A 144179-nucleotide genomic window follows, 5' to 3' on the forward strand; every position below is an offset into this window, starting at 1 on the left:
TGCTTAGTATCTAAATTGTCAGATTGTTTGTCTGACATTGAGTACTGGATGAGCAGAAATTTTCATCAATTAAATATTGGGAAGACAGAAGCCATTATCTTTGGTCCCCACCACAAACTGCGTTCCCTAACCACTGACTCTATCCCTCTCCCTAGCATCAATCTGAGGCTGAACCGGACTGTTCATAATCTCGGCGGCATATTTGACCCTGAATTGAGTTTCCGGCCACATATCTGTGGCATAACTAAAACCGCCTTTTCCCACCTCCATAACATTGCCTGCCTCCGCCCTGCCTTAGCTCTTCTGCTGCTGAAACCCTCGTCCATGCCTTTGTTACCTCAGACTTGACTACTCCAACTCACTCCTGGTTGGCCTCCCCCATTCTACACTACTTAAACTTGAGGTCATCCAAAACTCGGCTGCCCGTGTCCTAACTCGCACTAAGTCAGGATCATACATCACCCCTGTGCTTTCTGACCTACATTGGCAGCCGGTTAAACAACACCTCGATTTCAAAATTCTCATCCATGTTTACAAATCACTCCATGGCCTTGCCCCTCCCTATCTCTGTAACCTTTTTCAGCCTCACAACCCCAAAAGATGTCTGCGCTCCTCAAATTCTGCCCTCTTGAGCATCCCTCATTATATCTGCTCAACCATCGGTGGCCCTAAGCTCTGGAACTCCATACCTAAACCTCTCCGCCTCTCTACCTCTCACTGCTCCTTTAAGACATTCCTTAAAACCTACCTCTTTAACCAAAGCTTTTGGTCATCTGCCGTCATTTCTTATGTGGCTCGGTGTTAAAATTAATTTGTTTTGTCTTGTACCACTGCTGTGAAGCGCCTTGGGACATTTTGCTATGTTAAAGGTGCTATATAAATAAAAATTGTTGTTGTTAATTGGTGTATTTTTGTTTGATCATCGCGAGATGTAGCAGAATTGAGGTAGAAAGTAGTTAATCTTGTCGGCAGTTATTTCAATGCCAAACTTTTTGCTGGCTTGAGTATTTTTGGGAATAGGTGCAGGCTACCTTCTGATGAGAACAAAGTCATTGGCAAATCTCAACGTTATCAACTGCTTTCCATTAATGTGCTTCCCACTTATTGGTATTCTGCCAGTTCTTTCTGCATAATTTCAGGGAACATTTTTTTTAAATCAGGTGATGATTACCTTGCCTCGGATGTTCTGAACCAACCTGTGAACTCAGCATTGATCTTTGCTTAACTCTTGGCTTGATTAGTGATGTTCTGGCTCACCACCTGTGGCTGTACCTTTAGCAGTCTTAGGCCTCAAACTTTGAAATCCTCTCCCTAAACCTCTCCACTTCTCTCTCCTCCTTTAAGGCGCTCCTTTAAAAGCTAACTCTTTGACCAAGCTTTTGATCACCTGTTCTAATGTCTCCCTCTTTGGCTGGGTGTCTTGTTTTTGTCTGATGTGAAGCACCTTGGTACGTTTTACTATGTTAAAGGTGCTATATAAGTACAAGTTGTGTCATGTTGATGAGATTGGTTGGAATGTTTTTTAATAGTAAAATTTTAGTGGCAGTCTTGGTTAACTTATTTCTTCCAGTCATTTATAAGTTTGTTGAGCTCTTTTCATTTCCTGTCTCCCATAGCTTTGAGCTGTATTGGCAGTAACACGATAGTATGGTGATATCTTTGATATCTTCATTCAGACTAACATAGGCTGTGTTTACTCTAAAACTGAAACATTGGTACAAATATTTTGTAATAACACTACAGCTGTGATGTAAATGAGACCATCAATTACAGAGTGTAAGCATTATCTGTTGGGATCTTTGTGGTTGTGAAAGATAGTCTCCTGTGGTCTTCCACCCACCTCCAATATAAACCACTTTCCAAAGTGTTACGACTTAATGTAACTATTTTTGTGTTTTTGTACTAAATCGCTCGTCTGATTCAGCATCATCAGTCACTCCAGTAAGCGGACCTCTGAATTGTCCCATATGATTTAGAGTGCATCTTTTGCTGCCCAGTATCCAATTAAACAACAGCATAACCGGGGATCATAACCAGTTACTTAAATATTGCACTTGCTGCGACATCATACGTTATCCTCTTTATGAAAGGCAGACTGAAGAGCACAAAGATGAGACACAATTCAAATCAACAAACTATTTATTTTTATGTAAACTACATGAACGAACAGAATAGCATTATCAAAGTATCAATTTTCTAAACTCCTTCGCTTATGAAATGTAATAAAGACACAACTACGGTTGAACCTTCCTTATCCGGAATCATCGGGACCTGTTTTTTCCGGACAAGGGGTGGTCATGTTAAATTGGATGGTACAGGTCATCATAGGCAGTCCCTCGAAACGAGGATGACTTGCTTCCACGCCAAAAAAGGATGAGTTCATAGGTGTTTCAATGAAGGACCCAAACTACATCCTCAAGGGTGGAAGATGTCTGTGCGTGGATTTTTTTTAACGTGTGGTGGCCGTTGCACACCAGCCATTCCACAGGCTTGACAGAGCTTGGTCTTGGTCCAGTGGCAAGGATTACCCAAGACGACTGGAGACCAGTTCTGCTGCACGGATCTAATGCGCACACATATCCCCTATGCCCCTGGCCCCGAACTCACGCCTCTTCTGGGTCCCGATCATGTCCCTCTACAGTCTCTCGCCGCTGCTTTGCCACAACCTTGCCGCTCCTGCTGTATCTGCCCACGCTCCAATCACCGACCTGGACCTTGATGACATCACTCTTCGCTGCCATCGCCCTCCTGCACCAGCTCGCGCTGCTCCCTGAAGCGGCCTCCATGCTGCTCCTTTTATGGTCCCGACCTGCCTCTGGTGTTCTCACACAGGTCGGGACCATAAAAGTGATTGAGGCAGGGATGGGGTTGAGATGAGAAGGCACCAACTTATCATTGATATTTGAGCATCAAGAAATTCCCACTGATGACAGGTCCCAATATGCAACAGCCCTGGCGGTTGACATTAAAATTGGTGGCGGATTATATTCCAATTCTTCCCAAAATGTTTGATATGGTTCATCCACAGATTAATTAGAAGTTTACACTTGGTTCGCCATTTCAAGAACTGTAGCAGTCGACAAAGAAATGGTACATGGTACAGGTACTGAGCAAAGGGGTATCGGGGCTGGGAGTACGGCAGAGAGATAATGGGGGGGGTGGGTGGAGGATTGCGGGAGTCGGCAGTGAGGAAGGTCTTCAATTTGTTCATATTGGTGTTCTGTGCATGTGCCACCCAGTGGCCGGGAATGGTTTCGGATGATAGGTGGTTCTGGATAAGGGAGGTTCAATCTGTACTAACTTTTGAACACGGGTCCACCATTTTTAGCTAGGTCTCTCAAGCTAGCTTTTAAAATGCAATTGGCAGCTTTTGGATTCTGTCGAGGCCCAGCTCACTTGGTGCTAAGAACATGGAGGTAGGAAAACCCTAAAACTAATGAAGTCAGGGATTTGACTTACTGAACCACCAATCAAAGTCACAAATTGATAGAATTCATCCCTTTTGTATGTGGGAATACAAGGCCCCACAAATTTCTGTTTTGGCTAAATCTGCAATTATGTGAATTGAATGGTGCAATATCTGGACAATTGGGTGTTGAGATTGCACACAACAACACGACCACGGTTTTAGGTGGCAGGTGGATGAGAGAGCTGTGGCTGGCGAGGTGACCAGGGTCAGGGACCTGCTCGATGGTGGAGGAGCGGGCTGGATGGCGCCAGACATGTTGGCACGGTGCCTAAACTGGGTCGACGTCCAGTGCGCGGCCAATGCCATCGAGTCGCTAAAAACAGCGCTGGGCCCTGACTCCGTTAGGTATGTCGAGGAGGCCCAAGCACGTGGGGAGATCCCGTCCGAACTCACCCCAGTCTGGACGGAATTCTTCATCGTTGCCAAGCCCCAGAACCTCCGTCGGGAGCTGGCGCCTCACAACTTGAGCCTGCTCGGGAAATCTCCTCCATGCCTTTCAGTTCCGCAGGCGGCTTGCGAGCATGTGAACCGACTTAAAAACTTGTTGCACGGGACTGCTCCGTGCACCACCCTCCAGGCCAAGTCCCCGATAAATAGAGGGAGGACTCCCGCGTAGAATGCATTCCATTGGGGACCCCCGCCTCTTCGGGTTGGCAAGATTGTTCGCCATGGCGTGTCCGGACGGCAGACAAGGATGGCAAAGTGGAGAGTGTGCAAGAGCAGCCCGTACAGGAAACCCCTCTGTACGGAACTGAAAGGCACGGAGGGGATTTCCCGAGGAGGCTCAAGTTGTGAGGCGCCGGCTCCCGACGGAGGTTCTGTGGCTTGGCGACGATGAGGAATTCCGTCCGGACTGGGGTGAGTTCGGATGGGATCTCCCCACGTGCTTGAGCCTCCTCAACATCCCTAACGGTGTCAGGGCCCAGCGCTGTTTTTAGCGACTCGATGGCATTGGCCACGCACCGGACTTCAGCCCAGTTTAGGCGCCGTGCCAACACGTCTGCCACCATCCAGACCACTCCTCCACCATCGAGCGGGTCCCTGACCCTGGTCACCTTGCCAGCCATAGCCCTCTCATCCGCCTGCCACCTAAAACCGCGGTCGTGTTGTTGTGTGCAATCTGAACACCCAATTGTCCAGGTATTGCACCATTCAATTCACATAATAGCAGATTTAGCCAAAACAGAAATTTGTGGGGCCTTGTATTTCCACATACAAAAGGGATGAATTCTATCAGGTTTGTGACTTTGATTGGTGGTTCAGTAAGTCAAATCCCTGACTTCATTAGTTTTAGAGTTTTCCTACTTCCATTTCTGCGGTCTGGAAGAGTCCGTATTCCATGTTTATATGGAATGTGCGAGGTTGCAGCCCCTATTCCATTATTTGAAGGGGCTGTTCCTCAAATTCTGGCTGCACTTCAGTCCCACACTTCTGACCTTTGGGCACCCTGTGCAGAGGGGAGCAGGCCTCCTCGTAGGACTGCTCCTGGACACGGCCAAGGTGACCATCAGCCGGTCCAGGCAACGGGCGGTCGAAGGGGTCGTTCAGCCCGACTGCCTGTCTCTCTCCCGTGGTTACATCCGAGCCAGGGTGTCCCTGGAGATGGAGCACGCGGTGTCCACCGGTACGCTCGTGGCCTTCCGTGAGAGATGGGCGCCGGAGGGACTGGAGTGCATCATCACCCCCAGAAACCAAATTTTAATTTGATGTTTTGTCTAAAAGTTTAATTTGTTTATTGTGCCGGTTTTTAGTGCCCCCCCCCCCCCCCCTTTTAGCCAGGGGGCACTTGTATAATTTATGTTTTTACTGCCCTAAAAAAAAACAAAAAAAAGGGGGCACTTGAAAAGTTTGTGGAGTGTCCCCTCCCCCCCCTCGCCCCCCCCCCCCTTTAATCAGGGGGCACTTGATTTTCTGTTTACAACTAAAAGAGTAGCACACAACAACATTTCCCTTGTTTAAGAATTAACATTCCAAATTAAACAGCGAATATCATTGCATCTAGTCAAAAGCCAATTTGTTCTGATAGTGGAAGCTCAGTGAGCCTAGACTCAGCTGTAATGACCAATTGCTTGGTTGTATGGTTGGGATGGTCCATTATACTGTTTTTGTCTCGTGGATTGTAGCCAGTTTGTTACATAATGCTGGGAGAATTTTGGAGGTGAAACTGCCCCTTTTTATAGTCCCATTAGCGCCTCTGCATGACAATTTGTGCCTGGGGGAGGGAGACGCTAGCACCTCCCGGGAAATTGCCTGGGAGTTTGCGGAGGCGCAAGGCAGCGCCCCGCAGTTAGCACCCCGGGCCACCGCGCAACCGATGATGATGTCATCATCATGCACAGCGACCCCTCACTGCCCCACGCCGACCCCTTAATGCTCCAGGGGCCACGAGACTGATGCAAGCAGATGTCAACGGCAGCTTCGCAAGTCACGAAGCTAGCCGACATCCGCTCTCGGGGCAGTACTTAAAGGGGAGAGCGCCATTGCCCCGGGCTGCCATCTTTGTCGCCGACTCCTTGGGTCGGTTCAACGATGGCGGTCCTATCAATTGTCCAGGCTGCTATCGTGCAGCTCGGCACTCCGTCTTGGATGCCGGGCTGCTGGCTCGGTTGTATGCTGCCCTGGTGGCTCAGTGGAGGCCATCAGAGGCCATGCAGAGTGCGCACCGGCCCTCTCCTTTAAGCGAAGGGGAGGTGCATTGAAGCGCGTCAGTGCTACATGAAGCACCTGCGTAGCGCTCCACTCCCTGTCCCAGTAGCACCCCGTTAACCGCCCCCATAGGAAGTGGAGTCCGGGAGATTGCGCTCCACTTCCTTTCAGGGCCGGTAAGCCCAATTCATTGGCGGGGCGGGACTTTTGCGCCGGATGCTAAAAGTCCCGCCCCCAGAAGGTTACTGTCCCCAATCGGGGCATGGGGCAATTTCGCCCCCTTTGTTTCTGATTGCTGGTAAACCGTGTGAATTATGTGAATATTTACTTTCACTTCATGGCTTATGATCCTGCTGCTGCGATCACATAAAAATTATGCTAAATAGAATTTAGCTTAATAATTGGTGTGATCTTATCTTTAGTTATGTCCCGTTTGGAAATGTTAATCTTTGTCTAATTAGTTAACAATGGCATATAGACAGTTGGGTCTGAATGGAATAATTATGTTAAAGATGCAATATGCACCAGACCCTTGGGGGCTGTTTTTTGTCATCGGTTGCAAGTCAGTACTAATTTGATTAGCAATCCTTTAACACTCACCTAAATCTTGATGATTGCACAGTGTTCAGCTCTGTTGACAATTTCTCAGATAATGAAGCAATCCATGCCAGCATGCAGCAAGACCTGCACAACATCCAGGCTTGGTTGGATTGATAAGTAGCAAGTAACATTCGTGCTATACAGTGCCAGGCAATGACCATCTCCAACAAGAGAGAGGTCAATCACCTCACCATGATATTCAGTGGCATCACCATCGCCGAATACTTCACCATCAACATCCTGGGGGTTACCATTGATCAGAAACTTAACTGGACCAGCCACAGACACATTGTGGCTATAAGAGCAGGTCAGAGACTGAGTATTCTGCAGTGAGTGACTCACCTCCTGACTTCCCAAGCCTTTCCACCAGCTACAAGGCACAAATCCGGAGTGTGATGGGATACTCTCCAGTTGCCTGGATAGGTGCAGCCGCAACAACACTCAAGAAGCTCGACACCAGCCAAGACAAAGCAGTCCTCTTGATCGGCAGCCAATCTACCATCTCATAAACATCCATTCCCTCCATCACTGGCACACCGTGGTTGCAATGTGTACTGCCAATAGGATGCATCGCAGCAACTCGCCTCGACTTCTTCGACTGAACCTCACAAACCTGTGACCTCCACCACTTAGAAGAACAAGGGCCGCAGGCGCTTGGGAACACCACCCTTCTGAGTCACACACCATCCAGACTTGGACATATATCACCATTTCTTCATCGTTGCTGGGTCAAAATCCTGGAACTCCCTACCTAACAGCACTGCGGGAGCACCTTCATCACACGGACCAAGATGAAGAGAAAGGGATGCAGGCACGTCTGAGCAGTCAAGTGATTGAGTAGTCCAGCACCGAATGCTGAAGTCAAGGCAGTGTTGCGTTAGTTGCTTGTGAAAAGGGTTGTTCTCTGTGTCACTCTACCATACCGTCCCATAGGTTAGCACTGCAGCATGCCTGCAAGAAGAAACTGCCTGGTTTCAAGCCACAGTTCATTGTTACTCTTCCTGCATAGGCTAGTCCTATGGTGCATTGTAGTTCTGGGTATTCGCACAGCCAAGGGCACAGCTCAGCATTTTCCTCTCCGCTGACCTAGTCATTGAGAAGATAGGTCCTCAGTAATTCTCGCGTAAGTTTGTCAGGCCCTGCAGAAATGGCTGGTGGCATCTTGGAGAGTGTAGCCAAACAGACAATATTAGCACGTGATTACCCCATCATGCCCTGTTTCATGATATGCCATGTAAAGTATGACATGCTATGATTGGAGTGTTTCTGAAGTGCCTTCGAGCAGAATGGTTAGTCAGGCATTCATATCTCTGTGATGCCACTAAGTGATGCTGGTGTATCTGCTGGAGTATCTAATAACACAACATCTGACATGGTGGGATATGTTGCCTCTCAATGGGCTCAATTTTCCCCAATATTTGCTCCATTTTTTTGGAGTAGGCTGCTTTTTCTGGCCGAAGTTAAAACTCCCCAGTTTCCCCAATCAATTTGCACCAACGTAACTGACTTAGTTAAGTTTTTTTTAGCTTTATGTTTTTTTTTCGCAAAAGGGGGCGTTACCAACCACCTATGCCAGTTCTGGCCATTTAGACAACTTTGACCAGTTAATAGTTACTCCATTTCTACTTAGGCCAGTGTATGTGGCCACTCGAGAAAACCTTTGCAGAGAGTTAAAGAAATCGGCGCAGGTAAGTACATCGGAGGCCATTCGGCCTGGAATAGGGGCGGGAAGCGGCGAGGACCTGGACCTGAACCAACCAAGCCTTAGCAATGTTAAATAAATCAATGTGGAGTGCATTTGCAAATAAAAACTACTAACGAGACATTGAAAAATAAAATCCATTCAGTAGAAACACCACTTCTCAGAGGGAACAGATTTGCAAAACCATCCTATGCACAATTAAAATAATCAAGAAATAATCATTATCACAATTCCATAAGAAATAAAAAATTGAAGTCGTACATTCAGCATCAAATTCCAATTCACCTTTCTGCACTTGGCCCGGGAAGGCAGCGGGCTGGTGTGGGAGGCCACTCGGCCTGGGCTAGGGGCGGGAGAATGCACTGGGAAGCCACTTGGCCTGAGCTAAGGGCGGGAGAACGCACCGGGAGGCCACTCTGCCTGGGCTAGGGGCGGGAGAATGCACCGGGAAGCCACTCAGCCTGGGCTAGGGGCGGGAGAACGCACCGGGAGGCCACTCTGCCTGGGCTAGGGGCGGGAGAATGCACTGGGAAGCCACTCGGCCTGAGTTAAGGGCGGGAGAACGCACCGGGAGGCCACTCTGCCTGGGCTAGGGGCGGGAGAATGCACCGGGAAGCCACTCAGCCTGGGCTAGGGGCGGGAGAACGCACCGGGAGGCCACTCTGCCTGGGCTAGGGGCGGGAGAATGCACTGGGAAGCTACTCAGCCTGGGCTAGGGGTGGGAGAATGCACCGGGAAGCCACTCTGCCTGGGCTAGGGGTGGGAGAACGCACTGGGAAGCCACTCAGCCTGGGCTAGGGGTGGGAGAATGCACCGGGAAGCCACTCAGCCTGGGCTAGGGGCGGGAGAATGCACCGGGAAGCCACTCAGCCTGGGCTAGGGGCGGGAGAATGCACCGGGAAGCCACTCAGCCTGGGCTAGGGGTGGGAGAATGCACCGGGAAGCCACTCGGCCTGGGCTAGGGGCGGGAGGGAGTGAACTGGCCAGCATCGGGGCCATAGAGTGGTGGCAAGTCAATGTCGAGGCTGGGGGCGGGGGGGAGGGAGCATTCAGATCCTCCAACAACCCGGTAAACAATAGCACGCCATACAGCCCCTTTAACAATAAGCACGGTCACAATATTGTGTATGTCCGAATGTAATTAATCTCTTGTTAAGGAATATGAAAGAGCGAGTGTAAGTGGGTTCAACAATGAGACCATTTTCAATGCAGTCCCTCAACTATTCCCTCAGCCGTGGTATTGTGAACAAACAGCCTCCAGTCTCTTAACAATATGGTGATTGCAGCGTTTCGCTGTACTGATGGCATTACCTATTGTAGGCTGGGAGCTCGACACTGTAGTGAATGCACCGCTCAGGCAGATTCGTCACTTCAAAGGCAGTTTGAACACAGCCTTTCACTCAAGGGTCATGCTGAACTGCCACCGTGCATGCGCAGACGTTCCGGCACAGACCGCAGGCTCCACCCCCAAGGCGACTGACTACACTGCGCGGGTCCAGAGTAGAAGCCAAACATTGGCAAAAGTCCGAAGATTTTTTTTCTGGAGCATCTACTGGCATAATGTGACGTCCTTACTACACAGTATAAATGCACACGAGGCCCATGCTTGAGAGCAGGTCAGTCTGTGACCTGTCCTTTATTCCTTAGCACTCAAGTGATGAAGGTAGGTGGAGCTTCCCCTTTTATACCTGAAGGTCCAGGTTAGGAGTGTCTCCCACCTAATGGTCAGTGTTCTCATGGTGTACAACTTAGGTCAGTTTATACATGGGTTACAATGCTGGTTGAATACATGACATCACCTCCCCCCCCAAAGTCTTATTGGGATCACAGGTTGAGTCTCTCTGGTGGTTTACGCTCCCTTGTAGAGCGCCTGAGTTGGGGCTCCGGTTGTTGGGTGCTGGCCTGAGTGCCTGCTGTTTGCAGTGCCTCAGGCCTGTCCGGACTGCCCACAGTGACTGGACTCTCCTCCCTTTGGTTCCGGTGTTCGGTCACTTGTGGTGGAGTGAACTCTATATCGTGTTCTTCCTCTGCTTCTTCTATGGGGTTGCTGAACCTCCTTTTTGTTTGATCCACATGTTTGCGGCAGATTTGTCCATTGGTAAGTTTAACTACCAGAATCCTATTTCCCTCTTTGGCAACCACAGTGCCTGTGAGCCATTTGGGCCCTGCAGCGTAGTTGAGGACAAAAACAGGATCATTTACATCAATACATCGCGCCCTCGCATTCCTGTCATGGTAGTGATATTGTGACTGGCGCCTGCTCTCGAAAATTTCTTTCATGGTGGGGTGTATAAGGGATAATCGGGTTTTGAGCATCCTTTTCATTAGTAGCTCTGCCCGTGGAACCCCTGTGAACGAGTGTGGTCGGGATCTATAGGCCAACAGGAGGCGTGATAAGCGGATTTGTAGGGAACCCCCTTGGAATCTGAGCATCCCCTGTTTGATTATCTGCACTGCTCGTTCTGCCTGGCCGTTTGAGGCCGGCTTCAACGGTGCCGTTCTAACATGGTTAATTCCATTGCCTGCCATGAAGTCTTGGAATTCAGTGCTTGTGAAGCATGGGCCATTGTCGCTGACCAAGATGTCCGGTAGACCGTGGGCGGCGAACATTGCCCGTAGACTTTCTACTGTGGCAGAGGATGTGCTTGAATTTAAAATGTCACACTCGAGCCATTTGGAGTAGGCGTCTACTACAACCAAAAACATTTTCCCCATGAAAGGACCTGCGTCGTCCACATGGATGCATGACCAAGGCTTGGCGGGCCATGGTCAGGGGCTAAGGGGGACTTCCCTGGGCGCATGGCCCAGCTGGGCACACGTGTTGCACCTGCGAACACAAAATTCCAGATCTGCGTCTATCCCTGGCCACCAAACGTGTGACCTGGCAATTGCCTTCATTGTGACAATGCCCGGGTGCCCATTGTGGAGTTCTCTGATGAACACCTCTCTGCCCATCTGGGGCATGACTACGCGGTTTCCCCACAGTAGGCAATCGGCCTGAATCGAGAGTTCATCCTTGCGCCTGTGAAATGGTTTAAATTTCTCACGGCATGCCCTGTACGTGGCTGCCCAGTCCCCATTCAGGACACATTTCTTGACGAGAGACAATAGCGGGTCTCTATTTGTCCAAACTTTAATCTGACGGGCTGTCACGGGTGAGCGTTCACTTCCGAAAGCTTCAACAGCCATGACCATCTCAGCACCATGCTCGGTAGCCCCCTCAGTGGTAGCTAGTGGGAGCCTGCTGAGTGCATCGGCGCAGTTTTCGGTGCCCGTTCTGTGCCGAATTGTATAATCATAGGCAGCTAACGTGATTGCCCACCTCTGTATGCGGGCCGATGCGTTTGCATTTATGGCCTTGTTGTCGGCCAAAAGGGACGTTAGGGGTTTGTGATCTGTCTCCAGCTCAAATTTCCTGCCAAACAGGTACTGGTGCATTTTCTTTACCGCATATACACATGCGAGCGCCTCCTTTTCTACCATCCCGTAGCCCCTTTCTGCCTGGGACAGACTCCTGGAGACATAAGCTACCGGCTGTAACTGACCCTTGGCATTGAAATGCTGCAACACACACCCGACAACATAGGACGACGCATTGCACGTTAACACAAGTTTCTTACATGGATCATATAGCGTTAACAGATTGTTGGAACATAACAAATTGCGTGCTCTATTAAAAGCCCTTTTCTGGCTGTCCCCCCAGACCCATTCATGACCTTTGCGTAGGAGCACGTATAGCGGCTCTAGCAGCGTGCTCAATTTGGGAAGAAAGTTACCAAAATAGTTCAGGAGCCCCAGGAACGAACGCAGCTCCGTCGTGTTACGGGGTCTGGGTGTTCTCTGGATCGCCTCCCACTTGGATGCAGTAGGGCTGATCCCGTCTGCTGCTACCCTCATCCCCAGGAATTCTACCTCTGGAGCTAGGAAGACGCACTTCGCCTTTTTCAGTCGCAGACCTACCCGGTCCAGTCTGCGTAGCACCTCCTCCAGGTTGTGGAGGTGTTTTTCAGTATCGTAACCCGTAATGAGGATGTCGTCCTGAAAAACCACCGTCCCTGGAATCGACTTGAGGAGGCTTTCCATATTTCGTTGGAAGATCGCGGCGGCCAAGCGAATCCCGAACGGACATCTGTTGTACACAAACAACCCCTTGTGTGTCGTGATGGTGGTCAGCTTCTTTGACTCACTCGCCAGCTCCTGGGTCATGTAAGCTGAGGTCAGGTCCAATTTTGAAAAAAGCTTGCCACCGGATAACGTCGCATAGAGGTCCTCCGCTCTCGGTAGCGGGTACTGGTCTTGGAGTGACACCCGATTGATGGTGGCCTTGTAATCGCCACATATCCTGACCGACCCATCCGCCTTGGGCACCGGCACAATCAGGCTCGCCCAGTCACTGAATTCGACTGGTGAGATGATGCCTTCCCTCAACAGGCAGTCCAATTCGCCTTCTATCTTTTCCCGCATCATGTACGGCACCGCTCTGGCCTTGTGGTGTACTGGTCTGGCGTCCGGGTTTATGTGAATCATTACCTTGGCCCCCATGAAAGTGCCGATGCCGGGTTGAAATAATGAGTCAAATTTGTCCAGGACCTGTGAGCATGATACTCGCTCCACAGAGGAAATTGCATTGACATCGCCCCATTTCCAGTTTATGACAGCAAGCCAACTCCTCCCCAGTAGTGCGGGACCGTCCCCTGGGACAATCCAGAGTGGCAACCTGTTCTCCGAATCTTTGTGGGTCACGACTACCGTGGCGCTGCCTAGCACCGGAATGATCTGCTTTGTGTAAGTCCGTAGCTGTGCGTCAATCTGCGATAATTTTGGCCTCCTGGCCTTGGATGCCCACAACTTTTCGAACTGTTTGATACCCATCAGGGACTGGCTGGCACCCATGTCTAACCCCATTGATACTGAGATGCCATTGAGGAGCACTTTCATCATTATCGGTGGCGTCCTGGTGTATGAACTGTATACGTGCTCCACATGAACTCGCTGAACTTCAGCTTCCAGCGATTTCCCCCACTGTCAATTTCTGCAGGTATTTTGCTCATCTCTGCAAACTCCGGCTGAATGTATGCCTCCACGCCTCCAGCATGAGTTGCGGTTTGAAACAAAAGGTCCCTTGCCAGTCGATCATCCCTGACTGCCCCTGTTATTGTCCTTGAGTGCACCATTAACAGGTGTTGATGGCCCCATTACTGGCCGCATTGTCCCTTGCAATGGCGTGAATCGCTGTTCAGCTTGCCATTGTCTCTGTCGAACTCCCCCTCTGGGTTCGACTACATGTTGGGGCATGCCTGACTGCCCTTGTCTGCCTGGAGAACTGTGTGCTGCTTTAACAATGTTGAATCTCTGTCCCAACCATTCCTTAACACAGTACCTCTCGTCTATTCTGCTAGTGGCCATGCTCGCTTGGTTTAAATCCCAGTTTCTTGTCGCCATTTATACGTCCTTACTACACAGTATAAATGCACACGAGGCCCATGCTTGAGAGAAGGTCAGTCTGTGACCTGTCTTTTATTCCTTAGCACTCAAGTGATGAAGGTGGGTGGAGCTTCCCCTTTTATACCTGAAGGTCCAGGTTAGGAGTGTCTCCCACCTAGTGGTCAGTGTTTTCACGGTGTACAACTTAGGTCAGTTTATACATGGGTTACAATGCTGGTTCAATACATGACATAATGAAGTGGCGCAACTCGAGCAAGTATGCTAAAAAAATGGGCTCGGGGAAAATTGAGCCCTGTATGGATACCAGTTGGAGGGCATGTAGCACCTCTTGGGCAGCCTAAACTTCCTGGAATCTCTCCACCGTTCCTCTTCCTCCAAAAGACATAGGCCAGAATCTTTACCTGAGAATCAGGCAGGTGGGTGTGGGCCGAATAGCGGGTCGCTAACCCAAAGTTTTTAACAGCGCATTCTGCATGTTTAACTCGATTACATCAATTGAAACAATCGTGCGGGTTTCCTGGCCCAATTAAATGGAACGGTTCTGCTGACAACACCAATATTTAAAGCAGCCTTGCACACATCCCATTTGAAAGTTGTTGGAGGAGACATAAAGGTGTTTGAGAGACGTGGCAATTGCTTGATAGTGCAGGGATTTGTGTGGGTCCTAGTAGACATAGAGTCACAGCGACAGAAGGCTGTGCCCAGATTCACTGCCTTGCTGGAAGTCCTGGTCCAGGGAGCCAGAGCATGCAGGGAGGTCCTGTTCCTTGAGGATGGGCACAAAAAAGCAGCCAGAGACACAATGAAGGCATGGCTGGAGATCGCGGAGGAAGTCAGTAGCAGGGGTGTAGTCAGGCAGTCCTGGATTCAGTGCCGGAAAAGATTTAATTATCTTATGAGGTCAGGAAAGGTGAGTACAATGCCACATTCAACTACATCCTGATGTGCATATCACCCCAACCCCATCACTCTGCCTTCCCAAACCTACACCTGCACGTCACACCAACCTACCTTGCAAGGTGCACCAATCCCTCGCTCTATATGCACCTACTCACATCCCCATCTGACTAACCACCACTCACTCACCCTCACCCTAATGCAATCATAGGAAGTAACGCCACAGAAGGAGGCCATTTGGCAATGTCATGCCACTCCCTCATTGTCACCCTCTACAGATGTAGCCCATCCATTCCTTACACTCATTCCATCACTCTCAAAGTTCTCTTTCCCTCCTTGCAAGAGAAGAGAGCCCAGAATAACGGAGAGGCAACGTGCCGGAGGTGGCTCTTCAATGTTCACCAACTTGACTCCAGCAGAGGAGGAGGCCCTGCAAATCACTGGTGTTGCAGAGCTGCTGGCGATGGGAGATGGAGAGAGAGGAACCTCTCAGCTATCATGGCATACAAAGGTGACTCATGGTGACTGCTTCAGAGGCGAGTCCATCCCAAGCTCAAGCTGAAGACAGAGTAGTACCCGAAACCAGCAGGAATATAATGAAACTGATTTCCATTGAATTTCCTGACCACTACTCCACTGCTTTCCTCAGCATATCGAATCTGGTCCCTGGAAAATTATTTTAGAACTGTGAAACAATTGTGATGCCCTGGCAATTCTATGATATTGTTCCTTTGTTATTACATATCTCAAAATGTTCATTTGCATTAAATTATGTTCTATTTTTCACTCATTATTCTCATTTCATTAAGACTATGGAAATATTAAAAAAATAAAAGGATCAGTGTAGAGTGTGAACACAGAAGGAGGTCATTCGGCCCATCATACCCGTGTTGGCTCTTTGAAAGAGCAATTCGATTACTCCTGCTCTTTACCCATATCCATGCAAATTTTTATTTTTCACATATATTAATTCTCTCTTCAAAGTTGCTATTGCATCTGCTTCCACCAACCTTTCAGGCAGTGCGTTCCAGATCATCATAACTCGCTGCTTAAATTTTATTTCCTAATTTTCCCTCTGGCACTTTTGCCAATTATCTTCAATATGAATCCTCTGCTTATCACCCTCCTGCCAGTGGAAACAGTTGTTCCATAATCAAAACCCTCTATAGTTTTGAACACCTCTATTACATCTCCCCATAACTTTCTCTGTTCTAACAAGAACAATCTAAGTTTCTCTAGTTTCCTCAAATCATTTATGTCCCTCATCCCTGGTATCATTATGATAAACCTCCTCTGCACCCTCTCCAAGGCTCTCACATCCCTCTTAAAGTGATGTGCCCAGATTTGCACCCAATACTCTAGGTGAGGCCTAACCAGTGATTTATAAAGTCTTAGGCCATGATTTCCCCTAGCTCGGCAGGTCCGTGGTGGGCATTGTTGGTGGCGGGTCCCGGCCTTGCTACTGGCTCCAGCTCGCTGTTCAAAATGATTTTCTCCTGATTGGGCTTGTTAAGCTTGCCCAGCATGTTTGTCAGCCAACTGAAGGAAGCAGATCTGATGATGTCATTTAATGACACGTCATCAGCCGGTTTCCTTAAAGCGACCGTGCACAAATTAACTTTGACAATTGTGCTGTCCATGTTCTACAGCATTGAGGTGCTGCAAATACTGACAAGCACTGCACAGAGGTGCACAGCTGCATCCAAGGCTCTCCCATGACTCCCTCCATATGCTTATGGAAGGAGTCACAGCACACAGGGAGGTTCTCTTCCTTTCCAATGGCTGGAAGGATCCTCCCCAAGCGACCAATGCAGCTTAGTCGCACATTGCACAGAAGGTCACAAGCAGGGATGTCGTCCTGAGGACCTGGCTGCAGTGGTGAAAACCTTTCAATGATCTCAGTAGATCACAAAACATTACTGCAAAGCCACACTCAATCTCATCCTGCTGTGCCACTCATCACAACCCCATCACTCTGCCTTCCCTTCCCTACTCCTGCACATCCTTACACCAATTTACCTTGCACTCCACCCATCCCTCTTTATCCACATTATTACTTCCTCATCTCACTAGCCATTCCTCAGATCACCCTCATCCTAGTCTAATCATGCTAACTAACAACACACAAAGGTAGGCACTTGGATGTTTTATGCAATGTTCATGTAAAGTTTCTGTTAACGTGTTGTCAAACATTGAAACCTTTATTTTCAACACTTTGCATTCTTGGGTAGATCTGTGTGGACCTTTGGAAGTGGCTTAGTGAGTTGCGGCGAATGGTGAGACATAATGGTAACTCCCCCCCGCCCATGGTGATGAGTTTGAAAAGGATGGCTTGGGAATTGTAAGTCAGCTTTATGGTTTAGGTGTGGGGTGGTGCCAACTTGGCTCATCATGTAGCAGCCAGGATGTACAGTGTCAAGTGAAGTAAATCTGGCCATGGTGAGGCCATCCCTGGTCTGGTCTCCTGGCCAGCCCCCTCACTCTGTGCCTCCCTGGTCATAGGGAAGTTTATAAAGTCCATCCTGCATGCGTAAAGGGCTTCAGTCACCTGCCGAATGCAGCAATGTGTGGCGGGCTGAGAGATACCGCAAACGTTGCCAGCTGAGGCCTGAAAGGAGCCTGATGCGTAGAAGGAAAATGCCGCAGTAACTTTAACCTCAACGGGCAGTGCAGTCCTGATGGTGCTGGTAAGCTGCAGATCTCCCTTAATTATCTGGGATATCTCACTGATGACCTCCTTTTGGAATCTCAGACTTCCAATGCATGTGTTATCGGACAAGTCCAGGTATGATCGCTTACCTCTGTAAATGTGTTGGGTGTAACATCTCCTCCTCCTCAGCAGTCTGCCATCTCTTTGATTGGACACATAATGCTCTTCAATGAACCTTTTCCCATCTCTATTCTGCAGCATGTGAGTAGTCATCAATACTAGTTGAGAAATTACAGGTCCCATCACTATAAATCACGATAAATGTTCTAATCTGTCTTCTTAAATTGTCCTCAACAAATACAATATAAACTGCAAATTAACCACAATGTGATTAGATGATTAGCAAGATTCAAAAACGCCCTTAAAGTCATTCACAAATTGCTTCACCTCCCAAACACTTCAAGCAGCCTTTTATTAAAGATCCTCTGAGTTACAAAATGGCGTCCATACTGCCGAGTTAAGGTCAGGTGAGTGCAGCTTTTCTTGAGCGTCTTTTTGGGCCAGCGATCATTTGGGTGGAATATGGGCGAAATGCCGAAAGTAGCGCTCGGCGATAATTTGGCGCTAGTTTCCGTTATAAACCATATTCTGGGCCTTGCATGAGGATGACATCATATTTATTTTTTAAATAGGCTGGGCGATGCAACTCAATGCTGTATGCCAAAAGTTGCGCTGGCGATAAATGGGCTATAATCGGGCGCTAGTTTCCATTTTTCATCAAAAATGGGCGATAACCTGAATCTCAGCGCTTACATGAGCGCTAAATGGGTGATGATGTGCCAAAAGTCTAGCCCTATCTGTCTGTGGTAAGCAACAACTGCTGAGGTTGGAAAGTGAACAGCTGTGAGATGGAAGCTTTTGTAGCACATTTGCAGCTGTCAAGTAATGAGATATTTCCTGATTATACAACTCCTGACCTGCTTACCTGATGTGATCCCCGAGTAGTGTGGACCCCATGGGTGACCTTAAAGTGTAAAGGCGAGCTCAAAATACTTGTAAATGGGCTGTTAACAAGGTCATAATGATCTGAATTGCCTCCCCCGCCACTATGTCAACGCTGACAGACCCGACATCTGGGAAAGGCACATGGTGGCGGGGTCCCGGACCACTATCAAAAATGTTTTTTCCCAGCTGACATGCTGACCAACTGAAAACATAGAAACATAGAAAATAGGTGCAGGAGTAGGCCATTCGGCCCTTCCAGCCTGCACCGCCATTCAATGAGTTCATGGCTGAACATGCAACTTCAGTACCCCATTCCTGCTTTCTCACCATACCCCTTGATCCCCCTAGTAGTAAGGACTTCATCTAACTCCTTTTTGAATATATTTAGTGAATTGGCCTCAACAACTTTCTGTGGTAGAGAATTCCACAGGTTCACCGCTCTCTGGGTGAAGAAATTCCTCCTCATCTCGGTCCTAAATGGCTTACCCCTTATCCTTAGACTGTGTCCCCTGGTTCTGGACTTCCCCAACATTGGGAACATTCTTCCTGCATCTAACCTGTCTAACCCCGTCAGAATTTTAAACGTTTCTATGAGGTCCCCTCTCATTCTTCTGAACTCCTGTGAATACAAGCCCAGTTGATCCAGTCTTTCTTGATAGGTCAGTCCCGCCATCCCGGGAATCAGTCTGGTGAACCTTCGCTGCACTCCCTCAATAGCAAGAATGTCCTTCCTCAGGTTAGGAGACCAAAACTGTACACAATACTCCAAGTGTGGCCTCACCAAGGCCCTGTACAACTGTAGCAACACCTCCCTGCCCCTGTACTCAAATCCCCTCGCTATGAAGGCCAACATGCCATTTGCTTTCTTAACCGCCTGCTGTACCTGCATGCCAACCTTCAATGACTGGTCTACCATGACACCCAGGTCTCTTTGCACCTCCCCTTTTCCTAATCTGTCACCATTCAGATAATAGTCTGTCTCTCTGTTTTTACCACCAAAGTGGATAACCTCACATTTATCCACATTATACTTCATCTGCCATGCATTTGCCCACTCACCTAACCTATCCAAGTCGCTCTGCAGCCTCATAGCATCCTCCTTGCAGCTCACACTGCCACCCAACTTAGTGTCATCCGCTCCCCTCCTAAATGTAACTTCCTTGTTTTTGTACTGTATACATCTATTTATAAAGCCCAGGATCCAATATGATATTTTTACAGCGTTTTCAAGTTGTCATGTCATCTTCAAAGCATAAATTATATTTCTGTGTTAGGTGATTCCCAGAAATAACTTGAACTTCACTTTCGTGGGTTTTGAGAGGAAATGTTCCAGTCGCTAAGGCTGGTGGTGCAAGAGTAGAACATGCTGGAGAGCTGGTAAATCTGGCTCAAGTTAATATAGCTGTAATCAAAGTGATGGGAGTTCCCTTTACAAAGCAGAGATATCAAAGAAGGGTATCTTCTGACATCCCCAGGAAAGACTGTGTCAACAGTATATGCTGGGTTAAGAAAGGCCGCGTACATAACTCGTACATAGTCGACGTATTTACTGAGGCGTACAAAAGCCTGGACCTTATGCTAAACATCCGTAAGACAAAGGTCCTCCATCAGCCTGTCCTCACCGCACAGCACTGCCCCCCAATCATCAAGATCCACGGTGCGGCCCTGGACACTGTGGACCACTTCCCATATCTCGGGAGCCTCCTATCAACAACAGCAGGCGTTGATGACGAGATCCAACACCGTCTCCAGGTTGCCAGTGCAGCCTTCGGCCGCCTAAGGAAAAGAGTGTTTGAAGACCAGGCCCTCAAAACTGCCACCAAGCTCATGGTCTACAGGGCTGTAGTAATACCTGCCCTCCTGTATGGCTCAGACATGGACCATGTACAGTAGACATCTCAAGTTGCTGGAGAAATATCACCAACAATGTCTCCGCAAGATCCTACAAATCCCTCGGGAGGACAGGTGCACCAACATCAGCGTCCTAATCCAGGCATCCAGGCCAACATCCCCAGCATTGAAGCACTGACCCCACTCGATCAGCTCCGCTGGGCAGGCCACATAGTCTGCATGCCAGACACGAGACTCCCAAAGTAAGTGCTCTACTCGGAGCTCCTTCACAGCAAATGAACCAAAGAGGGGCAGCGGAAACGCTACAAGGACACCCTCAAAGCCTTCCTGATAAAGTGCAACATCCCCACTGACACCTGGGAGACTCTGGCCCAAGACCGCCCTAAGTGGAGGAAGTGCATCCGGGAGGGCGCTGAGCACCTCGAGTCTCAACGCTGAGAGCATGCAGAAATCAAGTGCAGACAGCGGAAAGAGCGTGCGGCAAACCAGTCCCACCCACCCCTTCCCTCAACCTGTGACAGAGTCTGTGGTTCTCATATTGTACTGTTCAGCCACCAAATAACTCCCTTCAGGAGTGGAAGCAAGTCTTCCTCGATTCCGAGGGACTGTTTATGAAGATGTCATAACTCATGAAATTTCTTGTCCTCTCAGGGACTGCTCTTCCTCCTCCAAATCATAGGAATCTCCAAAACAATTTCCATCCTGGCTATTTTGGTTGCTGCAAGCAAAATGGCAGCTGGAAGCAAAGTGATTACATAAGACAGAGTTAGAAGTAAATGGTCAGGACTAAACAGCAACAAAAATTGTAGTCACTAATAAAAATGCAGATAAAATAATATAAATGAGCAAACTAACACTTGCAACAGCAAGGCTCATGTCACCAATGGAGACTCATAAAATTGACCCTTATACCACTTTGTTTTCACAAGACCAGAGGGTAATTGACAGATACAAGCACGGCAATACAGCAGGAAAGGTTTCCTGAAGTAGCCAAGCAGAAGGTTATCAGGAAGCACTTTGATCAATGCAGAGTGCAGATGGTTTTGTAATTAAAATTTATTAGCATATTAAGTTCTTCTAGACTCCTTCTGTTTCAATTGATCATTCATAGAACAAAACAAATAGACACGGTTGCAAGTAACACATTACCATACCAAGAGCATTTCATCTCATCACAGCTAGTTTGAGCTTCCTGATGATGTTTGATATTCAGTCAGACTGGCAATTTAAGTAAGACCAATTAAAGTAACCAGGCACCCCTCATAGATATTAAAAATATACCAACATTTTATGACTTAAAATGTAATAAAACTAATTATTCATCATGGAGGGGGCCACTAATTCCAGCCATGTAACTATTGTATATCCCATCCTGTGCGCTAAAAGTGACCATGGTTCATGCGCATAATTTGTATTACAAAGATTTTATTTGTGAAGCCTATTGAAGATGTGCACGTATTAAGGCATCATTTGTAAGTTGCAGCTTGAATGTGCGCCCAGTTGGAGTATGAGCTTGCATGATGAGAAATGAAAGAACTGTGTAAGGTTGCATTGGCATGGACCAGCAGTAAAAGTGAAACAGTGGCAAGCAACATTTTATGGCATGCATACTTGGGCCAGCTACCTGAAAAAATGTCATTTGGTGTAGTCTTACCTTGGAATCTTCCTTCGATGTACCATCTTCGTCTTCAGCTGTTCCCAAATCATGCATGTACTTAGACAGCATTGACCATGCCCACCACCTTCTGCCAGGCGTGTTGCATTGCTGTTCTCTGGAGAGGGTGCCTTGGAATGCCAATCAGGGCAACCCTCTTTGCATTCACTAAAAATATACTATATTGAGCCACCCTCAAACCCTGAGCATATACCACAGAATCCTGATGCTCATGCAGAAGAATTTAGTTAGGGTTGCTGCAGAAATGGGTCTTTAGGTGTCCTAGAATTCTAAGGGCACTGACTGTTGTTTTTATTTGACCATGTCAAAAGATTCATTTTCCTGTAATGGAAATAAAATGAATCAAGCATGGTAAAAACAATGAAGTGCACGTAACATTTTAGGACATCTATCCATATGGCCAGGAAGAGTTTTTGGTTTAATTCATGTAATAGTGCAATGAAAGATAGATTCAGCTTCTTACAAATGGTTATCTACATCTATCTCGCTCTCTCACTTGTTCTGTCCCTCCACCCCTCTCCTTCCACGCCTCTCCCTCCACCTCTATCTCTATCATATATAGATTAACTTTGAACTGAGGCATTATATAGGCAAACACAGCAGCCAATTTGTACACAGCAAGGTCACACAAACAGCACACAAGAAAACTGATATTTTTTTTAGGAAGTTTTTAAAAGTAGGAAAAGAAAGGCAGGAGGATTTAGGCACAGAGTTCAACCAATGGATGAGCTGCAGAGGGGATAGCTGATATCGATGCCTCTCTTTCTTGTATATGTTTCTTGGGATGGGAAGAGAAAACTTTGTAGCTCCATTCTAATTGCTATTTGAAATTTGATATTTCCTCTTTGACTATTCACTTTTATTCCCTGTCCTTTACTCTCTTTTGCAGGGATATGGTGCAATTCTTTTATCTTATCTAATAGATAATGGTTAATTTAAGTCCATTCCCAATCAAATTGACATACTTATAGTTATTTAACTCCATCAGGAGATTAAAGGTTTAATTACTCCTGATGTTCATTGGCTAATGCTTTCACATAACTTTCCTTTTGGGCTCTTTTGCAACACAGTCGCTAACCCGTTTAAAATTAAATAAAATAGATTGCAATTAAATAGCCCACAAAGGAATTTTATGCAAATATATTAAAACGATTGATATTTTAAAGATGGTTTGTGGCCATTCAAATGCATGTGGTCTGTTGAAGCAAGCAAGCTTGATGGGCTTTTCTTGTTTGGTACTTCTATTTTTGTGAACTGTATATGCAATTTTGTGCGCGCTAGACGTCTCTGTATGAGGATGTTTCTATCTAGATTATTAATACTGGGTGGGGAGGAATTGTCTTTTATTTATTGTGTATATATATGTGTGCATAACAATCCACGGCACTTTCTATCCAAAAGTACTGTTATGTCATTTCAGAAAGTATTTTTCATAATATCGCTGCACATTTGAATTTGTGGAAAGTTGTTTTCTTTGAAAATTAATTTGAAAGTAATGTTTGAACCCTAAAATATTCTAAATCCGCATCGTACAACAATAGTCTAATTAGTACTCACATTGCCTTCAGCTGCAAAGGAACCAAACCACAAAGGAATGCAATGCACCATTAAAAGCATCTCTTTTTTCATCTTTACTTAATTAACTTTTAATGTCTGGTATGAACATAATACATTATAAAGATTCAGAGATATCATTTATATCCCACAAGTGACACTGACCATAACTCACTGAAGACTTTATATAAATTGGACCCCAAAGACACCATGGAGTTCCTCCATATATTTTACTGGTGTGTTTCATACATTTGCTTTTGAATGTTGGACTCCATTTTCTTCTGTTTCCCTCGTATCCAGTTTCTAAATAAGCCAACTGGTGACAGGTGTTTCAGGTAATCCCAATGTGCTTCCTGCCTCCCCTATGTCTGTCGACACACTTCAGCTTTTAGTCAGGATGTACGAAATGGCTAAGTTACCTTTTAATACTTTATGGTTAGTGGTCGATCATGTAACCTGCTATCGATTCCTATTGCTGCACAATACCCAGGTTTAAACTGTACAAAATTAAGTGTAAAACCAGATTTGTGGCTATCACTACACAGCTTTTGGTGAATACTTGTGGTACATATTTATATAACAATGCAAATTTAACTGAGATTGGATTTATTTGACGCAGTCAAGTTTGTCCAAAAATCCATATGTTTTATTGCCATCTTTTTAGAGTTAGTGGCAGATGTTTTTGAATATTAAAATTGGAAATGCATTAACAAGTAGGAACAGTTGAAATCCCTTGTATTGGCAATAACTTTGGTTTTATGACAGAATTATGATAATTTACATAATTTATGGAAATACATACAAAATTCTTAAGCCATTTTTAAATATTTACTGAACAAGTACAGCTGACTCTATAATGGGGAACTGTTTTCTGCTTTGTGTATTTTTCTCCCTCCTCAATGGTTAGGACACGGATTTGCTACTTCTGACTAGAAGTTACTATTTTTCTAATTTTGTGTTTCTAATTTTGTGTCAAGAAATACTTGGCAGCTGATAAACTCTTGTCATTAAGTATTTGGATGGTTGAAGTTTGTGAGGCCCAGCTTACTTTCCCTCTTGTAGTTTGAGCTGGAGCTGTACGCTTAGCCACCTGTTTGCCATCGGGATATATGCTCATTACTGGTCAAAGAACTGCTGCTCTGGGATAATGAGGGGTGGCATCTGGAAGTAGGTATAGAAGCACATTGATCTCTATAATATTTGTTTCCCTAAGCAATGAGATGGTCTGTTCCAGCTGATACTGTCTTGCTAAAGAAGAAGGTTTTTTTTAAATTTAGGAGACATTGATACACTTTGATATCATTGTATTTCTCTTATTACTTTGGCAACAAATGTAAAATTGCATGTGCAAATATTTAAGCAATGATTTGGTTTTGCATACCTGTTAACATTTTACCTACCTTTTCACCCAACACATTAATTAATTGTATAGCCAACAAATTGTATACCAAGTGACATTTACTAGCCCTATTCCACACGATTGAACCAAACCTTTGTAGGAATAATACATAAACCAAGATCTACACCACAATAAAGAAACTGTAGTAATTATCTATTTTGGAAGTCACTGAGTGCCAAGACTGAAACAAGATGATGAGCGAACAGAAGCTAACCTCCTGTGTGGATGTATTGGCTCCAATTATTTATTCTTTGTCTGACAAATGGGCAAAATGTGCAAAGGTTTGGATTGTCAAAGCAAACTGCTTTTGACCTCAAGTCAGGATTGAAGAACTGACTTAAAAATTAGATTGTGCCATTAGCAGAGTCCTACTGGTAGCCTGTGATAGTTGTTCTCATATCTTTATGATACATCTTAGGTCCCTGTCAGTGATGATGCTGTCCTTAGCCAGGCCACTATACTGCACTGTGTAAGCTAGGTGACAGTAGCTTTGCTTTCCGTGGCAGATTGCCTTCTATGTTTTCCCAATACGAAGGAGCGGCAACAGAGAGCACAGATGGATGGATTTTCAAATATTGGCTGGCTTCCCCAGGGGCCTGGGAGTAAGAGGTTACACGTTACATATTGAAATATGTGCGATTACAAAGTCAGAAGCAGTTGTGCTGTGAGACTGTAAGTATTACAAAATGCGCACATCATCACCCACGTTACAACAGTGACTACACTCCAAGAGTACTTCATTAGCTGTAAAGCGCTTTGAGAAGTCGGGTGGTTATGAAAGGTGCTATATAAATGCAAGTCTTTCTTTGTGTCTTTCTTTGTGTCTTTCTATCTGTCTGTCTGTCTCTGTCTGTCTGTCCCAGGACCATTTTCATAGAGAGTATGAATGTTTGGAATGGACTGCTCAGGAATACACCCAAGAGTGGTAACATCGGTAATTTTAAGTGGGAGTTGGATAGGTGTTTGGTGAGGGAGTTCATTGCAGGATATTAGTAGTGAACTGTACATGCTATTTTTGAAATCTAGGGCTTTGCCCGGGCCACTAATCTCTAGGCCAGTTGGCTTCACTTGGGTGAGGGCAATGAGGGTGGGCACTCCTTCCCCCCGTCTTGCTCCTATTCCTTGTATTATGGGGATGTATAGGGCTTATGAATATAGTGCATGTGGTGAGCAATTGCCCGAAGAAAGTGGGCGGGTTGCCTGTTTCTCGATGTGATCGGATGGGCAGCCGTCGATCTTATTGAAACGAGGCCCGGGATTTAAAATCACCCAAGTTTGTCACTTTCTCCCTTCATCCCGGATCCCACCCACCTGATTCGCATCCCGAGTTAAAATCGAGCTTGGAGACTGTTATGGTCTCTCTGAATGATGTGCCAAATTAGGTGTCATTTGCTGCTATGAACCTAGTCCCACTGAAAACCATGTTGAAACTGCCCAAAGTAATTTTACTAAAAACCATGTAGCTATCAGAGAGAGACTTGCATTTTGCCAATCTTAGCTGGATTCGAACTCCAGTGGTAATGACAACTGTACCGTTGCCCACTGAAACACAGAATACACATTTAGATTTTTATGCCTTCTACTATTTTTCCCATTTTTAATAAGCTGCAATATTATATATGCAAACTATAGGTATTTCATCCCATTCAGCAATATATTCGTGTTTCACAAGTAGGCTGGAGCCCACCCCGTTTGGAGGGTGAAGCTGGAGCAAGTTAGAACCATTCAGTTGGTTAATTCCATCTATTATTGGTTGTGGATAGATTTTGGGTGGAAAGTTTTAAAATGTGCTAAAGGTTTCTGAATTTATTGAGTGTTCTGAGTGTTTATTGTTCCTCCATAACAATATGTACTCATACAGCTTTTCGCAAAGGAATGCTTTGCTGTTGTCTTGAGTGAAAATTCATTTTCTTCTAGGTCTTTTGAAATTATAAAGGTGTTCTTAGGTGTGAATTCGTTAACTGAGCATTTGAGCATTCCTCTCACTATATTTACAGAATTGCAAGGATTTGAAAATGAAAACAGGAAAGCAGGGTCGGGGTAGTGCTGAGTTGTCCTTAATTATAAAATATTACACTGAGACTGCCATAATTATGATTTTACTGCAATGTGCTATTGCGATGTGTGATTTGGACCTTCGGCCTGTTGTGGGTAAGTTGTAGTGATTGGCTTTGTTCTGTAACTTAGAAAGCTTTGTTCAGTTTATTTATGTGCTTGCAGTGGAGACCCCTTTGTTTCCATGCTGTAATTGGAGACAAAGTCCACACCATCTGTATTAGAGCAGTCAGTGTCCATGGGGAAATGTGAGGAGTGATTATTAATAATCAATAAGAGTATTATAAATGGCAAACTCCAGACTGGAGGCACAGTCAGTCCAACCAAGAACATCAATTTTAGCTGCTGGTCTCTTCCTACAAATCACGTTTTCGTGCACTTCAGTTTTTTTTTGTTACAAGTTTGTAATGACTTCTATTTCTGTTAAATCCTTTTTTATATAGTCAAAAGAACAATATAGGCCAGAAATTGCTGCTGTTAATAACAACAGATGAAAGTTTAATGCATTTCTGACATGCCTCAGTAGTTATTTTAACAGAGGCATTACACTGTTTACTTTAATGGTATAAAACCTCCACTTAAACAGCCGACAGAGGCATGTCCTAAAGCTCGTATTTATGGTTTAAAAACAATTGGGATAGACTTTCCACCTTGGATGCAATTAGTGATTCCAGCACAAATTGCATCCTTTTTGAAGTGTTTCTTGTCCCTACAAATTTTCGCTCAAACTCACTTGCATATTGTCGATCGCGATATCTGCCGTGTACCAGTGCAATCGGGCAGCGTATAAAACATTGGGCTAGATTTTCCACTTGACATCGCCCATCTAAGGCCCAAAACGGACCTCGATCGCCAATTTTGAGCAAAAATGGAAACTAGGCCCAAACTAGGAAAAATAGGCCCCCAAGTTTCCACTTTGATCGCTGAGATGATTGCCCAAATGATCGCCCACACAAGGCCCATCCCAAGTTTCAGCACTTAGCATGCACTTCGCTGGGCCGATGCAAGGCCCAAAAGAGTGCTCAAAAGTAGTTGCTTTTTCCGGGCCTTAGAGAGGGAGATGAGCACTACGGACACCATTTTTAGCCTCTGAGGAAGAGTGGAGAATTGGTCTGAGTTATTTAGTGAGTAAAATTGATGCAAATTGTACTCAGAAATTTGGGACAGGGAATATAAATAGGTATTATCATCTTATTTATGCATATATTGGAATTATTTATTAAATAGCTTTTACATAGTGAAGTTATTTAATGATATTCTGTGGGGAAACAGAATAAACAAACAAATCTGCATGAAGAACTGTACATTGTAAAACTTATGTAAGTAAGAGAGAAGGTTCAAAAGTTGTAGAATTTTTTTTTTTAATTAACAAACCAAGAACTAATTAATAACACCCTCCCTCCAACCCCCCACCCCCGCACCAACCCACCCTGCCCTCAACATCCCCAAAACGTTAGAAGAAGAAATGGAACATTTTAAAGAACAAGTAGCCATTTAAGTAATAATAACAAGTGACCATCTCAGTCATGCCAACAAGTGACCATTTCAGAAAGAATGGAAAGTAAACAGTTAAGTAATGATAACAAGTGAACAAGGGAACATTTAACTAGTAAATACAATTGGACAATTTAGTAACAATTACAATAACAATAACAGTAACAAGAGTATAATAAATTGATAACAACAAGTGAACATTTTAAAACAAGTGAACTATAGAGAAGGACTCCCCCCTCCCTACCTGTGGCCACATTTCCCACCAGATCCTGCCCCACCCCGTGTTCGCACTCCACCCGCCCGTTTTGGTCTCCGCAGACCGACACCAAGACGTCGTGCAGAGTGGGATGTCAAGATTTCCTGCCGTGGTGGAGGTGACGGAGAGGAAACATAAGCCTGAGGCTCGACTTGAGGAACTATGCCCTTCGTACTTGCTTGCGTGCTCGGGGTGTCGCTGCAAGCAGACATGACACCTTGGGGTGCAGCGCCATGTCCAGCCAGCAACGCATACCGTAGGGCATTGGTTGCGGCTGTCTGCTGCCGAATAGCCTCCAAGGTCTCCCTTGCAGTCTGTGACTGCTCAGAAGACCAGTTGGTGAAGCTATGGCAGAACTCGCTTCAGGATGCTGGAAACTGGCACCAGTTCACGGAGAACTGGCTCCAGCTCGCAGAGAATCCTGCGAACCCTTGGATAAGGTCGGGACCAATCGCGACCGTCTCCCGGCACAGGGAAATCAAGCTCTCCGTCTGGCCCTCCAAGGCAGGCGCTTGCTCGCCACGCTGACCGGGCCTCCGTGGGGTCGGCGTTTGCAATGTGAGACGCCTTGGCGTCACCACCTCCACACCGCTTGGTCCCGGTGCTTTTTCCATCTCAACCGAGATGGCCGCAGGTTGTTTACCCCCCCACAAAAAAAAAACTCTTCTTCTGCCGGCTGCTCCTCCTCCTGGTGAAGCACAGCAGCAGGAGTCTGCAGTGGCTCTTCCTCTTCTTCAGCCTCCTGCGATGCTGGAGACGGTTCAGTGGTAGTGGACTCCATTGACTCAACGACCACTTGACCTTTAATTTGATAAACAGCATTTCACAATTCAAATCATTGCATTACAATTTTTCTGGAACTCAAAACATTGCAATGCTTTCCATTACCCCATATGCACAGGTGATCAAAAGGTTTAACATGACCTGACATGACCTCATTTGAACATCTATAGCACATCACCATTATATATCAGATTACATTATAATTGCATAACATTACTTTGCAATTGCTTAACATTCCATAACATCAAATTACATTTTAATTGCATAACATTACATGCGTAACTACAATATGTTCAGTATTTACTAATGATTCACACATTGAACAATGCACATTTCTCATCACTCACAGGTCTCAAGGGTGGGTTCGGCCACTCCACGGGATGTGACCGAACGGCTTTCTGGCCCCACCAAGGCCACCGCGAGCTCCTCGTAGGGATTCAGGGGCTGCACCATTACAGAGCCCCCGCCCGTCCTGCGCTGCTCCCGATTATTGATCGAGATCTTCTTCTGTAAATAATACGATAAAATTGCACGGCATAAGCAAATGGAGCAGGCAATTTAAGACATTTAAGATTGACAGATTTAAATGTTCTATTACAAATTAGCATTACGTTGCATATTTCACACTGCAACATTTAACTTTATGCTGGGTTGCATAAATTTATTCACAATTTAGTTATGTTTACATGTAACCAAATAACATTGCAGATTCTAGTTACTACTGAGATCATTAAATAATACATAAATATAAATTTCAACTTACTCTTGCAGCTGCCAGTAGGCTGTTTCAACGTTTGCGGCACTGGTCCGGTGTCCGTGTTTCATTTGAGGCCGACGTAACCACGTCGGCAATGTCAGACCAAATCCTGCGATATGTACAGGGTGGAGGTTTCCCATGCCCACCCCGTGTCAGATCCTCCCACCTGGAGCTGACGGCATTCACGAGGGCCTCATTGGCCTCCTCGCTGAAGGGCTTGGCCCTACGCTTCTCAACTGATCCCCCCATTTTTATTAAACAAATTGGTACTGATAAATTTTTTTACTTGAATTACCAGTAATTATCAGATTTGTTTCCAATATTTTTAACTTGCTAAATTATTGTCAGCGTAACTAACAGTACAGAAAATTATTTTAAATGGAAAAAAAAGTTTGAAGAATGTCGATTATTAACAGACAAATCAGAGCGTTCAACCACAAAATGCTTTCTCTTCTCTCTCTCTCTCTCTCTCTCTCTCTCTCTCCACGACCCTCACAGAGCTTCTGAGCATGTGTGATGACCCCTGACCTCCCAAAACGCGGGAAGGAGCAGCAACCTAAAAAAAAATCAAGCTGCACATGCGCAGTAATGCGTTGCTAGGGAAGCATTTTTTTTTTCATTCACTTCTGTTTTCTTTGGGCGATCATGAGATCAGCGAGAAATCACATCATCCATTTGACATCGCTGGGGTAAGGCCGAGTGGAAAATCGCTAAAAAAAAAAAATGGGCCTTGAGCCGGCGATCAGCACGGGCGATAGGTCCCGCACCGCTGGAACAAGGCCCATTTTTTTCAGCCTTAGCCAGAAAGTGGAAAGTCTAGCCCATTATTTTTTTGGTAAAAATTCTGTTTTAAAATATATTCCTTGATATATTTAACAGTGCTAACTTGGTAAAGTGTGATTAATACAGCTGAAAAATCTGAAAAAATAAGCATTTTAAATCACAGTGCCAATACACCAATCTTAAATGACTGAAAATGGCTTAAAAAAATATACAAAACTATTTTCTAGTTAGATTGGGGTACAGTGGTCAGTTCCATAGTAATTCATTCAAAACCTTTTAAAATCAACCTATTAGTGTCCTCGCGCCCAAAAGTTCCAACGTAATTTTTGCAGCCTCCTCGTAGGCCTGCAAAGAGCGCAATTAGTGGAAAACCCCAGTGGAATTAATTCACCCTGGGGACGTGGCCAGTTTTGTGGATGGGGCTTGCTTATCGTGCAATGTTTTTAAAACTAGCGCAAACGGAAACTTGAGTTGTGCTGAACAAAATTTGCGCTTAAAATTCTGCGATTTTTTTTTGTGCCGGTTACGTCAATATCGGGAGAATTGGGCTGAACAAAAAGTGCAATCGAACGGAAAATCCAGGCCAAAATATTTAAACTGCTTGGCAAGTTGATCTGAAAAGGAAAACAGATAAAAGTCTAGAAATTCCTCGTGTGGTCTCCTTGGAGTGGTTGTGGGACAGGGAGAAGCTTCTGCCTGACTCACAGATGCTCCCCTGACCGTCTGAAATCACAGGGTCAGGACAAACAGCAGAATGACCACAGGAGTTTTTGGCACTAATGGAGAGGCTACCTTGTGGCAAGGGTGGGTGGGGGAAAGACAAGTATTTTGTTACTGCATCTTTCCATACCAGCCAAATATCTTCCAAAATTAGGTCAAATGCCAACTTTTCAAATTTGCAGTTTTCCCAATGACGATCAGCCGCTCTGTTGTTGATAATAGCTCTGCGATCGATCACTGCAGGATCATGTGCTGGCATGTTAGTACATCTGCTTTGTACTGGCATACATGACATCGGGGCAACTGAGACAGAACCGGTGGGATTATGGACTGAAAATGTTGTCCCTCCTCTTTCACTTAAATCCACAGAATGTGGCAAATGACAACAAGAGGGGCGGATCCCAGTATAATTTCATCACGCTTCAAATCCCTCCCCTATGCACTCAAATTGTGCAAACTATCTGCCTCTAAGTGGTGAGGAATTTTGGAGCTAGGATAATGTTTCAATAGGACTCTTATCAGAACTTGCTACTAAGATTTTGCACAGTGCTATTGACTCACCCTCATCACTCCTAAAGCTCCTTAAAAATAAAACAAATATATATTTATTTAAAAGCATTAAATCACTTTTACCTTCAATCCAGGAAAGCTCCTGCCTGTCGCTAGGCTGTCAGGCACCAGGGACCGGAACACATCCACTTGTGAGCAATTTTGTCTTGTGAATGTAGAACACACTGCTGTTTGAGATCTGACCCTGTGCTGAGCCTCTGACCCCATATCCGCTGCATTACCGAGACCGCCTACATCCACCTCCGTAACATCTCCTGTCTCCGCCCCTGTCTCAGCCCAACTGCTGTTGAAACCCTCATCCATGCCTTTGTTATGTCTAGACTTGACTATTCCAGTGCTCTTCTAGCTGGCCTCCCCCAGTGCCCCCCCTGGGTATGGTAGTATAGTGGTTATGTTACTGGATTAGTAATCCAGAGGCCTGCATTAATGATCCAGAGACATGAGTTTAAATCCTGGGGAATTTAAATTTGGTTAATTAAATAAATCTGGAATTAAACAGCTATTGTCAGTAATGGTGAAACTATCAGATTGTTGTTAAAAACTCATCTGGTTCACCAATATCCTTTAGGGAAGGAAATCTGCTGTCCTTATCCGGTCTGGCCTATATGTGACTCCAGACCCACAGCAACTGTCCTTGGAAATGGCCCAGCAAGCCACTTATTTGTACCAAACTGCTGGGACGAAGTCAGCAGTATGGGAGTACCTTCACCATATAGAATCATAGGGCCCAAGTATCGAGCCACGTCTAGAACGGCGCAGTCCCGACCTGGACGCCCGTTTTTCGTGCCACAAAGTGCGCCTAAAAAAACCCTCCAGATTCTCCAGCTCCCTGCAGGTCGTTTGCAGCTTGGCGCAGCACGAGCACGAGCTGTAGGGGGCGGAGCCAGGTCCCTGCGCTGAAAACAGTGCCGGGACCTCTGCACATGCGTGCTACAGTGGACGCGCATGTGCAGTAGCTCCAGGCGGTCAAAACTGTGTGGGAGGGGCCCGAAGCACGCAGCCCCTAGCCCTGGCCGAATGGCCTCACTGGGGCTGCGTGAATAAGGCTCCTCCCACGCCCAGCTCCTGCTTCCTCCCGACCAGACTCGACTCCCGCTTCCCGCCTCCTGCCTCCGGACCAGACCCGACACCAACTCGACACCCGCCGCCCCCCCCGACCCCGACACTGACCGGACTCCCGCTTCCCCCCGCCCCCCCGCCCCTGGATCGGACCCGCTTCGACCCCCCCTGGACCGTACCCGACCCCGACCCGACTCCCACTTCCCCCCCCCCCCCCCCCCCCCGCCCCCGGACCAGACCCGACCTGACTCCCGCTTCCACCCCCCGCCTCCGGACCCGACCCGACCCCGACCCCGACCCGACTCCCACTTCCCCCCCCCCCCCCCGCCCCCGGACCAGACCCGATACCGACCTGACTCCCTCTTCCACCCCCCGCCTCCCGACCCGACCCCGACCCCGACCCGACTCCCACTTCCCCCCCCGCCCCCGGACCAGACCCGATACCGACCTGACTCCCGCTTCCACCCCCCCGCCTCCGGACCGGACCCGACTCCCGCTCCGCCCCCCCACCGACACCGACACCGACCCGACTCCCGCTCCCCCCACCCCGGACTGGATCCGACCTGACCTCCCTCCCACCGATCTGACCTCCCTCTCCCTCCCTCCCTCCCTCCCCCAACCCGAACCGAACCGACCACCCTCCCCCGATCCGCGCTCCCCCCGACCCGACCCAACGCCACCTACCTGTAAATCTGGTGCTGGGGACGGGCCCTGCCCGCAGTCTATGGGCCCGGCCTGTTCAGCCTCCCTCCCCCTTCCCCCTTCCCCCTTCCCCCTTCCCCCTTCCCCCATCTCCTTCCTCCTCCCATCTCCTTCCTCCTCCCCCATCTTCTTTCTTCTCCCCCCATCTCCTTTCCCCCCATCTCCTTTCCCCCCATCTCCTTTCACCCCCATCTCCTTTTCCCCCCATCTCCCCTTCTCCCCCTCCCCCCTTCTCCCCCTCCCCCTTCTCTCCCCCCTCCCCCTTCTCCCCATCCATCCCCCTTCTCCCCCATCCCTCCCCCTTCTCTCCCTCTGCTCCCCCCCTCTCTCCCTCTACCCCCCTCCTCCCCCTCCCCTCGCTGTCAGAAACACAGACACTGACAGACAGAGAATGAGAGACACACAGACAGACAGAGAGATAGAGACACTGACAGAGACACACTGGGGAGGGGGGAGGGAGGGAGGAGGCGGGGGGGGGGCATCCCAGCACGCTGTTGGAGGGCTCCCGGTGCTGCAGTCGGTAAGTAGAAAATGTTTTATTTATTGATTTAAAAAAATATATATTTCTTACTAATTTTTTTTGATTGATTTATTGGTTGATTTAGTGATGTATTTATCATTTATTATTGATGATGGCTCTTTATTTGTAAAACTGAAGTGTTTAATGTTTGTAAACTTCCCTTTAAACCCCCCCCCCACCATTCCCTACACCTGATTTGTAACCTACGCCTGATTTTCTAAAGTGTAGACAAGGTTTTTTCGAGCGTACAAAAATCTTCACTTACTCCATTCTAAGTTAGTTTGGAGTAAGTTTTCACTCACGAAACTTTGAAAACAGGTGTAAGTAGCCGGACACGCCCCCTTTTCAAAAAAAAATTTTGTTCCAAAGTGAAACTGTTCTAACTGACTAGAACTGGAGCAAACTAAATGACGAGAATTCCGATTTCTAAGATACTCCGTTCTACACCAGTTGCTCCTAAAAATCAGGAGCAAATCATGTCGAAACTTGGGGCCTACGAATGGTTATGTTATGTATTTAACCCCTTGTAACCTGTATTACACTACCACCAGAGGGCCTACCTGTTGGAGTCCCAAGGGATCCCAGCATCCCTTGGGAGAACGGTATATAAGCAGGCCACCTACGAGGTACCTGCACTCTGGAGTCTAATTAAAGGAGCTAAGGTCACACTTCCTCATTGTACACAGTACTCAGTTTCATCCTTTATTGTGAACGTATCAGGTTACAGCAGGCCATTTGGCCCGTTGAGCCTGTGCCGGCTCTCTGCAAGAGCACCTCAGCTAGTCCCACTCCCCCACCCCTTCCCCGTAGCCCTGCAAAAAATGTTCTTTCAAGTACTTATCTGTCTCTCTTTTGAAAGCAGTGATTCGGTCCGCCTCCACCACCCTTTCAAGCAGTGTATTCCAGATTCTAACCACTTGCTGTGTAAAAACGTTTTTTCTCCTGTGGCCTTTGGTTCTTTTGCCAATCACTTTAAGCCTGTGTCCTTTAGTACTCGACCCTTCTGCCAATGGGAACAGTTTCTCTCTATCTACTCTGTCCAGACCCCCCATGATTTTGAACACCTCTATTAAATCTCTTCTCAATCGTCTCTGCTCTAAGGAGAACAAACCCAGTCTATCCAAGTAACTGAAGTCCTTCATCCCTGGAATCATTCTCCTCAATCTTTTCTGTGCCCTCTCAAAGGCTTTCACATCCTTCCTAAAGTGTGGTGCCCAGAATTGGACACAATACTCCAGTTGAGGTCGCACCAATGTTTTATACAGGTTCGTCATAAATTCCATGCTTTTGTCTATGGGGCCAAAATTGCCCACCGCTGGAAACGGGGTGCACCTACCCTGTTTCTGTTGGTTTTACCAGTACGGTGGATGCGGTGGCCTCTTGAGCGAAATTCTGCTCTTTGGCATTTTTATTTTTAGCAAACCGGAAGTCAGTCATAATGGAGGTGGATGTGCAGCAGTAGGCGGAAGTTCGCAGTCTAGTACAAGATCCCAAAATTCGTGGAAACCCCCCAGTGTTTGGACTCATTGAAAAGGAAATTCAATTTGGGACTATTAAGCAGAAAGTTTGGGATCCTAAAATGCTTATGAAGAAATCTACGAGTTTTAACCAAGTTTAGGATTTTTAAGGTGAATGTTGGGTCTGTGAGAAAAGGGCTGCAAGAAAAGGGGTGGGTTCAACCTCTAAAAGGCCAGTTTGGATATTGGAGCGAATCAAGTTGTCTGGGGAACTGTTTACATAGAAACATAGAAACATAGAAAATAGGTGCAGGAGTACCTTCGAGCCTGCACCACCATTCAATAAGATCATGGCTGATCATTCACCTCCGTACCCTCTTCCTGCTTTCTCTCCATACCCCTTGATCCCTTTAGCCGTAAGGGCCATATCTAACTCTCTCTTGAATATATCCAACGAACTGGCATCAACAACTCTCTGCGGTAGGGAATTCCACAGGTTAACAACTCTCTGAGTGAAGAAGTATCTCCTCATCTCAGTCCTAAATGGCTTACCCTTTATCCTTAGACTGTGTCTCCTGGTTCTGGACAATCGGGGACATTCTTCCTGCATCTAACCTGTCCAGTCCCGTTAGAATTTTATATGTTTCTATGAGATCCCCTCTCATCCTTCTAAATTCCAGTGAATATAGGTCCAGTCTCTCCTCATATGTCTGTCCAGCCATCCCGGGAATCAGTCTGGTGAACCTTCGCTGCACTCCCTCAATAGCAAGAACATCCTTCCTCAGATTAGGAGACCAAAACTGAACACAATATTCCAGGTGAGGCCTCACCAATGCCCTGTACAACTGCAGTAAGACTTCCCTGCTCTTATACTCAAATCCCCTAGCTATGAAGGCCAACATACCATTTGCCTTCTTCACCGCCTGCTGTACCTGTATGCCAACTTTCAATGACTGATGTACCATGACACCCAGGTCTCGTTGCACCTCCCCTTTTCCTAATCTTCTGCTTTTCAGGTAATATTCTGCCTTCGTGTTTTTGCCCCCAAAGTGGATAACCTCACATTTATCCACATTATACTGCATCTGCCACTCATTTGCCCACTCACCTAACCTGTCCAAGTCCCCCTGCAGCCTTTTAGCATCTTCCTCGCAGCGCATACTGCCACCCAACTTAGTGTCATCTGCAAACTTGGAGATATTACACTTAATTCCTTTATCTAAATTATTAATGTATATTGTAAATAGCTGAGGTCCCAGCACTGAGCCCTGCGGCATTCCACTGGTCACTGCCTGCCATTCTGAAAAGGACCCATTTATCGAGATTCTCTGCATCCTGTCTGCCAACCAGTTCTCCATCTACGCCAGTACATTACCCCCAATACCATGTGCTTTAATTTTGCACACCAATCTCTTGTGTGGGACCTTGTCAAAAGCCTTTTGAATGTCCAAATACACCACATCCACTGGTTCTCCCTTGTCCACTCTACTAGTTACATCCTCAAAAAATTCTAGAAGATTTGTCAAGCATGATTTCCCTTTCATAAATCCATGCTGACTTGGACTGATCCTGTCACTGCTTTCCAAATGCGCTGCCATTTCATCTTTAGTAATTGATTCCAACATTTTCCCCACTACTGATGTCAGGCTAACCGGTCTATAATTATCCATTTTCTCTCTCCCTCCTTTTTTAAAAAGTGATGTTACATTAGCTACCCTCCAGTCCATAGGAACTGATCGAGTCGGTAGACTGTTGGAAAATGATCACCAATGCATACACTATTTCTAGGGCCACTTCCTTAAGTACTCTGGGATGCAGACTATCATGGCCCGAGGATTTATCGGCCGTCAATCCCATCAATTTCCCTACACAATTTTTCGCCTAATAAGGATTTCCTTCAGTTCCTCCTTCTCACTAGACCCTTGGTCCCCTAGTATTTCCGGAAGGTTATTTGTGTCTTTCTTCCTGAAGACAGAACCAAAGTATTTGTTCAACTGGTCTGCCATTTTTTTGTTCCCCATTATAAATTCACCTGAATCTGACTGCAAGGAACCTATGTTTGTTTTCACTACTCTTTTTCTCTTCACATATCTATCGAAGCTTTTGCAGTTAGTTTTTATGTTCCCAGCAAGCTTCCTCTCATCCTCTATTTTCCCCCTCCTAATTAAACCCTTTGTCCTCCTCTGCTGAATTCTAAATTTCTCCCAGTCCTCAGGTTTGCTGCTTTTTCTGGCCAATTTATATGCCACTTCCTTGGATTTAACACCGTCCTTAATTTCCCTTGTTAGCCACGGTTGAGCCACCTTCCTCATTTTATTTTTACTCCAGACAGGGATGTACAATTGTTGAAGTTCATCCATGTGATCTTTAAATGTTTGCCATTGCCTATCCACCGTCAACCCTTTAAGTATCTCTCGCAAGTCTATTCAAGCCAATTCACGTCTCATACCATCGAAGTTACCTTTCCTTAAGTTCAGGACCCTAGTCTTTGAATTAACTGTGCCACGCTCCTTTCTACTTCTTTGTTTACCTTCTGCCCCTGCTGCAGCTGCACCAGCTAGCCTCTGCCGACTCCCCGGATTCGCACTGCTCCGAACTCCCGCCTCCCGACGATGTTGGGCCTTTTATAGGCCTCCACCCTCGAAACCTGCCCCTACAAGACATTTACATTTTAACAATCGATCCAAGGAAGTACAGTTTCAAATCCAAGCACAAAAACCCATCCAACACATGCATAATGCTAATCACTTTTCTGGCCTGCATCGAAAGCTGGAACCCAGGCAGATAGCTCGACACCAAAAACTAACTTTAAAAATTGCGACTCGAAACCCATAGATAATTCCAGCAATTGACAAGAGCTCATCAGCTCAGAAAAGTCTATCAACACCAGATTAAAAACACTTAATCAAGTTTCAGTTAGCTGGGCTGCAAAACTTAAACAAAGAACCAAGGTTGATTTGGCGCGCAGCTAAGGAAGTCTCTACGGGTATAATTGAAGCCTGTTTTTACAGTCAGGACTGCACTTTGCTTCTACATCAGCATCGTATGCTTCAGACCTGGCAGACTTCAAGATCAGCACACCAATTTTGTTAACCTGGTTCTTCAGAACATCAACCAAGACAGTATCACAAGTGACCAGGACACCAAGCATGCTGCGATAGCAAGAGGCTCACGAAATAACCACCAAGATATTACCAGCAATCAAATTGGTAATATTTAGCCACCGTGACCAACGATTTCAAAACCAAAGTCAACTCGACGAAAACCCTAAGATTCGCAAGCTGTTTCTACTCTACAAGCTATCCCTGAGCTACCAACGGGTAAAACAGTACCTAAAAGAACTTTAAAACCTACTGCTGAAGGAAGAAAGTGGGTACTTACCGCATCAGCGGACACCACCCAACTGAGGACCACGCATCAAGAAGTTCTCTCCTACGTTTGGGGTACGGCTAGCCGAATCGACAAAATCCAATGAACTCCTAAACCATGACCCATTACCGACTGTCAAGGAAGGATTGGTGAGCATAGTCCCTGAAGCCCCAGAGCCTAACTTAATTAGATAGGGGAATTTGGAGGTGGGAGGTATTGTACTGCTGTGTATTCTCTTGTGTTTTAGTAAAGGATTCTCCATTAGAGTGATAAGTTTTCTCTCATTTAAAGTAATAAGTTTACTCAGATTTTAATAAAAGGTGTATTCATTCTTCTTGAATAAAATCCATACCTTCTTTGTACAAAGCGGTTGTCTGCTGCACTTTATCACAGCCTGATTAATAAATCCAAGCTCGAGAACCAGGGAGTGGGAGCGACTCGCAACCACTCTGGGTCAGGAAGGCAAACTGACAGATCCACCACCCCCTACTAGAGGGGCGGAAGTTGGGATGGGTGTAGTGTCCACTGTTGTCAGTCATCAGCGGCTCTCCCCTTCACTTAAAGGGGAGAGCCTGCGCGATTCTTTAAGTTTGGTCCACTGGGTCACCAGGGAGGGTTTCGGCCGGGCCAGCGGTCTGGCACCCAAGTCGGGGTGCCAGGGTGCCTGTTGGCAGCCTGACCGAGCCCGGGGGCATAATTGTCAGCCCGACATGACAGTCGGCTGACAAAAAAAATGGTTGCAGTGGCAGTAGGTCCTCCCCTTTAATGGGAGCCGCACTGCCATTTTGGAAGGACTCCAAGTTCAGTGCGCTGGCACAAAAAGTTGCTTTTGGCACTGCGCAGCGGGAGCAAGATTTTTTCAGCAGAATTTCGCCATGGGGCGGGGGCGGGAGGGAACGGGAATGGCGGCGGTGTGCGCTCCGATGACGCACTTAGGATGGATCGGCAGCGGTGGGGCAGAGCGGGATACCGCAGGAGCGGAATTTTCAAAATGGCAGCCATTACACGAAAAATCTGTGTCCATTGCACTCCACAGCGTGGCCACTGATTTCCAGCAGTAACAAACTTTAAGGGAAGTGGCAATTTCGGGCCCTATACCTCTATTCATGAAGCCCAGGATCCTGTATGCTTTTTTAACTGCTTCCTCAACCTGCCCTGGCAACTTCAACAATTTGTGCACATATAGCCCTAGGTCACACTGTTCATGCACCCATGGGCATGGACTGCAGCGATTCAAGAAGGCGTCTCACTACTACCTTCTCAAGGGAAATTATGGATGGGCAATAAATGCTTGCCTTGCCAGTGATGCCCACATCCCATGAATGAATTAAAATAGAACTCCCACCCTCTGTAAACAAGTTCATGCAATACTCTGAAATCACATTAAATATAATCTGAAATCGTTTTTCCCGACAAAAATCTACTGACCTCCAGTGATAACAATCTCATGGTCTAACATATGTTAGAGTATGTTAGAATAATGCAAATTGTATTGCACAATTCTTCCGATAATATCACTGACAATATTTTAAAATCTTTGAATGTTCAACTTCTCAATGCAACTATGAGATTTGTTCTCCTGTAACACAGAATGGTTTCCATTATGTGACAAACTCTAAAATACTACTTTGTAAAATGATCATGACAGGTATTATAAAAAAAAGATGGGAAAATATAAAAACACATAAATCTTTTGTTGATTATTGTCTTTTTGTGAACAAGATGCAGAAATGCCTCAGTAATCTTTAGATTGTTAATCTGATGCCTTGCATGCCCAATACTTTGATAACCCAATTAGAGCATCATGAAAATGTGAGATTTATTGCAGAATTTAACAGCTAGGCATACAGTTTGGGGGTGAAAATTGTTTTCTCTGTTAAATGACTTTTCAAAAATGCTCTTGAATCTGCAAAGCAAGAAGTATTTTATTTTGACAGCATTTAAATTTAAAGACAAATTGTGCCTCTGTGAAGTATTATTTATTAGACAATGCTTTATCATTGCTCTTTTCCGCACTTTAAATTCATTCCTCGTTCTTCTCTACTTTTCTGTCACGTGGATTCCTTGTGTACCCCCACAATCCTCCTCCTCTGGTGACACCCACAGGGAAGACAGCAGCCTGGATTGTCACATTCCAAAGATGTTCAGTGATCACCTGCTTGGAGGCAGGAGATGAATGCCAGTTTGTTTGGGCTAATTCTTTTCTGTTCTTGAGATTGAGCTCCTTCTATTAGAAATGGGAGTATTCAGCCATCCTCCGGTCTCCGGAACTTTCCTGGGCAAAATCCAGTGATAATTAGATTGGAATATTTATTCTTTGCTGTTGTCTCTCATTTCAGTTTGGGGCTTTGGAATTGAATGGAAGGGAAAATGGATGTGGTCATGGGGACGTGCAGAGGAAACGGGAAGTGGGATGGAATTCAATCGCGGACCTCCCTTGCAGAATCCCGATGGGCTCACTGCCTCCTCTGTTGCTGCTCCTGCTCCTCTTCCTCCTCCTCCTGCTCCTCCTCCTCAGTTGGTGCAGCTATGCCTGGTGGCAATGCTTGTGCCCTCATGATGGCGAGGTTGTGCAGCATGCAGCAGTTGATGACGAATAAGGACACCTGCTCAGATGAGTACTGGAGGACTCCTCCCGAGAGGTCAAGGCAGCGTCTGTGACCGCGTGGATGGAACAGTGGATGCCAAACTGTGTGGAGATGGAGATGTCTCCTGTCGCTCCCTGGAAAGATCCATTGGCATAGAAATTGAGTGCGATGGTGACCTTGACTGCCACTGAGAGAGTCGTCCTCACCCTGGTCTGAGGCTCGAGGTCTGGTTGCAGCAGATGGCAGAGCTCTGTGACCACATCCTTGCTGAAGTGCAGCTTTCGCGCACACTGTTCCTCAGTGAAATTAATGTGGGAGAACTGCTGCTGGAATACCCTGGAGGGTCATGACTCCTGTTGCCAGCCCACGTTGAGCCTTCTCCCTCTGGCCACATTCTGCTGTCTTTCTCCCTGTGCCTCTCCCTGCCTTTGTCCCTGCCTTTGTCCCTGCCTTTGTCTCCACATTTGTCTCTGAATTCGTCTCCGCCTAAGTATCCCTCAATGGTGACGTCGGAGCAGGAGGTCGATTGCCAACACAGCCCCCGTGAAATGAGAGAAATGTTGTGATTTGAAATCTGCCCTAAATGATCGAGGAATAGTTAGAAGGCAGAAAAATCCTTAAAGTCAAAATCATTGTGATCTGTTCACCAGCCTCTCTGCTTATGTGTTAGCAAGCTGCAAAGAGTAATGGTCGACAGAATTTTTTTTCAAGATGGCACCTTCAAACAGCACTGCTCTAGTCGATTCTTGACTCCAGCTTGACAGTTGAAGCTGATGTCGTCACCACCAGGCGGTAAGTGAGGGTGTGCGGCTGAATTTCACTTCCGGGGTGGTAATGGGGCATTGTGCATGGCAATGACGTCATTATCGCCATGCGCAGCCGAGCGGGGTGCTTCCAGCAGGAGCAAGGTGCTACCTCGTACCGTCTCCGCAAACACCACGCCCAATTCCACGGGGGTACGCTGTTAGCGCCTCTGGAAGGCACCAATGACAAGTACACAAGAGGGCAATTTCAGCCCCCAAATTTTTAATAAATAAACCTAGATTTAATAATATTTTCCAAATAGGCTAAATATTACATAGAATTACATACAATATGCAGCACAGAAAGAGGCTATTCGGCCCAACTAGTCTGTACTGTGGTACTCCACACGATTCTCCTCCCATTTCATCTGACTCATCTCAGCCTTTCAGTGTATCTTTTGATTCCCTTTTCTCTCATGTACTCATCTAGTTTCCTTTCCAAGGCATTTAAGCTGTTTGCCTCAACCACTTCATTACTATTCTGAGTAAAGAAATGACTCCCTATTTCCTTATTGGATTTATTAGTAGCTATCTTGTATTTATGGCCTCTAGTTTTGGATTCTCCTTGCAAGTGGAAGCACTCGCTCCACCTCTACCTTATCCAAGCCATTCAAAATTTTAAAGACTTCGCTCAAGTCACCTCTAAGTTTTGTCTTTTCTGAAGAAAAAAAGCCCAAATTGGTTCAATCACATGACACAGTGCTCTTTGTGATTCTAGAACCACTTTTGTGACATTTAAAGGTACATATACAAGTTAGAGACACAATTATTAATCAAATAGGACAATTAAAGGAAAATATTTCTTTAACTGAACATGGGAAGTAAAGAACACTAGGGATAGCTAATTTGTAGATACCAGCTTGCAATCCAGAACATCTTGTCACCAAGTAGACTAAAAATGCTACACCAGCAACTGAAAGAGAGTTGGGGCTAAAGAGGTCATTGGGATGCACATAAAAATCTGAGAAACTACAACAAAATGGGAATGAATTAAAATAAACAAAGTGTCCAAGGACTGATCCCTGTGGCATCTCAATCCCAATATCTCCATGGTCTGACTCAGTCCCAAGCCAGTTAAGTATGAAATGAGTTACTGTACCACCACATTATTAAAACTATCATTTCTAAGGACAGTTACAGAAGACTGTAAAAATCACTGTCAAATGTTTTGCTTTCAGATTGTGAAGAATGCTCCGGTAAAGATTTATCTTTGTCAAGGGACTGAAATATTGAATCTAAATTCTAATAATGGAAATGCTGGAGAATGACACGATATAAAGTTAATTGTCTGGATTTAAGATCTGATTCTCATTTAGATTCTTGTCATGAAGTGTTCTTTCCAGGACTTTCAAAAATATTGTTAAAACCAACACTGAAATAGATCCTTTTAAATTAGAAGAAAAGTGGATACTTCATTGGTGTCCAGTTGTGGAGATTTATAACAGACATTAGTGGCAGGTTTGTTATGGAAGGAGAGGTAGCATGGCAACCTGGTTTAATAGCAACAAAGAAACTAAAAATGAAGGTCATCTTTATCTTCAGTGATCAGTTTTCATAATCATGCAGTATGGATAAATCAAGTGCTTTAAATTAAAATGTTTAAGCTCTAATTGTAGAATAAGAGTTAGTGGTATTAGTAGGCTCAACCCATGGTAAATCCGTTTACTTCGAATAGAACAGAATGTTTAAAATACTTGCTATTATCTACATTTCTTTGGTACATGCACCATAAGATCCAATGGGGTAGATCTTGACTTTATACGATAGTGTAAAACGGGCAATACTGAGACGGCAGCCTGTTTTACATCTCTCGCAATATTTATTTCTATTTGAAGTAAATAAAAAAAGTCAGCAAAGATGTAAAACAGTTTCATACAACCGCATAAAGTCAAGGTCTATCCCAATGAATTACAGATTGATATAGACTTTTAAGAATTGAGAACCTGATGACTCTCATCAGTATGAGGCAATGCATATCTGACCAACATGATTGGTTCAACTTCTGTTCTGGAGTGACTAAGATGATGGATTACATTGCATCAATTTATTATTTTCAATATTTATTAATCTCACAGTTTGACAAGATTAGAAGGGAGGTTAATCTAATTCAGATACAGTTAACTTCACTGATCTGATTTTGGTAATGGCTTTATTGTAGATTTTAATTGTTTTCTCCCTCATTTTCCCCTACTTTTCCTGAAGTTGGTGACACTTTCTTTTTCTGCCAGTGTCCTCCCTCACACCCATCTCTGGAAAGTTTCATCTTCCTGCTGGAGTATGAGGATAAATGTTCCCTAGAGGATGTCAAGTGAGGACAAAATTGGACTTCGCTGTGATATCCCGTGTGGTTGAATGGGCTTCTGATGATCACTGTCTTGGATCACATGTTGCATGTGTACACTTGGGTGTACCTCACTCCAGCAGCCATTCCTTCATTCATCACTTTCTACACCATTATCCAGGGCCCCAAACACTCCTTTATACACCAACCAAAATAAAATAATGGTCATTCATTTCATTGCTGTTTGTGGAATTTTGCTATACACAAATAGGCTGTTGTGTTTGCCGACAAAACAACTGTGACAATTCAAAAGTGATTTATTGGTTGTGAAGTGCTTTAAGATATCCCAAGAACGCCATATAAATACAAGTCGTTTCTTTCCATGTGAGATGGCAATCTACAGTTCTCCACCTGTGAGTAAACTGATTTGAAATCACTGAAAATGATCTATGCTGAGCCATTTAATAAGCAAAGAGGAACTATGAAATTAAATTATCAAGGAACATAAAACAAAATAGTTAAATATTTTTTTAAAAAAGGTCGGGTTGGGAATAGGGCCACTAAGGGATGGACAGGATAAATACCACAGGCAGTGATAGAGAGATGGCAGATATATGAAATAATTACTTGCTTCAGTATTTACCAAGGAGATAGAACAGGTGGAGATGACATTGGATGATGAGATTAGTAATGAGATAACTGCATTTAAAATAAAATGAAGAGATATATTAAATAAACTATTGAAACTCAAAGAGGATAAAACCTCTCTCTGGTCTGGACAGATTATATTTGCGCATTTTAAAATAATCTAGGGAAGAGATAACAGAGGCATTACTACACAAAATTTAATAATTCATTAGCAAAAAGCTGTAGCGCCAGAGGACTGGTGGATAACTAACGTAATACCTATATTTAAGAACGTAGATAGAATATGTCCAGGGAACTATAGACCAGTCAGCTTAACATCAGTGGTCGGAAAAATAATGGAATCCCTCCTAAAGGAGAACATGGAAGGACATCTAGAAACCAAAAATAAAATAAGAAATAATCAGCATGGATTTCAAAAGGGAAAGTCTTGCTTGACCAAACTAATTGCTTTTTTTGAAGAGGTAACAGAGAGAGTAGACAAGGGTAAAGCAGTAGATGTAATTTATCTAGATTTTCAAAAGGCCTTCGATAAGGTAACGCATAATAGACTAATGAATAAATATATAAAGGCACTGGAGAGGGTGCAGAGCATATTTACAAGGATCATACCAGAAATACAAGGACATACCTATCAGGGAAGGATGAACAGGCCTAATAGAGGTCTTTAAAATCATGAAAGGTTTTGATAGAGTAGTTACAGAGAGAATATTTCCACTTATGGGGAAGAGCAAAACTAGAGGCCATCAATATAAGATGGTCACCAAGAAATCAAATAGGGAATTCAGAAGAAACTTCTTTAGCCAAAGAGTAGTGAGAATGGGGGACTTGCTACCACAGGAAGTGGTTGAAGTGAATAGTATAGATGCATTTAAGGGGCAGATAAATAAGCATATGAGGGAGAAGGGAATAGAGGGTTATGCAAATAGATTTAGGTGAGGAAAGACAGGAGGAGACTCGAGTGACGCTTAAACGGCGGCATGGACTGGTTGGGCTGAATGGCCTGTTTCTGTGCTGTATATCCTTTGTAATCCTACGTAATAGTTTAATTGGCGTACGCTGGTCAGTTTCTTAATAAATTAAATATTTTTTGATATAAAAAAACTTTAAAAATGGGCTTACTGGTACCTGTGTGCCTAAGAAAATTAGTACTATTTGATGTGCCTTCCCTAAACAGCGTAATATCACAATTTTGAGCTGACGGTGTGGTCAGTTTTAATCTTGAACAAGCGTAAAAGATCACGGATTTGGCTGTAACTCACTTAGTTTAAAATTCCCTGATCTTTTGCGCTGTTGCAGCCGATTCTGCCACGATTGCGCTGATATAAGCTGCGGAAACTCGGCCCCATTATGTCATACAAATGTACGCTCTCGTGAAGGCTCTTCCAAAACCTAAAACCAGTCATTACAGGTTTCTTATGATCTTTAGGCTTGCACAAAGCTCTTTGTAATTATTAATATTTCAGCAATTGCTGTCTCCTACATATGGTTTAGATCAGCACTGGATTCTTTCATTGATTTATGAATGCTACACAAAGCTAATGTTGGGTGAAACAGAACTGAATGCTGAATCTGCACTTACACCCAAAATGATCACCTGTCTTTTCTCTTTTCAGCTGCTGACTCACCTGCTGTGTATTTACTGCACTTTGTGGGTTTTTTAATTTCAGAATTACAACACTTGCAGTTTTTTTTATGTGTAAACAGTTCTGCGTAGAAATCAATAGGGCTGAAACTTAAACTTGAACTGCATAAGATTTCCTAATGAGCCTCTCCCGGGGTAACACTGTCAAGTTATAGATCACTCGTGATCAGACAATTGGATACAAATGTTTAAACAAATAGCAGCTGCTTAGTAATTATAGGTGGTGCTTGGTATTTCAAAATTTCCTCTGAAGCAAACTGTTTCAAATGTGCTTTGTTTTTAGAATTTCAAGGAAGACATTTTTTAATTGGGCGATTGAAGAGCTTGTCCAGTGGTAAGTAAATGCCATTAATGAAATGTTGCTGCTATGCAGTTATGAAGCATGTGGAACTAAATCTTTGTTGTATCTGATGAGACCCTGACGGCAAAGCAGGATGTAAACTGTACAAAATTCTTCCAAATAACTTGTTAAACCAATCTGATGTATATCCTGATTTATGATTTACCGCGTGTGATTTAACTCTAACATTTCTATAGAAGAAAAACCCAAAATACTACGGGTGTTGTAAATGCTGATAACACTCAACAGGTCAGGCAGCATCTAGGGAGAGAGAAACAGAGTTAATGTTTCAGGTCGATGACGTTTCATCATACTGGGAGTTGTTAGAAATGAACAGATCTCTTAATTTTTGATCCTTTCCTGCCCCCTTTTCCCTGGCTATGTACTTGCTCAAAAACTGTGCATCTCGAACAACTCCCAGTTTTGATGAAAGGTCATTGACCTGAAACGTTAACTCTTTTGCTCCTTCCACAGATACTGTCCGACCTGATAAGTGTTTCCAGTATTTTCTAGTTATATTGCGAACATTTCTATAGCTTTGTATTAAAGATATTGCAAGGTTGGTGCTGTACCTTTTTAGGAACTATAGCAATTGAATCTTTTTTTATGCATTCATGGAATGTGGGCATTGCTGGCAAGGCCATCCTGTATTGCCCATCCCTAACTGCCCTTGAGAAAGAAACATAGAAACATAGAAAATAGGTGCAGGAGTAGGCCATTCGAGCCTGCACCACCATTCAATATGATCATGGCTGATCATGCAACTTCAATACCCCATTCCTGCTTTCTCTCCATACCTCTTGATCCCTTTAGCCGTAAGGGCCACGTCTAACTCCCTTTTGATTATATCTAACAAACTGGCCTCAACAACTTTCTGTGGTAGAGAATTCCACAGGTTTACAATTGTCTGAGTGAAGAAGTTTCTCCTCATCTCGGTTCTAAATGGCTTACTCCTTATCCTTAGACTGTGACCCCTGGTTCTGGACTCGGGAACGTTCTTCTTCCATCTAACCTGTCCAATCCCATCAGAATTTCAGATGTTTCTATGAGATCCCCTCTCATTCTTCTAAATTCCAGTGAATATAAGCCTAGTCAATCCAGTCTTTCTTCATATATCAGTCCTGCCATCCCGGGAATCAGTCTGGGGAACCTTCGCTGCACTCCTTCAATAGCAAGAATGTCCTTCCTCAGATTAGGAGACTAAAACTGTACACAATATTCAAGGTGTGGCCTCACCAAGGCCCTGTACAACTGCAGTAAGGCCTCCCTGCTCCTATACTCAAATCTTCTCGCTATGAAGGCCAACATGCCATTTACCTTCTTCACCGCCTGCTGTACCTGCATGCCAACTTTGAATGACTGATGTACCATGACACCCAAGTCTTGTTGCACCTCCCCTTTTCCTAATCTGTCACCATTCAGATAATATTCTGCCTTCCTGTTTTTGCCACCAAAGTGGATAACCTCACATTTATCTACATTATACTGCATCTGTCATGCATTTTCTCACTCACCTAACCTGTCTAATTCACCCTGTAGCCTCTTAGCATCCTCCTCACATCTCACACTGCCACCCAGCTTAGTGTCATTTGCAAACTTGGAGATATTACATTCAATTCCTTCATCTAAATCATTAATGTATATTGTAAATAGTTGGGGTCCCAGCACTGAACCTTGCAGTACCTCACTAGTCACTGCCTGCCATTCTGAAAAGGACCCGTTTATTCCTACTCTTTACTTCCTGTCTGCCAACCAGTTCTCTATCCACGTCAATACATTATCCCCAATACCATGTGCTTTAATTTTGCACACTAATTCTTGTGTGGAACCTTGTCAAAAGCCTTTTGGAAGTGCAAATACACCACATCCACTGGTTCTCCCTTGTCCACTCTACTAGTTACATCCTCAAAAAAAATTCTAGAAAATTTGTCAAGCATGATTTCCCTTTCATAAATCCATGCTGATTTGGACTGACCCTGCTTTCCAAATGCACTGCTATTACATCTTTAATAATTAATTCCAACATTTTCCCCACTACCGATGTCAGGCTAATCGGTCTATAATTCCCTGTTTTCTCTCTCCCTCCTTTTTTAAAAAGTGCGGTTACATTAGCTACCCTCCAATCCATAGGAACTGATCCAGAGTCGATAGAATGTTGGAAAATGACCACCAATGCATCCACTATTTCTAGGGCCACTTCCTCAAGTACTCTGGGATGCAGACTATCAGGCCCTGGGGATTTATCGGCCTTCAATATCATCAATTTGTCTAACACAATTTCCTGACTAATAAGGATTTCCTTCAGTTCCTCCTTCACTAGACCCTCGGTCCCCTAGTATTTCCGGAAGGTTATTTGTGCCTTCCTTAGTGAAGACAGAACCAAGGTCTTTGTTCAATTAATCTGCCATTTCTTTGTTCCCCATTATAAATTCACCTGATTCTGACTGCAAGGAACCTACATTTGTCTTCACTAATCTTTTTCTCTTCACATATCTATATAAGCTTTTGCAGTCAGTTTTTATGTTCCCTGCAAGCTTACTCTCATACTCTATTTTCCCTTTCCTAATTAAACCCTTTGTCCTCCTCTGCTGAATTCTAAATTTCTCCCAGTTCTCGGGTTTTCTGCTTTTTCTGGCCAATTTATATGCCTCTTCCATGGATTTAACAGTATCCTTAATTTCCCTTGTTACCCACGATTGAGCCACCTTCCCCATTTTATTTTTACGCCAGACAGGAATGTTCAATTGTTGAAGTTTATCCATGTGGCCTTTAAATGTCTGCCATTGCCTATCCACCATCAACCCTTTAAGTATCATTCGCCAGTCTATCTTAGCCAATTCACGTCTTATACCATCGAAGTTACCTTTCTTTAAGTTCAGGACCCAAGTCTTTGAATTAACTGTGTCACTCTCCATCTTAATGAAGAATTCTACCATATTATGGGCACTCTTCCCCAAGGGGCCTCGCACAACAAGATTGCTAATTAATCCTCTCTCATTACACAATATCCAGTCTAGGATGACCAGCTCTCTAGTTGGTTCCTCGGCATATTGGTCTAGAAAACCATCCCTTATACACTCCAGGAAATCCTCCTTCACCGTATTGCTACCAGTTTGGTTAGTCCAATCTATATATAGATTAAAGTCACCCATGGTAACTGCTGTATCTTTATTGCATGATTCCCTAATTTCCTGTTTGATGCCATCCCCAACCTCACTACTACTGTTTGGTGGTCTGTACACAACTCCCACTAGCTTTTTCTGCCCTTTGGTGCTCCGCAGCTCTACCCATATAGATTCCACATCATCCAAGCTAATGTCCTTCCTTATAATTGCGTTAATCTCTTTAACCAGCAACGTTACCCCACCTCCTTTTCATTTCTGTCTATCCTTCCTGAATATTGAATACCCCTGGATGTTGAGTTCCCAGCCTTGGTCACCCTGGGGCCATGTCTCCGTAATCCCAATTACATTATATCCGTTAACAGCTATCTGCAGTTAATTCATCCACCTCGCATTGAGACAGAGAGCCTTCAGGCTTGATTTTTAACACTCTTTGTCCTTTTAGAATGATGTTGTAATGTGGCCCTTTTTGATTTTTACCTTTGATTTCTCTGCCCTCCACTTTCTCCTTATCTCCTTTCTACCTTTTGCTTCTGCCCCCATTTTACTTCAATCTGTCTCCCTGCATAGATTCCCATCCCCCTACCATATTAATTTAAACGCTCCCCTTAGGACATCGGTTCCAGTCCTGCCCAGGTGCAGACCGTCCGGTTTGTACTGGTCCCACCTCCCCTGGAAACGTTTCCAATGTCCCAGGAATTTGAATCCCTCCCTCTTGCACCATTCCTTAAGCCACATATTCATCTTAACTATCCTGCTATTTCTACTCTGACTAGCACGTGGCACTGGTAGCAATCCTGAGATTACAACCTTTGAGGTCCGACTTTTTAATTTAATTCCTAGCTCCCTAAATTCAGCTTGTAGGATCTCATCCCGTTTTTTACCTATATCGTTGGTACCTATATGCACCACAACATCTGGCTGTTTACTCTCCCTCCAGAATGCCCTGCCGCCGCTGTGCGACATCCTTGACCCTTGCACCAGGGAGGCAACGTACCATCCTGGAGTCTCGATTGCGGCCGCAGAAACGCCTATCTATTCCCCTTACAATAGAATCCCCTACCAATGTAGCTCTCCCACTCTTTTTCCTGCCCTCCAGCGCAGCAGAGCCACCCATGGTGCCATGAACCTGGCTGCTGCTGCCTTCCCCTGATGAGCCACCTCCTCCAACTGTATCCAAAGAGGTATATCTGTTTTGGAGGGAGATGACCGCAGGGGACTCCTGCACTGCCTTTCTACTCCTGCTCTGCCTGATGGTCACCCATCCCCTATCTGCCTTTGTAAGCTTTACCTCCGGTGGTGACCCGCCTCTTGAACTGAACCGCTGCAGTCCATATGGTGTAGGTACTCCCACAGTGCTGTTAGGAAGGGAATTTGACCCAGCAATGATGAAGGAATGACGATATATTGCCAAGTACGGATGGTGTATGATTGGAAGGGAATGTGGAGGTGGTGGTGTTCCCATGCATCTGTTGTCCTTGTCCTTCTAGATGGTAAAGGTCGAGGATTGGGGAGGCACTGTCGAAGAAGCCTTGACAAGTTACTGCAGAGCATCTTGTAGATGGTACACACTGCAGACACAGTGCACCACTGATGGAGGGAGTGAATGTTTAAGGTGGTGGATGGTGTGTCAATCAAGTGGGCTGTTTTATCCTGGATGGTGTTGAGCTTCTTGAGTGTTGTTGGAGCTGCACTCCTCCAGGCAACTGGAGAGTATTCCATCACACTCCTGACTTGTGCCTTGTAGATGCTGGAAAGGCTTTGGGGAGTCAGGAGGTGAGCCACTTGCCACAGAATACCCAGTCTCTGACCTGCTTTGTAGCCACAGTATTTATGTGGCTGGTCCAGTTAAGTTTCTGGACAATGGTGACCCCTAGGAATTTGATGATGGTAATCCCATTGAATGTCAAGGGGAGGTTGTTAAACTTTCTGTTGTTGGAGATGGTTATTGTGTGGTGCAAATATGATAATGCCACTTATCAGCCTATTGCTGAATGTTGTCCAGGTCTTGCTGCACGCGGGCATGGATGCTTCTTTATCTGAGGAGTTGCGAATGGAACTGAAATTATGCAATCATCTGCGAACATCCCCACTTCTGACCTTACATTTGACTAATACAGTTTATTTTGAATCACTAAAATTTTCAAAACATCTGTGAAGAGATAGGACACTCAGTGCCTAATATGAGAGGAGCAGGTGGGAGACAGTATTCTTGTGCATTCCTGCCTGTCACCATTAGTAACCAAACAGAGAAGTGATGAGGTTAAAATTCATACAGGACCTGCTTTATTCTGGATGTCATGTGATTGAAACCTACCTGTTGGCATCTGGCGCAAAATGAAAAAGAAATTCAGCACAAAGTGAACGAAAAGTCTTCATTCTCACAGCTCCTCACTTTTCTATGTAGTACAGAAAAATAAATTATTGGTGAAAATGTAACCCATTAAGACAGAATGCTGATAATGAGTCTTTTGAAGACTTGCATATCTCTGTTTTCTGTATGATCTGTAGAAGAGGCAAGAACATTTTCTAACAGAATTGTTAAGTTTCTCCTAAATATTTCTTTAACCTTAACATGCATTTCAGCAGGTGCTTTTTTAAAAAAAAAAGCTGCTTCTGTATTTGAAACAGAAGATATCCTGAAAAATATGTTATATTACTGCTCAGTTGAAAATGCATTTGCCGAAAGGTTAAGCAGAAAAGTGTTTAATTTCAGATTGAACTGCAAGAAAAAAGCCAATGGTATAAACATAGATTTATATGCATCCCCTCCATGCAACTCAATAAATAGCACAATGAAGGCAAAACAATGCTTTGCCCTGCCCCAGATTGGCCCAGTTATCATAGTTCCCTTAGGTTTCCTGACACGAGGAGTGGAATCAGTTCCTCAACTCGTTTACTCATATCCTTTACTTGCCTGGTCTGGCCTATATGTGACTCCAGTCCTACACCAAAGTGGTTGACTCTTAACTAACCTGTGAATTGACCTAGTAAACCACTCAGTTGTATCCAACTGCAACAGGGAATATACAAATAGCAGCAGTTCCAGAAGAAGGTCCACCACCACTACTATCTTGGAGAAACTAGGGATGGGCAATAAATGTCGCCCTTGCTAGTGATGCCCACATCATGAGAATGAATAAAACAAATTATACCGTTAAGCCCAATCCCCACAGGTTTTGTCCCTCTGCCACTAGCTTACACTTAATCATGTGCGTTTCCCTCACGTAGGAAACTCCTCATTTTATTATTATTTTCCTGAAGTAGTGTGCTTGGAATGTCTTGAGAATCATATTAAAAGGTATAGTTCAATCGGAGCATAATGTTCATTTCTGAGATTCATTAGCAGATAAGGTGAACAGAGGAAAATAATTTCAACTTTTCAAGGTCTTTCTTAATATCTGACAGTTGTTTGGAAATATTAATATCTATTAAGTGATCTAGGCTTGTGATAAGACCAGCAAACATTATGGGGGAGAAATTGGGCTCAAAAGCCCCTGTGTTTTAAGAGCTATGCGGCCTCCTAATGCTCAAAAAAGGCGTCCGCAACACTTCCGATGGGAAATGCTCGGACACCATCTTGGTAAAGGGGTTTACGCTTGCACATCGAATGATCACCAGCAGCATACAGAGCAGGAAGATTATCATGTCAATCACGCTAATTTGACACCAACGCTGCCATTATCGATTGCCACGTTCCAGTTCTTAACCTCGCACAGCTGAAAACGATGATAACCGGCATGAGGGACCACTCCAGTGGTGCTACTTAAAGGGATCATGAACTACTTACATATTAGTTGCTGGATTATTTCTTCTGGCTCTTGATGCAATTGTACGTGTTTTTGGAGATTTCCTCTACTTGCCTAAAGTTTCATAGTCTACAGGGAGTGATCTAGTTGGTGCTGAAGTACCTTTTTGTTCATTTAAAGGCTTGTGCTGAAACAAGTTGTTTCCAGACATGGGTGGCCTAGTGAGGCTTCCTCTTTGAATTGAGCATGACTGGAAGAATGAAGAGAGGCCACAGAGAGCAGGAGAGGGAGGAGAATGAGGGGGAGAAGGGCTCTCAGCAGGAGGCCATATCCGCAGAAGATCTTTAGGGAGCAATTTTCTTAACTTAACTTCAGAGACGACCAATGCTTGAGACGTCTTTGCTTCACTAAAGAGGTGATGAGTGATATCTGCCAACTGCTGCAGCCACAACTGCAACCTCAGTGCAGGCAAGAACCATATCATATTGTCTGTGACTGTCAAGGTGATCGTGGCTCTCAACTTTTATGCACCTTGCTCCTTCCAGGCTGCTGCTGGAGATATAAACAACATCTTACAGTTTGCAGTACACTGCTACATAAGGGAGGTCATTGAGTCTCTCTATATACACAGTAAAACAGTTTCATCTCATTTACTCTTGCCAGAGATAAGCAGGCAAAACGAGCACAAGGGTTTACACAGATTGCAGGCTTCTCCGTGGTGCAGGGTGCCATTGACTGCACGCACATTGGCTAGCGTGCGCCTCATCTGAAGTCAGCCGTTATCATGAACCCAAAGAGATTCCACTCAATGTGAAGCTGGTGTGCGACCAAAAGCAGCGCATCATGCAGGTGAATGCCCGTTAACCTGGCAGTAGTCCTGATTCCTTCATACTGCAGCAGTCCTCTGCCAGCTGCATTTGACCCACCATGGCAAGTCAAAAGCTGGCGACGAGGGTTATCCAGTCATGACATGGCTCATGACCCCGGCCCAGAACCGACACACGTGCACAGCAGGCATATTCTGGTGCGCAACCCATGTACACATGGGCAGCAGGCATACAATGAAAGCCATGCTGCGGCAAGCAACATTCTAGAGCATACCATCGGCATCCTCAGCCTTGACTGCGCTGGAGGAGAGCTGCAGCACCCAGCTGAAAATGTATCAAGATTTGTGGTAGTAAGCTGCATGCTGCCCAACCCAGCCATTATGACGCAATGTGGCTAAAATTGCCCAACGCTGGAAACGGGGCGCACCTAACCTGTTTCTTGTCTTTTTACCGGCACGATGGATGTGGTGGCCTCTTGAGCAAAATTCCGTTCTTTGGCTATTTTTTACGGTGGACCGGAAGTCGGTTGTATTGAGGGCAGAAGTGCAGCGGTGAGCACTCGAGAGGGGTGCACGTTGGGGGCGGGCGGAGTGGCTGCAGCTGTCAGTCATCAGCGTAGTGCTGATGACATCATGACGGCGCCGCGTCACCATGACTCTCCCCTTCACTGAAAGAGGAGAGCCTGCGGATTGTTTAAGTTCGGTCCACTGGGCCATCAGGGCGGGTTTTGGCTGGGCCAGCGGCCTGGCACCCAAGAGGAGGTGCCAGGCTGCCAGTTGGCAGACCAGCCGAACCCGGGGGCATAATTGTCGGCCCGACACGGCAGTCGGCCGACAAAGAAAAACAACATGGCAGCAGCAGCAGTAGGTCCTCCCCTTTAATGGGAGCCACATCGCTATTTGACAAGGACTACAACCTCACTGCAGTGGCAGAAAAAAAGCAGCTTTTGGAACCGCGTGGCGGGAGCAAGATTGTTTCGGCAGAATTTCGGCATTGGGGGCGGAACATCGGTGGTGCGCGCTCCGATGACTCACTTAGGATGGATCGGCAGCAGCGGAGCAGTGGGGGTGGGGGGGGGTGGGGGGAGTGGGCCACCACCGGGATACCCCAGGAGCGTAATTTTCAAAATGGCGGCCATTACATGAGAAATTGGAAGCCATTGCACTCCACAGCATGGCCGCCGATTTCCGGCCCCAATGGCGAAATTCTGCCGAAACAATCTTGCTCCCGCCGCGCGGTTCCAAAAGCTGCTTTTTTTCTGCAATGGTAACAGGCCTTAAGGGAAGAGGCACTTTCAGCTCCAACAGCTTGCCATCACCTATCAGGCAAGAAGCTGATAGGAGGAAGCAGAAGAGGAATTGGAGGAAGAGGAAATGCAACAGGAAGTGGAGGAAAATGAAGAGGAAGTGAGGCTACAATGTAGACAGCCACTTTCTGCCTGGGCTCTACATAATCAAATAATTCATGAGCGATATCAGTGACCTCAACCATACCTCCCCATTCGCCAATGGTCCCATGCTCCTTACTGTTCGTATATCACTGACCATCATATCGTCCTCTTTCCGAAACACAAAAATACAAACCACCAGATAATGCACATTCTAATCCATATTTATGCACACGCCGACCCCTTACTGTCTGGCGGGGATCCCCTCACGAAATTGCCCCTTACCTGAAATTGTCCCACCGGATCGGTGCCGCTGCTTTTGCTGTCGGTACACTCTCTGTGAAATGGCGGCACGACCGCTCTTAAAGGGTAGGGCGCAGTGCCATGGCCGCCATGTTATTTATTTTTGTCGGTCGGGTGGAGCAGCCCCAGACACCACTCCATTCCTGAGGAAGGACAATTTCTAAAATGGCGGCCCATCCTCGGACAGTTGGCAGCCATTCCGTGCCGCTCTGTGGCCAGCACTTTCCGGCGGTAAGAGGCCATATCGGAAGGGGCAATTTCGGCCTCTAGGTCTTCAACACTAATTAAATTCTGATGGAATGAGATTCCACACTTTCAGAGCCAGAGAGGTTGTTTGACAGTAACTTTGACTGATCACACTATTAAAGTTTTTCTGACACCTGAATACACCAGTCGATCTCGTCGTCGAGACTCTGCCTTTGACTCGAGTGTTCTCGACTCCATCCCGCAGCATGCTACCCGCCACCACCTCAGTGAGACCCCAACACTGCACGAGGTAGAAAAAGCCATAAGACAGCTTAAAAACAACAAGGCTAAGGGTGCGGATAGAATCCCTGCTGCGGCATTGAAGTATGAATACACAACCTCATCTCTTTCATCTGGAGGGAGGAGAGCATGCCAGGGGATTTCAGAGATGCAATAATCGTGACCCTCTTTAAAAAAAAAAAAGGGGACAAGTCTGACTGCGGCAACTACAGAGGTATCTCCCTGCAATCAGCAACTGGGAAAGTTGTCGCTAGAGTCCTCCTCAACCGTCTTCTTCCCGTGGTCGAGGAGCTCCTCCCGGAGTCACAGTGCAGATTTCGTCCCCTACGGGGCACAATGGACATGATATTTGCAGCGCGACAGCTACAGGAAAAATGCAGGGAACAGCGCCTGTCATGTATGTAACCTCTATGTAACACCACTGCAATACTGTATATACTTAAGCAATTCACACCTTGACCACAGGGGATGAACTTGTGGGAGACACTCCTTACCTGGTCATCCAGGTATATAAAGGGAGATCCCACGCAGGGTCATCACTTCTTGTCCTGTGAATAAAGGTTCAGGTCATAGAGTGACTTTGTCCGTAGAATGTGCCTCGTGTGGGTTTTGTGCCATTGAGTAAGAACATTACATTGGCGACGAGAAACGGGACTCAACGACCCATGAGAATGGCCACCGGTAGCACAGAGGAATGGTACTGTGTTGGTGAGGACTGGGACGATTTCATTGAGAGACTCCAGCAAAGCTTTGTCATGAAAGAATAGCTGGGAGATGCAGCGGCCGACAAGCAAAGGGCCCATCTGCTGACCAGCTGCGGACCTAAGACTTACACGCTCATGAAGGACCTACTAGCACCTGAAAAGCTGGCAGACAAAACCTTTGAAGAGCTCAGCAAACTAATTGGTGAGCACCTCAAACTGGCGAGCAGCATACACATGGCCCGACACAGATTCTATACCCACCGATGTCGTGAAGGACAGAGCATACCGGACTTCGTTGCGGACCTCCGGCGTTTGGCCAGCCTCTGTAAGTTCACAGATGCCTGCAGAGGGGAAATGTTAAGGGACTTCTTTATTGAGGGCATCGGTCATGCGGGGATTTTCCGAAAGTTAATTGAGACCAAGGATTTGACTTTGGAAGCGACGGCGTTGATGGCTCAGACTTTCATGGCGGGGGAGGAGGAAACCAAAATAATATACGCGCGCAATCCTGCCTCCAACATGGCGGGGGATCAGGGAGTCAATATCATAAATGCGACTCAGAGCCCCGCAGGTAGGCAAGGGCAGTTCGACACACCCCAGGCAGTAATAGACCCCAGAGTAGGTTTTCAACAGAGACAATGGCAGGCTGAATGGACATTTACGCCATCACAGTGGACAATGTGGTCCGGGATGGGGCCATTGACACCCACTAACAGGGTACTCAAGAGCAGTCAAAGTTACAATCAGCGAGGAATGCCAGGTCATAGCACCTTTGTTCACAACAATGGGAACCTCAGCTCATGCTGGAGGCGTGGGGGCAACCACTCTGCTAGGACTTGCAGGTTTCAACAATTTGTCTGCAGAAATTGGAACCTCAGTGACCATTTAGCTCGAATGTGCAGGAAGCCTGTAACCAGGCTAATTTATGAAGCGGATGGACCAGAAGAGGGGTCTGTGAGGCAGGATGACTCCTGGGGCAAATCAATGGACGCTGAAGTTCAGCGGGTTCATGTGGCAAACATTCACAGCTCATATACCAAAACGCCACCAATGATGATGAAGGTTTTATTAAACGGCATCCCTGTACGCATGGAACTGGACATGGGGGCCAGCCAGTCACTCATGAGCGTTCAACAATTCGAAAAGCTGTGGCCACTCAAAGCCAGTAGACCCAAACTAGAACGCATTGAGACACAACTACGGACGTATACCAAAGAAATCATTCCAGTACTAGGCAGTGCAATGTTGGCGGTCACACACAATGGATCAGTGAACCGGCTGCCGCTCTGGATTGTCCCGGGCAATGGTCCCGCACTGTTGGGAAGGAGCTGGTTAGCTGAGATGAACTGGAAATGGGGGGATGTGCATGCAATGTCATCTGTGGAGCGAAGTTCATGCTCACAAGTCCTACAATTTGAGTCACTATTCCAACCTGGTGTCGGGACGTTCAAAGGTACCAAAGTAGTGATACGCATCACCCCGGATGCCAGACCAGTGCACCACAAAGCCAGAGCTGTGCTGTATGTGATGCAGGAGAAAATTGAGAGCGAATTCGACCGTTTGTTGAGAGAGGGCATCATCTCGCCTGTTGAATTCAGCGACTGGGCGAGCCCCATCGTTCCCGTCCTAAAAGCGGATGGTTCTGTCAGGATCTGTGGCGACTACAAGGCCACTATCAATCGGGTGTCCCTACAAGACCAATACCTGCTCCCGAGAGTGGAGGATCTTTTCGCCACGCTGGCAGGCGGCAAGCTGTTTACCAAGTTGGATCTCACTTCAGCCTACATGACCAAAAACTGGTCGACGAATCTAAACTACTGACCACTATCACTACGCACAATGGACTGTTCGTTTACAACAGGTGCCCGTTTGGCATTCAATCAGCGGCCGCGATTTTTCAAAGCTACATGGAAAGTCTGCTCAAATCCATTCCTGGAACAATCGTATTTGAGGATGACATCCTCATCATGGGTCGTGACACCGAGGAACACCTCCACAACCTGGAGGAGGTGATACGCCGACTGGACCGGGTAGGCCTGCGACTCAAGAAGTCTAAATGTGTGTTTTTGGCTCCTGAGGTTGAGTTCCTGGGCAGGAGGGTTGCTGCAGATGGGATTCGGCCCACTGAATCCAAAACAGAGGCGATTCGACGAGCGTCCAGGCCCGGCAACACATCGGAGTTGTGTTCATTTCTGGGACTCTTGAACTATTTCGGGAACTTTCTGCCGAACTTAAGCACGTTGTTGGAACCGCTTCATGTGCTCCTGCGTAAGGGTTGTAATTGGTTTTAGGTGGACTGTTAAGAACGGGCTTTCAATCGGGCGCGGAACCTACTTCGTTCAAATAAGTTATTGACCCTGTACGACCCCTGTAAGAAATTGGTTCTGACATGTGATGCATTGCCCTATGGGATTGGGTGTGTGTTGCAGCAGAGTAATGCTGAGGGCCAACTACAACCTGCGGCTTATGCTTCCAGGTCGCGCTCTCAAGCAGAACGGGAATATGGGATGGTTGAGAAGGAGACACTCACACGTGTCTATGGTGTTAAAAAAATGCATCAGTACCTTTTTGGCAGGAGGTTCGAATTAGAAATGGACCACAAGCCGTTAACATCCCTGTTGTCAGATAGCAAGGCTGTCAATGCCAACGCGTCTGCTCGCAACACGATGGGCTCTCACGCTGGCTGCTTATGACTACTCCATCCGGCACTGACCCGGCACTGAAAATTGCGCTGACGCGCTCAGCAGGCTTCCACTGGCCACCACCGAGGGGGCAGCGGAACAAAGCGCTGAGATGGTTATCGCCGTTGATGCCTTTGACAGCGCAGGCTCCCGCATCACAGCCCGCCAGATCAAAATCTGGACAAACAGAGATCCCCTCCTATCTCTGATTAAGAAATGTGTCCTGACTGGGGATTGGGCGCCTGCACACATAGAAACATAGAAACATAGAAAATAGGTGCAGGAGCAGGCCATTCAGCCCTTCTAGCCTGCACCGCCATTCAATGAGTTCATGGCTGAACATGAAACTTCAGTACCCCATTCCTGCTTTCTCGCCATACCCCTTGATCCCCCGAGTAGTAAGGACTTCATCTAACTCCCTTTTGAATATATTTAGTGAATTGGCCTCAACTACTTTCTGTGGTAGAGAATTCCACAGGTTCACCACTCTCTGGGTGAAGAAGTTTCTCCTCATCTCGGTCCTAAATGGCTTACCCCTTATCCTTAGACTGTGACCCCTGGTTCTGGACTTCCCCAACATTGGGAACATTCTTCCTGCATCTAACCTGTCTAAACCCGTCAGAATTTTAAACGTTTCTATGAGGTCCCCTCTCATTCTTCTGAACTCCAGTGAATACAAACCCAGTTGATCCAGTCTTTCTTGATAGGTCAGTCCCACCATCCCGGGAATCAGTCTGGTGAATCTTCGCTGCACTCCCTCAATAGCAAGAATGTCCTTCCTCAAGTTAGGAGACCAAAACTGTACACAATACTCCAGGTGTGGCCTCACCAAGGCCCTGTACAACTGTAGCAACACCTCCCTGCCCCTATACTCAAATCCCCTCGCTATGAAGGCCAACATGCCATTTGCTTTCTTAACCGCCTGCTGTACCTGCATGCCAACCTTCAATGACTGATGTACCATGACACCCAGGTCTCGTTGCACCTTCCCTTTTCCTAATCTGTCACCATTCAGATAATAGTCTGTCTCTCTGTTTTTACCACCAAAGTGGATAACCTCACATTTATCCACACACGGAGCATGCCCTGAGGAGGTCAGACTGTTTCACAGGTGGATGGATGAGCTCTCCATCCAAGTTAACTGCCTACTATGAGGCAGCCGGGTAGTCATGCCCCAGAGGGGCGGGGAGGCATTCATCAGGGAACTCCACAGCGAGCATCCAGGCATCATGCTGATGAAGGCCATCGCCCGGTCACATGTTTGGTGGCCGGGAATTGATTCAAACCTGGAACACTCTGTTCGCAGGTGCACGATGTGTGCCCAGCTGGGTAATGCCCCCAGGGAGGCCCCGCTCAGCCCATGGCCCTGGCCCACCAGGCCATGGTCACGTATTCATGTAGACTACGCAGGCCCGTTCATGGGAAAAATGTTTCTAATTGTGGTAGATGCGTACTCGAAATGGATCGAGTGCATCATTTTGAATTTGTGCATGACATCCACCACTGTGGAGAGTCTACGTGCGGTCTTTGCAACCCACGGCTTGCTGGACATCCTTGTTAGCGATAATGGCCCATGTTTCACGAGCTACGAATTCCGGGAGTTCATGTCGGGCAATGGCATCAACCATGTCAGGACAGCACCGTTCAAGCCGGCCTCCAATGGCCAGACGGAACGTGCAATCCAAATCATTAAACAAGGCATGCTCAGGATTCAAGGACCCTCTCTTCAACGCCGCCTATCGCGCCTCCTGCTGGCCTATAGGTCCCGACCGCACTCGCTCACGGGGGTCCTGCCCGCTGAGCTACATATGAAACGAACACTCAAAACTCGGTTGTCCCTCATTCACCCAGTCCTGACCGACATAGTTGAGGGCAAGCGCCAGTCCCAAAACGAATACCATGACCGAAATTGAAGGGGGAAATGTATAGAAATAAATGACCCCGTATTTGTCCTCAATCACGCCGTGGGGCCCAAATGGCTTGAGGGTACTGTAATAGACAAAGAGAGGAACAGGGTCATAATGGTTAAACTTAATAATGGGCAGATATGCCGTAAGCATCTGGACCAAGTAAAAAAGAGGTTCAGCATGAACACTGAGGAACCCGAGGAAGATCATGAGATGGTGCTCACACCACCGCCAGTGAACGAGCAACAAGATCATTCAGCAGCATGCACAGTCCCGGCGGTCAGCCCGGACAGGCCGGAATCATTACAGGTGACAGACACTCAAGCCAAGGCTCAACAACCAGAGCCCCAACTGCGGCGCTCCACGAGGGAGCGTAGACCACCTGAAATAATTAACCTATGATCCCAATAAGACTTTGGGGGGAGGTGATGTCATGTATGTAACCTCGATGTAACACCACTGCAATACTGTATATACTTAAGCAATGCACACCTTGACCACAGGGGGCGAACTTGTGGGAGACACTCCTTACCTGGTCATCCAGGTATATAAAGGGAGGTCCCATGCAGAGTCATTACTTCTTGGTCCTCTGAATAAAGGTTCAGGTCATAGACTGACCTGGTCCATAGAATGTACCTCGTGTGGGTTTTGTGCCATTGAGTAAGAACATTACATATATGGCCTTCTTCGACCTTACTAAAGCCTTTGACACTGTCAATCGCAAGGGTTTATGGAGCGTCCTCCTCCGTTTCGGATGCCTCCAAACGTTCGTCACCATCCTCCGCCTGCTTCAGAACGACATGCAGGCCGTGATCCTTACCAACGGATCCATCACAGACCAATCAATATCCGGACCGGGGTCAAACAGGGCTGTGTCATCGCCCTAACCCTCTTAATCTTTCTCACCACCATGCTCCACCTCACAGTCAATAAGCTCCCCGCTGGACTGGAACTAAACTACAGAACCAGTGGGAATCTGTTCAACCTGCGCCGTCTCTAGGCCAGGTCCAAGACCACCCTGACCTCTGTCGTCGAGCTACAGTACACAGACGATGCCTGCGTCTGCGCACATACAGAGGCTGACCACTTCCCATATCTCGGGAGCCTCCTGTCAACAAGAGCAGGCATTGACGATCCAACACCGCCTCCAGTGCGCCAGTGCAGCTTTCAGCCACCTGAGGAAAAGAGTGTTTGAAGGCCAGGCCCTCAAAACTGCCACCAAGCTCATGGTCTACAGGGCTGCAGTAATACCTGCCCTCCTATATGGCTCAGAGACATGGACCATGTAGAGCAGACAACTCAAGTTACTGGAGAAATATCACCAACGATGTCTCCGCAAGATCCTACAAATCCCCTGGGAGGACAAGCACACCAACATCAGTGTCCTCATCCAGGCTCCAGGCTAACATCCCCAGCATTGAAGCACTGACCACAGTCAATCAGCTCCGCAGGGCAGGCCACATAGTCCGCATGCCAGACATGATACTCCCAAAGCAAGTGCTCTACTCGGAGCTCCTTCACGGCAAACGAGCCAAAGGTGGGCAGTGGAAACGTTGCAAGGACACCCTCAAAGCCTCCCTGATAAAGTGCAACATCCCCACTGACACCTGGGAGTCCCTGGCCCAAGACTGCTCTAAGTGGAGGAAGTGCATCTGAGAGGGCACTGAGCGCCTCGAGTCTCGTCGCCGAGAGCATGCAGCAATGAAGCACAGACAGCGGAAAGAGCGTGCGGCAAACCAGTCCCACCCACCCCTCCCCTCAACGACTATCTGTCCCACCTGTGACAGGGACTGTGGTTCTCGTATTGGACTGTTCAGCCACCAAAGTACTCACCTCAGGATTGGAAGCAAGTCTTCCTCGATTCTGAGGGACTGCCTATGATGATGATGATTCTCAATGCAAAACCCAGGCTATTATGTAATGATTGAATTCATAAATATGGATTGGAATGTGCATTTTCTGGTGGTTTTCATTTTTTGGGTTTCGGAAAGAGGACTGCCAGGTCAGCCCAACAATTATGCCCCCGTTTGGCCGGGCCACCAACAGGCAGCCTGATACCCCCTTTTGGGTGCTAGACCGCTGGCCGGGCCGAAACCCTCCCTGATGGCTCAGTGGACCTAACTGAACACTCTGCAGAGTTCACAGTGACCCTCCCCTTTAACTGAAGGAGAGAGACGTTGTGATGCGCCAGCACGATGACATCATCAGCCCGGCGCTGATGACTGACAGCCTTGGGTACTCTGTCCCGCCCCCACCTCCGCCCCGCTAGTGATGGCTACTTCTCTCCGCCTCCATGATGATCCACTTCTGCTGTGCTGGGAAAAAAACCCCAAGGAGCTCAATTTCACCAGATAGGCCCGCCGCACAGAACACTTCAAAAATGGTAGGTGTGCCCGGTTTCCGTCGGAAGGCAATTTCTACCCCTGTCTGTCTCTTTTATCTCTCTTTCATAACCCATCTTTCTTTCCTAATTTTTATTTTGCTCTGTACATGATTTAAATCTAATTTATAATTCCTTGATTATATTTCCTGGTTTCGACTCTGCATGCGTCAGTGAGGATTCTTCAATCTGATTAGTTGAAGAGCCATGCTGTTTCTTGACCTGCTCTCAGATACCACAGATTCCCTGTAGAGGGCACCGCACTGGATCAGATGCCCAATGACAGCAAGTCTATGTTCAAAAGTGCGCGAAAACTCTGTGGACAGCTGTCAGCCCAGTGAACGGCAAGTGCCATTCCTTCGCCGCTGACCGCAAAATCCAGGCCAATGCAAACAAAAATAATCTCATCAACCTTGTGCATTCCCTTAGTGCCTCTCTTCCGTGTGCCTTTGCCTAACCTAGTGCTTCTACGAGGTGCTTTCCCAGTGACTGCAGCATGAGCTGGTGACCTTTCATTGAGGAGAATGCAGATGGCCTTCGAGGGCAACCTCAAGCAGCTCTGGCTAGGCTTCAGACTGCATCATCTCAGCCTGGGCTACAGCAGTTCTGGGCTTGCTGGCTGGCTGATGGATAACAGCAAGGGCAGAGTGGCCGGGGTGGGAGCTGGCATACTATCGCCCTGAGAGAGGATAGCAGCTTTATGCTCCATGGAGTCACTGCCACTCTCCCGGGGCGGCCCCTCAGCAATTCTACTGATCTGTTGGAGGACAGATTGCTGGACTGCTGTGAGACCCTGGAAACCCCTTTGAACAGTGTTATCCAGATGTCAGCAGTCTGAGCTTCCACTGCAGCACTCAGACCTTTGATAGAAGCTGCTTGTGCTGCAATGGAGGCCATGATATTGGACATCAGACGTTTCATTAAGGTGGCTTCCACAGGTGTGCTGATCGAAGTGACCACCCATTCCTCATTTGAAAGGATGGGCTCCAAGCTCTGTGGAAAGTCTTGTGCCAAGTTGGTGCCAGTCTCCTCCATGCTCCTTGACTTTGAGCACAGAATGTCTTGCAGGCTTTCCAGTGCACCAAGCCTTTTGCTTCGAGCACTTCCACCAAGTGCTTACAACCTCTGCAGCTTCTCAGTCAGAAGAGATTGAGGGATGAGGGAGTAGTGGGATCAGAGAAAGAGGATTAGGCATGCAGATACCCTAATCATTGATCCCTCCAGCCCCGCCAGTGGCCATGACCTCGGCGATGCCTCTTCCCATGATGTCAAGCATTGTCATCTTCATGAGGTTTAAAACAAGCAGGCAGGCTTGTCCACCTCCAGTTCTTTCCTGCTGCCTGCTGTTATGTGCCACCTTCTCCGGCAAGAAAGAGGGAAGTCTGCCAGTGGGTGTCGTGCAATATTTATGGGTGATGTGGCTATCATGGTTGAATAGCTGTCAGTGTATGAGTGCTGTAAGTTGAGAATGAGGTTAAGCATATGTGTGGTAGGGTTGAGTCCTGATAGATCGAGATTGCACGTAGATGAATGGATGAGGCTAGTGGTGCAATTGGTAGGAATATGCCAATTGAAGATGAACTCCCTCATCTTGACAGCTCATGTGAGATCATTAAACTTGTTGCTGCACTGCATTCAGGATCTAAGAGCAACATTTCTGGCATTGACCTCTGCTGCTACTTGTTTCCACTGCCTCCTGAGCATATGGCTGGAGGACATTTCTCCTCCATTCTATGGCCCCAACCCTGGTGGAAGCTAAGTTCTGCCCAAGTGCGCCCAAAGGACCACTGAGATCCTTACAGTACTTTGGGCGGAACTTTCTTGGAAAAAGTCCTAGAAAGACCACCCAGCAGCAAAAATGACTTATGCCTTGAATCTGGATGGCAGCAGGCAGGAGATCTCAATCTCGGTGGCAAATGCAATCCTCGGCAAAGTACCACCGAGGATTGATTCGGGCCCAGGGAGGGGGGAACAGATAAAAATAAAAAATTCCAAAAAATAAGAAAAAAACCACTAGAAAACCTTCAGGGGACCTCATCCACCTGAATCGCTGAAAGAAAAAAAAGAAGTTTACTAACCTTTCTTTGCAGGTCTTCATACTTACTGTTGTATATGCATGCCTGTTTACTGTGTGAAACATAGAACATAGAAACATAGAAAAATAGGTGCAGGAGTAGACCATTTGGCCCTTCGAGCCTGCACCGCCATTCAATAAGATCATGGCTGATCATTCCTTCAGTACCCCTTTCCTGCTTTCTCTCCATACCCCCTGAACCCCTGAACCGTAAGAGCCATATCTAACTCCCTCTTGAATATATCCAGTGAACTGGCATCAGCAACTCTCACGGCAGGGAATTCCACAGGTTAACAACTCTCTAAATGAAGAAGTTTCTCCTCATCTCAGTCCTAAATGGCCTACTCCTTATCCTAAGACTGTCCCCTGGTTCTGGACTTCACCAACATCGGGAACATTCTTCCCGCATCTAACCTGTCCAGTCCCGTCAGAATCTTATACGTTTCTATGAGATCCCCTCTCATCCTCTAAACTCCAGTGAATAAAGGCCCAGTTGATCCAGTCTCTCCTCATATGTAGCCGGCGACAGTCCCACACTGCTGGACAGAAATTGAATGAACCCGGTCCACATCAGGCAAAGTGGTGACAGCCTCTGGTCCCCGGCAATTGACATCGAACATGGATCCATCGTAGCATCCAGGGTCTCCACTGTCCAGCCCTACGGTGCGGCGGCAACTCCACAGCTCTCTGGCGAAATCTCTAGGGCCGAGAATCCAAACTCCATTTTCTGGGCTGGGGCAGCACTCCAGGAGGTGAACATCGACGAAAAAAATGGATTCCCGACGTCCAGGGTCGAACCTGTGAAAGAAAAGAGCACCACAGCCTACCTGAAGGAGAGCCAGAAGATGGCAGCCGAATCACGAGGAGCAGAACCTGAAATCAAAATGGCCGCGGCCATACCACGAAGGGCAGCATTGGAGGAACGACATGTGGCACCGAGCGGCCAATCAGATTGGGAGGCTCCCTTAAAGGAGACCGGTAACCAAGGATGTTTAAAGGGACAGTTTCAACTAATTGAGTACAAGGACTTTAAAGCTAAAGATGCAATTAAAGGGTGCAAGTAAGAAAAGGTATGCAATGTAAAAATGAATTGTGATGCTGGTTTAACTAATGTGAGTAATGAGATGAATGCAGGTGTCAGTAAGGTCAAGAACAAGTTTATTATGCTTGACAATAATGGTAGAGAATGTGAAATGGCTAATGTAACCATGTCTGTTGAAACCAGGACACCTAAAAGTGATGCAAATGTTAGAATGTACAGTGCAGGCTCGACTATGTGTGATCAGAGCCGTGGTGTCATGTATACGGGTAGGACACTTCCAAAGGACATTGGGTCCTACAGGGACCATGCTGATGCCAATGGAATCCCCCTGTGGGAGACCCCCAGGTCCAGCAGGCTACCTGACCATGTAGCCTGGACCTTTGGAACGAATGTGATGGCCCTTGCAGGATACACACACACCCAGTGGGAGCAGACCCACTACAGGGACAGTGGTCAATGGGCAGCACAGCCACCAACAATGGCAACCAGCACCAGATCAGCCCTACAACCCCTGGCCACCAGGGCCAACACCAGGAGCATGAGGCCAATACCCTCCAGCTTCCCTGGCAAACCCTGGGATGACCTGACCCTCATCCCAATTGGTGGACAAGGAGCCCACCCAGTCTTGTGGCCCTGCCCACCACCCCACAACTACCCACATCTCAGTGTATACACACCACCCACTGCTGCCGTGGCTACCCCCCTGAGGGATCCCACAACAGTGACACCCACTTGGTCTGTGTGTGAGGGAGGGGAAATGTACGAGGCCAGCCTCAAGCACAGGGGTCACACCTGGCAACCACACAACCCTAACCACAATCTCCCATAGCCCACCACTGATCACCTGATGATGACAAACTGATAAGAGAAAAGGGAGCGATTACTCCATTCAATATACCTGAAGCTAGAAGAGCTGCTTGGATTTCTTATCCATCTGATGAAATCAAGGCTAAAACCAAATATTTTCTAGTATAGGTAACTCTACTCGGCTTTGTTGAATGCCTTGCCAGCAGCCAGTGAAAGGACTATGATTTGATACTTGATACACAAGGATTCTGAGAACTATTCCAGGGCAGGGGTGTCCAACATTTGGAGTAGTGAACCATATCCATAGGGCCAACTCCCCAAGGTCACACTCGGGGACTAGCCCTTTGCCAGTAGTACCTGAGACCCGCTGTATCAGATGGGTAGGCTTCAGCGCACTCCGTGCTGAACTCCCAATTTTGTGGGAGATAAAGCTTGTGAAGTTTTGAGTCAGAATGATGTGCATCTGTTGGTCTCATTGCACCTCACAAAATGATTTAAATGAATGATTCACTGAGCCCCATATAAAACATGTGTTGCAAACTGTTCGCTCCATGACTTAAAGCTAGGTTGCCATATTTGTGAGAGTTGCATTTTGACTTGACAAACAGAACTTTGTCTATTGGCGTTACTGTATTTATTCCTTCTGCTTTCCTTTGGTGCACTTGCAACAGCAGCATTCTTACTGCCATCAGTTGCCTCCTGCAAGCACGGTGCATGAAGCAGGTCACTGGAGTCTTGTTTGCCAAAGGCAACACGAGTTGCTTTCCCTGTGGAAAGGAGGGAACAACCTGAGAAGGCGCAGCGTTTCTGCTAGATAAAAGGAAAGAAAGACTTGCATTTCGAGAATGCCTTTCATAAGCACTGAACGTCCCAAAGTGCTTTTCAGCCAATGAAGTACTTTTTGAAATGTAGTCACTGTTGTATTGTAGGAAACATAGCAGCCAATTTGTGCACAGCAAGCTCCCATAAACAATGTGACAATGACCTGGAGTGTCAGCCTAGAGTTTTGTACTCAAGTCTCTAGAGTGGGACTTGAACCCACAATCTTCTCACTTAGAGGCAAGAGTTTTATCCACTGACTCATGGTTGGCAGATAGCTGGATTCCCAGAAGTGCAGGGCCTCACATAGTCAATTCGTGCCATGGCACCTAATAATGGTCCAATGCCAAATATTAATTGTAAAAGGTTCCATTTATTCAATATTTAGGTAATTTTGGACTAACACAACAGAATAGTCCAGGTGACTGCAAGATGCCTCTGCAGTTCTCGCACCTCTCTATCTCTGTAATCTCCTTCAGCCCTACAACCCTCCGAGATCTCTACACTCCTCTAATTCTGGCCTCTTGAGCATCCCCGATTTCAATCGCTCCACCATTGGTGGCCATGCCTTCAGCTGCTAAGGCTCTAAGCTTTGGAATTCCTGACCTAAAATCTCCGCCGATCTATCTCTTCTCCTCCTTTAAGAAGCTCTTTAAAACCTTCGACCAAGTTTTTGGTCATCTACCCTAATATCTCCTTATGTGGCTTGGTGTCAAATTATGTTTTATAACGTTACTGTGAACTGCCTTGGGACATTTTACTACGTTAAAGGTGCTGTATAAATACAAATTGTTGTGCCTTGATGCTTACATCTTCTGACAGTCCAAGACTTGAAGAAACAGGCAAGCTGGATACTGCTTAATTAGCCATGGTTTTATGTCACAAACTGTTATTTAATGACCCTGAAATTGCAATCTCCATGATGGTGTACTCTCAGAGTACGCTGTCATAATCCATTTGAAACACCCTGGTGTTGTGTGTAGAAGAACTCCACGAGGCTGAGTACTGTGAGCTAAACTTAGTGTGACCTTAGTCTTCTTTATTACAACTCCAGAGTGCCTAAACAACATGGCAACCAACCTTTTATACTGGCCCTGCATCTGTGTTAAGGTGACCATTTGGACTCCAACAGTCGTGCCCTCTGGTGGCAAGTATTACATAGTTACATACATAACATCACTCCCCCCGTAAAGTCTTCGATACAAGTTATTTACAAGTTGAGGCGATCCAGAACCCTTCGCTCCCTGGTTGATTGTCCAAGTTCAAACCCTGGCATGTGTGAGTTGGTTGGACCATTACTGCACTGCACCATGGCTGGTCTGACCGGACTGTCAGGAACGGTGGGTTCATCCTCCGTGATTGACAGCGAGGTCGATTGCTGGTTGGGTGTGTGTTGGTGGATCGTCGATGGTGATGTCCTCTTCAAGTCGTTCCTGGTTGTCAGTAAATCGCAATTTGGTCTAATCTAAATGCTCTCTGCACAGTTGGCCATTTAACAATTTGATTATAAACACCCTATTTCTTTCCTTGGACCAAACAGTGCCAGCAACCCACTTGGGACCATGACTATAATTCAGGACAAACACAGAGTCGTTAACATCAATGTCACGTGAAACAGCCGCGCAATCGTGGTACATGTTCTGCCGTTGTCACCGGGTTTCCATGTGATCATTAAGATCCGGGTGGACTAGGGAGAGCCTGGTTTTGAGGGCTCTCTTCATTAACAATTCTGCAAGCGGAACCCCTGTGAGCGAATGGGATCGCGTCCGGTAGCTGAGCAGAATGCAAGACAAGCGGGTCTAGAGGGAGCCGTCCGTCACGCATTTCATGCTCTGCTTGATTGTTTGGACTGCCTGTTCCGCTTGACCATTAGACACGGGCTTAAACGGAACAGACCTGACATGCTTGATGCCATTGCGGGTCATAAACTCATTGAATTCCGAGCTGGTGAAACACGGTCCATTGTCGCTGACAAGGACGTCGGGCAAGCCATGGGTGGAGAACATGGCCCGGAGGCTTTCAATGGTGGCAGTGGATGTGCTGGATAACATGATTACGCATTCAATCCATTTGGAGTAAGCGTCCACAACTACTAAAAACATCTTTCCTAGAAAGGGGCTGGCAAAATCTACATGGATCCTGGACCACGGTTTGAAGGGTCATGACCACAGACTCAGTGGAGCCTCCCTTGGTGCATTGCTCAGTTGCGAGCAAGTGTTGCACTGATGCATGCATGACTCCAAGTCCGAGTCAATGCCGGGCCACCAAACATGTGACCTGGCAATTGCCTTCATCAGGGTGGGTGCTATGTAGGTCATGTATAAACGTTTCCCTGCCTTTTTTTGGAAAAACCACGCGATTACCCCATTAGAGCCAATCCGACTGGATGGACATTTCATCTTTGCGTCAGTGAAACGGCTTAATTTCATCTTGCATTTCCCCGGGAACAGCCGATCAGTTCCCATTTAGGACGCAACTCTTTACTAAAGATAGCACAAGGTCTTGGCTGGTCCAGGTCCTGATCTGGCGAGCTGTGACGGGTGCTCCCTCGCTCTCAAAAGCATCCATGACCAGTAGCAAGTCTGCGGGCTGCACCATTTTAACCCCAGTGGTGGGTAATGGTAGCCGGCTGAGAGCATCAGCACAGTTTTCAGTGCCTTGTCTGTGGCGAATAACATAGTCATAAGCAGATAATGTTAGTGCCTATCTTTGGATGCAGGACGAAGCATTGGTATTTATACCTTTGCTCTCTGAAAACAGTGAAATAAGCGGCTTGTTGTCAGTTTCAAGCTAGAACCGAAGTCCAAATATGTATTGGTGCATTGTCTTAACCCCATACACACATGCTAGCGCCTCTTTCTCGACTATTCTATAGGCTCTCTCAGCCTTAGACAAACTTCTAGGCGCATATGCAACCGGTTGGAGGCAGCCCGATACATGGGCTTGCTCTAACACACAGCCGACCCTGTACGATAAGGCGTCACAAGTTAACACTAAACGTTTACATGGGTCATAGTTTACAAGTAACTCATTTGAACATAGCAGGTTCCTGGCCTTCTCAAAGGCTGTGTCTTGAGATTTGCCCCAAACCCAGTCGTCACCCTTACGTAGCAACATGTGCAAAGGCTCTAACAATGTGCTTAACCCGGGTAGAAAGTTACCAAACTAGTTGAGGAGTCCCAGGAGTTAATGCAGCTCCATCACACTCTATGGTCTGGGTACATTCTTGGTGGCCGTGGGTCTGCTGCAATCTTTCTCCCCAAAAATTCAACTTCTGGCGCCAGGAAAACAATCTTGGAGCGTTTCAGCCTGAGTCCCACTCTGTCTAGGCAACTCCTAGGTTGTGTAGGTGTTTGATGGTGTCACAACCGGTGATCAGGATGTCGTCTTGAAAGACAACGGTGCGCGGAACAGATTTCAGCAAACTCTCTACGTTTCTCTGGAAAATGGCTGCAGCCGAGCGAATCCCGAAAGGACACCTGTGATATATAAACAGCCGTTTGTGTGTGTTGATGCATGTCAGTCTTTTCGAAGATTCAGCCAGCTCCTGTGTCATGTAGGCAGAGGTTAGGTCCAACTTGGTGAACGACATCCCCCCCGCTAACATTGCGAACAGGTCATCCATCTTGGGCAGCGGGTACTAGCCCTGTAGTGAGACTCGATTAATTGTTACCTTGTAGTCTCCGCAGATTCTGACCGTGCCATCGCTTTTCAACACCGGAACAATTGGACTGGCCCACTCATTGAACTCGACTGGCAATATGATTGCTTCGCGTTGGAGTCTGTCCAGTTCAATCTCGACTTTCTCCCTCATCATGTACGGAACCGCCCGAGCCTTGTGAGGGACGGGGCATGCATCGGGGCCTAGATGGATATGTACCTTGGCGCCTGTGAAGTTGCCGATGCCTGGTTCGAATAGCGAGGGAAACCTGCTCAGCACTTGAGCACATGAGGTGTCATCCACTGAAAATAGTGCTTTGATGTCGTTCTAATTCCATCTAATCTTTTCTAGCCAGCTTCTGCCGAACAGCGTTGGGCCATTGCCTGGAACAATCCACAATGATAGGTCATGCACAGCTCCATCATACGATACCTTCACTGCCGCACTTCCAATGACTGGTATGGGCTCTTTGGTGTAGGTACGCAGCTTTGCATTAATCGGGCTCAGTTTGGGCCTTTGTGCCTTATTACCCCACAGTTTCTCGAAGGCCTTCTGGCTCATTATTGACTGACTCGCCCCGTGTCCAACTACATGGATACTGGAGCTCCATTTAATTTGACTTTCAGTATTATAGGAGAGCTTTTGGTGGTGAAGGTACACTTCTTCTTCGGGTTGAGTTGCCTGTGCTGCGTGATCCGCGCCGGATCGATCATCCTCTGCCACGTGGTGTGTCACAGCACGTTTGCACATTCGCTGGAGGTGCCCCATCGTTGTGCAGCCTTTGCACACGTAGTACTTTGATGGGCCCGATGATTACCCCTGCAGCGCCAACATGGTGCTAATGGATTCACATTCACCCCCAATGGCAGACTCTGAGTCATCACAGGTCTTGCAGCCACAGACATATAAGCCCTGCCATATGCAGTTCGGCCTGCTAGCGATGTTAGTTTATGTACAGTACTTGCCGGTGAGCTTCGACGTTGAGAAGATATCTGTTTGGTGTTATCGTCTGTGGCCATGCATACCTGGGTGATCGCGATGGCCCTGCTCAGGTCTAGGGTTTTGGTAGCCAGCAGCTTTCGAAGAATGACCTTGTGGCTGATGCCCAACACGAAAATGTCCCGCAGCATTTGCCCCAATGCAGCTCCAAAATCGCAAGTTCCCGCGAGGCATCTCAGGTCGGCGACATAATCCGCCACGTCCTGGCCCCCGGAGCGATGGTGCATGTAAAAACTATATCTGGCCATGAGGATATTCTCCTTCGGCTTGAGGTGGTCCCGAACCAGCGTGCACAACTCTGTATATTCCTTCTCGGTTGGTTTTGTCAGTGCGAGCAGATTCTTGATGAGGCTGTATATTTTAGGCCACAAACGGTGAGGAGAACTGCCCTGCGCTTGGCTACATTAGTGACTCCTTCCAGCTCGTTGGTAACTAAGTTCTGGTCGAGATGCTCGACGAAGGCTTCCCAATCATCACCCTCTATGAATCTCTCTAATATTCCAACGGTAGCCATGGTTGCATGAAGGTTCGTATTCTGTTACTCGTCGCCAATTGTTGTGTATAGAAGAATCCACGAGGCTGAGTACTGTGAGCTAAACTTAGTGTGACAGTCTTCTTTATTACAACTCCAGAGTGCCTAAACAACATGGCAGCCAACCTTTTATACTGGCCCTGCACGTGTGTGCAGGTGACCATTACGACTCCCAACAGTCGCACCCTCTGGTGGCAAGTATTACATTGTTACATCCATAACACCCGGAAGTTCCAGATTTCCACATGCGTGGAATACAGAAATTGCAAATCGCCTGAAAACTTGAGCAATGCTGGCACAGAGTTGGGCTATTTACCCAACAACTGCCCAGCAATTGCCCACGCAACTCTTACGACTGGTAATAGCAAGCATCGGGCCTGCTTGCTTCAGTGTAAGGGTATATATAACGCTTAAAGAAAATATTTAAAAATTGAAAATTATGCACATACACTTTAAATGAATTTATGCAAATATTGGCCCGGATTAAGCTGTTTAAAATTATTTATCAAAAATAATAAATTTTTATTGAGGCTGGTGCAATGAAGTGCATTGTATAATTTCAGTACATTGTATAATTTTAGAATTCTGTACATTGTATAATTATTTGGGATTTCCATTGCATATCATTTGGGGATTCCCTTTGTAAATGATTGCAATGCAATTCTCATTGGAGGACCGGGCCCATGTGATTCCGAACCACCTGTCCCTGGGATCCGTGGGCCATTATGCTGCCATCCGCCTGGAGGCCCAGGACTGCAACTCTTTGCACCATGGGAGCCTGGAGGTAATTTCAGAATTGTTTCGCTATTTCTGGGTCTCTGTGTACAGAGCTCAGTCACACATAACACTAATTTTATTTGTTTCCACGTTTTGGCTAAAGCGAAAGGAAACCTCACACTCTATAGTTGAGATTCAGCATCATGATGTTCCTGAAAGCTGAACTTGTTCTGGCATAAGTCAACGGGAAGCCTGATAGCACTTAGAGCTGTCTTTGGATGCCAAGTAAAAAATCCTCCATATTCCAATACTATTTTCTTTCATTACAGAGATCACCAAAATGATCCCATCGTTGCAGTGTTACCAGTTATCTTTTACCTTGACTGTATTAACTGAAATAATTTAACATAGGATTACATAGGATATACGGCACAGAGATAGGCCATTTGGCCCAACCAGCCCATGCCGGCGTTTATGCTCCCCTTGAGCCTCCTCCCGTCTTTCCTCAACTAAATCTATCAGCATAACCCTCTATTCCCTTCTCCTTCATATGCTTGTCTAGCCTCCCCTTAAATGTATCTGTACTATTCGTCTCAACCACTCCCCGTGGTAGCGAGTTCGACATCTCACCACTCTTTGGGTAAAGAAGTTTCTTCTGAATTCCCTATTTGATTTCTTGGTGACCATCTTATATTGATGGCCTCTAGTTATGCCCTTCCCCACAAGTGGAAACATTCTCTCTGTATCCACTCTATCAAAACCTTTCACAAGTTTAAGGACCTTTATTAGGTCATCCCTCAGCCTTTTTTCAAGAGAAAAGAGATGCAGCCTGTTCATCCTTTCCTGATATGTATATCGTCGCATTTCTGGTATAGGTTGGACCTTTGTGATCCGGCACTCTCGGAACCTGACCGGTGCCGAAACAGAGAATTTTCTGGACTACAGGAGGTCACGCCTAGCCTAGTCTTGTCGACAGCGCCCGGGCTCCTATGTTTGTGTGCATGTGGGCAGTTCCTTCAGCACCTGCGCGCACACCCACTGACTGACAGCCGCTCCAACCAATCGCCGCACAGGTCCAACCTGTATAACAATGGTGAGTGATACTTGAACCTTCTCCTGGGTGTGGTGATGTACAGCCCAAAACAAATATTTCAGCCAAAGGTAACACGTAGAGAGTGAATTATAACGACATTTAGAGAATGATTAGCTTATAAAAACTTATGTAGCAGATTTCATGTGGAGGAAATATCCCAAGGCACTTGCCGAAGGCATAATCAGACAGAAATGAACCAAATATAAGACAATATGCAAAACAGGATTCTTTGCCATTACCAAGGAACAATGCGTCCAGTTCATTACCAGTGTTTCTACCCAAACCTTACGACAGACAGCCGCTCCCAGCGGTGGTTAACGCGCTGGTTTGGTGCTCTTTTTTACAGAGTGTTTCCAGACAATGAATAAGTGCTGTGCAGTGGCTTTCTGTGCTGCGCATGTGCAGAATGCTTACGGGTCTTTGCCCACAACTGCATATATACCCTCCTCTCCCTCAGGCCCAACTAATGCCGAAACACACGAGAGAGTCCCGGACCAGAGAGGTCCAACCTGTAACATCCTTGTAAATCTTCTCTATGCCCTCTCCTGTGCCTCTATATCCTTTTTATAATATGGCAACCAGAATTGTACGCAATACTCTAAGGGCTGGATTTTCAGCTTTCCATAGCCTCAATTAGCAGCCAGAGGGGCCGTTAATGTGAGCGTTCGAGCTTAGTGACTGGCTCGCAGGTTTAATGCCCCGACCGAAAATTCATTAGAGGTTCACCGGGGGCGCAAACCATTAGCGCCTGTCTGCTGTCGATCACTCAGATCATGACGTAATCCTGGTGCAATGCGCACGCTTGCGTCCCAGTTGCTAAATTCATTGTGTGCGCTTCATTGAGCACCCACCAATAACAACGTCTGGAAAAATAGTTGGTACAGGCTTGCAGAATTGTTAACTGATGGTTACTTAAAGGGATGAGGAAGCACTTCCCTTCGTAGGTTACAGTCAGTGCAACGTTTACACACAGCACGGTGGTGAGCCTCCAAGTTTGCAGTGGCAAACAGACACCAGTTCAGCTTGAAAACAAGTGATTTTAAAAACTTTAATGGGTGCATTACTATGCAGTGCCTTTAAGACTCAGCTTTTCCCAGGATCTGATTCGGAGTACTGCGCATGCGCTATGGGTCCGCAAAATGTACCGACCAAACTTTCGTTATCGCTCCCCCAGCTCCAGTGTGCAACGGCTGATTTATCGCCCCTGTCAGCTCTTTGACCCATTCTGACGAATTTCTGGGCAGAAGGCGCAAACATTTTCAAAGCGCTAAAAGTACCACTCCGCCTGGATTAACGCTGCAATAGGGACACGATCGAATTTTCCCCCTAAGTGTGGTCTAACCAAGGTTCGATACAGGTTTAGCATAACTTTTACTATTTTTCAATTGTATAGCTCCAGAAATAAACCCTAGTGCTTGGTTTGGCCTTACTAACCTGTGTCACAACGTTTAGTGATTTGTGTATTTGTTCTCCAAGATCCCTTTGTTCCTCTACCCCACCTAGACTCGCACCTTCCGAGTAATAAGTGACCTCCCTATTCTTCCTACCAAAATGTAATACCTCACATTTATCTGTGTTCAACTTCATTTGCCAATTATATGCCCATTCTGCAAGTTTATTATTGTCCTCCTGTAATTTGTTGCAGTCTCCCTCAGTTTGTTTACAAAATAATTAATATTGATGTTGAACTTGATGATTGTTGCACCTATTTGGAGCTGCTGTTACTTGTGGGTATTAATATTGGTGCCAGTAATAACACTTTTCAGTTTGCACATGTCAGTAATGTCTGAGCTAATCATAAACTCTCTCAACCTGTCTTCATTTAGCGAAATCTGAAAATTCCTGGGTAATGTCATTTTTATCTACCAAGTGAATTACAAAGTTTTCCAGTCAAAATTGTTCAATTTTCCCATTCAGTGTTCTCTCTATAAAGTAAGTGCCTGTGTATTTTAATATTTATTTATAAAGATATTTCATTTTCTTCCCTGATTTCCACTGGAACGATTTCCGTGGTGAGTGAAGTGGCACCAATGAGATTCGTGATCTATTCAGAATCTGACAAATCAGTGCTTTCACTGAGCATCTGGCACTGGAGAGCAAACTGAAACAAAGGATTTTTTTCTATGAATGGACTGGGCTTAGCTCATACTCTGCAGGAGATTGAACAACTGTGTGGAACCAGGCTGCCTGTATGGGACTGAGAAGAAACTGTTACAAGATAGAAAAACAATGGTTGCTGATGCAATTTATCTAACTTTCAAGAAGATAGGAGTTGAGAGGGAGACCTCCAGAACCACAGAATATATTGACAGAAGCAGGTCTCACTTCTGATCAGGAGCTGGGCATGTAGTCTTAATACAAGGGACTAAGAGTAAATAATTACTGGGGAGACTGGGAGAAGCAAAGCTTCAAGGAAGGAGATACAGCCTGGCAGAGACCGGAAAATAATTTATATTGTCTAAGTACAGTTTAGCTAAATATTGGTAGTTTAGATTAGGACTGTCATAGCTGACTGAAGTCAATAGTGTTTGATGATGGGACCTTGTTTGATAATATGCTTGGCCTTTTAATAATTGCAGAGTTAAATTGGGTTGAGGTGTTAATCCTTATTAGCAGGCAACAATATGATAACTAGGGTAAATTGCAGTACATTATGATAATTTTCATGGTTTTTGTTGCTTCCTTTTTTTTTAAGCAGTTGTGGAGTCAGTATTAGCTAACTGTTTTAGTGGTCCACAACATCACCAAATCAAAATAACTACCGAGTAATTTCAATAATACATTGACTTGATTTACTTTTTCCAATGGCAGTTCTTTAACTGGTACTTTGAAAACTGCTGAGCATGATAAAGAATTCAAACCTCAGAATCATCTCTACCCAAAGTAAAATAAATATCAACACTGTTACATGACTAGGTTAATAGTTCAGCTCTCTGACTTGATGTCAAGACAATAAAATTATCAATGCTTTTTGAAAATGAAACAAGGTCACAGCCTCGAATTAAAATGTACTGTTATTGTTTTTATTCCATTAACGTCAACCAAGAATCTTAACTGTGTGCAGCTTAGATGGTGAGTAAAGATCTTGGGCTAGACTTTCAGCATCCATCCGCCCATTTAATCGTTGCGATGTTCTTTATCACCCATATTTGGTTATAAATGGAAACTACTGTCCTTCTATCGCCGGCGGTACATTCTGCATTCAATTACCGCCGGGAATGAGCTAAACCACTCATCCATTGTTATTTTCAAAAATCTGACACTCTCACTCGTGTACCGCCTAGAAGATTGTTTATAATGTGTGTTTATTCCCAAATATCTCTGCTTTATGAGTTAGTGCTGCATTATGTTCTGTTGTGAGGTAAGATGGCTCCGTGAATTTAATTCTTAATGCAATTTTAATCAGTCATTTTTACAGAGTGGGAAAAGCCAGGCCACATTATCTATCAATTGATATTGCAGCAATATCCTTGCAACAGGCTTCTCTGTGAATTTGGGTGAACAGAGTGGGAGCATGACTCTGAATTCAGATGGGTTGGGAGGAGGATGTCTCTGTGAACTGGTGGAACCTTTTGAAGGGGAAGAATGCCCCTGCATTGAAGTGGTTGGAGAATGAGAGAGGGTCTCTGTGAACCACATTTAAAATTTTCATCTGCATTTTAAATCCCTCCATGGCCTTTCCCCATTTTATCACTTAAAGATCCCCCAGTCCTATATTCTCCCCTTCCCTTTTCTTTCTATTCCTTTGACTCCAGCCTCTTTTACATTTTTATCCTTGCCTCATCATCAGTGGCAAAGCTCTTATTGCCCATCTTTAACTGCACTTGAGAAGGTGGTGGTGAGCCGTCTTCTTGAACCGCTGCAGTCCCTGTGGTGAAGGTACTCCCACAGTGCTGTAAGGGAGGGAGTTCCAGGATTTTGACCTAGCAACGATGAAGGAAAGGCGATATATTTCCAAGTCAGGATGGTGTGTTACTTGGAGGGGAACTTGCAGGTGATGATGCTCCCATGCGCCTGCTGCCCTGTCCTTCTAGGTGGGAGAGGTTGCGGGTTTGGGAGATGCTGCCAAACAGGTCTTGGTGAGTTGCTGCAGTGCATCTCGTAGATGGCACACACTGCAGCCACAGTACGCCAGTGGTGGAGGCAGTGAATGTTTAAGGTGATGGATGGGATGCCAATCAAGTGGGCTGCTTTGCCCTGGATGTTGTTGAGCTTCTTGATTGTTGTTGGAGCTGAACTCATCCAGGCAAGTGGAGAGCATTCCATCACATTCCTGATTTATGCCTTGTAGATGGTGGAAAGGCTTTGGGGAGTCAAGAGGTGAGACACTCGCTTAGAATACCCAGCCTCTGACCTGCTCTTTTTGCCATAGTATTTATGTGGCTGGTTCAGTTTAGTTTCTGGTCAATGGTGACCCCCAGAATGTTGGTGGTGGGGGATTCAGCGATGGTAATGCCATTGAATGCTCAGGGGCGGTGTTAGACTCTCACTTGTTGGAGATGGTCATTGCCTGGCACTTGTGTGGTGCGAATGTAAGTTGCCACTTATCAACCCAAGCCTGAATGTTGTCCCGGTCTAGCTGCAGTCGGGCATTATCTGAGGAGTTGGGAATGGCACTGAACACTGTGCAGTCATCAGCAAACATCCCAACTTCTGACCTTATGATGGACCAGCTGAAGATGGCTGGGCCTAGGACACTGCCCCGAGCAACTCCTGCCGTGATGTCCCTGGGCTGTGATGATTGACCTCCAACCACCATAATCATCTTCCTTTGTGTTAGATATGACTCCAACCAGTGAAGAGTTTCCCTTTGATTCCCATTGACTTCAGTTTTACTCGGGCTCCTTAATGCCTCACTCCATCAAATGCTGCCTTGATGTCAAGGGCAGTCACTCTAACTTCACCTCTGGAATTCAGCTCTTTTGTCCATGTTTGGATCAAAGCTGTAATGAAGTCTGGAGCCGAGTGGTCCTGGAGGAACCCAAACTGGGCATTGGTGAGCAGGTTATTGGTGAGTAAGTGCTGCTTGACAGCACTGTTGACAACACCTTCCATCACTTTGCTGATGATTTACAGTATATGATGGGCAGTAATTGGCCAGTTTGGATTTGCCCTGCTATTTGTGGATAGGACATACCTGAGAAGTTTTCCACATTGTCGGATCGATGCCATGTTGTAGCTGTACTGGAACAGCTTGACGAGAGGCATGGCTTGTTCTGGAACACAAGTCTTCAGCACAACAACCAGGATGGTTTCAGGGCCCATTGTCTTTGTTGTATCCAGTGCACTCAGCCGTTTCTTGATATCACGTGGAGTGAATCGAACTGGCTGAAGACTGCTTCTGTGATGGTGGTGCCTTGGATCATCCACTCGGCACTTTTGGCTGAAGATGGTTGCAAATGCTTCAGCCTTATATGTACACTCACGTGCTGGGCTCTACCATCATTGAGGATGGGAATATTCATAGAGCCTCCTCCTCCCATTAGTTGTTTAATGGTCACCACCATTCACGACAGGATGTGGCTTTGATCTAATCCATTGATTGTGGGATCGCTTAGCCCTGTCAATAGCATGCTGTTTCTGCTTTTTAGTATGCATGCAGTCCTGTGTTGTAGCTTCCCCAGGTAGGCACCTCATTTTTACGCCTGGTGCTGCTCCTGGCATTCTACACTCCTTATTGTACCAGGGTTGGTCCCCTGGCTTGATGGTAATGGTAGAGTGAAGGATATGACAGGCCATGTGGTTACAGATTGTGGTGGAATACAATGCAACTCACTGCCTGTCGCAGGCCTAGTCCGGCAACTATGTCCTTCAGGACTCGGCCAGCTCGGTCAGTAGTGGTGCTACTGAGCCACTCTTGGTGTGGACATTAAAGTCCCCCACCCAGAGTACATTCTGTGTCCTTGGGATTTTCAGTGCTTCTTCCAAGTGGTGTTCAACATGGAGGAGTACTGATTCATCAGCTGAAGAAGGGCGGTAGGTGATAATTAGCAGGAGGTTTCCTTGCCCATGCTTGACCTGAAGTTATGAGACTTCAGGTCAAGGTTGAGGACTCTCAGGGCCACTTCCTCCCAATTGTAGACCACTGTGCCACCACCCCTAGTGGGTCTGTCCTGCAGATGGGACTGAACATATCCAGGAATGGTGATGGAGGAGTTTGGGACATTGGCTGAAATGTATGATTCTGTGAGTATGACCATGTCAAGCTGTTGCTTAACTAGTCTGTGGGCTAGCTCTCCCAATTTTGGCATAAGTCCCCAGTTGTTGGTGAGGAGGACTTTGCCGGGTCGATTGGATTGGGTGTGCCATTGTCGTGTCCGTAGCTGGTGCCAAGGTCGATGCCGGGTGATCCGTCCGGTTTTACTATCTGGTGTTCTCTCTCTATCCATCTCTTCACCCCTCTCTCCTTTTAAAAACCTTCTCAAAACCTGTCTTTGACCAAATGTTTGGTCACACCTCCTAATCTCACTTCTTGGCTTGGCGTCTTTTTTCCATGAAGTAGAATGGGACAGTGCATTGAAAATGGAAGTTTTTTCTGCTGTTTTGAAGAAAGACTGATAGATGACAAAGGGAAATGGTAAATGATTTCATAACCACAAAATATAATGAAAGAGTTAAAGATAGGGTAGAAATGATTAGAGGCTGGAAAAGGGAATCTTATAGATGATGAAGGAATATCAGATAAATGCTTGCTTAGTGATAGGGAATGAAAAGTTACAGAGTAAGAAGTGGAGCAATTAGGATAAATATAGACAAGAAAGTTGTGCAGGGAAACAAATTGGTGGAACTCAAAACAGAAAAGGTGCTGGGTATGGTATGCTGAGGGAAGTTGGTGGGAAAATCTAAGGCTCTGACCGCACTCTTTCAAACAATCTTGGAAAGGAAAGGTGTGTCAGATGGAGGGTTGTCAATGTAACAGTCCTTGAGAAAGCACAAAACCTGGTAACGATAGACCAGTCAGCCGAACCTCAGTAATGAGCATGCTTCTTGAGGTCACAATATTGCATGAAATTAATATTCACTTAGAAAGATATGGCTATCTAAGGCAAGCCAGAGGGATTTTGTAAGTGGCAAGTCTTATCTGACAAATTTAGTTAGCAGGAGGCAATAATCTGAATGTTCAAGTGAAGCAGTACCATAAAGAATTCTCTAAGTTTGACTTATTTATGAGGCCATGTCATTATTCTGCAGGTTTCATTCAGTATTAATCTAGGGCTGGTTTAAACTGTTAGATATTTGTTCACATTTGAAAGAAAGAAAGAAAGACTTGGATTTATATAGCGCCTTACACGATCACCGGACGTCTCAAAGCGCTTTACAGCCAATGAAGTACTCTTGGAGTGTGGTCACTGTTGTAATATAGAAACGTGGTCGCCACTTTGCGCAGAAGCAAACTCCCACAAACAGCAATGTGATTATGACCAGATAATCTGTTTTTTTGTTATGTTGGTTGAGGGATAAATATTGGCCAGGACACTGGGGATAACTCCCCTGCTCTTCTTCAAAATAGTACCATTGGATCTTTTACGTTCACTTGAGAGAGCAGACGGGGCCTCGGTTTAATATCTCATCTGAAAGTTGGCATCTCCAACAGCACTGGAGTGTCAGCCTAGATTTTTGTGGCTCAAATTCCTGGAGTGGGATTTGAACCCACAACCTATGACTCAGGCAAGAGTGCTACCTACTGAGCCACAGCTGACACAGAGCACTGACTGCAAGAAGTATAGCTCTTTACTTGAGCTTGATAGAATAGATAAAATGAAATAGCAGCAAATGTGCACTGTACGGTGTGAGCACATTAACAGGCGGATGGCCTGAGGTCCTGCTATAGGATATCTAATGTAGCCTCCACTGAAATTTCCCATTTTCAAGTAAGAACACCACCTACATGCTGCTGTTATTTCACTTTACCAGCCTGCTCGGAACAATACAAAAAACATTTGCAAAGGGACCGATCAGCAAGCAAAAAAATTGAGTATAGAATAGAAATACACCTCTTGCAAATCTTCATAGTTTTAGAATTACAGGTGAGAAAAAAGTGAATGATTCCTTTCTGAAGGCATGGATACAATTAGCTTGGTCAAGCAACATCTTCACAAGAGTGAAACACGTCGGTAACTTACAGTTGCAATAAATATAGGTCAAAGCAGTAAAAAGGCTGTCACTAGCTGGTGTCGACAGGGAGAAGAGATTAAGATGAATTTCTAAGGAAGACAGCTGGAACATAGAAGTTCATTACTGAGTCCCTTGTTTATAGCCATAATAATTGAAATGCAGAATGTATCATTTGAAGACCCTTTTAGGGATTGAATGTAGTGCAGCGATCTGTCTAAAAGGCTCCCTGTAATCTGATGTACATTTTGGTTCGGCAGATGATGAAAAGGAAAATGTGTAATAAGTTACCGGCCTGTTTTTAGATTCAAATGGATATTCACCATAAGATTTGAGAAGAAAGGAGCATCCTCAAGGGCTGGATGATTTACAAAGTGTCCCCCTTTGCCCCTTTCAATGTGGATAAAAGACAGTCCAAAATTAGGGTAAACAGTAATTTAAAACAAATGAACAGATGAAGACATTACCTGCAGGCCTTCATTGCTGGCTTGATCACCATAATTTTGACCAGGAATTTTGATGAAATTTGTTTTCAGTTCTTCTATACACTTGAGCTCTAATTAATCGCCCATTAGCAGAGCTGTAGACATGTTTTGGTTTTCTGAATTGGTAGAAAGTCATAGGTAAAAGCTGTGATATCCTCTACTTGTTAAATCAATGCTATGTCAAAACAACTCCAGTGCTGTTTGTGTGCAAGTGAAATAATTGCTCCCTATGTACATGTCCTTTTGGAAATGTATAGTAGGTACATAGTCAAGCATGACAAGAGAGAATACATAACAGGATGTTCTAAAAGCACCTGTGGGAGCCACATAGTTCTCTGATGTTCTGAATTCAAAAGACTAATGGCATCTGCATTACGCAGATAGAATCGTTTTTTGCATAAACTGTCAAGCCCGCATTCTTTGTATTTTTATCCTGTTACAGAAAATTGCCATAATTCAAAGCAAAAAAACTGTTTGCTATGATTCTTAATAACTAGAAACACATATTCAAGAAGGGCTCATTTGAAGTGTTTCTGTAGCTTTTACAGTATTTATTATAATGGATAAGAACAACATGTTTAACAGCCATTGATACACTGCATCTTGTCTTTTTTTTCAAATATTTTCCACATTTCATCCAAATTTGATTTTGAGCACTTAGGAGTTGAAATTCGGAATTGCCGTTTTTGAGGCGGTGTCACCGCCTGTGTGCCGATTTTTTTTGCCAGGTGTTAGGGGCAGGCTTAAACTGCTAAATTGAGTTTTACGCCCAAAGCAGTGCTAAAAAGTGGTGTTGCATACTCATCCTCATGCGCCAATGGGCGGGAGCTCAGGAGGCCTACTCAAATTCACAACGGGAGGCTGCTGGCATGCTAGGTGAAAAAACGGGAAGAGAAAAAAACACTAAAACTTCTCCGACCCACACCCACACTTCTCCATTGTTACAACTAATGAAAAAATGCAGAAATAAATGAAGAAAAAAACTTACCTTGCTCTCTGGGCTAGTCCGCCCGAGATCTGCTTTGCACTCACCACTTTTTTCAGGCTGTAAGAACGCCTGCCAGTGAGGCCGCCATTGAAACCAAATATTGCGACAATGGCGCCAAGAAGGCATTGTATGCTGAATGACGTCACCATGTGAGTGGCGTTCGAGGATGCAGCGTTACTTCTTGCCGCTTCTACCAAAGACCGAACTGAATTTCTCCGGAGGCATGGATTTTTTTTTTTTTTTTTTAAATTCGTAGCCAATCGTTCCAATTCTTTGTCAAATCACAAACGCCAGAGGTCACCTTGCACATGCCAAGGATCACTCTGCGCCAATGCTCTTAGCCAAAAGGCCTAGAGCCACTGCACCGTTCCTGGAAGTACTGCAATACCAGGTTCGTGCCATGGAGGTGGATGGGTCAAACCTCCCCACCCACCTCCTGTTTCCAAAAATGCAAGCATATACCTTCCTGACCAGGGAGAAACCACCCGGAGGTCATGATGGCTGGTCAGAAACGGTACTACACTTGATCTTAGCCAAAAGGCCCTCCGGAGGCATGGATGCCGCTTGCCGCCGACGGTAGGCTTTTGCCGCCCGTTAGCCTCCCCTCTACGGCGGTAACAGGTGGCAATAGAAACGGAATTTCGACCCCTTAGTGTGTTGTCACATGCAGTTAGAAAAGTTAATTGTGTTTTAGCAGTGGAGGTGTTAACTAATACAATGGCCCTGAAATCCCAGTATCTTTGTCCCGCGGGTGTTCAACTAAAAATAGGACAAAAGTTGTGCACTTACCTTTTGGTCGAATGCTTGCCAGAGATCCCAGACTCGAGGCCTCCTCTTCTTGCGCAACAGAGCGTGTTCACTTTGGGACGTCCGTAGGAGTCATGTGGGACAGGACACCCAATCACGGTAAAGTATTTTCTCATTCATAATAATCGGAGTTTCGTAAGTCCGAAACTCCTATTACTATGAATGGGAAACACCCCCAAACACCCAGACACTACACAAAACATTAAAAAAAAAACTCACATAAATACATTATAGAAATTAAAGTTGATAGAAATGTTTTTGAAAAAAAAAATATTTGCCGATTTTTAAAAAAAAGTTTTAATTATGGTTTAAAATAAAATTACCTGAGTAGGCAGGGTTTTTAACATAAATATGTATTTTTAAATTTTATTTTAATATGTTTTTGATACATTTTTAAAGGCTATACGCCTGCTTTTACCAGGCGCAAGAGTTTTAACGACATGCGCAGGGCAGAGATGGGCAAATAGCCCAATCTCTGCCGTAGGAATGTCCTCGCTCCCGAGATGTGTGCGATCTGTCAAGCCAGAAACTTGACAGATCGGAAAAGCCGGTTTTCAGCGCATGCGCAATGTGCGCCGCAAACCGACTTTTCCAACGCCTTCCCTAGTCCGTACACACTCCGTACAGACCCGGGGAGGCCGGAATTTCAGGACCAATGTAGTCTATTATTGAATAATTACATCAACCTTTTTTGCAAGTTCTTCTGTCCCCTGCACTTGTGTCGTTTGCTCTCAGGTATGGTGCGAGGCAGTATTGGCCACATCATAATTTCCATGGGTGTGATCAATGTTCCTGCTTTGCCCACTAAAAGGTGCTGTGGGGAAATAGCTTCAATTGCATTCCTTTTATGTTTCCTCTCCTCTTTTAGCCCAGCAGCATGCTTCGGGGTTATACTAATAATTCAGATGGAATTGTCAGTTTTCTATCTAGTGATAGCTGCGTGTAAATCTAAGCAAAACTCCATTTTCGGCTCCTGAATCTGGTCGATGTTCTCCAGCGATTAATTCTCCACTATTTCACAGTGGAGTCGAGAATGTAATTTTAAACTTTGCCATTTGGGCAGTACTTGGTGGAATGGATCAGTCGCCCGTTATAGAACATGTACAATTTTTGTTCCATTAGTTTCAGAGTGCAGTGCCATTGAATACAATCGTTTTGAGGAGGCATTGGAAATTAGACACATATAAAGGAACTGGGTAGAGAATTCTAGCGGGCAAGAACTCAGCAGCTAAACGAACAATCACCACTGGTGGAATACATGTATCCAAATACAAATGCATGGAGTTCTTTGTGACTAACTTCAGTGTGATGTGCACAAGATGCAGTTGGCAGTATAATTTCTGCTGGTTGTGTGATTGCACTCGACAACCATTCATATAACTGCAGTTTTAGAACCAATTTAATCACCAATCCAGTGAATGCGTTTCTTTATTTCTATGGACAAAGTGAAAACATTTTTTGCAAGGGTGTTGAATGATGCTAAGTATGGCATGAATTTACAATCAGATTTAACACTATTCAAATTGTGTGAAAGAAGTTTTTTCATCCATCTTGGGTGCTAACCATGTGTCAGAGATTCGTCATAAAGTGTGACTGACTTGATGAATAAGTAGCAGCTAAAATGCATAGGGTGCTGAAAGAAGGTGTGCTTCAAAACAAGATGTCTGCTCTGACAATAAAGCTTTTGCAATAAATTAATCTAAAGTGGTATAATATTGCATAGGCCAAACTAACAGAGCTGTTTTGGTCACATGTCATTTGACTTTGGCTTGATTCTTAAATGCAAAAATTAATAGAGATCTAAACGAATAGAATGTTTTTAATCATGTTTATTACTACTGACGATATGACTCCTTTGCTTAAGGGATTATTTTGATTTTTAGACTGTTTTATTGTATTCCTGGTGGGTCGATAAGACCTGTGCTATATTGAGAGCTGCGATTTGCACACTGGCTATAAGGAGAAAGCTCTGCTTCTGCATATTCCACTCCCCACTAACAAACACTTTATGGGCTCAATTTTCCCACGTCATTTGCGTCATTTTTTTTGGTGTAATTATTTAATTCAAAGTTTACCCTGGAGTCTGCGCCGACGTAACTCCTTTAGTTATGGTTTTTCTAGGTTCATTTTTTTTTATGTCATGTTCACTCATGTCTGCGCCAGTTTTCAGCATTTTTCGCAGTTTGCACAAAATTTTTTTATCCGAGGTCAGAGTATCTGGCATCGCATGAGGAACATCAGAGCTCATAGTGTGCTGGGCAGGAAGCCTTACCCACGTCGGGTATATTAAGACAAGCGTCCGTACCTGCACCTGAGTGATGCAGACTGTGTCAGAAGGCTGCGTTTCTGCAAAGATGTTATAACTGAGATCTGTGAGTTGGTGAAAGCAGACCTGCAACCTAGAAGCGTCAGGAGGACTGCTTTGTCAGTTGAAGTGAAGGTTACAGCTGCACTTTCATTCTATGCCTCCTGATCGTTTCAAGCTCCAACTGGGGATGTGTGCACCGTCTTTCAACATGCAACACATGTCTGCATTTGGCAGGTGACAGCTGCAGTATATGCTCGGAGGAATGACTACATAAAGTTCCCCATGACCGCCCAGGCAATGCGTGAAAGGGCTGTGGGCTTCTCCAGGATTGCTGGTTTCCCAAAAGTACAGGGCTGCATTGACTGTACCCACATCACCTTGCGAGCACCTTTGGAGGATTCCGAGATGTACAGGAAGAGAAAAGGCTTCCACTCCATTAATGTACAGCTCGTGTGTGACGACATGCATCGCATCATGTCAGTCGATCCAAGATACTCTGGGAGTACCCATGATGCGTTCATCCTAAGCGAGAGCATTATATTTGCCATGTTTCAGCAGCAGCCGGAAGGGCAGGGCTGGCTACTGGGAGACATAGGGTATGGCCTCGCCACCTGATCATGACGCCCCTATGCGTAACCCGGACGGAAGCTGACTGGGAATATAACATGTTGCACATTGCGATGTGCAGCATCATAGAGAAGACCACTGGCATCTTGAGACAGCATTTCCGATGCCTGAACCATTCCGGAGGCTACTTGCAATACTCCCCTGAGATTATCGGTTAGCTATCATGAGGCAGCAGCAGCTGGTAGGAGAAGACCCATCTGCAGTGAGAATGGCTGATGATAATGAAGAGGAAGATGCAGATAATGAGGAGGAGGACGAGGAAGCCATTCAACTACCTGAACCCGGCGGAGGAGGGTAGGCTATCGTGCCCTTTTAATGATTACTTGAGCCTTGCGCCAGCAGCTCATCCATGAATGCTTTGCTGATGCCTGACGGCTAAGCGACAACAATTCCACATGGACCATGTTTACTGTTTGGACCTGTTCTGTAATGTTGTGTTGTGTTAATGGAACAACTGATGGAAATTATTCTTGTTTACTTCAAAAGTTGTGTTAATAATGGAACAAACAATGAAAATGATTCAGATTTAATGTAAAATATATTTTATTCCAAAGTTTAACAAACAGTTCTTTATACTTAACTTCAATAAAATTATTCTTGTATCAAACTTTAATGTTTTCAGTTACGATCACTTACAAACTTTAAGATCACTTACTAACTTTTAAACTTGTAAATTTACATAACTTACAAAAATCTTTTAATTTGAGAACACCAGTTACAACAGTAACAATAATAATAACAATAACAACAGCAGCAAAGAAGGGCTGCACCCATCTCTACTCCACCTTATTCTAAGACCACCCACCATGCTTGTTCTTGGTGACTCCACTACCCCTGACCACAGGCGGTGTCGCAGTGTTTCCACCAAGCTTATTGTAGTGTCCCTGCACCTTACTACAATTCACACGAGGCATGGATATATCAGACATGGTCACTCTTTGATCAAGGAGTCTGACCCTGGATGGGACCTCCCCTTTTATATTTGGAAACCCAGGTGAGGATTGTCTTCCGCAAGTTCACCCCCTGTGGTCAGGGTGTGCATTTCTAGGGTACAGGTACAGTGTACATGAGTTACAGTTACATGACTATGTCATTGCAAGATGGTTAAATGCATGACATCACCTCCCCCCCCCCCCCTTAAGTCTTTTTGTTTCAGAGGTTAAGTCTGTCAGGTGGTCGACGCTCTCTCGTGGAGCGCCGCAGTTGTGGCTCTGGTAGCTGAGCCTCGGCACGCGTCTCTGTCACTTGAGGTGATTCCGGCCTGTCCGGGCTGGCCGCAGGGACTGTGCATGCTGAGGGCTGTCTTTGTTGCTCGTCCGCTGGCAGTGGTGTGGATGCCATCTCCTGCTCTTCTTCAAGTTCCTCCGTGTCTATGCTGAATCTTTTCTTTACTTGGTTCAAGTGTTTGCGGCATATCTGCCCATTGTTTAGTCGGACCACCATGACTCTATTTCCTTCTTTGCCAATTACGGTGCCCTCAAGCCACTTGGGTCCCAAAGCATGGTTAAGAACAAATACCGGGTCATCTATTTCTATACACCTCCCACATGAGTTTCGATCATGGAGCTCAGTTTGGGACCGGCGCTTGCCCTCAACAATGTCTGCCAGGGCTGGGTGAATGAGGGACAGCCGCGTCTTGAGCGTGCGTTTCATGAGGAGTTCCGCTGGCGGGACTCCCGTCAGCGAGTGCAGGCAAGACCTGTAGGCCAGCAGGAGGCGCGATAGGCGGTACCGAAGGGAGGGTCTTTGGATGCATAGCATGCCCTGTTTTATGACTTGGACTGCCCGTTCTGCCTGACCATTGGAAGCTGGCTTGAACAGCGCTGTCCAGACATGCTTGATACCATTGCCCGACATAAACTCCTGGAATTCATGGCTGGTGAAACACGGGCCATTGTCGCTGACCAGGATGTCCGGCAAGCCATGGGTCGCGAAAATCGTACGCAGACTCTCCACGGTGATGGATGTCATGCACGAGTTCAATATGATGCATTCGATCCACTTCGAGTATGCATCGACAACGATCAGGAACATTTTCCCCATGAATGGGCCCACATAGTCTATGTGACTACGTGACCATGGTCTGGTGGGCCAGGGCCACAGGCTGAGCGGGGCCTCCCTGGGGGCATTGCCCAGCTGGGCACACGTCGTGCACCTGCGAACCCAGTGTTCCAGGTCTGAGTCAATCCCTGGCCACCATACATATGACCGGACAATGGCCTTCATTAACACGATGCCAGGGTGCTCGCTGTGGAGTTCCCTGATGAACGCTTCCCTTCCTTTCTGGGGCATGCCTACCCGGCTGCCCCACAGCAGGCAGTCGGCTTGGATGGAGAGCTCATCCATCCGTCTCTGAAACGGTCTGACTTCCTCGGGGCACGCCCTGTGTGTGGGCGCCCAATCCCCAGTCAGGACACATTTCATTATCATGGATAGGAGGGGGTCCCTGTTGGTCCAGAGTTTAATCTGGCGGGCTGTGATGGGGAGCCCGCAATGTCAAAAGCCTCAATGGCCATGATCATCTCGGCGTTCTGCTCTGATGCCCCCTCGGTGGTGGCCAGTGGGAGCCTGCTGACAGCTTCAGCACAATTTTCGGTGACTGGCTGGTGTCGTATGGTGTAGTCATACGCAGCCAGCGTGAGGGCCCAGTACTGTATGCGAGCTGACGTATTGGCGTTGACAGCCTTGCTGTCAGACAGCAAGGATGTTAATGACTTGTGGTCTGTCTCTAGCTCGAACTGTCTACCAAAAAGGTACTGGTGCATCTTTTTCACACCGTAAACACACACGAGTGCTTCCTTCTCGACCATGCCGTATCCACGCTCTGCCTGGGAGAGCGACCTAGAGGCGTAAGCCACCAGTTGGAGTCGGCCGTCATCGTTACTCTGCTGCAACACACACCCAACCCCGTAGGATGACGCATCGCATGTTAAGACCAGTTTTTTTTACAGGGGTCATACAAAGTCAACAGTTTGTTGGAACACAGCAGGTTCCTCGCCTTATTGAAAGCCCGTTCTTGACAGTCCCCCCAAAACCATTCACAATCTTTACGCTGAAGCATGTGTAACGGCTCCAACAATGTGCTTAAGTTCGGCAGAAAGTTCCCAAAATAGTTCAAAAGTCCCAGGAATGATCGCAACTCCGACGTGTAGCCGGGCCTGGGCGCCCAACGGACCACCTCTGTTTTTGATTCAGTGGGCCAAGTCCCGACTGCGGCAACCCTCCTGCCCAAAAACTCAACCTCTGGGACCAAAAACACACACTTGGCCTTTTTCAGCCGCAAGCCTACCCGATCCAATCGGCGTAGCACCTCCTCCAGGTTGTGGAGGTGTTCTTCGGTGTCTCGACCCATTATGAGAATGTTGTCTTGGAATACGACCGTTCCAGGAATGGATTTGAGCAAGCTTTCCATGTTTCTCTGAAAGATGGCTGCTGCCGAACGAATGCCAAACAGACACCTGTTGTAGACAAATAATCCCTTGTGCGTCGTGATGGTGGTCAGAAGCTTGGATTCTTCAGCCAGTTCCTGAGTCATGTAGACCGAAGTGAGGTCCAACTTCATGAACAGCTTGCCACCTGTCAGCGTGGCAAAAAGGTCCTCCACTCTCGGAAGCGGGTATTGGTCTTGCAACGATATTCGGTTGATGGTGGCTTTGTAGTCGCCACAAATCCTAACCGAGCCATCTGCTTTGAGGACGGGAATGATGGGGCTTGCCCAGTCGCTGAATTCAACGGCCGAAAATATGCCCTCTCTGAGCAGCCTGTCCAGTTCACATTCAATTTTTTCACGCATCACATACGGCACCGCTCTGGCTTTGTGGTGCACTGGTCTGGCGTCCGGAGTGATGCGTATCACTGCTTTAGTGCCCTTGAACGTTCCGACACCAGGTTGAAACAGTGACACGAATTTTTGCAGGACCTGTGAGCATGAACTTCGCTCCACGGATGAAATGGCGTGCACATCCCCCCCATTTCCAATTCATCTCAGCTAGCCAACTCCTCCCCAAAAGCGCGGGGCCATTTCCCGGAACGATCCAGAGTGGCAGCCAGTTCTGTAATCCATTATGTGTTACCACCAAGTTTGCACTGCCCAGCACTGGGATGATCTCTTTGGTGTACGTCTGTAGCTTTTTCTCAATGCATTCCAACCTGCAAGCTCTGTGTGGCCATAGTCTCTCAAATTGTTGGCCGCTCATGAGTGACTGGCTAGCTCCCGTATCCAGCTCCATGTGCACCGGGATGCCATTCAGTAAGACTTTCATCATCATGGGTGGCGTTTTAGTGTATGAGCTGTGGACATCAGCCACATGAACCCGCTGAACTTCAGCATCTACGGCTTTACCCCAGGCCTCATCCTGCATTGCAGACCCCTCGTCTGATTCCTCTGCCTCGTGGATTAGCCTTGCTACTGCCTTTTTGCACATCCTGGTCAAGTGTCCACTGACATTGCAAATCCTATAGGTATATTGCTGGAACCTGCAGCTTCTCGCAGTGTGTCTACCCCCGCACCTCCAGCATGAGCTGAGATTGAGATTGCTGTTAACAAAAGGACTATTACCAGGCATTCCTCTCTGATTGCCCATTTGGCTCTTTCTAAGCACTCTGATGGTGGGTGTTAATGGTCCCATCGCGGGACGCATTGCTCCTCAAGTGGCGTGAATTGCAGATCCTCTTTCCATTGTCCTTGTTGTGGGCCCACCCTAGAGCCTGTTGCTGCCTGGGTGGTTTCGAAATGCCCTTGCCTGCCTGCGGGGTCCCGAGCCGCGTTCACCATGTTAACTCCCTGGTCCGTCGCCACGTTTGAACCAGGGCTGCGTGCGTAAATTGGCTTGGTCTCCTCTTCCCCTGCCATAAAGGTCTGAGCTATCAACGCCGCCCCTTCTAAAGTCAAGTCCTTAGTCTTTATGAGCTTCCTGAAAATGCCGGCATGATTAATGCTCTCGATGAAAAAGTCCCTTAACATCACCCCCCTGTAGGCATCGGAGAACTTAGAGACTGGCCAAGCGCAGCAGTTCCGCCACGAAGTCCGAGACGTTTTGTCCCTCCCGATGCTGGTGAGAGTAGAACCAGTGCCGGGCCATGTGTACGCTACTCGCCGGCTTGAGATGCTCACTGATCAGCTGGCTGAGCTCTTCAAAAGATTTGTCTGCTGGCTTTTGGGGTGCGAGCAGGTCTTTCATCAGCGCATATGTCTGTGGTCCGCAGCTGGTCAGTAGATGCACCCTCGGCTTGTCAGCCGCTGTCTCTTCCAGCCAGTCCTTTGTGACAAAGCTCTGCTGGAGTCTTTCCATGAAATCGTCCCAGTCCTCACCCACACAGTAATGTTCCTCTGTGCCACCGGTGGCCATCCTCGTGGTTCGGTGATTCCCATTTCTCATTGCCAAATGTAGTGTCCCTGCACCTGACTACAAACTCACACGAGGCATAGATATATCAGACACGGTCACTCTGTGACCTTCACCTTTATTGCCAGGACCAAGGCGTCTGACACTGGGTGGGACCTCCCCTTTTATACCTGGAAACCCAGGTGAGGAGTGTCTCCCGCAAGTTCACCCCTTGTGGTCAGATGTGCATTTCTAGGGTACAGGTACAGTGTACATGAGTTACAGTTACATGACTATGTTATTGCAAGATGGTTAAATACATGACACTTATTCTTTCTAATATCTCGGGTAGTGTACACCTGTTGAGTGGTGGGGTCGGCGGTGGGGGGCTGGGGGAGGGCGGCAGCAGCATGCGGCAATGTGGAGGGCCCAGGGGGTAATGTGGAGGGCCCAGGCGGCAATGTGGAGGGCCCGGCTTAGGGCTATTCAGAGGCTGGTATGAGGATTGCAGTGGGAGTGGCAGTTGATTCTGTCAATGGGCGCGGGGTCTGGGCGTGTTCCCTTATTGCAACAGCTAACTCCAACATGCCGTCCCTCATGCGCCCTGACAGTGTCTCAACGATCCGCAACATTCTCTCCCTCGTTGAACAAAACTGTCTCAACTACCTGTGACATTCCCTCCCTCATGTTCAGTGATATTGTTTGCACCATTCTGACATTCCCTCCCTGATGTTCACTGACAGCGCATCAGCTACCTCTGACATTCCCTCACTCATGGTCCCAGGCATCGTTCCCATTTCTCATGAGATTGCTGTTACTTCTCCCGACAGTCCCGCTACCTCATCACGCACCCCACTGATGATGTCCAGGAGTGATCGGGGTAAGGTCAATGCTCTCCCCACTCATTGCCATCATCTGAACCACATCTGTTCGATCCTGCACCTCAGGAGAGCGCGGTCGAGCTCTCCTTCCCCTCCTCACCCTGAGTGTGGCTTGCACCCCACCACTGGAACCCGCAACCTCAGAAGGCGGGGCCCTGGGTGTGCCTCATTGCACCACACCACTGGAACCCGCAACCTCGAACATTAGGAAACCATGGACTGTCCCACCAACACTCAAACCACTAGTCACAGAAGAAGCTGGCACCTCACTGGGCAGCACCTGCACCTCCACCAAAGTCAGTAAAACAGTGGTGGCTTCATCCATCTCCATCCCCTCCTCCTACCCCTCACTCCCATGCTCTTGGTCTAGAAGGTGGGATTGGAAGATGTTCCCTTCAGGCTCGTCCTTGTCTGAATCATCTTCTGCATCATCAGGGCCGGCTTCAAGTTCTGCAAAATATAACAGAACACAGACAAATGCTTAGCAGCAGAGGAAGGGGCAGCATGGGTGGCATGAGTAGGCTCACATAGTGTAAGCAGCAGGCTGATTTAAAGGACCATGATGAATGGTAGCACATTGCATTAACCGAAGCGTATCTGATGGAGACATCTCCATGAACCGAAGCATGGCTAGCCTGTGCAGTACCTAATATTTAGCAAAGCCAGACTGTGGAATTTGCAGGACTTACCCTCTCCCTCGAGTGTGGGCCCAGCTTGTGCAGTGGTGGTTGCTTTTCTCCAGGCAGGACCCATCAAAGCAGTGACCCTGTCTTCCAATGGTGTCGGTGGCTGCAGATTTGCCGGGCCTCCTCCTGTTCAAGTTCTTACCCTTTTATTATGTGCCACCTTCTTTTGAAAAGATGAAAATGCAACTTTTTAGCGAGGATGTCTTTCTGCTGGGTGGGACATATACAGCTGGTCACATTTACAATTGTAATTCCATTGAATAAATGAAAATATTATTTACACTGATTACTTGACCAAGGTCCTGCCACTTCTTGTTACACTGGCCTCCAGATCTCGTGGTGGTCACCATTGCGCAGTAATTTTCTGCAACTTGGTTCCAGCGTTTTTTCATTTCTTTGGGTGGAACTTTTATGTGACCTCTGCTGGTATCCAGCTCCTGCCATCTGGTCTCAATCACAGTAACTCGGCCTCCACTTCATCCTGTAAGAAATTCTTGGTCCTTGCACCGCGTTGTATCTTGTATTGCTGCAGATCCGATTTTTCCAATGCTCTCATACAGCACTCCTTCTCACACACAACTGGCTCTTTAGAAATGGCTGATTGCCAACCCAGAGCTGTACTACGCATGTGCATCCATTCCAAAAACGTCACTTTTTTTGTTGCGCATGCGCAGAAGGTACGGTTTCATTTTTTCGGTGCAGACAGCAGGCTCCACCCCCCGAGGTGACTGAACATGTTGTGCGGTGCCAGATTTAAATGATACATCGGGGAAACTTTGGCAAAATATTTCTAGCTCATTTCTGGCCTAGAAAAACGGGCGTAACTCTGGCAATACGCCAGAAAACAGGCTTGGGCAAAATTGAGCCCAATATTTTGAGACTTTGGGTGGGAGCTTCCGTTTTCCCCAAAACATTAAAAAAAATGACTCTGTCGTAAGTTTATGAAGTACCCAAGACAATCACCTCTTAAACCTTGCTTCACACTGCACAGAAATAATAGTCAGCTGTGAAACCCAAGTAGTATAACTGTGATTTCCAGACTCCGAGAGCTGAATTCGGAGTTAGACTATCATTTTGCATCTATCTGCAACCAAACTCTTTCTCTACTGATGAAAAAAATGGCAGCAAAACTGTACTTAAGTGTTGATAATCTTGTTCTTCTGATTCTGATAGAGGACAATTTAGGTGTAATTTTTTGACTACTTTTCTGCAGAATGTGTATAGAAATGAACTATGTTTAAGTATTGTGTTTTTAATAAAAAATACAAGTGATTTTGTACCGATTTAAAAAGCAACCAGCTACAACACTGAGACAGAGGGGAGCTTAAGGGGATTAAGGAGCCTGGCATCGAAGAAGTCTCCACAATGACCAGGGACATTAAGGAATTTATTTGGAGTGAGGATTACTCTATTCATGTGGTCACAGCATGAGGTGTCTGCTGAGGATAAATTCTTGGGAGAGGAGACAGTTGCTTTTGTTGGCAGGTCTGATGAAGATTTCAGAGACATCACCCCTGTGCTTCTTGGGAAGAATGTTGCAGGGGTGGGGGGATAATGAGGTTTTAAAGAACGGATTGCGAGGACAGACCTGGTGGGAGATTTTGCAGTGAGAAATTGTCTAGAAAGAAAGTTAATGCCAAAAACATGCAAGTGAGCTCTTGAAAGGGACATTGGTTTATTATTTTTTCAGATTTTTATAGGAGAGAAATGAGCTTGTGTGAAGTAAATGGAATTTTCTTCAACTGTTGCTCTCTACATTCACTCATTGTCTGTAAATAAAACACTCTAATAATTCCTATCTGGCCTTGTCTCATCAAGTGTTCTTCAGTCCACCTTCAGAAAGATTGACAAACTGCATGTGAGGACACATGCAAAAAACACGACATCCAGTTCAGACCACCAGAGTGTCCTATTGTTACACCCCTAGATTACACTTTTGTATAATTAGATATTGGGCAGTAAGGTCAAACTCGTGAATGTAAGATGCTCTGAGCGCTTACAGGAGTGACCAGCACTACTGTACCCAAGAGACTATCCAAGAGTCTTGTAATTGTGTGTAAAGTAGAAATAGTAGATTGGACTAAGTTATATTTAACACAGTTTCAGTTATTTAATACAAACGGATAAAATATTTAAAAATAACATTCATATAGTGCAGAACCTGCTCAACAATAGGACATTTATACCAGAGTCTAAATATTTTGAGTGCAAGTGAGGTCTTTCCAATATTTGTTGGCTTGCGGTGACATTGCTCATCAGTAGAGCAGACTTTGAAAATTAACCTCGGCCTCCACTGAGTAAAGCTGCCTTACCAATGATTAGAAAGTTATGGATTGATTATGGCAACTAACATCACACAAAGAGACCAATACTGTGGTCCTGGTGCAGATACATGGGCATTGGGCGCACTATTGTATTATTGTGATGTTCTTGGTGCGAGTGTGTGACATGCCGATAGTTCACCAACATTTAGGGGTAGGTTGCCTGTTGCCATCAGCACTCTTGGGAAGAGTGATCATAGCATGGTAGAATTTCAAATTTAGTTTGAGGGTGAGAAAGCTAGTTCTCAAACTAGTGTCCTGAACTTAACTAAAGGTAGAGCTGGTTAAAGTGGACTGGGAAAATATATTAAAGAGTAAGACTATAGGAAAGCAGTGGCAAACATTTAAGGAGATGTTTCATAACTCTCAGCAAAGATATATTCCAATGAGAAAGAAAGACTCTAAGAGAAGGATGAGCGATCCGTTGCTAACTAAGGAAGTAAAATATCAAATTGAAAACAAAGGCAAACAATGTTGTGAAGAACATTGGGAAGAGGATTGGGAAATTTTTAGAAACCGGCAAAGGATGACTAAAATAGTAATAAAGAGAGAGAAGGTAGCTTCTGAGAGTAAACGTGCAAGAAATATAAAACAGTCAGTAAGGGCTTCTACAGGTATATAAAAAGGAAAAGAGTAGCTAAAGTAAACATTGATTCCTTAGAGGATGAGACTGGGGAATTAATAATGGGAAACAGAGAAATGGCAGAGACTTTGAACAAATATTTTGTATCGGTCTTTACGGTAGAAGACACTAAAAGCATCCCAATAATTGATAATCAAGGAGCTGTTGAAGGGGGTGGGGGAATTAAAACAATCCCTATTACTAGAGAAAAAGTACTAGGCAAACTAATGGGACTAAAGGTGGACAAGTCCCCTGGACCTGTTGGCTTGCATCCAAGGGTCTTAAAAGAGGTAGCTGCAGAGATAGTGGATGCATTGGTTGTAATCTACCAAAATTCCCTTGATTCAGCAGACTGGAAAACCGCAACTGTAACGCCCCCATTTAAGAAAGAAGGATGCAAAAATCGGGAAACTCTAGACCAGTTAGCCTAAATGGGAAAATGCTGGAGTCCATTAAGGAAGTAGTAGCAGGACATTTAGAAAATCATAATGCAGTCAAGCAGAGTCAGCATGGTTTTATGAAAGGGAAATCAGTTTGACAAATTTGCTGAAGTTCTTTGAGGATGTAACGAGCAGAATGGATAAAGGGGAACCAGTAGATGTCATGTATTTGGATTTTCAGAAAGCATTCGATAAGGTGCCACATAAAAGGTTACTGCACAAGATAAGAGCTCACAGGATTGGGGTAATATATTAGCATCGATAGAGGATTGGCTAATTAACAGAAAGCAGAGAGTCTGGATAAATGGGTCCTTTTCAGGTTGGCAAAAAGTAACTAGTGGGGTGCCACAGGGATCAGTGCTGGGGCCTCAACTATTTACAATTTATATTAATGACTTGGATGAAGGAACCGAGTATAATGTAGCCAAATTTGCTGATGATGCAAAGATAGGTGGGCAAGCAAGTTGTGAGGATGATGCAAAGAATCTCCAAAGAGATATAGTTAGGCTCAGTGAGTGGGCAAAAATTTGGCAGATGGAGTATAATGTGGGAAAATGTGAGGTTATCCACTTTGGTAGGAAAAATAAAAAAGCAAATTATTGTTTAAATGGGGAGAGATTACAAAATGTGCTGGTACAGAAGGATCTGGGGGTCCTTGTATGTGAAACACAAAAAGTTAGCATACAGGTACAGCAAGTAATTAGGAAGGCAAATGGAATGTTGGCCTTTATTGCAAGGGGATGGACTATAAAAGTAGAGAAGTCCTGCTACAACTGTACAGGGCATTGGTAAAACCACATTTGGAGTACTGCATATAGTTTTGTTCTCCTTATTTAAGGAAGGATACACTTTCATTGGAGGCAGTTCAGAGAAGGTTCATGAGGTTGATTCCTGAGATGGAAGGGTTGTCATATGAAGAAAGGTTGAGCAGGTTGTGCCTATACTCATTGGAGTTTAGAAGAATGAGAGGTGATCTTATTGAAAAGTATAAGATTCTGAGGGTGCTTGACAGGCTAGGTGCAGAGAGGTTGCTTCCCCTCATGGGGGAATCTAGAACTAGGAGGAATAGTTTCAGAATAAGGGGTCACCCATTTAAAATGGAAATGAGGATGAATTTCTTCTCTCAGATACTCGTGAATCTTTGGAATTCTCTACCTCACAGAGATGTGGAGGCTGGACCATTGAATGTATTTAAGGTGGAGATAGACAGATTTTTGAAAGATAAGGGAGTCAAGAGTTATGGGAAGTGGGCGGGGATGTGGAGTTGAGGCCAGGATCAAATCAGCCATTATATTATTGAATGGCGGAGCAGGCTCGAGGGGCCAAATGACCTACTCCTACTCCTATTTCTTATATTCTAATGTTTTTATGTTCTCAAAGGGTTAGTGCTCTTCTTTAAAACTGTCCTGCTACTGAAGAGTGGGAGAAATGGCTGCAGCAGGGACAAACATTAGAACTTCTCCATTTAACGAAACTACTTTAGAAGTATAACTGCAGGAGATTCTTCAAAGAATGGTGGTTCCTTTGAACGCTGAGGGTAAGCCTCTTATGAAGGCCAGTACCAGAGCAGCTTAGTAGGTAGCTAATAGAGTGAATTCTGTTTCAGCTGAGAGCAGCATAGAACTAAACTTGCTTATGTCAGGAAAATTGTTACGGCAAATATTATTGGTAACACTTTGTTTAATTTTACAATGTTGCCTCACGATGCACATTGATAGCATTTCACTATAAGCTCAGTGAATCATCATAGAGAGATAATCTACTGCACTCTGGCAATTGTTCATATACTTCCCAAATGCAGAGGCATGTGCATGTTTTACCAGGGTACTCTGCATTGCTGTCATAACATGTTTATCCTGTAGCCTATTAAATATGGCAATCATAGAAATTTACAGCACAGAAGGAGGCCATTCAGCGCATTGTGTCTGTGCTTGACAACAAAGAGCTATCCAGCCTAATCCCACTTTCTAGCTCTTGCTCCGTACCTTGTAGGTTACGACACTTCAAGTGCACATCCAATTACATTTTAAATGTAGTGAGGGTTTCTGCCTCTGCCACCCTTTCAGGCAGTGAGTTCCAGACCCCCCACCATCCTCTGGGTGAAAAAATTCCCCTCAAGTCCCCTCTAAACCTACTACCAATTACATTAAATCTATGCCCTCTGGTTGTTGACCCCTAAGGGAAATAGGTCCTTCCTATCCACTCTATCTAGGCCCCTCAATTTTATACACCTCAATAAGGTTTCCCCTCAGCCTCCTCTGTACCAAAGAATACAAACCCAGCCAACCTAATCTTTCCTCATAACTAAAATTCTCTAGTCCAGGCAACATCCTTGCAGGGTTGGATTCTGCTGTTAATTACACCCAAGAAAGAACTATGTTCATTCTGGAAGTTTGGATTTGTTTCTGCCAATGTTAGTAACCCCATAACTGGGCTATAGTTTGATAATTTGTATAAATGTCAAATAAATCAGCTTTCTTTTTAAAAAAAAAAAACATCCTTGAAAATCTCCTTCGTACCCTCTCTAGTGCAATCACATCATTCCTGTAATGTGGTGACCAGAACTGCACATAGTACTCTAGCTGTGGCCTAACTAGTGTTTCATACAGTTCAAACATAACCTCCCTGCTCTTGTATTCTATGCCTTGGCTAATAAAGGCAAGCATTCCATATGGCTTCTTAACCACCTTATTTACCTGGTCTGCTACCTTCAGGGATCTGTGGCCATGCACTCCAAGGTCCCTTTGTTCCTGTACACTTCTCAGTGTCCTACCATTTAATGTTCATTCCCTTGCCTTGTTAGCCTTCCCCAAATGCATTACCTCACACTTCTCCGGATTGAATTCCATTTGCCACTTTTCTGCCCATCTGACCAGTTCATTGATATCTTCCTACAGTCTGCAGCTTTCTTTTTCATTATCAACCACATGGCTAATTTTTGTATCATCTGCAAACTTCTTAATCATACACCCCACATTCAAATCTAAATCATTGATATATATCACAAAAAGCAAAGGCACAACACAAAAGGAAAATACTGCAGATGCTGGAATCTGGAATAAAAACAGAAAATGCTGGAAATCTCAGCGGCTCAGGCAGCATCTGTGGAGATAAAGCAGTGTTAACGTTTTGGGTCAATGACCCTTCGTCAGAGCTGGAGAGTGTTCGGAAAGAACACATTCTTATGAAGCACTGAAAGGGGGAGAGGAAGAAAGAACAAAAGGGAAGGTCTGTGATAGGCTGGAAGATAGGAGAGATTAGAGAGACAAAAGAGATGATGGGCCAAATTGAAATGGTAATGCCAGGAGTTAGAAAAACAATAGTCAAGATAGGGTGTGAATGGTGGGATAATGACAAAAAGCAAGGGACCGACCTAGTACTGAGCCCTGCGGAACCGCACTGGAAACAGCCTTCCAGTCACAAAAACACCCATCAACCATTATCCTTTGCTTCCTGCCCCTCAGCCAATTTTGGATCCAACTTGCTACTTTGCCTTGGATCCCATGGGTTTTTAATTTCGTGACCAGTCTGCTATGTGGGCCCTTATCAAAAGCCTTGCTAAAATCCATCAAAAGCGCTACCCTCCTTGTTACCACCTCAAAAAATTCAGTCAAGTTAGTCAGACACTACTTTGCCTTAACAAATCCTTGACGGTCCTTGATTAACCCCTGTCTTTCTAAATGAAGATTTATCCTGTCCCTCAGAATTTTTTTCCAATTTTCCCACCACCGAGGTTAAGCTGACTGGCCTGTAATTACTCGGTCTATCCCTTCCTCTCTTTTTAAACAAAGGTACAATGTTAGCAGTCCTGCAGTCCTCCGTCACCACACCTGTAGCCAGAGAGGATTGGAAAATGATGGTCTGAGGCTCTGCCATTTCCTCTTTTGCTTCTCTAAACAGAGTGGGATAGATTTCATCCAGGCCTGGGGATTTATCCACTTTCAAAGCTGCCAAACCCCTCCAATACTTCCTCTCTCATTACGTTTATTTCACATTCCTCCTCCCTGATTGCAATGCTCCTTGCTTTTGTGAAAACAGACACAAAGTATTCATTAAGAACCAGACGCACGCCTCCACACATAGATTACCCTTATGGTCTCTAATAGGTGCTCTTGCTCTTAATGCATTTATAAAGCATCTTTGGGTTTTCCTTGCTTTTACTTGCCAAAATCATTTCATGCTTGCTCTTTGCTTTCCTAATTTCCTTTTTCGCAACAAACGGTAAGCAGGCTGCCAACACACAGTACTTATTTTGTTACTTTTTCCCTCCCAGCAGCCTGACTGGCTGTCGGGAGGGAAAACCAGCAGTAGGAAGTCGCAGCCCGGGACCCTTGGAGTGGTCCCTCAATCGGAAGGGAGTGGGGCGTGTTTAGAAATTGCATTGGGGGGAGGGGAGAGAGAGCTTGGATATTCGGTGGGGGGGGGGTGGAGGGGGAGAAAGAGGTCATTGGTGTTGGAGGAGTGGGAAAGGTCAGTCATCGTGATGGAGGTGGGGGGGGGTGGAATAGAAGATATTGGGGCTGAAAGGTGGGGTCGGTGATTGGCAGAGAGGAGGCTGCAATTGGCGGGGGGGGGGAGGCGAAGGCTGGATTGAGGGGCTGGGCAGGGGGGGGCGAGTGCTCTCACTCCTGGCCCACAAGGAGTGACGTAAAACTCTTGTAGAGCCGGCAGCTCCCATCTCTGTTTCATTGCTGGGTTTCCCGATTTTCCGGTTTTCCTGAGAAATCCGCACATCACCCAGTGAATTTTAAATTGGGCTCCTAATTGCACTGTGGGAACCCGATTTAAATATGTTAATGGCGGGACACATGGACAGCAGGATATTCGCAACTGTAAGAAAGTTGGTGGGTGAGTGCGCGGTGTATTGGGGGCGGGTTCCCCATATTTAATTCTTTAATTCCACCACCCCCGCCTAATCCTCTCTCACCCATTGTGGTGGTTAATATGGAGGCCATGGTCTTTTACAGCCTTGAGATTTTACACGTTTCTCTGACCTCACTCACATTTTTGTGGTACCTTAAGGAGCCTGGAGCACAACAGGTTGGCAGGATCACCATGCCACAAACAGGTCATGGCGGCATTATGAAATGCATTGTGCAATGGACGCTGCTCAGGTCTCAGTGATGATAATAAGGAGCACTGGGACCCGATGCACTTGCAATGCTACAGAAACCAACCTTACATTATCGATTCCACAGTTTAAATGTCCTGAAGTACTGGCACAAATCACACATCTGTTTTGTGCCATGTTGGAAACTTTAGGTGTATTCATAAAAGAGAAAATTGTAAAATAGAGCAGGACTGACAGAAGGGGATTTGATTACTGCTTTGATATAATAACACTATCAGTGCTGTGTTTATTTATCAGTACAGATATGGTATCTGTGCTATAATTCTGACTACTGAGCCAAAGATTAATCTTTCACAATTGCAGTGATCATTTTTTACATAATACAATATGAACACTACTTTCTTCGTTTAAAGAGTATGGTGTATTCTACTTCAGAATATTCAACATCATAAATTTCCTTTTAAATATATATTTTGTGATAGGAAATCTATAACTGCACAAACTATTGAGTACTCAAATGCATAGTATGGGTAAAATATTTCATACCTTCACAGAAGGTTTGTCATGCTATGTTGGAGGATACCAATCAGTGCTGCACTGAAAAAAAACATTATTTTCAAAATAGTTTTAAAAATAACAGGTGGTTAAAATCAAATGTGATGTTGTGGCACAATACATTGGTGCTTTGGACAGAATGTAAAACAAAATGGTAGAAGGCATATTTGACCCTATTGCTCGCAACACACTGAATTCCTGATTTTTATCTCTCCTGTCTGGAGATTGGATGTATCTCTGCAGGGAGGGAGGGAAAATGAGATGACGGAAACATAGAGGTAGTAGGTAGCACTGGGAGTTCTAAATGGGGAAGAATGTCTGGCAATGCCTACAACTTCTCAGTTTACTTCAGAAAACTATTTTGCTATAAGGATAAAAATATTTTCTCATGGCTGTCTGACATCTGTCATACTAAGTTCATCTATCCCTTCTGCTTGGCGCAGATTAGAAGTCAGCGAAGCTGCACGCTGGAAATTAGATCTGGTTCAAAGCAAAGGGGTTGGGTGTAAAATCCAGGTATGTGCGCCTTGTTTTGCAAGTATGTATTTGCGGGTTCCTGGAGATTTTCCCTTTTGTCAGAATCTGGGAATAACGTGTGTCCGCAGGCACCCACACCATGATTTTACACCAGATTGGTTTTGCTTGGTTTCAGGTTGCTTGCATCCTGACAAAAAAAAATCAACAGAAATAGAGATTTGAGCCCTTTAGGCATCTGTACTGTACAGAATGTCAGTTTGATTTGCTTTGACTAGGGAGCCACTCATCCCTAATGCAGGCACTATTGAACAGAGTGCAACTGACTTGGCAATTATTAGATACCAGCAGAGCAATATGATTGGATGTTAAACCAAATGGGACACTGCCGCAAAGAAATTAAACATTCTGTTAATGGTTGATGAAGACTACTAATACCATGTTTTTCAATAACTTGGAAAACAAAAGGAATCAAAGAAGACACAAGTATGATTTTGTGATAACTGCTAAGTGTCTGAATAAACAAATTGCAGCATTTCCTCTGCAGTTAGCGAGATTGAATAATATACATGTTGTATCAGTAAACATACTGCTCATTGTTCACACCAAACTGCCTCCAAATAAAACCAATTCTATCTGATGGTCTAAGGTAATTTACTGATAAATGGCAATTCAGTCTTTGTACTCCATTGACAAGGGAGGATTCACAACATATGTGACTGGTTAATTAGTTAATATTAACTCATTAGATTTGCTTCGATGAGTGTCTGATGTAACATCTTAAAAGTATCATTAATACCTGTCTTTTTCAACCTATTAATGAGCATAAATGTGTCATATTCATAGTTCATATAATTGGTATTTATCGTGTTAGTGAATAATAGCCAGTTTATTTATTTAGAATTCAGCCTTGCTATTAAATCTGTCAGCAAAAAGAGCTTGGTAATTAGCTGAGCAACATCCACTAACTAGTCAGATTTTCACTTTTCAATGCTCGTGTTGGCTGCTTGCAATTTACCAGTTTAATAGTTTTTTTAATTTTTGAGATGTAGCGAATGCTAGCAATGTTACAATGGGACACTGAACCTCAGTACTTGAATCGTTGTATTCCTCACTATTCAGTTTAGGAATTAAAATCTAGTTATTCCTTCTTTTATATTTAGAACATTCTCCATTTAATGGCTGATAACCCTTGTCAGATATTTTATTTTCCTGTTTTTGTGTTGTATCACTGATATTTGCATTTCATTATAAAATATTCTTAAAATAACACAATTGAGACCTTTTTTTAGTGGCTGTGTGAAGAACAGTCAGATTGAAATTTTGCAGTGATGGACTGAAATTCCTGCTTTTCATTTTTAAACTCCTTCAATAGCCATAACATGCTCCAAAATAAGAATGAAATTACATTAAATCATACACTTTAAATATAATGTAGAACCAGAATATATCTCTGTTACTGATAGTTCATTTTCTGTGAGCTACTGGAGAATGCTACATATCTTCTACATTGTATTACAATAGTCTCGGTGCTTGCTGTACATGGTGAGTGGGACAACTTCAAAATTTCCTAGTTGCCTATCTAAAAATATTAGTGCAGCTGTATTGTTGAATAGTTACAATTCTGTGTCAAGTTTGTGAAGGGAAGCACTCCCAACTATCTATAGCTTCATTGGCTGTTGCTTAATTGAAGTGCTTTAAAAGATGTTTAGTGGATGGAATGTATTTCTATCAGTTTTTTTTCCATCTTGAAAACACAGCTTATTGGAGTAATATGCAGGGTATTTTGAACTCTCCCCGATTGGCGAGAAAGGACGAGAGGAGCAGTTAAAATGGAGCGGCTCCATTTCCCGCTCCATTGCTGCCAATCTATTATCATGCTGCTGGTTTTAGTGGCAGCTGAGGCTCAGTGGGTGGCACATTTGCCTCTGAGTCTGAAGGTTGTGGGTTCAAGACCCACTCCAGAGAATTAAGCACAAAAATCTCGGTTGACACTCCAGTGCAGTGCTCAAGGAAGCACTCTCGGAGGTGCTGTCTTTCGGATGAGACGTTAAATCGAGGTCCCGTCTACCCTCTCAGGTGGACGTAAAAGATCCCATGGCACTATTTCGAAGAATTCTCCCCGGTGTCCGAGCAAATATTTATCCCTCAATCAACATAACAAAAAACAGATTGTCTGGTCATTATCACATTGCTGTTTGTGGGAGCTTGCTGTGTGCAAATTGGCTGCTGCACTTCCTACATTGCAACAGTAACTACTCTCCAAAAGTACTTCATTGGCTCTGAAGTGCTTTGAGACATCCAGTAGTCGCGAAAGGCGCTATATAAATGCAGGTCTTTCTTCTGAACTTCAGCAGAAACCTCATTAATAAATGCAAATTGGGGTCCTATGCCATACATGGACCTGATGGAAATGTAACCCATGCCTGAGCAGGACACCAGTTACAGCCACTCAAGCAGGACACCAGCCACAGCTGCCCCACCTTGTGAACTTGTCAGGAAGCCAGTGAGACCACTGAAGGTAAGTTTTAAAAAAAAAACTTTCCTTAATGGGGCCCAAAGGAGCAGGAGTACTTGGAAGTGAACAAAGGCATACCAATCTCCTGAAGGGTAGCAGTGGATCCCAACAGGAGAGGTCCATGCTGGATCCTCAAAAGACGGCCCCTGGATTCTCAAAAATGGTAAGAATTACTATTAACATTAATATTGTACCTGCATCTCCTATATATGGTCATCTGGGGGCGATTTTCTCTGTTCGCTGGAGAGCGAGCCTTGATATCCCCTCCAGACCTGACAGAGAGGCCGGATTTCCCAACAGCCTCAAACAGCAAGAACGCTGGTGACAGGACACTGGCCTCTCGTGAATGAGATATTCTCCCCTAACCCTGCACAGTCCAGTGGGGTTGGTGCTAAAGGGCACCAGCCGATGGATCCTGGCACAAGTGCTGCCCATAATTTATTTTTTGAAACTGTGTTGCTTATTATGAGCCTCGTACCAAAACCTTGCCAGTCTCCTGATTCTAAAGAGGTTTCCTCTCCCTTGGAACTGGTCACCCATATAAAATGGCACATGACTTTCAGCAGTTTAAGCGTTGGCTTCTTAAAGGTTTGTTCAACTGTTTGGAGATGGTTTGAACTTTCTTTAGGCTTGTTACCGAACTGTGTCTGCATTTTCTTTAGTGCATTAATTTAGTTGCGTTTAAGGGCTAATATTTTTGCATCGGATGACTTTTATTTATAACTCTTTTTCAAATAAAATGGAGAGGATGGGCGTACCAAGAGTGCTCCTAGATTTGGAGGAGGAAGAGTAGTTCATAAGAGGACAAGACAGATAGGTAAGACAACACACCAGGTATTATACCCATTGTTAGCTCAGGATCAGATTCATAGACCCAGACAGTCATTCCTGGATATATCATAGGAGATCTATCTTTGGTGTTTCTGGTTCACAAGGAGGCTGTCGCAGAGCTAAGCCATCTCTTGGTTGCCAACCTACATACAACTTCTCTCATGGGGACAGCTCTTCCATTTGGTAGAAAGGCACTACTGCAATAAATCTGGTGCTGCTGGATCCTTCCAAGCCTCAACTCGTGCCATACACCAAATAGTCAGCTGTCTTCAGATGCATCAAGCGAGTGACTGAGGCTTTGGTTTGCAAGGGGCAATGCATTATTAACTTGCTCTGTTAGCTCCACAACACACACAACAATTACTGAGTGGCACCAACTCCACTAACTGAAAGGGTTTCCATTCTATTAATGTTCAGCTGGCCTTACCACACAAGAACTTCACAATGTTTTGAAGATGGCGATGGGTGCAATAAAGGTACAGCAGTTATCATGAGCGACTTTAATCTACATATTGATTGGGCTAACCAAACTGGTAGCAATGCAGTGGAGGAGGATTTGCTGGAGTGTATTAGGGATGTCGAGGAGCCAACTAGAGGGCTGGCCATCCGAGATTGGGTGATGTGTAATGAGAAAGGACTAATTAGCAATCTTGTTGTGCGAGGCCCCTTGGGGAAGAGTGACCATAATATGGTAGAATTCTTTATTAAGATGGAGAGTGACACAGTTAATTTAGAGACTAGGGTCCTGAACCTAAGGAAAGGTAACTTTGATGGTATGAGACGTGAATTGGCTAGAATAGACTGTCGAGTGATACTTAAAGGGTTGAAGGTGGATAGGCAATGGCAAACATTTAAAGATCACATGCATGAACTTCAACAATTGTACATCTTTGTCTGGAGTAAAAATAAAACAGGGAAGATGGCTCAACCGTGGGTAACAAGGGAAATTAAGGAAGAGGCATATAAATTGGCCAGAAAAAGCAGAAAATCTGAGGACTGGGAGAAATTTAGAATTCAGCAGAGGAGGACAAAGGGTTTAATTAGGAGGGGGAAAATAGAGTATGAGAGGAAGCTTGCCAGGAACATAAAAACTGATTGCAAAAGCTTCTATAGATATGTGAGGAGAAAAAGATTAGTGAAGACAAACGTAGGTCGCTTGCAGTCAGATTCAGGTGAATTTATAATGGGGAACAAAGAAATGGCAGACCAGTTAAACAAATACTTTGGTTCTGTCTTCACGAAGGAAGACACAAATAACCTTCCGGAAATACTTAGGGACCGAGGGTCTAGTGAGAAGGAAGAACTGAAGGAAATCCTTATTAGGCGGGAAATTGTGTTTGGGAAATTGATGAGAGGTTGAAGGCCGATAAATCCCTGGGGCCTGATAGTCTGTATCCCAGAGTACTTAAGGAAGTAGCCTTAGAAATAGTGGATAAATTGGTGATCATTTTGCAACAGTCTACCGACTCTGGATCTGTTCCTATGGGCTGGAGGTTGGCTAATGTAACACCATTTTTTAAGAAGGGAGGGAGAGAGAAGGCAGGTAATTATAGACCAGTTAGCCTGACATCAGTAGTGGGGAAAATGTTGGAATCAATTATTAAAGATGAAATAGCAGCACATTTGGAAAGCAGTGACGGGAGCGGTCCAAGTCAGCATGGATTTATGAAAGGGAAATCCTGCATGACAAATCTTCTGGAGTTTTTTGAGGATGTAACTGGCAGAGTGGACAAGGGAGAACTGGTAGATGTGGTGCATTTGGACTTTCAAAAGGCTTTTGACAAGATCGCACACAAGAGATTGGTGTGCAAAATTAAAGCACGTGGTATTGGGGGTAATGTACTGATGTGAATAGAGAACTGGTTGGCAGACAGGAAGGAGAGAGTCAGGATAAACTGGTCCTTTTCAGAATGGCAGGCAATGACTAGTGAGGTGCCGCAGGGCACATTGTTGAGACACCAGCTATTTACAATATACATTAATGATTTAGATGAAGGAATTGAGTGTAATATCTCCAAGTTTGCAGATGACACTAAGCTGGGTGGCAGTGTGAGCTGTGAGGAGGATGCTAAAAGGCTGCAGGGTGACTTGGACAGGTTAGGTGAGTGTGCAAACGAGTGGCAGATGCAGTATAATGTGAATAAATGTGAGGTTATCCACTTTGGTGGCAAAAACACGAAGGCAGAATATTATCTGAATGGTGGCAGATTAGGAAAAGGGAAGGTGCAACAAGACCTGGGTGTCATGGTACATCAGTCATTGAAAGTTGGCATGCAGGTACAGCAGGCGGTGAAGAAGGCAAATGGTATGTTGGCCTTCATAGCGAGGGGATTTGAGTATAGGAGCAGGGAGATCTTACTGCAGTTGTAGAGGGCCTTGGTGAGGCCTCACCTGGAATATTGTGTTCAGTTATGGTCTCCTAATCTGAGGAAGGACATTGTTGCTATTGAGGGAATGCAGTGAAGGTTCACCAGACTGATTCCCAGGGTGGCAGGACTGACATATGAGGAGAGACTGGATCGACTGGACTTGTATTCACTGGAGTTTAGAAGGATGAGATGGGATCTCATAGAAACATATAAAATTCTGACGGGACTGGACAGGTTAGATGCAGGAAGAATGTTCCCGATGTTGGGGAAGTCCAGAACCAGGGGACATAGCCTAAAGATAAGGAGTAAGCCATTTAGGACTGAGATGAAGAGAAACTTCTTCACTCAGAGTTGTTAACCTGTGGAATTCCCTACCACAGAGAATTGTTGATGCCAGTTCATGGATTTATTCAAGAGGGAGTTAGATATGGCCCTTACGGCTAAAGGGATCAAAGGGTATGAAGAGAAAGCAGGAACGGGGTACTGAGGCGAATGATTAGCCATGATATTATTGAATGGTGGTGCAGGCTCAAAGGGCCGAATGGCCTACTCCTGCACCTCTTTTCTATGTTTCTATGTTTCAATAATTTAACATTTTATTTTCCAGTGAGATAAATAACAATTTATAAATCAAAGAAAGAACACAAAATACAGAGGGGGTGAAATTGTCTCTTTTTGAGATGCCCATTACCGTCTCCTGGGGATGCTAACAGGGCACAAGACACATTTCGTCCAGGATGGGGGCACTACTGGCTCCCGGGAAATTGCTCGGGAGTTTGCGGAGGTGCTGTCACAACCTCCCATTTATCCACATTATGCTGCATCTGCCATGCATTTGCCCACTCACCTAACCTGTCCAAATCACCCTGCAGCCTCTTAGCATTCTCCTCACAGCTCACACTGCCACCCAGTTTAGTGTCATCTGCAAACTTGGAGATATTACACTCAATTCCTGCATCCAAATCATTAATGTATATTGTAAAGAGCTGGGGTGCCAGCACTGAGCCCTGCGGCACTCCACTAGTCACTGCCTCCCATTCCGAAAAGGACCGTTTATCCCGACTCTCTGCTTCCTGTACATTACCCCCAATACCATGTGCTTTGATTTTGCACACCAATCTCTTATGTGGGACCTTGTCAAAGGCCTTTTGAAAGTCCAAATACACCACATCCACTGGTTCTCCCTTGTCCACTCTACTAGTTACATCCTCAAAAAATTCCAGAAGATTTGTCAAGCTTGATTTCCCTTTCACAAATCCATGCTGACTTGGACCGATCCTGTCACTGCTTTCCAAATGCGCTGCTATTTCATCCTTAATAATTGATTCCAACATTTTCCCCATGACTGATGTCAGGCTAACCGGTCTATAATTTCCTGTTTTCTCTCTCCCTCCTTTTTTAAAAAGTGATGTTACATTAGCTACCCTCCAGTCCTTGTTACGGGACTGACATATCAAGAAAGACTGGATCAACTGGGCTTATATTCACTGGAGTTCAGAAGAATGAGAAGGGATCTCATAGAAACATTTAAAATTCTGACGTGTTTAGACAGGTTAGATGCAGGAAGAATGTTCCCAATGTTGGGGAAGTCCAGAACCAGGGATCACAGTCTAAGGGTAAGCCATTTAGGACCGAGATGAGGAGAAACTTCTTCATCCAGAGAGTGGTGAACCTGTGGAATTCTCTACCACAGAAAGTTGTTGAGGCCAATTCACTAAATATATTCAAAAATGAGTTAGATGTAGTCCTTACTACTAGGGGGATCAAGGGGTATGGCGAGAAAGCAGGAATAGGGTACTGAAGTTGCATGTTCAGCCATGAACTCATTGAATGGTGGTGCAGGCTCGAAGGTCTGAATGGCCTACTCCTGCACCTATTTTCTATGTTTCTCTGTTTCTATGTCCATAAGAACTGATCCAGAGTCGATAGACTGTTGGAATAAATTCACCAATGCATCCACTATTTCTAGGGCCACCTCCTTAAGTACTCTGGGATGCAGACAATCAGGCCCTGAGAATTTGTCGGCCTTCAATCCCATCAATTTCCCCATCACAATTTCCTGCCTAATAAGGATATCCTTCCGTTCCTCCTTCTCACTAGACCCTCGGTCCCCTAGTACATCCGGAAGGTCATTTGCGTCTTCCTTCGTGAAGACAGAACCAAAGTATTTGTTCAATTGGCCTGCCATTTCTTTGTTCCCCATTATTAATTCACCTGAGTCCGACTGCAAGGGACCTACGTTTGTCTTCACTAATCTTTTTCTCTTCACATATCTATAGAAGCTTTTGCAGTCAGGTTTTATGTTCCCGTAAGCTTAATTAATTAAATTTAATTTGGGGCTGGTGATACTAAGACACAGAACTCGGGTAAATACAATGACATTTGCAAACCGTGGGGAAATGTTACATGATCAAATGTCATGTGATTAAGCATCACATGAGCAGTATCACGTGACTGAATGTTTTGTGATCAAATCTCCAGAAATATATCAAGTCTGAGTTCGCAGCCCTAATGGGAATGAATGGTTAAATTCTTGTGAGAATTTGATTGAGGAAGGTGTTTGGATTTTAAACTTTGCATTGGAAAATGTGACCAGAATTTAAATAGAGAAGGCCACGGTTTCACCTTCCGAAATGGGCTCAGTGTGGCCGAGGTCTGTAGTGTGGCCCTAGCCCGCTGCCGGCTACATCCCACTCTATTGAAGTGATTTTACATTGATGGGGCTTGTTAAGCCTGTCCAGTGAGGCTCCCGACCAATTAAATGGAAGTGGGTCTGATGACATCATTTTGATGATGCATCATCAGCCGGTTTCCCTAACAGGACCATGTCCAAATTGATCTTGACAGTTTTGCTATCAGTGTTCTACAGCATTGAGATGCTGCAAACACTGACAAGCATTGCACAAATCTCCCATGACTCTCCGATGACTCCCTCCAGATGCTTATGAAGGGAGTCAGAGCACGCAGGGAGGTTCTCTTCCCTTCCAATGGGCGGAAGAAACCTCCCCAGGAGACCAACGCAGCCTGGTTGCTCATTGCACAGGAAGGCACAAGCAGGGATGGCGTCAGGAGGACCAGGCTGCAATGCTGCAAACCTTTCAATTATCTCAGTAGGTCACAAAATGTTACTGCAAAGCCACGCTTAATCTCATCCTGTTGTGCCACTCATCACATACCCATCACTCTGCCTTCCCGACCCTACTCCTACACATCCTTACTCACATCAACTTACCTTGGACCTCCACCCATCCCTCTCTATCTGCATTATCACTTCACCATCTCACTATCCACCCTTCACACTCACCCTCATCCTAGTCCAATCACACCAACTAACAACAGACAATAGTAGGCACTTGGGTGTTTTCGCCAATGTTCATGTAATGTTTCTGTTAATATGTTATCAAACATTGAAATCTTTATTTTCAACATTTTGTATTGTGTGCACCTTTGGAAATGGCTTAGTGAGTTGCAGTGAATGGCGAGACATACCGGTACTCCCCACAATGGCGATCAGTGTGCAAGGAATGGCTTGGGCATTGTAGGTATGCTTTATGATGTTGGTATGGATGGTGCCAACCTGGCGCATCATGTGGCAGCCATGGTGTACAGAATCAATTGAAGTAAATCTGGCCATGGTGAGGCCATCCCTGGAGTCCCAGGTTGCAATGTGGTCAGGTGCTGATGCCCTGTGTCCTGTGCAGCATCAGTTGATTGTGGAGAAAATTGGTGTTGCAATTGGTGCTGCTGGTGTGCCTGCTGATGCTAGTGTTAGGGCTGGTGGGATTCTTCGGACCAAGGTGAGACTTTTACCAAGGGCACCAGCGCTGATGGAGTAGATGACAGGTGAGGTTGAGATTCAGAAGCAAAATGTCAATGGTGAGCGAGGTTGTTCCAATGAAGTGACACTGGATAGAGAGTTTGCTCCAAACATTTGCCAGCTGCATAAAGCTTAATCTGTATTCCAAATGCAGTAAGCAACAGCTTCTAACCTTGGAAAGTGAACATCTATGAAATGGAAGCTTTTATAGACAGCTGTCAAGTTAAGAAATCATCCCATGCTGACACAACAATGGATCTCTTTACCTCACGTGATCCCCAAGCAGCGGGGAAGCTGTTGGTGAACTCTTAAAATCTAATGTGAGTTTAAAATAGTTTTTAACTTGGCTGTTAACAAGCTCTTAATAATCTAAATTGTCTCCCCCACCGCTTGGTGCTGGGTCCGTTCAGCACTAACAGACCCGAAAATTTCGGCTGAGGTTTCCAAAAAGCGCTCAAACCAGTAAATAATAGGACAGATATTTTAAACAATTCTGTTCTCTCTCGCTTCCAGTAGTATATCGTCTATTCCATATTTTAACAGGTAGCAGCAGAGAAGATGCTCTTTATAATGCTGGAAAATGACCTGATGGCCCACTGGAGTGACACTTGAATGGTGTATATGGTCATAAGTACCCCATAACTGTTGTTCCAGCTTTTAAACGCAATGTCAAACAACTTTGAAAAATATGTAAACTATAAAGGCTTGCATTTATACATCACTTTATCACATCACTCTCAAAGAGCTTCACATAAAATAAACATCTCATGGAACATTAACTGTAGGTCCAGTACGTTCCTGTTACTGCCAGTCAAGTAAGTGATCGTAACTGTGCAGTGCTCGTAATCAGCAACAATCACAGTAATGCTGTTCTCCTCAGAAAAACATTGATGAGAAATCATAAAAGTAAGTTTGTTGCTGTTCTGATGTGACTGCTGTTGCTGTTTGTAGAGGTTATGATAACATTGGCCAGTTATTGGAGAAAGCTCTGAACACTTCCATTTGAGCAGTTTGACAAGAACAGGACAATGATGTGTACAGTTGAATAAATAGCTTAGTAAAATTAAATGAGGATATACATGTTGAGCTGAAAAATTAGCAAAAGATCACTAACAGGTTCAACTATTAAGCTGACTGCCTCAATAACATCCTAAGTATAGGTCTATGACTGAGTACAATGGGATTGTCACAATGTAAGTTACTGGTGTACCCAACATTTCATCACTTGTATAGCATAGAACATAGAAACATAGAAAATAGGTGCAGGAGTAGGCCTTTCGAGCCTGCGCCGCCATTCAATATGATCATGGCTGATCATGCAACTTCAGTACCCCACTCCTGCCTTCTCTCCATACCCCCTGATCTCTTTAGCCGTAAGGGCCACATCTAACTCCCTTTTGAATATATCCAATGATCTGGACTCAATAACTTTCTGTGGTAGAGAATTCCATCAGTTCACAATTCTCTGGGTGAAAAAGTTTCTCCTCATCTTGGTCCTAAATGGCTTACCCCTTATCTTTAGACTGTGACCCCTGATTCTGGACTTCCCCAACATCAGGAACATTCTTCCTGCATCTAACCTGTCCAAATCCGTCAGAATTTTATAAGTGAATATAAGCCTAGTCGATCCAGTCTTTCTTCATATGTCAGTCCTGCCATCCCTGGAATCAGTCTGGTGAACCATCACTACAATCCCTCAATAGCAAGAATGTCCTTCCTCAGATTAGGAGACCAAAACTGCACACAATACTCAAGATTGCGAATTAATGAGAGAGGATTCCCCTTGGGAAAGAGTGACCATAATATGGTAGAATTCTTCATTAAGATGGAGAGTGACAAAGTTAAGTCAGAGACTAGGGTCCTGAACTTAAAGAAAGGTAACTTCGATGGTATGAGACGTGAATTGGCTAGGATAGACTGGCAAATGATACTTAAAGGGTTGACGGTAGATAGGCAATGGCAGACATTTAAAGATCACATGGATGAACTACAACAATAGCAGAAGCAAAATTGCTGGGATTTTTCCTCATTTCCTGTTGTGAATATTTAGTAGCCCTATCTATTGCTAAATCTGATAAATAGTTTTTCTATTGCTCATATGGTTGTTCATAATGACTTAGGCACTCTAGTTCAGAGTGTCACATCACAACTCTCATTTAATGTTGACGTTCTTCTTCCTCTTCCCCTCATTCACACTTGCACTCTTCTTCAGCTCTCCTCTCCTACTTCATGCTGTCATGCTTCTCCCTCTTCTCTCTCTTCTCTCTCCAATTCAAGTTGATATTCCTCCCACTCTCCCCTCAATTCAAATTGACACTCATCTCCCATTCCCTTGGTTTATAATAGCACTATTTTCTCCTGCCATCCCCTCAGCCCCACCCCAAGCTTACAGTCTTCTCCTCCCTCCTCTGGAAGAAGCTGGAGCTCTAATTCTAACCCCAACCTCCCTCCCCCCCCACCCCAAGTTCAAGTTTTCACTTGTCTCTCCTCCCTACCTCCAGATTATACTGACACATTCCTTCCTCAACCACCCCCACTTCTTCCCCCCACCCCCTCCTTCCCCCTACCGTTCACACACCTCAATCTCCACCTGAAAGACATACATGGCCCGGAATTTTACCGATGTTGAAAGGATGGGATCGGAGGGGTTGCGGGGCGGGGGGGGAGGGGGGTCAAATGTGAAATTTGAAATGATTGACAGCAGGTCAATCCTCCACGCTAGTCTCCCATGTGTTAGGTCTGTCAGCGCTGAACAGACCCGACACAAAGCAGCGGGGGAGGCAATTTAGATTATTAAGAACTTGTTAAAAGGCTATTAAACACCATTTTGAGCTGTACTTACCATTTTTACAGCTTTTTCATGAGGTTCACGGCACTCGGGGATCACGTCAGGTAAGTTGGTCGGGTGTTCAATCAGTATTCATTCTTTTGAATACTTGACAGCTGAAAATGTGGTATAAAATCTTCCATTTCACAGCTGTTCACTTTCCAATCTCAGGTATGGGAGCCTTCAGGATTTCGAAGAAAGATTTAAGCTTTATGCAGATTGCAAATGTTTGGAGTAAACTCTCTATCCACTGTCGTCTCCTTGGAACAACCTCTCTCAGCATTGACAGATTGCTTTTGTTATCTCAACGTCACCTGCCATCTATTCCATCAACATCAGTACCCTTGAAAGAATCTCACCTTGGTCCTCAGAATCCCACCATATAATCAGCCCCAACACTAGCATCACCAGGCACACCAGCAGCACCAACAACAACACCAAACTTCTCTGCAATCAACTGATGCTGCACAGGACAGAGGGCATCAGCACCCAATCATATTGCTGCCCGGGATGCTAGGGATGGCCTCATCATGGCCAGATTTACTTCATTTGACGCTATACACCCTGGCTGCCACATGATGTGCCAGGTTGGCACCACCCCACACCAACACCATAAAGCATCCCTACAATGTCCAAGCCATTCCTTTCACACTCATCACCATTGCAGGGGGTACCCTTATATCTCATCATTCACTGTAACTCACTAAGCCACTTCCAAAGGTGCACACAAATCTGTCCAAGAATGAAAAGTGTTCAAAATAAAGATTTCAATGTTTGACAACACATTAACAGAAACTTTACATGAACATTGGCAAAAACACCCAAGTGCCTATTCTTGTGTGTTGTTAGTTTTTATGATTGGACTCGGATGAGGGTGAGTGTGCAGGGTAGTGAGAGGGGGAAGTGATAATGTAGATAGAGAGAGAGGGATGAGTGGAGGTGCAAGGTAAGTTGGTGTGAGTGAGGTTGTGCAGGAGTAGAGTAGGGAAGGCAGAGTGATGGGGATGTGAAGAGTGGCACAGCAGGATGACGTTGATTGTGGCCTTGCAGTAACATTTCATGATCTACCATTGAAAGGTTTGCAACACTGCAGCCAGGTCCTCCTGATGATATCCCTGCTTGAGCCCTCCTGTGCAATGTGCAATCAGGCTGCATTGATCTCCTGGGGTGGTCTCTTCTGCCCATTAGAATAGAAGATAAGCTCCCTGCATGCTGTGACTCCCTCTATAAGCGTATGGAGGGAGTCAAGGGAGAGCATGAGTGTAGCCGTGCACCTTTGTGCAGTGCTTGTCAGTGTTTACAGCAACTCAATGCTGTAGAACACTGACAGCACAACTGTCAAAATCAATGTAGACATTGTCCCTTTCAGGAAATCGGCTGACGACACGTCATCAAATGACATCATCAGACCTGCTTCCTTTTAATTGGCCGTGAACCTCGCTGGTCGGCCATAACAAGCCCAATCACTAAGATCACTTGTACGGTGCAGGATGGAGCCGACAGCAGACTGGGACTGTGTTACAGATGTCACGTGCCTTGCTCTCGCCTCGGTAGGCGAAATCGCAGCCCTGGTTCCTAACCCTCCCACCTCCTCAGTGCCACTCCAAGCTCTAATTGCCAGCAATTCCCAAACATATGAGATTCTCACCCACATTGTGCAGCAGCTTTTAATTTCTTGGAACAGCAACATGGGGTAGAAAGGAGGAGCAACATTAATTTTAATGTGCAAACATGGATACTACCTTGAAAATGTTGAATGGCCATGTGAAACCATGGAGTTATGTACATGAGAACTGATAGTAAAAAGTGACTCAAAAATGTGAAAGTTTAGAAAAAAATACAATAGTAAAAGAGGCCAGGTTAAATCTATTGTAATATTTTGCATCAGTTATTCTGTTTAAAAGGGAAGCATATGTTCTGTTAGTCCCAAAGCTGGAATCTATGATCTTATTGTTTAATTTGGTTATGCCAGTTCATTGGATATATTCCAGAAGGAGTTAGATATGACCCTTACGGCTAAAGGGATCAAGGGGTATGGAGAGAAAGCAGGAAAAGGGGTATTGAGGTGGATGATCAGCCATAATCTTATTGAATGGTGGTGCAGGCTCGATGGGCCAAATGGCCTACTCCTGCACCTATTTTCTATGTTTCTATATTTCTATGTTTCTCCACCTTTTCACTCAAGTTCACTGGAACGGTTGTGCCCCGTTCTGCTGTGAAGCATCATTACCTCACCAATGTCACATTTGTTGGACCACATGTGCAGCCATGACCCACTGATGCTGAAGTTCACTTTTGAAATGCAGGCTACCTGGAAATGAGGAACAAGCTTAGATCTTTCTCATTTTCAATTCCTACTAGTAAAATCCTTAAGCTTTGTGGCTTGTCCTGATTTACTAGATCAATCTGCCCTTGAGTTCTACCATATACTTCTCTGTTCTACCATATTTGGAGACTGAACTCAACCATCATTGATTCCTTCACTGAAGCGTACGAGAGATGGGCCTTACATTAAACATCCGTAAGACAAAGGGTTCTCTACCAACTTATCCCCGCCACACAGTACTGCTCCCCAATTATCAAGATCTATGACGAGACCTTGGACAATGTGGACCACTTTCCATACCTTGGGAGCCTATTGTCAGTGAGGGCAGACATTGATGACGAAATCCAACACCACCTTCAGTGTTCCAGTGCAGCCTTCGGCCGCCTGAGGAAAAGAGTGTTGAAGACCAAGACCTCAAACCTGGCGCCAAGCTCATGGTCTATAGAGCAGCAGTGAATCCCGACCTCCTATGTGCTTCAGAGACATGGACAACATACAGGAGGCCTCTCAAAGCACTGTAGAAGTACAACCAAAGCTGCCTCCACAAAATCCTGCAAATCCATTGGCAGCATAGTCGTACCAACATCAGTGTTCTCTCTCAGGCCAACATCTCCAGCATTGAGGCATTGACCACGCTCAATCAGCTCTGATGGACAGGCCACATTGTCCGCATGCCTGATACAAGACTCCCGAAACAAGCATTCTACTCCTAGCTCCGTCACGGCAAGCGAGTTTCAGGAGGGCAGAGAAAACGCTTCAATTACGTCCTCAAAACCTCCTTGAAAAAAAATGTAACATCCTCATCGACTCTTGGGAATCCCTGGCCCAAGTAGAGGAGAAGCATTTGAGAAGGCGCTGAAAACTTCGAGTTCCTTCATTGGGAACACGCGGAAGCCAAATACAAACAGCGGAAGAAGCATACGATAAACCAAGCACCCCACCCACCCGACCCTTCAACCACCACCAACTCTGTGGATCCCGCATAGCACACATTAGTTACCTTCGAACTCATAATATTAGCATGAAAGCAAGTCATCCTCGACTCCGGGGGATTGCCTAACAAGAAGATACGCTAATCTGGAAAACTAACAAAACTCGTGATGAGGAAAAGGTTACGAAGTGCTGCAGAAGTTAATGAAGCACTTCGTAAAATAAGGTGAGAACATGCAAGTCAACCTAAAAAATTTACAATAGCTGAAACCCTTAGCTTTATTTTTTTTTAAAAGCTGACTGCCCAAAAGCAGCCTGAATATAGGTCTTTACGACGTGTGAAAATGAGGAGTTGCACAGATATGTCTGAGCATCAGCAGAGAAAGTCTGAGTGAGCTATGGCTGCACATGTGCGACACAGTCTTGTCATAATTTGAACTGCAGGTAGACCCTTATGACTGAAGCGATATGCAATAGCAAGATAGCAACAGTGCTGGATTTAGAAATGATTGAAGAGGGATATGAATATAGGTCTTTACGATCCTCTCAGTTGTATTTGATTTTAGTACCTGATTTGGTGACTTTTCCTGCACTTTGGAGCCTACAGTAATTGAGTATAAGGGGACAAAATTGACCCTTTTTAGAGCCCTGTTAGTGCCCCCTTCCCACCCCAGCGATGACATCATCTTCGTGTGCACTGATGGTTCAAGTGCTCTTTAGTTTGGTCCTCCATTCTGGTTCTGACAGCCTCGAGTTTCCCTCCTGACTGAGCTCATTAGTTGTATACTGACAACCTCCAATCCCAGTGAAACACTGACAAACTGACACATGGGTTGAAATACTGCACGTCATCTTAATGTGGCGATAGTTGGCGTGTGTGTTATGTGATTAGACGACTCCACTTATCTATAATGGGACATCTGCAGCTTGCAGTCAATCAGTGTGTAAAAATCTTCAGCCACTTCAAACCTGGTGAGTTAGGCAAAGTTGCATTCTGCCTTTCATTGCTGCTTGTTGCCTGGGAGGCCCTAGCCAGGAAATGAATTGGTCTCAAAATAAATAAAAGCTCCTTTCCAAGCAGTAATGCAAGTTCTGTCTCTGCATGAGTTGTCAAAATTTTGTCATCAAAACTATGTCTGGAAGAGCTTTGACTTTGCCTTTTGCTTGTCATAGAGACTGTGCTTCAAAGTTTTGACTGACAAGCTATGTAGGTCAGGATTAGTGAGATCTAGACAGCGATACTAGACTGTACTTGCTTTGTTAGCAAACATTCCCAGCAAATCGGGCAAGATGAGGAAAGTGACACTATATCTTCTTTCATTCACTATATCTTCTTTCATTCACCAACACTTCTCACTGTGTTGCCTGGTTCAATGGTGATATACCTTATTCGGTTACAACTCAATACTGCCAGCCTTTAGAAACAAGCTCTTATTCCAATTCTATCTGGTTCCGTGATGAAGTTTGTCCTGCTATCATTTTGTCTATACCTGACATCTTTTTAGGTCCCTTTCTTTGAGGAAGAAAATAGGGTCTTAAAAAGGAAAGGAAATATTCCACAAATAGAACAGAGAATGCATCAAAAGGACTCACTTGGAGACCCACAAGAAATACAGGAGTGTCCTCGGAGCATGTTGTTACATTATATTGTCATGTATTCAACCAGCATTGTAACCCATGTATAATCTGACCTAAGTTTTACACTGAGAACAATGACCACTAGGTGGTGAACTTGTGGGAGACTCTCCTAACCTGGACCTTCAGGTATAAAAGGGGAAGCTCCACCCACTTTCATCACTTGAGTGCTAAGGAATAAAGGACAGGTCACAGACTGACCTCTCAAGCATGGGCCTCGTGTGCATTTATACTGTATAGTAAGGACGTATCAATGGCGAGCATGGCCACTAGCAGAACAGACGAGAGGTACTATGTTAAGGAATGGTTGGGACAGAGATTCAACATTGTTAAAGCAGCACACAGTTCTCCAGGCAGACATAGGCAATCGGGCATGCCCCAACATGTAGTCGAACCCAGAGGGGGAGTTCGACACAGACAATGGCAAGCTGAACGGCGATTCACGCCATTGCAAGGGACAATGCGGCCAGTAATGGGGCCATCAACACCTGTTAATGGCGCACTCAAGGACAGTTACAGGGGCAGTCAGGGACGATCGACTGGCAAAGGACCTTTTGTTTCCAACAACAGCTCATGTTGGAGGTGTGGAGGCACACACTCAGCCGGAGTTTGCAGAGATGAGCAAAATACCTGCAAAAATGAACGCTGGGGGAAATCGCTGAAAGCTGAAGTTCAGCGAGTTCATGTGGAGCACGTATACAGTTCATACACCAGGACGCCACCGATAATGATGAAAGTGCTTCTCAATGGCATCCCAGTATCAATGGAGCTAGACACGGGGGCCACAAAGGAGATCATTCCGGTGCTAGGCAGCGCCACGGTAGTCGTGACCCACAAAGATTCGGATAACAGGTTGCCACTCTGGGTTGTCCCGGGGGACGGTCCCGCACTACTGGGGAGGAGTTGGCTTGCTGTCATGAACTGGAAATGGGGCGATGTCAATGCAATTTCCTCTGTGGAGCGAGTATCATGCTCACAGATCCTGGACAAATTTGACTCATTATTTCAACCCGGCATCGGCACTTTCATGGGGGTCAAGGTAGTGATTCACATAAACCCGGACGCCAGGCCAGTACACCACAAGGCCAGAGCAGTGCCGTACGTGATGCGGGAAAAGATAGAATGTGAATTGGACCGCCTGCTGAGGGAAGGCATCATCTCGCCAGTCGAATTCAGTGACTGGGCGAGCCCGATTGTGCCGGTGCTCAAGGCAGATGGGTCGGTCAGGATATGTGGCGATTACAAGGCCACCATCAATCGAGTGTCACTCCAAGACCAGTACCCGCTACCAAGAGCAGAGGACCTCTTTGCGACGCTATCCGGTGGCAAACTTTTTTCAAAATTTGACCTGACCTCAGCTTACATGACCCAGGAGCTGGCGAGTGAGTCGAAGAAGCTGACCACCATCACGACACACAAGGGGCTGTTTAAGTACAACAAATGTCCATTTGGGATTCGCTCGGCCGCCGCGATCTTTCAACAAAATATGGAAAGTCTCCTCAAGTCGATTCCAGGGACGGTAGTTTTTCAGGACGACATCCTCATCATGGGTTACGATACTGAAGAACACCTCCACAACCTGGAGGAGGTGCTACGCAGACTGGACCGGGTAGGGCTGCGACTGAAAAAGGCGAAGTGCGTCTTCCTAGCCCCAGAGGTAGAATTCCTGGGGATGAGGGTAGCAGCAGACGGGATCAGCCCTACTGCATCCAAGACTGAAGCGATCCAGAAAGTACCCAGACCCCGTAACACGACGGAGCTGCGTTCGTTCCTGGGACTCCTGAACTAATTTGATAACTTTCTTCCCACATTGAGCACGCTGCTAGAGCCGCTACACGTGCTCCTACGCAAAGGTCGCGAATGGGTCTGGGGGGACAGCCAGGAAAGGGCTTTTAATAGAGCACGCAATTTGTTATGTTCCAACAATCTGTTAACGCTATATGACCCATGTAAGAAACTTGTGTTAACGTGCGATGCGTCGTCCTATGGTGTCGGTTGTGTGTTGCAGCATGTCAATGCCAAGGGTCAGTTACAGCCGGTAGCTTATGCCTCCAGAAGTCTGTCCCAGGCAGAAAGGGGCTATGGGATGGTAGAAAAGGAAGCGCTTGCATGTGTATATGTGGTAAAGAAAATGCACCAGTACCTGTTTGGCAGGAAATTTGAGCTGGATACAGATCACAAACCCCTAACGTCCCTTTTGGCCGACAACAAGGCCATAAATGCAAACAGAGGTGGGCATTCACATTAGCCGCCTATGACTATACAATTCGGCACAGACCGAGCACCGAAAACTGCGTCGATGCACTCAGCACGCTCCCACTAGCCACCACTGAGGGGGCTACCGAGCATGCTGCTGAGAGGGTCATGGCTGTTGAAGCTTTCGGAAGCGAAGGCTCACCCGTGACAGCCCGTCAGATTAAAGTCTGGACAAATGGAGACCTGCTATTGTCTCTAGTCAAGAAATGTGTCCTGAATGGGGACTGGGCAGCCATGTACAGAGCATGCCCTGAGGAATTTAAACCATTTCACAGGCGCAGGAATGAACTCTCAATTCAGGCCGATTGCCTACTGTGGGGAAACCGCGTAGTCATGCCCCAGATGGGCAGAGAGGTATTCATCAGAGAACTGCACACTGAGCACCCAGGCATTGTCATGATGAAGGCAATTGCCAGGTCACACGTTTGGTGGCCAGGGATAGACACAGATCTGGAACTTTGTGTTCGCAGGTGCAACACGTGTGCACAGCTGGGCAATGCGCCCAGGGAAGCCCTCCCTTAGCCCCTGGCCATGGCCTGCCAAGCCTTGGTCACGCATCCATGTGGATTATGCAGGTCCTTTCATGGGAAAAATGTTTTTGGTTGTAGTAGACACCTACTCCAAATGGATCGAGTGTGACATTTTAAATTCAAGCACATCCTCTGCCACGGTAGAAAGTCTACGGGCAATGTTCGCCGCCCACGGTCTACCGGAGATCTTGGTCAGCGACAATGGCCCGTGCTTCACAAGCACTGAATTCCAGGACTTCATGGCAGGCAATGGAATTAACCATGTCAGAACGGCACCGTTTAAGCCGGCCTCTAACGGCCAGGTGGAACGAGCAGTGCAGATAATCAAACAGGGGATGCTCAGAATCCAAGGGGGTTCCCTACAAAGCCACTTATCACGCTTCCTGTTGGCCTACAGATCCTGATCACACTCACTCACAGGGGTTCCACCCGCAGAGCTGCTAATGAAAAGGACACTCAAAACCCAGTTATCCCTTATACACCTCACCATGAAAGAAATTGTCGAGAGCAGGCGCCATTCACAATATGACTACCATGACAGGAATGCGAGGGCGCAATGTATTGATGTAAATTAACCTGTTTTTGTCCTCAACTACGCTGCAGGGCCCAAATGGCTCGCAGGCACTGTGATTGCCAAAGAGGGAAATAGGATTCTGGTAGTTAAACTTACCAATGGACAAATCTGCTGCAAACACGTGGATCAAACAAAAAGAAGGTTTAGTAACCCCATAGAAGAAGCAGAGGAAGAACACGATATAGAGTTCACTCCACCACAGGTGACCGAACACTGGAACCAAAGGGAGGAGAGCCCAGTCACTGTGGGCAGTCTGGATAGGCCTGAGGCACTGCAAACAGCAGACACTCAGGCCAGCGCCCAACAACCGGAGCCCCAACTCAGGCATTCTACAAGGTAACGTAAACCACCAGAGAGACTCAACCTGTGATCCCAATAAGACTTTGGGGGGAGGTAATGTCATGTATTCAACCAGCATTGTAACCCATGTATAATCTGACCTTAGTTGTACATTGTGAGAACAATGACCACGAGGTGATGAACTTGTGGGTGACACTCCTAACCTGGACCTTCAGGAGTTGGTGAGAGGGGAGCGACCTATCAAAAGCCCAGCGGGAGATCGAGAGCCAGCGGCAGTTGGTGAGAGGGGAGCGACCTATCAAAAGCCCAGCGGGAGATCGAGAGCCAGCGGCAGTTGGTGAGAGGGGAGCGACCTATCAAAGGCCCAGCGGGAGATCGAGAGCCAGCGGCAGTTGGTGAGAGGGGAGCGACCTATCAAAAGCCCAGCGGGAGATCGAGAGCCAGCGGCAGTTGGTGAGAGGGGAGCGACCTGTCAAAAGCATACCGGTGCAGCTACAGCGGGAGAGAAAGCAAAATAGAAGTAGAAAGTAATCAAAAAGTGACGTCACAGCCAATGGGGTAAGTGATTGGCTGGTGATTGGTGAGTAGCTTTTCTTTTATTTTTTATATCAGTAAGTGAACTGTAACATTGTTATTACCAATTTAAGGGTATCTAAGGTTAAGACATGGCAGGAGAGCTCGGTCACGTGATATGCTCCTCCTGTACCATGTGGGAACTCGGGGACACTTCCGGTGTCCCTGGGCGCTACGTGTGTGGGAAGTGTATCCGCCTCGAGCTCTTGACGGTCCGCGTTGCGGAATTGGAGCTGAGGGTGGATTCACTCTGGAGCATCCACGATGCTGAGAATGATGTGAGTATCACGTGTAGTGAGTTGGTCTTACCGCAGGAGAAGGGTCCACAGCCAGATAGGGAATGGAAGACCAGCAGGAAGAGCAGTGCAAGAAAGATAGTGCAGGGGTCCCCTGTGGTCATCCCCCTGCAAAACAGATACACTGCTTTGAGTACTGTTGGGGAGAATGACTCATCAGGGGAGGGCAGCAGCAGCCAAGTTCATGGCACCGTAGGTGGCTCTGCTGCAAAGGAGGGCAGGAAAAAGATTGGGAGCGCGATAGTGATAGGGGATTCGATGGTGAGGGGAATAGATAGGCGTTTCTGCGGACGCAACCGAGACTCCAGGATGGTATGTTGCCTCCCTGGTGCAAGGGTCAAGGATGTCTCGGAGCGGGTGCAGGACATTCTGAAATGGGAGGGAGAACAGCCAGTTGTCGTGGTGCACATTGGTACCAACGACATAGGTAAAAAAAGGGATGAGGTCCTACGAAAAGAATTTAAGGAGCTAGGAGCTAAATTAAAAAGTAGGACCTCAAAAGTAGTAATCTCGGGATTGCTACCAGTGCCACGTGCTGGTCAGAGTAGGAATCGCAGGATAGCGCAGATGAATACATGGCTTGAGCAGTGGTGCAGCAGGGAGGGATTCAAATTCTTGGGGCATTGGAACCGGTTCTGGGGGAGGTGGGACCAGTACAAACCGGACGGTCTGCACCTGGGCAGGACCGGAACCAATGTCCTAGGGGGAGTGTTTGCTAGTGCTGTTGGGGAGGAGTTAAACTAATATTGCAGGGGGATGGGAACCTATGCAGGGAGACAGAGGGAGACAGAAATGAGGCAAAAGCAAAAGATAGAAAGGAGATGAGGAAAAGTGGAGGGCAGAGAAACCCAAGGCAAAGAACAAAAAGGGCCACCGTACAGCAAAATTCTAGAAGGACAAAGGGTGTTAAAAAAGCAAGCCTGAAGGCTTTGTGTCTTAATGCAAGGAGTATCCGCAATAAGGTGGATGAATTAACTGTGCAAATAGATGTTAACAAATATGATGTGATTGGGATTACGGAGACGTGGCTCCAGGATGATCAGGGCTGGGAACTCAACATCCAGGGGTATTCAACATTCAGGAAGGATAGAATAAAAGGAAAATGAGGTGGGGTAGCATTGCTGGTTAAAGAGGAGATTAATGCAATAGTTAGGAAAGACATTAGCTTGGATGATGTGGAATCTATATGGGTAGAGCTGCAGAACACTAAAGGGCAAAAATCGTTAGTGGGAGTTGTGTACAGACCTCCAAACAGTAGTAGTGATGTTGGGGAGGGCATCAAACAGGAAATTAGGAGTGCATGCAATAAAGGTGCAGCAGTTATAATGGGTGACTTTAATATGCACATAGATTGGGCTAGCCAAACTGGAAGCAATACGGTGGAGGAGGATTTCCTGGAGTGCATAAGGGATGGTTTTCTAGACCAATATGTCGAGGAACCAACTAGGGGAGAGGCCATCTTAGACTGGGTGTTGTGTAATGAGAGAGGATTAATTAGCAATCTCATTGTGCGAGGCCCCTTAGGGAAGAGTGACCATAATATGGTGGAATTCTGCATTAGGATGGAGAATGAAACAGTTAATTCAGAGACCATGGTCCAGAACTTAAAGAAGGGTAACTTTGAAGGTATGAGGCATGAATTGGCTAAGATAGATTGGCTAATGATACTTAAGGGGTTGACTGTGGATGGGCAATGGCAGACATTTAGAGACCGCATGGATGAATTACAACAATTGTACATTCCTGTCTGGCGTAAAAATAAAAAAGGGAAGGTGGCTCAACCGTGGCTATCTAGGGAAATCAGGGATAGTATTAAAGCCAAGGAAATGGCATACAAATTGGCCAGAAATAGCAGCGAACCTGGGGACTGGGAGAAATTTAGAACTCAGCAGAGGAGGACAAAGGGTTTGATTAGGGCAAGGAAAATGGAGTACGAGAAGAAGCTTGCAGGGAACATTAAGGCGGATTGCAAAAGTTTCTATAGGTATGTAAAGAGAAAAAGGTTAGTAAAGACAAACGTAGGTCCCCTGCAGTCAGAATCAGGGGAAGTCATAACGGGGAACAAAGAAATGGCAGACCAATTGAACAAGTACTTTGGTTCAGTATTCACTAAGGAGGACACAAACAACCTTCCGGATATAAAAGTGGTCAGAGGGTCTAGTAAGGAGGTGGAACTGAGGGAAATCTTTATTAGTCGGGAAATTGTGTTGGGGAAATTGATGGGATTGAAGGCCGATAAATCCCCAGGGCCTGATGGACTGCATCCCAGAGTACTTAAGGAGGTGGCCTTGGAAATAGCGGATGCATTGACAGTCATTTTCCAACATTCCATTGACTCTGGATCAGTTCCTATCGAGTGGAGGATAGCCAATGTAACCCCACTTTTTAAAAAAGGAGGGAGAGAGAAAGCAGGGAATTATAGACCGGTCAGCCTGACCTCAGTAGTGGGTAAAATGATGGAATCAATTATTAAGGATGTCATAGCAGCGCATTTAGAAAATGGTGACATGATAGGTCCAAGTCAGCATGGATTTGTGAAAGGGAGATCATGCTTGACAAATCTTCTGGAATTTTTTGAGGATGTTTCCAATAAAGTGGACAAAGGAGTACCAGTTGATGTGGTATATTTGGACTTTCAGAAGGCTTTCGACAAGGTCCCACACAGGAGATTAATGTGCAAAGTTAAAGCACATGGGATTGGGGGTAGTGTGCTGACGTGGATTGAGAACTGATTGTCAGACAGGAAGCAAAGAGTAGGAGTAAATGGGTACTTTTCGGAATGGCAGGCAGTGACTAGTGGGGTACCGCAGGGTTCTGTGCTGGGGCCCCAGCTGCTTACATTGTACATTAATGATTTAGACGAGGGGATTAAATGTAGTATCTCCAAATTTGCGAATGACACTAAGTTGGGTGGCAGTGTGAGCTGCGAGGAGGATGCTATGAGGCGGCAGAGTGACTTGGATAGGTTAGGTGAGTGGGCAAATGCGTGGCAGATGAAGTATAATGTGGATAAATGTGAGGTTATCCACTTTGGTGGTAAAAACAGAGAGACAGACTATTATCTGAATGGTGACAGATTAGGAAAAGGGAAGGTGCAACGAGACCTGGGTGTCATGGTACATCAGTCATTGAAGGTTGGCATGCAGGTACAGCAGGCGGTTAAGAAAGCAAATGCATGTTGGCCTTCATAGCGAGGGGATTTGAGTACAGGGGCAGGGAGGTGTTGCTACAGTTGTACAGGGCCTTGGTGAGGCCGCACCTGGAGTATTGTGTACAGTTTTGGTCTCCTAACTTGAGGAAGGACATTCTTGCTATTGAGGGAGTGCAGCGAAGATTCACCAGACTGATTCCCGGGATGGTGGGACTGACCTATCAAGAAAGACTGGATCAACTGAGCTTGTATTCACTGGAGTTCAGAAGAGTGAGAGGGGACCTCATAGAAACGTTTAAAATTCTGACGGGTTTGGACAGGTTGGATGCAGGAAGAATGTCCCCAATGTTGGGGAAGTCCAGAACCAGGGGTCACAGTCTAAGGATAAGGGGTAAGCCATTTAGGACCGAGATAAGGAGAAACTTCTTCACCCAGAGAGTGGTGAACCTGTGGAATTCTCTAACACAGAAAGTAGTTGAGGCCAATTCACTAAATATATTCAAAAGGGAGTTAGATGAAGTCCTTACTACTCGGGGGATCAAGGGGTATGGCGTGAAAGCAGGAAGGGGGTACTGAAGTTTCATGTTCAGCCATGAACTCATTGAATGGCGGTGCAGGCTAGAAGGGCTGAATGGCCTACTCCTGCACCTATTTTCTATGTTTCTATGTTTCTATGTATAAAAGGGGAAGCTCCAGCCACTTTCATCACTTGAGTGCTAAGGAATAAAGGACAGGTCACAGACTGACCATCTCTCAAGCATGGGCCTTGTGTGCATTTATACTGTATAATAAGGACGTATCAATATTTTCCTGGAACTGTTAAGTTTCATTATTTTACAACTGGTTATGAAAAGGTTATATTTTTACCCTTTTTAAAATAGTTAAAAAAAAAAATCTCCAATGAGTTATTCAATACCAAAATGCGATAAGAATGCTGAAATTAGTTGGTTACCAATGGAAAGGCAACTTGTTTTTGGACATTAAAAAGCACACAAAAGAGCATTCAGAATTTGTATAAATTTGTGATTTGCCAGGGTCCGCTGGAAAAGTGGTTTACCCAAACATAGATTCTCATTAGTGTAGTATGTCGCTGACCCAGAATATGAAGAAATAAAGCATTATTAAATAGTGAATTGCAGGTTAATAATTAAGTTGTGTTGGCACTAGTTCTGGGAGTCATGAATGAACATCATTTGGGTTTTGCTTTGTTTAGGACTTAAACAGTTTTGAAAACTTTATGAATAATTAAAGATTTGAAATCAGGAATAAAACTGTAAAAGTTACATTTGTCTTTAGATCTTCCTAATAGATACAGGTTGAGCGCCCCGAATCCGGCAACCTCGGGACCGAGGCCGAGCCGGTTTTCATGTTTTTCTGGACTTTGGAACATCTTTCTGATGTAACGAATTTGGAAACACCTGAACCCAGGTTCGGGTATTTCCGGATTTCAGAACATCAGAAAGTGGGGGTGGGGAGGGGGCGGGTGGGGGTCGCCGCCGAGGAGCTCTGTTTGGGCCACCGGCCCCACAACCGTGGAGCTGTTTGGGCGGGTCCCCACCGCCGAGGGAGTGTTCGGGCGGGCCCCGCCATGGAGGAGCGGCTCAAGCGGGGTCCCACCATTGTGGAGCTATTAGGGCGTGTCTCCGCTGCCGAGGAAGTGTTCGGGCGGGCCCCGCCATCCAGGAATGGTTCAGGCCGGGTCCCACCATTGTGGAGCTATTAGGGCGTGTCCCTGCCGCCAAGGAAGTGTTCGGGCAGGCCCCGCCATTCAGGAGCGGTTCAGGCGGGGTCCCGTCATCCAGGAGCGGTTCAGGTGGGCCTCACCATCCAGGAGGTGTTCGGGCGGGCCCCGTCGCTGTGCAGCTGTTTGGGCGGGCCCCGCTGCCAAGGAAGTGTTCAGGCCGGCGGGCCCCGTCGCAGAGGAGGTGTTGGGGCGGGCCGGTGAGGAGGCCCCGAGGTAAGGGAGCGGCGGTGAGCGGGGTGAGCGGTGGCGGGGTAAGGGCAGCGGCGGCAAAGTAAGCCCCGAGGTCACGCAGCAGCGGGGCCCTGAGGTAGGGACCCCGAGGTTGGCAGGGTCAGCGGGTCCGGATTCCGGAACATTTTACGATTCCGGACGACCCTGCTACCAATCGGTCCAGAGTCTGGATTCCGGAGGATTCCGGATTTTGGATGCTCAACCTGTATTATAGTTGCTTAAGAAATGGAAGACATCATAATGTTTGAAAGCATTTCAGAACTGTCGTTATCAGAGAAAGCAACATTTCTGTGTGCACAAAATATTTCTTATTTGATCAGAAAATGACGTGTTAGAATATTTTTACTGCTTGTATTATCGTTTGTGATTTTCGTTTTATGTTTGTTAGTGAACTTTCAATAGCTTTGGCATAATCCTGGCTTATTAGTTAATTGATTTCTGTATAATGAATGTGGAATTTTAAACATGATATGAAATAGCATTAGACAACAGGTCAGGATACAATAGACTTACCTCCACATGAAACAATGAAGATGCTGATCACTTTGGGGCAGCATGGTGCATTAAATTATGGACAAAGTAATTTTTGCAGCCACCCGACAGATTAGTTCTGAAGCAGGCATTCTGTCTTGTGACAAATAGAGCATGGTGTGGAATGGCAGTACCCAGTGGAGCCTGTAAACCTCCCCATTCACAGACTTGTCCTGGTCTACATGGAATTCAGAGATTCTGAATCATTCTCTGAGGTTTATTTTTCAGGAAACAAGGAATTTGTTGTTTTGTAACCGGGTGCACAATGCTCAAGGTTCACGGCACCGTGGGTGGCTCTGCTGCATAGAAGGGTGGGAAAAAGAGTGGGAGAGCTATAGTGATAGGGGACTCTATTGTAAGGGGAATAGATAGGAGTTTTTGCGGCCGCAACCGAGACTCCAGGATGGTATGTTACCTCCCTGGTGCAAGGGTCAAGGATGTCTCGGAGCGGCTGCAGAGCATTCTGGAGAGGGAGGGTGAACAGCCAGTTGTCGTATATGTAGGTACCAACGATATAGGTAAGAAGCGGGAAGAGGTCCTACAAGCTGAATTTAGGGAGCTATTTAAAAAGTAGGACCTCAAAGGTAGTAATCTCTGGATTGCTACCAGTGCTGTGCTAATCAGAGTAGAGGGAGCAGGATAGTTAGAATAAATGCGTGGCTTGAGCAGTGGTGCAAGAGGGAGGGATTCAAATTCCTGGGACATTGGAACCAGTTCTGTGGGAAGTGGGACCTGTACAAAAGGGACGGTCTGCACTTGGACAGGACTGGAACTGATGTCCTAGGGGTAACATTTGCTAATGCAGTTCGAGAGTGTTTAAACTAATATGGCAGGGGGATGGGAACCTATGCAGTGAGATAGGGCGAAGTAATATGGAGTCAGAAACAGATGGTAGAAAGGTAAAAAGCAATAGTGGAAGGCCGAGTAAACAAAGGCAAGAAACAAAAAGGGCCACACTACATAATTCTAAAAGGAAAAAGGCTGTTAAAAAAACAAGCCTGAAGGCTTTGTGTCTTAATACAAGGAATATCCGTAATAAGGTGGATGAATTAACTGTGCAAATAGATGTTAACAGATATGATGTGATTGGGATTACAGAGACGTGGCTCCAGGATGATCAGGGCTGGGAACTCAACATCCATGGGTATTCAACATTCAGGTAGGATAGAATGAAAGGAAAAGGAGGTGGGGTAACATTGCTGGTTAAAGAGGAGATTAATGCAATAGTTAGGAAGGACATTAGCTTGGATGATGTGGAATCTATATGGGTAGAACTGCAGAACATCAAAGGGCAAAAAACGTTAGTGGGAGTTGTGTACAGACCTCCAAACAGTAGTAGTGATGTTGGGGAGGGCATCAAACAGGAAATTGGGGGTGCATGCAATAAAGGTGCAGCAGTTAATCATGGGTGACTTTAATATGCATTTTGATTGGGCTAACCAAACTGGAAGAAATACAGTGGAGGAGGATTTCCTGGAATGCATAAGGGTTGGTTTTCTAGACCAATATGTCGAGGAACCAACTAGGGGGGAGGCCATCTTAGACTGGGTGTTGTGTAATGAGAGAGGATTAATTAGCAATCTCGTTGTGCGAGGCCCCTTGGGAAAGAGTGACCATAATATGGTGGAATTCTACATTAGGATGGAGAATGAAACAGTTAATTCAGAGACCATGGTCCAGAACTTAAAGAAGGGTAACTTTGAAGGTATGAGGCGTGAATTGGCTAGGATAGATTGGCGAATGATACTTAAGGGGTTGACTGTGGATGGGCAATGGCAGACATTTAGAGACCGCATGGATGAACTACAACAATTGTACATCCCTGTCTGGCGTAAAAATAAAAAAGGGAAGGTGGCTCAACTGTGGCGATCAAGGGAAATCAGGGATAGTATTAAAGCCAAGGAAGTGACATACAAATTGGCCAGAAATAGCAGCGAACCCGGGGACTGGGAGAAATTTAGAACTCAGCAGAGAAGGACAAAGGGTTTGATTAGGGCAAGGAAAATAGAGTACGAGAGGAAGCTTGCAGGGAACATTAAGATGGACTGCAAAAGTTTCTATAGATATGTAAAGAGAAAAAGGTTAGTAAAGACAAATGTCGGTCCTCTGCAGTCAGAATCAGGGGAAGTCATAACGGGAAACAAAGAAATGGCAGACCAATTGAACAAGTACTTTGGTTCAGTATTCACTAAGGAGGACACAAACAACCTTCCGGATAGAAAAGGGGCCAGAGGGTTGAGTAAGAAGAAGGAACTGAGGGAAATCCTTATTAGTCAGGAAATTGTGTTGGGGAAATTGATGGGATTGAAGGCCGATAAATCCCCAGGGCCTGATGGACTGCATCCCAGAGTACTTAAGGAGGTGGCCTTGGAAATAGCGGATGCATTGACAGTCATTTTCCAATATTCCATAGACTCTGGATCAGTTCCTATCGAGTGGAGGGTAGCCAATGTAACCCCACTTTTTAAAAAAGGAGGGAGAGAGAAAACAGGGAATTATAGATCGGTCAGCCTGACATCGGTAGTGGGTAAAATGATGGAATCAATTATTAAGGATGTCATAGCAGCACATTTAGAAAGAGGTGACATGATAGGTCCAAGTCAGCATGGATTTGTGAAAGGGAGATCATGCTTGACAAATCTTCGGGAATTTTTTGAGGATGTTTCCAGTAGAGTGGACAAGGGAGATTCAGTTGATGTGGTGTATTTGGACTTTCAGAAGGCTTTCGACAAGGCCCCACACAAGAGATTAATGTGCAAAGTTAAAGCACATGGGATTGGGGGTAGTGTGCTGATGTGGATTGAAAACTGGTTGGCAGACAGGAAGCAAAGAGTAAGAGTAAATGGGTACTTTTCGGAATGGCAGGCAGTGACTAGTGGGGTACCGCAAGGTTCTGTGCTGGGGCCCCAGCAGTTTACATTGTACATTAATGATTTAGACGAGGGGATTAAATGTAGTATCTCCAAATTTGCGGATGACACTAAATTGGGTGGCAGTTTGAGCTGCGAGGAGGATGCTATGAGGCTGCAGAGTGACTTAGATAGGTTAGGTGAGTGGGCAAATGCATGGCAGATGAAGTATAATGTGGATAAATGTGAGGTTATCCACTTTGGTGGTAAAAACAGAGAGACAGACTATTATCTGAATGGTGACAGATTAGGAAAAGGGAAGGTGCACCGAGACCTGGATGTCATGGTACATCAGTCATTGAAGGTTGGCATGCAGGTACAGCAGGCGGTTAAGAAAGCAAATGGCATGTTGGCCTTCATAGCGAGGGGATTTGAGTACAGGGGCAGGGAGGTGTTGCTACAGTTGTACAGGGCCTTGGTGAGGCCACACCTGGAGTATTGTGTACAGTTTTGGTCTCCTAACTTGAGGAAGGACATTCTTGCTATTGAGGGAGTTCAGCGAAGGTTCACCAGACTGATTCCCAGGATGGCGGGACTGACATATCAAGAAAGACTGGATCAACTGGGCTTGTATTCACTGGAGTTCAGAAGAATGAGAGGGGATCTCATAGAAACGTTTAAAATTCTGAAGGGTTTAGACAGGTTAGATGCACGAAGAATGTTCCCAGTGTTGGGGAAGTCCAGAACCAGGGGTCACAGTCTTAAAGATAAGGTGTAAGCCATTTAGGACCGAGATGAGGAGAAACTTCTTCACCCAGAGAGTGGTGAACCTGTGGAATTCTCTACCACAGAAAGTTGTTGAGGCCAATTCACTAAATATATTCAAAAAGGAATTAGATGTTGTCCTTACTACTCGGGGGATCAAGGGGTATGGCGAGAAAGCAGGAATAGGGTACTGAAGTTGCATGTTCAGCCATGAACTCATTGAATGGCGGTGCAGGCTGGAAGGGCCGAATGGCCTACTCCTGCACCTATTTTCTATGTTTCTATCCTCGATAATTGAATCCATTGACTTTATAGATATGTGGCATCTTCTGATCTGTTAAGCTGACAGTCAGTATTTCGACTCACGTGTTGGCTTGTCCACATTTCCTAAAATACATAATTAAATGGTTCACAGCAAGACTCATGTATTTAGTTGCCTTCCATTTTTTGTGCTATTTTCCTCTCCGATTTTCTCGCCTGCTATACTGAAAACGCCAGTTTGTGCTTTGGTATGATTCCACATGCACCAGCTCCTTCTGGTACCTCACTCAAGTAGCCAGTCTTCATGTGTGAGTTTGGTTGGTAAATGTTAGTGATGATTGGACTATCGAGGCACGAATCACAGCCTGATTCTGTTCTCACCCAACATCCATATCTTCTTCTTAGGCAGTCCCTCGGAGTCGAGGATTACTTGCTTCCACATTAATATGAGTTCTCAGGTCCAATGCGTGCCCTACATTCTCTGTCACAGGTGGGGCAGTTGGTGGTTGTAGGGACAGCTGGGTGGGGTGCTTGGGTTGTCGTGCGCTCCTTCCACTGTTTGCGCTTGTCTTCCGCTTGCTCCCGGCGAAGAGACTCGAGATGTTCGGTGCCTTCCCGGATGCTTCTTCTCTACTTTGAGCAGTCTTCGGCCAGAGATTCCCAGGTGTCGATGGGGATGTTGCACTTTTTCAAGGAGACTTTGAAGGTGTCGTTGAAGCGTTTCCTCTGCCCATTTGGGACTTGATTGCCGTGCCGGAGCTCTGATTAGAGCGCTTGTTTTGGGAGTCTCGTATCGGGCATGCAGACGACGTGGGACATCCATCGGAGCTGATCGAGCGTGGTCAATGCTTCGATGCTGGGGATGTTGGCCTGAGTGAGAACACTGAAGTTGGTGCGCCTATCCTGCCAATGGATTTGCAGGATCTTGTGGAGGTAGCGTTGGTGGTATTTTTCCAGTGCTTTGAGGTGCCTGCTGTACACAGCCCATGTCTCTGAAGTATATAGGAGGGTGGGTATCACTACTGCTCTGTAGATCATGAGCTTGGTGCCGGGTTTGAGATCTTGGTCATCAAACACTCTCTTCCTCAGGTGACTGAAGGCTGCACTGGCACACTGAAGGCGGTGTTGGACGTCGTCATCGATGCCTGCCCTTGTTGGCAGTATGTTCCCGAAGTATGGGAAATAGTCCACGTTGTCCAAGGCCTCATCATGAATCTTGATGATCGGGGGACTGTACTGTGTGGCAGGGGAAGGTTGGTAGAAGACCTTTGTCTTACGGTTGTTACTGTAAGGCCCGTACTCTTGTATGCTTCAGTGAAGGTGTTGACAATGATTTGGAGTTCGACCTCCGAGTGCACGCAAATGCAAGTGTTGGCTGCATACTGTAAGTCAAGACAGAGGATGGGATGACTTTGGATCTGGACAGGAGGTGACGGAGGTTGAACAATTTCCCATTTATTCTGTAGATTAGCTCCACTGCAGCAAGGAGCTTCTTGAGGGTGAGATGGAGCATTGCAGCAAGAAAGATCGAGAAGAGCTTTGGTGCGATGACACAGCCTTACTTGATCCCAGTCCACATGTGTATTGGGCCTGTGGTGGATCTGTTGATCAGGATCATGGCTTGCATGTCATCGTGAAGCAGGCAGAGGATGGTGACAAATTTTTGAGGGCAGCCGAATTTGAGGAGGACACTCCATAATCCCTTATGGTTGACAGTGTCGAAGGCCTTTGTGAGGTCAAAGAAGGCCATGTGCAGAGGTTAGTGCTGCTCCCTGCATTTCCCTTGAATTTGACACGCGGAGAAGATCATGTCCATTGTGCCCCTTAGTGGGTGGAATCCGCATTGTGACTCTGGGAGGAGCTCTTCAGCCACAGGGAGAAGGCGGTTGAGGAGGATTCTTGCGATGACTTTCCCTGATCCATATATGCTCTTTCTTGCAGGAGTCAGTAAATAACATCGGGAGTGGCCAATTTTCCCTTCCTTTTTTACCCAAGAATGCAGAGACCAAGTAGAAATATTGCCCTGGCTATAATCAGCTAACTTAGTACAGCTGAAGGCCAGAAGTTGGGAGCATTGTGGTCTATAGGTCTCCATTCTATGCTAGGCAGGGCAATTGTCAAGTGTGCCACTGGGAAAATTGAATTGCCTTACTTTTAAACTTTTTGAAATATCACAATTTCAGGTGACACATCTTTAAAACAGCCAATACTCTTTTATTACCTTATCTAGGATTTATTTGTCACTTTTTTGATTATACTTTTATAAAATCTAGAAAATATTCAGCATTAACAAATTATCTTTTGCGATCAAAAGAGAAAATCAGCCTCGTGTATGTTCTATTGCTCAAAAAGTTAATTGTTAAAATTTAATTGATTATGTTGAGGATCACAACATTGAAAAAAAATGGCTGCTTTTCTTTTGCAGCCATCTGAGCAACAGCCACTCAAGTTGCCTTCTCCTAACATTTCTGACATTTTTGTGTCCCAATAAAGCATGTGTCATACGCTTTAGTAATAAAGGCCAATGTATAATATTTTGAGTATTTTTAGCAAGTATCAATACTCCATATCAGTTTGTATACAAATTTGAAGACTAAAAGAGTAAAAATACAAATTTGGAGGAAGGCAAATTTCAGTGTGATGAGACTGGATCTGGCCCAGGTAAATTGGAATCAAAGATTGGCAGGCAAAACTGTAGTGGAACAATGGGCTGCCATTAAAGAGGAAATAGTTCGGGTACAGTCAAGATACATTCCCACTAAGGGGAAAAGTAGAACAACTAAAGTCAGAGCTCACTGGATGACGTTAGAGATATAAAGCGTAAGATGAAGCAGAAAAAGAGTGTGTATGACAGAAGTTAGGTCGAGAATACATCTGAGATTCTGGTTGAATATACAAAGTTCAGAGGAGAAGTGAAAAAGAAAATAAGAGGGGCAAAGAGAGGATATGAGAATAGAATGGCAGCTAACATAAAAGGTAATCCAGAAGTCTTCTATAGGCATGTAAATAATAAACGGGTAGTAAGAGGAAGGGCGGGGTCAACTAGGGCCCAAAAAGGAAACCTACACGTGGAGGCAGAGGGCACAGCTGAGGTACTAAATGAGTAATTTGTATCTGTCTTTACCAAGGAAGAAGATGCTGCCATAGACATAATGAAGGAGGAGGTAGAGGAGATACTGGATGGGATAATAATTGATAAAGATGAGGTAATAGAAAGGCTGGCTGTACTTAAAGTAGATAAATCACCAGGACCGAATGGGATGCATTCTAGGACGCTGAGGGAAGTGAAGGAAGAAATTACGGTGGTACTGGCCACAATATTCCAATCCTCCTTAGAAGCTGGGGTGGTGCCAGAAGACTGGAGAATTGTAAATGTTACACCATTGTTCAAAAAAGGGTGTAAAGATAAACCCAGCAACTACAGGCCAGTCAGTTTAACCTCGTTAGTGGGGAAGCTTTTAGAAACAATAATTAGGGACAACATTAGCAGTCACTTGGACAAGTGTAGATTAATTAAGGAAAGTCAACACAGATTTGTTAAAGGCAAATCATGTTTAACCAACTTGATTGAGTTTTTTGATGAGGTCACAGAGAGTTGACGAGGGCAATGCAGTTGACGTGGTGTACATGGAATTCCAAAAGGTGTTCGACAAAGTGCCACATAATAGAATTGGCAGCAAAGTTGAAACCCATGGAATAAACTCTTGGGACAGTGGCAGAATGGATAAGAAATTATCTCAGAGACAGGAAATAGAGAGGAATGGTGAACGGTTGTTTTTTTGGACTGGAGGAAGGTATACAGTGGTGTTCCCCAGGAGTCAGTATTAGGACCACTGCTTTTTTTGATATATATTAATGACTTAAATGTGGGTATACAGGGAACAATTTCAAAACTTGCAGATGACACAAAACTTGGAAGTATAGTGAACAGTGAGGAGGAGAGTGATAGATTTCAAGAGGACATAGACAGGCTGGTGGAATGGGTGGACAAATGGCAGATGACATTTAACGAAGAAAACTGCGAAGTGATACATTTTGGTAGAAAGAATGAGGAGAGGAAATATAAATTAAAAGTTACAATCTTAAAGGGGGCATGTGAACAGAGAGACCTAGGGGTACATGTGCACAAATTGTTGAATGTGACAGGGCAGGTTGAGAAGGCGGTTAAAAAAGCTTACAGGATCCTGGGCTTCAAGAATAGAGGTATAGAGTGCAAATGTGTGGAAATTATGATGAACCTGTGTAAAACACTGGTTCGGCCTCAGTTTTGGGCACTGCACTTTAGGAAGGATGTGAAGGTCTTGGAGAGGGTGCAGAAAAGATTTACAAGATTGATTCCGGGGATGAGGGATTTCAGTTACATGGATAGACTGGAGAAGCTGGGATTGTTCTCCTTAGAGCAGAGAAGGCTGAGAGGAGATTTGATAGAGGTGTTCAAAATCATGAGGGGTCTGGACAGAGTGGATAGAGAGAATCTGTTCCCATTGGTGTAAGGGTCAAGAACCGGAAGACACAGATTTAAGGTGATTGGCAAAAGAACCAAAGGCAATATAGAAAAAACTTTTTTACACAGCGAGTGGTTAGGCTCTGGAATGCCTGAAAGAGCAATGGAGGCAGACTCAATCACGGCTTTCAAAAGGGAGTTGGATAAGTACGTGAAACAAAACAATTTGCAGGGCTACGGAGAAAGGGCGGGGAGTGGGACTAGCTGAGGTGCTCTTCCAGAGAGCCAGCACGGGCTCGACGGGCCGAATAGCCTTCTCCCAAGCTGTGATCATTCTATGATTCTAAGACATTCTTTTAATTGAATATTTGTCATTTGACTTGCCAGATCCAGACTGCTCAAGCCAGGCGTCTGCAAGATGGAATTTGTAAGCAGGGCTTGAATTGTCCAATGCTGCTATATGTAAAGCTGTTTTTAACCTTAATAAAGTTATTCCTTTTTCATTTTTGGTTTATGATGAACCCTGAAACATGTTTAAATAAGAAATTTACATGATGTTGGAAGTGGCTGGATGAATGTTGGAGACAAGTGAACAGTCATTGGTCAGACCTCAGGGAAGGGAAGAGAGACGAGGGTTCGGATGTTGCTGTGACGGCAGGTTACTTTCCGTATAATTCCAGACAAAGTCTAGGGGCTGAATTTGCAGCAGCATCCTGCGCCGTTTTTTTGGCCTGCGCTGTTTTTTTTGAGCAGACTAAATTCTGCAAGTTTCGCCAAAGTTTCTGCGCCATTCTAAATTACTTACGTCCAATTTTTTTTTTTTTTAGTTCCCGCTTTTTTGACATCACTGGGGGCGGAACATGCCGGGTGCACCATTTCTGGCCATTTAAGTGAGTTTGGCCAAATAGGATTTTTTCAAAAATGTTCTGAAAAACCTTACCTGAAGTTAAGAAAATCGGCGCAGAGAAGGCGCCATTGTTTTGGCGGAGCTGAAGACATGGCACCAGGTGCAGGGGGCCTTTCAGCCCAGGATGCAGCAGCATTGGCAACTGGGGCAAAGAGCCTATCGGTCCGGGGTAGGAGTAGCACTGGCAGGGGGCGGGGGCCGGGGTAGGAGTGGCGTATGTTTCACTTTCCAGCCTCAGCCCTATGTATGTTTCACCTTCCATTCCAGCCTCAGCCCATCAGTGTGTCCCTCATTACCCTGGCAACCTCAGTTTTTGGCGCAGACCTTTAGCTCCACCCACAGAGCTTAGCACAATCTGCGCCGTTCCAAATTCAAAGTTTATTCCAGCAAAACTTGGAACTTTTATTTTTGGCGCAGTTGGGCCACTAAAAAATCGGATGTACCTCTTCAACTGCGCCAAAAATCGGCCATGTTGAAAATTGGTCCCATAATGTTCTCGAGCTGATGTGATGGGAGTAAATGATGGAGTGATTGCATGAAAAAAGGAGGCTGATGCCTTATCTGGGAACAAGCCTCCCCAATACTCATCTCTTCCATATTGTCTTTGCTCAAAATGTCTCGGCAACCCTCTTCATAAAGGGTGAGAATCTGGAGGTGAGGTGGTTGGGGGGCTGCACCTGTGCAGCTTTTCCCCTCTTATCAATCTTGGCAGTCTTCTCCTGCAAGAAGAGTAGAAATTATCATGGCAAAAGACCTTCCAACTTCACCGTGCAGCTGACCATAGCATGTATGATGACAGCAAT

At 45.6% G+C, this 144179-nt stretch overlaps 1 pseudogene; it reads right to left on the minus strand.

The window, feature by feature from the left end:
- Window positions 1-86949: 86949 nt before the first annotated feature.
- LOC139279099 (U2 spliceosomal RNA) lies at window positions 86950-87150 on the minus strand (annotated as a pseudogene).
- Window positions 87151-144179: the final 57029 nt, after the last annotated feature.

This window comes from Pristiophorus japonicus, chromosome 13 (assembly GCF_044704955.1).
Source record: "Pristiophorus japonicus isolate sPriJap1 chromosome 13, sPriJap1.hap1, whole genome shotgun sequence".
NCBI classification, from domain to species: Eukaryota; Metazoa; Chordata; class Chondrichthyes; family Pristiophoridae; genus Pristiophorus; species Pristiophorus japonicus.